Genomic DNA, 144,179 nt, shown 5'->3' with positions numbered 1-144,179 from the left:
AGTTCCCTCAAAACATTCATACGTAATTTTGTAAACAAATAAATCTTAATGAATAATTAATGATTAAATCAATAAATGATCGTATGATGAAATCACCTTAAATTCAGGTGAATTAATTAGTGAGATAAATTATGCTAATTTATGGTCACAGCAAACAATTCTTTAAATTCAAGAAATAAAAGTCGAAAAACTAGTCTTGTTGAATAAATATTGAGTAATACGAAAATAAACTCAGCCTGGATCCCCTGCGGAGGCTACTGCCGGTTACAAGCCGGGATAAAGGAGGAGTGTCGGGCAAAGAGTTAGCGACGTCATCCCGCAGAAAACTAACTCGCTAAAAACGTTAATCAGAAAAGATAATTCAAACCATATTTACTCTGCCCTGGGAGTCAGAAGGTCTTCATTTAGAAGAAATATGACGCCTCATGATGAAAGCCGAGTTCCATCGGAAGTCATGATACTGATGCCTCTTCTGACTACCAGAGCAACCCGTTCATTTAGGTATATGGAATGTTCGTACTATGTGGGTGACTGAGAGAGCAATCCAAGTTGCTGCAGAAATGAAAAGATACAACCTGGAGGTGCTTGGGTTCAGTGAAACTCATTGGACTCAGGTTGGACAACAACGACTAGCTTCTGGAGAGCTGCTATTACACTCCGGTCTTGAAGAAGAAAATGCCCCACATACACAAGGAGTTGCATTGATGCTGTCCAAACAAGCACAGAAAGCACTTATAGGATGGGAATCTCATGGACCAAGGATCACCAAAGCCTCCTTCAAAACAAAGAAAGAGGCCATTACAATGAATGTCATCCAATGCATGCGCCTACCAACTATTAAAATGAAGACATTAACGATCAGTTCTACGATAAGCTGCAGTCAATCACTGAGAAGTACCCAACAAAGGACTTGACCATTCTGATGGAAGGCCTAAATGCCATGGTTGGAATGGACAATACCGGATATGAAGACATCATGGGATGACATAGATTGGGAGAAAGGAACGAAAATGGTGAGAGATTCACAGACCTATGTGCCTTCAATAAACTGGTCATAGGCGGCACTATGTTTCCACATAAACGCATCCATAAAACCACATGAACTTCACCGGATCACACTACGCAAAACCAAATCGACCATATCTGCATCAACAAAAAGTTCACTAGGACGATGGAAGATGTGAGAACCAAGAGAGGAGCTGATATAGCATCTGATCATCACTTGCTGGTCGCCAAGATGAAATAGAAACTCAAGAAGTACTGGACAACAGGACGGACAACATCGCAAAAGTTTAATAAGGCCTTTCTTCAGGATGCTGACAGACTTACTCAATTCAAGATAACCCTCAACAATAGGTTCCAGGTTTTTCACAATCTGATCAATGGAGAGAACACTACCATGGAGAACAACTGAAAAGGGATCAAGGGGACAACTACTTCAGAATGTCATGAGGTTCTGGGCCATAGGAAGCATCATCACAAGGAATGGACCACTGTTGATACACTGGATAAGATTCAAGAAAGGAGGAATAAGAAGGCAGCAATCAATATCAGCCGAACAAAAGTAAAGAAAGCCAAGGCACATGCTGAATACACAGAATTAAACAAACAAGTGAAGAGGAGCATCACAGCCGACAAACGTAAATATGTGAAGATCTAGCGATGATTGTGGAAAAGACTGCAAGAGAAGGAAACATGAGACAATTGTGTGATACAACAAAAAAGATCGCTAGAAATTACCGTAAACCAGAACGACCGGCGAAATGCAAAGAAGGTAAAGTAATCACCAACATCGAAGAACAGTGAAACAGATGAGTAAAGCATTTCAAAGAATTCTTGAGTCGACCAGTCACACTGAACCCACCAAACATCGAAGCGGCACCCACGGACCTCCCAATTGATATTGACCCACCAACAATTGACGAGATCAGCATGGACATCAGACAAATGAAGGGTGGCAAAGCAGCAGGAATAGACAACATTCCATCACAGGCACTGAAAGCAGGCGTAGCAGTAACTGCAAGCATACTTCTTATTCCCTTCAATAAGATTTGGCATGAAGAACAAGTACCAACAGATTGGAAAGAAGGACTTCTGGTCAAAATATCAAAGAACGGCAATCTCAGCAACTGTGAGAACCACAGAGGCATCACTATTATCTCAATACCAGGAAAAGTCTTCAACAGGGTATTGTTAAACAGGATGAAGGGCTCCGCAAACGCCCAACTTCGAGACCAACAGGCTGGATTCCGTAGGGATAGATCATGTACAGACCAACTCGCAACTCTACGGATCATTGTGGAACAGTCAATTGAATGGAATTCATCACTTTACATCAACTTCATTGACTACGAGAAATCATTTGATAACATGAACAGAACAACACTAAGGAGGCTTCTTCGACACCACGGCGTGCATCAGAAGATAGTCAATATCATACAGAATTCCTATGATGGATGAAACCGCAAAATCGTACATGGAGGACAATTGACAGACTCGTTCGAAGTGAAGAACGATGTCAGGCAAGGTTGCTTACTCTCACCCTTTCTCTTTGTCCTAATGATCGTCTAAATCATGAGAAGGTCAACATGTGTGGAGAAGCATGGGATACAGTGGACAGTTGGGATGCAGCTGGACGACCTAGAATTCGCAGATGATATGGCTCTTCTATCGCAAAAGCAACAACAAATGCAGGAGAAGACGACCAGTGTAGCAGCAGCCTCAGCAGCAGCCTCAGCAGCAATAGGTCTCAACATACACAAAGGGAAAACCAAGATTCCCCTATACAACACAGCGTGCCCCAATTCAATCACAATTGACGGGGAAGATTTGGAAGATGTAAAAACCTTTACATATTTGGGCAGCATCATTGATGAACATGGTGGATCCGATGCAGATGTGATGGCGCGATTCGGTAAAGCAACAGCAGCATATCTATAATCGAAGAACGTCTGGAACTCAAAACAACTCTCAACCAACACAAAGGTCAGGATTTTCAATACGAATGTCAAGACAGTTCTACTGTATGCGGTGGAAACATGCAAAACTACGAAAGCCATCATCCAGAAGATACAAGTGTTTATTAACAGTTGTCTATACAAAATACTTCGGATCCGTTGGCCAGACACTATCAGCAACAATCTACTGTGGGAGAGAACAAATCAGATCTCAGCAGAGGAAGAAATCAGGAAGGAGCGCTGGAAGTGAATAGGACACACATTGAGGAAAGCACCCAACTGTGTCACAAGGTAAGCCCTCACATGCAATCCACAAGGCCAAATGAGGAGAGGAAGACCAAAGAACACATTACACCGAGAAATGGAGACAGACATGAGAAGAATGGACAAGAATTTGATAGAAGTGGAAAGGGGAGCCCAGGACAGAGTGTGTTGGATAATATTGGTCGGCGGCCTATGCTCCATTGGGAGAAACAGGCGTAAGCAAGTAAGTAAGTAAGTAAGTAAGTAAGTAATTAAGTAACTAAGCAAGTAAGTAATACGAAAATGATAAAAACACAACTAGTGTGTTTCACAACAGTACTATCGTAATTCTTAATTTGAGTTTAATTTGTAATCTTTTGGGTTATCCCGTTGACTTTTTGACTTGCATATATTCATCCTATACGAGTTTCCGTGGTATAGCCTTTATGACACAGTTCTGCACATTATAGATAAAATTTGGCTAGAAGTGGAATTTGGGGTGTATGTTCTGTCCTATTTGAAACTCGTAAGCGGAATACACAACGAGGTAATCCAAGTCATTACAAATTGAATCAAAATTCATACCCATTGCACAAAGGAATAGCTAAGTGAATAACATATTGATTTTCAAAGCAAGAAAGTACTGAATTCGAGTCCTGAAGTGAACATCAACTCTGGAATGCAGGTGTATGCAGTTGACGGGTCTCAAATAGGACGAAACACGTGTCATGGATTCAGTTGTTGGCCACATTCCATCCATTGCATACAATTAATTGTTTATTCCCTCAATTAACTCTACAAATAACTGTTTCTACAGTTTTCCAGTCTAGCGTTGATCTCCTCTTCAATTAACCAGTAATATACATTGACTGAATACATGTTAATTTATTACAAAATAAACTTACATTTACGTTATATTTACTTTAGATATTTTCACTTGTTACAGGAATACTACGTGTTTTTATAATTATCTCAGTTATTATTATTACCCTTTTTTGTTAAGATATTCTATAATATGAACTAAGGTAATGTTTCATTTTGTCAGTGAATAAAACAAGTGAACAAAAACCTGCATTTTATTCCTCTATTAACCCTCTATTTTAGTTTCCCCAATTTCATACATCATTGAAATGGAATGTAGCCACTGATTTGATTTGTAACAACATTTGATCATTTCTTTTTTTTATTTATAGAAATTATTACATTAATGGTACACATTCATATCATCTGTTTTAATCCTGGATCTATTTATGGAATAATTGTTTTTACAATATATACGTGTCCTTCAATATAGTTTATTGTAGAATATAATTCACATTTTGTTCTTATTTATATGACCATGTGGATCAAATTTGAAAATATTGATCATTTTTAAATGTAATTTTGAATATTAAAATTAAAATTAATGAAATTAATTGAAATTAATGACAATTTATACATGTTACCATACAAGATTAATTAGTTTCACATCTTAAACTTGTCTCAGAGTTAGTTTAAGGTGAAATATGACTGTAAATACTTAATATCTAACTAAATTATGCATATGAATTCATATGCTCACTTAAGTTTTTCACGTAAATTTGTTCAATGTAATCATGATTTTTATATTATTTACTAGTTTACTAATGGAAATTACCTGTAAACTGAACATATTTCTATAAGCTGTCTTACCAAATTCTAACCTTATCTTCACGAAATACTGATTTGAAAATGGATTTTTTTTTACAAGTCATCCATTCTTCAGTTGTGGCAGTTACCCACCAACGACTTTGTTTCGCTTTTCTTCTTCTGATATTTGTAAGCAATACTTCTGTAGCTTAAAATCTGTAAGTAGAACTTTCCTGGCATTTATAACCTCTTTTTTGCATGAGAGTACTTTCCCAACCCTTGGGGATATTCGAATACAGGGGGGCGCTATTTAGGTTGATAGCATTTTGTATTTACAGCTTGTCATCCACGAAATTACTAACCGGCCCCAACAATAGTTAACTACGATGACCAGACGGGAATTGGTGTTTCCAACATTGTACAGTCACCAATATTATGATTAGTAGACAGATAACGTTCTCTCATCTTCGAATGATCAAATACATCTCCCATTGATACCCCGAAACAGGATATTTTATTTATCTTGTTTATTCAAGAAGTTACTTAACTACTTACGCCCTTTACTCCTCGTGGAGCGTAGGCCTACGACATTCGAGAGGTAGGCATCAAGAGTATTTATTTATTTATTTAACTGAACAACCATTTGATTGTCATTCAAAACCTCCTTACAATTCATGATTCTAGTCAACTCAAACTGTACCTAAGAGTATAATGATAATAATAACAATAAATTTATAATTCTCAAATGAGTGAAAAACTCATTATTATATTCATCTTTACTCTCCAAATCTCATGATAGTTGAACAGTTTTGATTCAATTCTTAGTAAGTTGTATGAAAACACACAGAGATACGCATGAAATTTCATGATTCTCAAGCGAGTATCCTAATCTAATCAGGTCGAGATTACATAAATACACATATAATTTTCTTTATTCTGACTGCCTTAGAAATCTTTACAACAATAAGTATTTCAAAGTCTACTATTGAAATTATGCATACTTCAAGTATATAAACACTGTAATTCTGGAGGGTGCTCATGAAACTTCCCTTCATACTGATGTTCTGCACTCTTACTTTACGACAAGTATATGTTGAAAAATACCCTACATAGTACGCAATAAGTCCAAAACACCCTAAAGATTTCATTCAATTTGTCATTGCAAGGATTTACACAGAACAGTTACTTGGTTTTAGAAATATATACAAGTCAATATGCTTATATTCATGCGCCACCGTACTCCATTGTCTTCAGTGAGTTCCTATCTCACAACAGACCTGGTTGAACTCCACTGGTAACAACTTCTAACTAGAACTCCAGGAAATGCCTCTTGAAGTCACTCACTAGTGAGCAGATGATTATTATTCGAATGAGTTTTGTGGAGATTTTTTAGAAATTTCAATAGTTGAAATCATGAGTCAATTGAAGCTAGACCACCATGGAAAACCTGAAAGCACTGGAAGGCCGTTTCGTCCTAGTATGGGACTACTCAGTAGTGCGCATCCACGATCCTTCTCCCCGCGAGATTCAAACCCAGGACCTATCAGGAGGCCGGATCGTGGACACGCACTGCTGATGAGTCCCACACTAGGACGAAACGGCCGTCCAGTGCTTCCAGGTTTTTCATGGTGGTCTAGCTTAATCGATTCATGAATTGAACTATGAAATCTAAATTATTTAAAATAAAAGTTTGAAGTGATCGTCCTATTCTTCTCTGTAACAACTGATGACTGAATCATCCCATAATTACATATGAATAAGAGGAACAACTTGACGGAATTAAACTGATCTGCGTAGTATGCTTGTAATAAAAAGACAACAATGTTAATTATAACAACCACGAAATAATACACGTCATACATATTTACATTCAAGGCTTATGTAAAAGTAATTGTTTGTGTAATAAACATATCGACGTCATTACCAAACAACTGTATGTAATCTACCTTGTTTAATAGTGAAATAATGAAGTTTGCGACTTCAGACCTAGATGGTAAATACTATTAAATATGAAACTGATCAAACCCTTTCAGTAAATATACAAGTTTTTATACTCTGAGACGATAAACATTATAAAGAACTCAATGGGAAGTCAGGATTTCGATTACTGGAAAAGTGAGAAAAAAAACTCTTGTACACATTCATAGTAACACAAATATTCAGCAATTACGACTGTGAATACACTTACAGAATTAATAGAGCACTTAATTAGTATTTATTATTTTATTCAATATAACAGCTTACAATTTTAACCTCAAAATCGGTGAAACTACCTATGTTTGCAAGTTATGAACTTGTTTATTGTTTTCATATTTCTTTGCCTCTTGATGCATATTTTGAAAACCACTTTAAAATATTTTTTTAAGAACTAAAGAGGTAGTTGGGTATTTCCATACACAAATTTCACAAGTCATTCTTGTTAGCAAAATGACCATTTGAATCTGCAAGTTGTAAGTGTCAATGATTGCAGTTGATACAAACCCTTTTAAATAAAATTCATATCTGTTGGACAGTCTAGTAGTTGTCTGGACTCACTAGCTCAATAAATGTGCTTTAGACGTTTGCAGCAAAAGAAACTTGGTTCGAGTTTCGGTATGAACATCAACTCTGGGATCTGGTAATTGGATCCAGATGGTTAGTCCCAGATAAGACGAAACACTTGTCCTGGATTTCTTAATTAATATCTATCAAACTTTACAAAAGTGACCATTATTTATAATTACATTTGCTCTGGTCGGTATGGCTATGAGTCAAATATTTGCACCATTTATTTTTGCCTTTTTTTCTTCACTCGAAGATAGTCATCAGATTTTATAGCATATACCCTGAAATTATAATGAAAAACTAGATAAATGTTGTTTGTAAACACCAACTAATCAAGTAGTCTTTACCCGCATCTAAATTTCTAGTTACATTCACAGAGAAACATATTTGTAAATGATCTGAGTTGACAGCTATTTTAAAAGAAAGTCTACCAGTCATGTGAAACATGATCAAGTTATATTGTTCAAATCAAATGACCTAGAAATCGATCATTCATATCTGATAGTGACATTAAAAGTTATCGTAACAATAACACGTAATACAAGTATTTGCTTGTTTTTTTAAATAAAACAATGGCTGATCGTTAGAATAAGACGCAAAGGAAACATGAAATACCATTCATTTTTTGTATTATTTCATCGAATCATCCCATTGATGTTTAGGACATATGTGCACAAACTAGTGGATATCTATATTCGGTAGCTAACTGAATGACCTGATGGAATTCGAAGAGAACTGTACTGGGTTCGAGTCCCAGAGTGAGCATCAACTCTGAGATGCAGGTACAGACAGATGATGAGTCCAAAATAGGACGAAACACACGTTCTTCATTCCACCACTAGCCACCATTCGTCCATCCATCTTGGCCTACCATGAAATCCCATGTTCACAAATACATACGCATTTATCATTAGCTAGTATTAGTTTCTACTTTCCTTTCTCTTGTTCTATGATAAGACCTATCTTCCAGTATACTTTCTGGTTAACAATAGTACACTTATTCAATGAACAATGTTTGTTATTATGCTTCCATTGATTTGTAACTGGCTCATATGATTGACTAGTGAAACCACAACTATCCGATACATTACAATTTTCGATATTGGTTTACAATTCACATGGTACTGCATACAATGAAAATAGATACATAACGTTGTATGACCAGGATAATAAGTGGTGGTCTGCAAATTAAGAATAAACAAATAAACGCTCCATATACCATAAAATATATTCGATTTACGTGGGTATATATCTCGTTATTCCAAGGTAAAACATAGTGAACACTTATCATGATCAATCTGTTTATCTATTCTTTCTGTAAACAGTTCACAGCAGAACCAGACGAAGATGCCACAGCGTTCCCAGATAAACGCACGTGAAACAAACTTTCCGAAGCTATCGATCGAGAGTGAATTTGTAGTGCCTCACTTGAGCCTTAAATACGGCTGTCGGATAGACTGGTCACACCTCACTAGAACTCCGAGAATGATCTCTCGAAGCTAGTCACTAGTCAGCACATGATAACACTGTTGGATGCCACCTCAGTGGTCTGGATTTTAGGCGTTCATGTTCGGGATCGAAGTTCGTGGATTCGAGTGTTGTGTATGGGATGGTGGATGCGCACTATTGAGGAGTCCGATGCTATGACGAGACGGTCGTCCAATGTTTCCCTGTTTTCACTAATCGTCTAACATTCATCGATTCATGATCTCAATCGAAAATCATTTACACTATTAGTACAGTTGTAATTGCAGTGATTTAACAAATATTTTAGTTGTCTATTGAATTAACTTATGCAGTAATGTTCGGAGAATTCAAATGTCGTCAAATAACACTATATTTGACAATATTCAAATGAAAATAATCAGCAAGTTCGAAGGAAATACAGACCTGTGAAAACAATTATTTTGTCATTTAAATATCACCTTAAAGTTTCTGTCAGTCTGATTAAATCATTTAATTAGAGTTGCACTTGAAACAAATTAAATTGATTCATTTGTATTTTAGCATTGTAAAACACTAGACATTGTGCTTTTGTCCTACTTATATTGACTTGACTCTGTAACTTATTTGTTTGACTGATTGTCTGTGTTTGTGTTGTGTAGTTAGTGATATTATTTTGAATGGAGTATGGATAAAGGGAGTATGACTGCGCACTGTTGAGGTGTCCCATACTAGGACGAAACGGCCTTCCAGTGACTTCAGGATTTCCATGGTGGTCTAGCTTCAATTGACTCATGATTTGAACTATTGAAATTTCTAAAAAATCTCCACAAAACCCATTCTGATATCTTGGATTATTTGAGATTGTAACTACCTGAAAGGAAGGCTGTATTAAACCTTTATTGTTACTTACTTACTTACTTACTTGCTTACGCCTGTTTCTCCCAATGGAGCATAGGCCGCCGACCAATATTATCCAACACACTCTGTCCTGGGCTCCCCTTTCCACTTCTATCAAATTCTTGTCCATTCTTCTCATGTCTGTCTCCATTTCTCGGTGTAATGTGTTCTTTGGTCTTCCTCTCCTCATTTGGCCTTGTGGATTGCATGTGAGGGCTTACCTTGTGACACAGTTGGGTGCTTTCCTCAATGTGTGTCCTATTCACTTCCAGCGCTCCTTCCTGATTTCTTCCTCTGCTGAGATCTGATTTGTTCTCTCCCACAGTAGATTGTTGCTGATAGTGTCTGGCCAACGGATCCGAAGTATTTTGTATAGACAACTGTTAATAAACACTTGTATCTTCTGGATGATGGCTTTCGTAGTTTTGCATGTTTCCACCGCATACAGTAGAACTGTCTTGACATTCGTATTGAAAATCCTGACCTTTGTGTTGGTTGAGAGTTGTTTTGAGTTCCAGACGTTCTTCGATTATAGATATGCTGCTGTTGCTTTACCGAATCGCGCCATCACATCTGCATCGGATCCACCATGTTCATCAATGATGCTGCCCAAATATGTAAAGGTTTTTACATCTTCCAAATCTTCCCCGTCAATTGTGATTGAATTGGGGCACGCTGTGTTGTATAGGGGAATCTTGGTTTTCCCTTTGTGTATGTTGAGACCTATTGCTGCTGAGGCTGCTGCTGAGGCTGCTGCTACACTGGTCGTCTTCTCCTGCATTTGTTGTTGCTTTTGCGATAGAAGAGCCATATCATCTGCGAATTCTAGGTCGTCCAGCTGCATCCCAACTGTCCACTGTATCCCATGCTTCTCCACACATGTTGACCTTCTCATGATTTAGACGATCATTAGGACAAAGAGAAAGGGTGAGAGTAAGCAACCTTGCCTGACATCGTTCTTCACTTCGAACGAGTCTGTCAATTGTCCTCCATGTACGATTTTTCGGTTTCATCCATCATAGGAATTCTGTATGATATTGACTATCTTCTGATGCACGCCGTGGTGTCGAAGAAGCCTCCTTAGTGTTGTTCTGTTCATGTTATCAAATGATTTCTCGTAGTCAATGAAGTTGATGTAAAGTGATGAATTCCATTCAATTGACTGTTCCACAATGATCCGTAGAGTTGCGAGTTGGTCTGTACATGATCTATCCCTACGGAATCCAGCCTGTTGGTCTCGAAGTTGGGCGTTTGCGGAGCCCTTCATCCTGTTTAACAATACCCTGTTGAAGACTTTTCCTGGTATTGAGATAATAGTGATGCCTCTGTGGTTCTCACAGTTGCTGAGATTGCCGTTCTTTGATATTTTGACCAGAAGTCCTACTGAAGCTCTGATGCTCCTCTTCACTTGTGCGTTTTATTCTGTGTATCCAGCATTTACTTTGGCTTTCTTTACCCTTGTTCGGCTGATATTGATTGCTGCTTTCTTTTTCAAACAATATGTTGGTAGGAAATCACATCAGAACCTAAATATATTTGATTAGATGAATCATGGTTGAAATAAATTGATGTAAGTTGTGAGATATTTTACGCCAAACATTCCCCAATATCAACAAACTTGTTGGTATGGCATGTCTTGTCAGTGGTAGTGTGTGCAACGTAAGTATGATATTTTCTATCCAAAACTATGTCGACTTCATCTATTTAAACATTGAGACTGAATACTCATGTATTCATGATTGATCAAAGCTTCAATGAGAGTTGTCAGTCCACCACTAATTTTTGACATTGTCGGACGAAGTGACCGTTAATTAGTCGTTGAAATCGTCTAACATTGTACGGTTTTACTGATCACTTCAATCGGAAAGATTGATCATGTTAATTAATGCTGGTCGAATTCCTGCATTTTTCGCTTATCTTCTACGTTAATTAGGAACGAAATACCGAACGAATGAAATGAACTGAGATACTTTTTCATTTAATCAGACAAACAGATTTGTTGATTGAGATTTGTGATGAAAATTTCAATTTTGTTTGATTTGTGATTATTTTTAAACTACATATCTTGATATTGTATGATATAGAAGTTTAAATTTAATTATTTTATGGAAGGCATTTTGTAACGATTAAAATTTAACTTCGATTATGATTACTATAACTCAATATACCTTAACAACTGTATATCGGTAGATCAATATACATATTACTTACAAGCTAAATGTTTATTATTTTTGATTAGTGCGGTATTCAGTTAGGCTTTCAAAAATATGTCACTGTTACGTAATGATAATTGTAGTAGTAGTTTTATTATTAGTATTTTTAGATCATTAAATATCAGTTGATCGAAGCAGCATATTTCGTTTTATATGTAACATGAACCACAAAAATCTACATAAAATATACCGATATTGTGATCAAAATAAATTGTTTAAGAAGTTAGTAAACATTAAATCATTCTAATATTCGAGGTACACTTATAATAAATTTTATTGACTTACTCACTTGACTGATAAGATTAGTGAAAGAACAACAACAAGTGATACTTAAGTTCAATATTTGGATCAGTATGATCTAGATAATGGATGCTATTGATTATATTGAGTAATTGATCACTATTGATGCTGATCAATAACATTTATTTTGAAAATATAAATTATTGAGAAGATAATTTTATTTGTTAGCTGCTCCTGTTGTAATTATTGGATAGGATGATATATTATAATATACTGATATTTCTTTCAAAATAATAGCTCAACAGAGAATATACAATATTCCTATTCTAAGGTGAACATTCAGGTAAATTCACTGATTAAGCTCAGTACTTTTAAAATTACTTAGTTACATACACCTGTTATCCCTCGTGGAGGAGCTCATCGTCCAGCTGTGTCATCGACAATCCTTTCTAGCTCTCTCCAGTTAATATTCATCCTTTTCATGACTACTTCCAATTGAAAATCCAATGTGTTCTTAAATATTCATCATTTCCGTTTCCCTTCACCATTCCAAGTGAGCGCTTGTCTCATGATGTAATTCGATGATTTCCACAATGTATGTCCCACTCACCTCCAACGTCTCCTCCTAATTTCCTCGTCAACTGGAAGCTCGTTTATTCTCTCCCACAATGGGTTGTTGCTGATCGTATCCGATCAACGGACATTCAGCATCCTGAGTACACAATTGTTTATAAATACTTGTACATTCTTCATCATGGTTGTAGTAGTTCTGGAAGTTTCAGCTCCATACAGTAGAACCAACTGTCTTCACGTTCGTATTGGAGATTGTGAATCAGATGTTGGTTGACAGTTGTTCTCAGCATCATGTGTTCTTCAAGTGTAGGAATGCTGTCCTTGATTCGCCAACCCTCCCCTCTACCACTGCGTCTGATCCTCTTCATTCATCGATGACACTGTCCAGATATGTGGAAGATTCCATATCTCCCAGTGTCTCTCCATCAAGTGTGGTTGGGTTGCTCAGTGTTCTCCATATTGCATTTGAGGATGTTTCTTCTTCTTCCCTTGTGTGTGTGTGTGTGAGTGTGAGTGCGAGTGTTGATGCCTACTAATGTAGAGACTGCTGCCACACTGTCTGTCTTCATTTGTATTTATTTGTGTGTATGGGATAGAAGAGTCAGGTAATTTGTGAAGTCCAAATCGTCTGGTTGATTCCGAGCTGTCCATTGTATTCCGTGATCCGTTAGTGTCGAGGTGTTCATAATGCAGTTGGCCACCAGTAGGAATAGAAAGTGGGATAGTGAGCAGCTTAGTCTGATTCCTGTTCTCACTTGAAATGCATTTATCAGCTGTGCTTCATATACCTCTCTGCACTGTATTCCTTATTACTAATCGCGTATGATGATGATGATGATCTTCTCAGGTACTCCATAGCGTCGAAATAGTTTCCTCAATGTTCTCCCTTCCACATTGTCAAACTCCTTCTCATAGTCAAGGAAGTTGACGTGTAGTGACGAGTTCCATTCAGTTGATTGCTCAACAATGATCCGTAGTGTCACGATTTGTTCTGTTCATGACCGATCCTTACTGAATCCACCATGTTGATCTTGCAGACTGACGTCTACGGAATCTTTCATCCGAATCAGCAACACTCTGTTGTGAACCGATCCTGGCACTGACAGCCGTTGCTTTAAAGTGTGATTTTATTCGCATTTTGTTCAGTATAAATGTAGTTGTAGAGTTATATGAAATCATTAAATAACTTTGCAAAATATCTAGGAAAAGCCGGTATGCACTCAACTAGATTACTTTTATATTAAAAGTCTCTGCATTTCAAGACAGGGAAGTCTGTTAGAAGAACTATGTAAACATGCTTAGGTTTCATTGTCGCATTAACAAAAGATTCTTAAATTACTGAATATGTTTTGTCATTGGTAAATGAATATTATGAAGTTTTAAGATTCTCTTTTATGTCGATTTTGAATGGGAGGATGGTACAGTATCACTAGCTGTTTACGAATATAATTGAATCAAATGGCCTTTGTTAACAAAATGAACCCTTGGCATGTTCGCCTTCATATCTAATGTGATCTTTAGTTAAATATCGTGTCAGTGTAGCTTGGCTAGTTGAAACCTGTAAATCAACCTCAGAAAACACGCAACATTATTGAAATTAACAGGTATTTTGTGGTACATGATAATTCATTTAATAAGTTTGAAGTATATCAAATGACGAATTCCGATTCAATATCTCTATGAGGTAACTTACGTACATATAGATTTATTCAATTGACTACTCTGATTCAGAAATAAATCCTCCTCTGTAGATGCTCAGGTGACCGAAAGGTATAGAAATATTTGGCTATAATGTTAGAGTATGTAACATGTGTCAGTGAACGCAAATTTAATCATAAATAAGGAAAAATGTAAAGTAATCGTGATGAGTACATTGTCCAAAAAGAAAAAGCATTCAAAGTAAGAAACTGATAGTCGTCTAGTGTTTGTATAGATTATATCCATTTTCAGCCAAGCAACAGAAACAACTTCTTGATTAAGAATATTTTATAGTTTAATCTAATTGTTACTACTTTACAGGGTAAAAGAAAATGTATGGCTACGGCTTACATCAGGTTTGATGAGACTGTGTAAACAACTCAGATTAAAATGAGCAATGAGACATCACTGTTTAAAATAAAGTAATGGTTTATTCTTTCCTTCATATACAGTTGAGAAGATTTATACTCGGAGATGATATTGAATAGCGAAAACCATGGAATTAATAAATACCATTGTAGATTATTCTTAAATATATTTCATCCAATAGGTAAGTGATGAAATTTACTCTGTTTGATAAAATCAAAATTATTCTGAAGTACTATGGAATGAAAGGTTATAACTTATTGGGAGGTAATTGTTCACTAAATTCAGTTAATGTCGACTTCAATTCATCTCAATGAAACTTTCTAGATGTTAATTTTTTATGTAGATTAGTCTTAGAAAGTACTATTCATTTTACATAGTATTACGAATCCTCGTGTTATGAATTTTTATTTATTTATTCATTTGAACACTTAAATATTGGTACAAGGGGGCACCAAATATATATGCGCCACACAAAACAATGAGAATTCGAAGAGAAAAAAAAGAACAGTAACGAACAGATTAGTGCAAGATAGTGTGATAATAATAATATTGGGTGAAACGAAAAGGTACATTCGGAAGAAATCTTTCAGTTAAGGAAGAAACAACCATTTTTATGAAGAAGGTAAAAGGTTACAGCAGGATCGCCGATGGCTTCTATTCTGAGACATATCTGATAACGGCATTATCGCACAGTAAGACAATATCATCCGCATACTCAAGGTCGAGAAGTCTTTCTCCAGGCAACAGATCCACGCCGCCATTACTTACATCCATCAGAGCTGTTTCCAGAATGTCATCGATGGCAAAGTTGAAGAGGAATGGTGAGATTGGGCAACCCTGCCTAACCCCACTGCTCGAATGGAACAATGGAGAAAGGTGATTGTATGCCCTCACTCTGCCTGAGGTGTTTGTATATAGAGCTTTTAGGATGTTAATGAACTTCTCAGGCACACCCTTCTTCAATAGACAGTCCCAAATATCAGTTCTGTCCAACGAATCGAAGGCAGCCCTGATGTCAAGAAACACTACGATTGTTGGCCTTTGAAAAGTATGGCGGTGTTCTAACATTTGGCGGAGGGTGAAGATATGATCAATACATCCTCGACCAGAACGAAACCCAGCCTACTCCTCGCGAGTCAATCTTTCTCGGGTTTTGAACAACCTACGAATAATGACGGAAGCCAATAGCTTGGACGCAATCGGAAGTAAACTTATCCCCGATAGTTGTTACAGGAACGACGTGAACCCTTTTTAAAGATAGGGACAACTATCGACTCATTCCATGACGTTGGTACACTCTCTAGCTCCCAGATCTTTGTAAACAACGTCGTCAATTCCTTAGTCAGAAAGTCACCACCATCTTTAAATAGAGCCGGAGGTAAGTCATCTGGGCCAGCTGATTTGTAACGCTTCAAGAGTTGGATTTCCTTGCGGACTTCCGCCTCATTTGGTGGATCAGTCGTCACCGGCCACAAAGGGCAGGACAGTCTGACCGATGTTGCCGGAGCAGCAGGCCAGTTGAACTGCCCTTCGAAGAATTCTGCCCATCGTCCAAGACGTCGATGGATGTTAGTGATTGGCGTTCCGTCATCCTCGCAGATTGTTTCGCTTACACCAGACTTCTTGTTGCCAGTGGCTCGGATGAGTTGGAAGAGCTTCCGGCAATTACCAGATGCAGCTGCTGCTTCCAGCTCATCAGCATGCTTCGACCACCAGACTTCTCGGTCCTTACGCAAGCTTTACACGATTTCATTGCGTAACAGCCTTCGTTTATGGTCAAACTCACGGTCACCCGGAGTAGACCGACGGGCTTCAATGGGTTGTAAGGAGCCAGAAGGAACCCAGTGGTTATAAGCGGGACGTTTCGCGAACCCACAACTGACTGTACCCGCCATTTTCATGGCATCATGCAATTGCAACCAATGCTCATCTATACTTTTCGGTGGAGTGGTAGCTAGCCTAGCAGCTAGCTCGGATCGGTACTTACTTGAGATGCAAAGGGAGGACGCCAGGTGGCACATCGGCGACGACTGTGCCGAAAGTTAGTGCTAGCCAGAAACAGGTTATGGTCTCTGCACAGTTGCAGTAGACGGTCCCTGTTATCTGTCCTGTGACCAACAAGTCCCCATCGGCCACCTAAACGACTCTCTTCTGTGCCTAGACGCCCGACCTGAGCATTCAAGTCTCCGGCTAGTACTACAATATCTGTCGAACGCACTTTCTGGAGAAGAACAGATAACTGGTGGTAAAACTCATCCTTGATTGCATCCGGGCTGCAATCTGTCGGGGCATAGGCGGAGATGACGAAAAGACATCGTTTCTCACGCCGATTTCTTCTCATTTTGATGGAACTCTCTAATCTAACAGCACATAACCGACTGTTAATGGGGATCCAATCGATTAGTGCTGCCTCAGTTCTAGCGCTCGGTGCGACACCAACGCCAGCAAGACCAGATGAAGATGCCACAGGGTCCCCGGATAAGCGCACGTAAAACAAGCTTTTCGAAGCGACAGATGGAGAACGAATTTGTAGTACTTCACCAGAGTCTTGAATACGGGTCTCGGATAGACAACACATGTCGATATTAAGACTTTCCAAAGACATAGCCAGCCCTATCAGTTGTCCAACCTGCATAAGTGTGCGAACGTTGAAGGCAGCCAGTTTGAATGGTGCACGTGGTTTCAGAAAAACGACTTCAGTACTCATATTCGGTGGTAACATACAATTTTCAACCGGACAGTGACTCGAGAACGTTTAGATACAGTCTAATTTCCACCATAGACGAGCTGCTGTATAAGTCGAAAAAATAAGTATAAACAGATTGGGAATAAAAGAGGGTAAATAATGACGTAGTAAATAATAATAATAGTTACTATTATAGTAATAATAATAATGCGAGTCGCTTGATTGTTATTTGGAGCGAGAGGAATAGTTTTCATAAGTACATGGTTTATCATGTTCTTGTGTGCGGGCTGAGATACTGTCCAGGTGCCCAAACCGAAGCAGGTGGTTTTCTTAGGAGGCCACACCCAGAGCCATTGACCTAAAGGTCTAACCCAAAAGGCAATGGAGCATCGTGAGGAGATGCAGTCCCATGGTAGCCGGTGACCAAGGAATTGGTTCATACGCCATTTGTTCCCTTAGGATACTGGAGCCCATGTGCACCATTGGTTTGGGATCCGGTTAAAGCGCCAGAAATTCGCTTTTCGTCCCCTCATTTTTGTAAACAACACCCCCGCCACGAGAAAGCAGTGAGTAGGACTTTCCTGGCAGAGGCTGTATACGCGTGGCCGTGTGAGAGCATTTCGAGAGGGAGGGTGGCCATACCAAGGCATTTGGGGGCGTTATGAATTTTAGAGTGTAGAGAATCAAGTTGATAACTTCCTGAGTTTATAGAAATACACATATGAAACTTTATGTTATTTATTATTAAGTTATTATTGCTATTAATCTTTGAAATTTTTTTCTCAAAGAGAGATAAAGAGAGAGTAGGAATTTTGTGAACTCAGCGATCGCTAGTACCATTTTTTAATTAGTTATTGTAACAAGCGATTTCATCTAAATATCTTGCGGATTAAGAATAGCCATAATCTTCAGAACCAATCATGAGGCTTGAAACTCTTCCATTCTGTATCCTGTGTTTTAAGTGAATTCCAATGAGGAGGCCTAAACTAAAATTATGCAACTTCTCGGTACTATCTGGTTTTTCGTAGTTCTCCTATAAATATCATTGTTATTATGTAGGAAAATATCTCTAAGTTTAATTAATCTATACTGAACCATTCACTATATCGTGCCAAAACTCGTATAATTTTGAATTCATTTCAACAACAAAAAATGGTGGAACTCTGAAATTTGTGACGCGCCTTCCAGGTTACAGACTGGGATGAGCACTATAAGTTGTACGGATTTTAATCTTGTTAAAAAAACATTTCATATTGTACCAAAAACAGTATTGAATAAAGCCATTAATAATATTAACAATAATAAACATAAAAATAAGGGAAAAACAAGCAACTATGGGTGCGACTGTATGCTTATTTATCTTTGTGTTGGTACATATGTGTATCTGTTTATTGGAATTGTTATTTTCATTTGCAATGAAGAAAAATTAGTCTAATTTGATGCTCCTTTTTAACTTGATAAGTCATTAAAACTTAAATTACGCATACATTGCTGTGTATAGCAAACACACACACAGAAACCAGACAAAGAAAGGTGAAGTTATGCGCGTGACACAAATTCATATACCGCGTTAAACAAAATACAATTGGTCAGTTTTCCTTATTTCTCAAAAACTGTTTACATTTTTCAACCCTTTATTTAAAAAACAACAATGAGATGTGTTGAAAAAAATATACGAGTTTTTCAGTTCATTGACTGTGATAAGAAATGTTAGAATCTTTGTTTCTGCTCTTTACGTAAAGAATGTAATTGAAGACGACTTTAACACTTTTATATGACAAGGGAATACGACCGAATATAAACTTTAAATTTAGGCACATACAAAAGTTAAACAACAAATCAGAAATTTGATAGTGATTATTTGGTGTCCATCAATAAATTTATACGATACTTGGTGATTCAGGTAAAAGGTTTGAATAAGTTGAAATTAGAGAAATTAAATTTACTTGATTTCTACTGAGCAGTGGAACTCAGTTGACAATCTAATCCAAACTTCACATTCATCTACTAATCTTGTGCTTAGAAGTGATATTTATTGGTCTTTTCAACTTAAAATTCATACATATACGAAGTTGCCTTCTGGTTAACTTTTCTTCAGTAACGTTCAGTCTGTGATGTAGAGTATTGAAATATCCTATTGGCGAAATGTGAATGAAAAAGGTGTAATTATTGGTACTTCATCATTCCAACAATTCAGCAAAATTTTGTGTCAATCTTATAGTCTGCTTCATCCATTGATTTTAGTTAAACGACTATTTAAAATCAGAAAACCTGGGATAGCTGGTTTATGAGAATCCACAGCAACTCGCATCCGCAATATTTTTTAAAGTTTATTCCTTTTTAAGTTCCGTCATTCTGTGATTTTACTTGAATATCACCATTTGTTAGTGACAATATTGTATCTCAGACCTAACACGGTTGAACTCGGCTTGTCACATTTCATTAGAACACAATATTAGGATGAAACAGTCGCTTAGTGCTTCTGGTTTTCAGCAGTTGTTTGACTACAGTCAGTCTGTGATGTAAACCTACAAAATTCAACAATCTCCATGACCTCTTAAATCAGTTTGGATCGGATTGAATTATCATACCAAATTCAGTCTGTAGTGTACTGGTGTTGCTACAACGTATCCGAATATCCAAACTTTATTATAAATTAGAAATGAATTAAATCGCCTAATCAATCTGTCAGTGTGATAAGGTTCGTTTTAACCATTTAAACTTAATTCTATTTTATTTTGCTAGGCATTTAATAAAATGATCTTTCGATTAAAATAACAGTTCGAGGTTAAACATTATTCAGTTTTGGTATTTTATTATAAATGTTAAACATGAAAAAAACACAGAATTTTGTTTTCGGGACTACGTAACACTGAAAAATCGATTATATATCGTATTTAAGTACCTAGACGAAACATAAAGTACAAAGATCAACAAACTGTTCAATACAAATATCTATCTGTTTTTTGAAGGAAATTTATGCCTGACATAAACGTATGAATGAAATATGTCTCTATAGTTTATATGAACATTAGTCAAAAGTTGACTGAATAATTTTACAGAAATTATGCACCGATTATATAGAAGACATTAAATGTGAGCATTGTATTTGAATAATCTCTACAACTGAATTTTAAATAATTCCAACATTTTCTCAAGTGGTTTGGTTCGAAACTCTTAAGGAGGAATATACTCAAACTGTTTGGCAAAAAAAACGTGTTTCTAATGGACAATCAGCTTTTTGTATACAAGTAATGTTTTTAATGATATTATTTTCTGTTAGCTAATGTAATAAATAAATTCTAAATGTGTATTGAGGTTATTGATTTTGATAATTTAACCCTGGCATTTTACCCTAATAAGTTCATATTATTTTATTTCTCATCGGCTGAGGTCTGTCATATGTTAAATAAAAATGCCTTGGAAAATTATGTGACTTATGAATCATCACGTAAATCCGTTATCTCTGGTACATTTAAATTAAATATCTCCATCAAAATATTACCTAGAAAACGCATTTATGGATATGTGAAATTCAATTTAATTGTACACCATATGACGATCACCGCTTCTGTCATGATATCTATTAATCATTACATCAAATGATATGTGTGTAGTGAATAAATGTTGTGTATGCGACCTGGCCCTCCTATCTCATACACATGAACAAATGCAGATAAAGACAGCCAGTGTAGCAGCAGTCTCTGCATCAGTAGGCCTCAACATACACAAGGGGAAAACCAAGGTCCTCAGACTCATACGAAGAACAGAAATCCAATCACTCTTGATGACGAAACTCTGGAAGATCTAGAATCCTTCATATACCTAGGAAGCATCATAGATGAACAAGGAGGTTCAGATGTAGACGTAAAGGTGAGGATTGTCAAAACAAGGGCCGCATTCCTACAATTGAAGAGCATATGGAACTCAAAACAACTTTCAACCAATATCAAAGTCACAATCTTCAATACGAACGTCAAGACAGTTCTACTGTACGGAGCTGAAACTTGGAGAACTACAACAACCACAATCAAGATAGTACAAGTATTTATAAATAGTTGTCTACACAAGATACTCAACATCCATTGGTCGGATACCATCAGCAACAGCCTTCTGTGGGATAGAACAAAACAGCTTCCAGCTGAACAAGAAATTAGGAAAAGACGATGGGAATGGATAGGACACACACTACGGAAATCACCAAACTGCATCACGGGGCAAGACCTGACTTAGAATCCTGAAGGGAAACGGAGAAGAGGAAGGTCAAAGAACACATTACGTCGGGAAATAGAAGCAGATATGAAAAGGATGAATAACAACTGGAAGGAGCTGGAAAGAATTGCTCAGGACAGGGTTGGATGGAGAATGCTGGTGAGCGGCCTATGTTCCTTCACGAGGAGTAACAGGTGTAAGAATAAATATTGTAACCTGAATATCATACACTAACAATGTTCAGTTTATATTATACTTTTTACATATTTCAAGAATTCACAGGTTTGGAATTTAATTAGTAGTATGACTTTAAGACAACAGATAATGTTTGTAGCTCATACCAAACTAATGTGACTCCCTATGTAAACACTACGCCAAATGTTAGTGTCTCCATAAATCCTAGGAAAAAAATCTTCAGAAGACAGGAACTGCTGTAAGTCCTTCGACCAGTTCAGGTTCCTTAGAAATGTCCAAGAGAATTTCAGAAAGCAGCTTATTACATTTCAGTTATCGGGATTGAACAATTGCCAAATTTATTACCAATTTTAGCATGCCCCTCCCAGATGAGTCTTGAATGTCAAGGTCACATGTAATCCCACAAGTAATCATGTTTAATTTCCGTAAATCTACCTTGGAAGTAGCTCTTCATCCATACTCTCCACCTTCTATTTCCTGTTTAGTTTTCAAGGATAGAAGACTTCTAGAGAGTAGGATGCAGTTAGAATATTGGTCTTTAAGTATTCGAGCATGCGGAGTATTATTTAACTCTGTTGGAAAACTAATTCAATATGAATATTTTACTATAAGGCAATTGAATTACTTGGTACATTGTAATCAGTCTTAACATTTGTTGTATGCTTTTATCACTAACATGAAAAAAAACCAAATTATGAAGCTTGGATGAGTACTCTTCAGTGAATTAATTTATCTCAATATTTCTAAAGAGTTTTCATCCAAAACGTTACTTCACAGTATTTTTTAAATAGCACACTCACTCACTAGAACCTGTTAGATCATTTACTAACTAAAAGAAAAAATTAAATGAATGCAAGTACGTGTCCAATGTACCAGAAATATCCAATCTATTTTTCTATGATGACTCATAAATTGTGGTAGTTTTTGGTCTGATAGTTTACTCGAAAATCACGTGCATCATGCACCAGACTAATTAAAATCGTCTGCGACTGTATTTCTTTATATTGTTCTGGCTGGAGTACGACTGTTAAAGTGGGAGGTTTCGGGTTCTATCCATTGTGTGAGAAAACTAGTTACGAGGTTGAAGGGATTGTTACCACAGTCACAGAGAACATTAGGAAAAATTTTCATTTACTAAAATATACTTGAGATCAGCCCCAGATTATACACGTAATCAACTAATTGTTTGAATATTTCAGTGAAGGAAATTTATTCATCTGGAATATCTTGGGAATAGTTTTTATTCTCATAGAAACTTCGTAAACACGTTGATGGTTAGGACTAGTTTGATTATTTGAGTTATCAGAATACCATGTTATTAACGCTAATGTAGTTTACGACTGAGCCTTAGTATTACTGTGGAAAATATTTTATTAAGGTTCAACATGTAGTTGCTAAGATGAAATCAACCTATATTTTGGATTTGGTGACAGAACTGTCATAACAATGTATCTGATGATTGCTTAACACAAACATTTTTCATGTGGTTTAAAAATCGACCCATAAATTGTTTCTTATGCTGCATAGAAAACCTAAGGCGTTGGATGCTAAATGAACCAATATAACTAACTCATAAACATTCACTCTGTTTGTACTTATCAGATTTAGCTGTGTTTATGCGGTGTTTACGTCAGTCTCTCCACTTATATAAGTTCTTGTCATACAGTTAAATAATAATCAATAAGTACATTTATCCGATATTTTAAAACTAATGACAAAATGTATACCTTTGTGCTTATCTGCGATATTCATTGAATATTTCAGTCTACCCGTATATATTTGAAAGCAAACAAATTTCATTCAGTTATATCCTAAACTATAGTTGCATACCGATGAAATATATATATATATATATAACTAAAAGGGAAGGTTACTTTTTCTGATCGTAAACTAAAAATTTTTTTAGTATCGACTGAGATTAGAAAAAACTCAGTAGTAACTCAACTGACTGATAATAAACATACCATGCTTGGAACATTCAAATGAGTATAATAACTATAAGTCATTAGTTCACAGAATTATAACTGACTGAGGATAGAAAGATTAGGTTGTTTGATTATTTGTTTCAATTCCACTAAAAGGACAACCCTTAACTAATTCATATTCACAGAGTAATTTATTGTCTAGCTATCATTAATTTTTTAAATTATTGTTCAGTTGACTATTATTCATAATGGGAGCTTCCTAAAGTCATGATGTTTCATATTAGTCTTATGTTGTGTGCTCTTGGAGATTTTAATAAATTCTGGAGGACCACTCAGTTTGTTTATTTATATGACAATTAAATAACGAAATACTTCATTTCTGATTTAAATGCTTCACTGTAACTTCGGTTTGGTTACCTTCATAGGATCTTGTGAAACACTTTATTCCATAAATCTTTATATTTCGACTCTTGGCTTTGTACACCTTGGAGCATGTGACTCAACAACGTGAATCCTGTACCCTACTCCTGGCCATAAGCAAAATATACTAAAACATATGATCTCATGCGATAATGAGACGATCCGCTTAGAACAGGACAATCAATCCCAACCATTAATATCTGTAACGGGATATTAGGAACCCTTACAAAAAAAGAATATTATCAGAAAAACTTGATGTAATATGTCTCATATGAATTCTTCATGCTAGATCTTAAGTTTATTTTAAGGAATAATGAAAACAGAATAAAAAACTATGTGAAAAACTAGGTTAACAAATTACTTAATTACTTAGGCCGGTTACCACTCGTGGAGGAGCTCACCAACCACTCACCGTCCAACTGTGTCATCGACAATCCTTTCTAGCTCTCTCCAGTTAATATTCATCCTTTTCATGACTACTTCCAATTGAAAATCCAATGTGTTCTTAAATATTCATCATTTCCGTTTCCCTTCACCATTCCAAGTGAGCGCTTGTCTCATGATGTAATTCGATGATTTCCACAATGTATGTCCCACTCACCTCCAACGTCTCCTCCTAATTTCCTCGTCAACTGGAAGCTCGTTTATTCTCTCCCACAATGGGTTGTTGCTGATCGTATCCGATCAACGGACATTCAGCATCCTGAATACACAATTGTTTATAAATACTTGTACATTCTTCATCATGGTTGTAGTAGTTCTGGAAGTTTCAGCTCCATACAGTAGAACCAACTGTCTTCACGTTCGTATTGGAGATTGTGAATCAGATGTTGGTTGACAGTTGTTCTCAGCATCATGTGTTCTTCAAGTGTAGGAATGCTGTCCTTGATTCGCCAACCCTCCCCTCTACCACTGCGTCTGATCCTCTTCATTCATCGATGACACTGTCCAGATATGTGGAAGATTCCATATCTCCCAGTGTCTCTCCATCAAGTGTGGTTGGGTTGCTCAGTGTTCTCCATATTGCATTTGAGGATGTTTCTTCTTCTTCCCTTGTGTGTGTGTGTGTGAGTGTGAGTGTGAGTGTTGATGCCTACTAATGTAGAGACTGCTGCCACACTGTCTGTCTTCATTTGTATTTATTTGTGTGTATGGGATAGAAGAGTCAGGTAATTTGTGAAGTCCAAATCGTCTGGTTGATTTCGAGCTGTCCATTGTATTCCGTGATCCGTTAGTGTCGAGGTGTTCATAATGCAGTTGGCCACCAGTAGGAATAGAAAGTGGGATAGTGAGCAGCTTAGTCTGATTCCTGTTCTCACTTGAAATGCATTTATCAGCTGTGCTTCACATACCTCTTTGCACTGTATTCCTTACTACTAATCGCGTATGATGATGATGATGATGATGATGATGATGATGATGATGATGATGTTCTCAGGTACTCCATAGCGTCGAAATAGTTTCCTCAATGTTCTCCCTTCCACATTGTCAAACTCCTTCTCATAGTCAAGGAAGTTGACGTGTAGTGACGAGTTCCATTCAGTTGATTGCTCAACAATGATCCGTAGTGTCACGATTTGTTCTGTTCACGACCGATGCTTATGAAATCTAACCTGTTGATCTCGAATTTGAGCACCTACTGAATCTTTCATCTGGTTCATCATCACTGTGTCGAAAACCTTTCCTCATGCTGACAATCGTGTGATGTCTCTTTATTTCTCACACTTGCTTAAATCTCCTTTCCTTGGTATCTTGACGAAGTATCCTTCTTTCCAGTCTGTCGGTAGCACTTCTTCAACCTCCCGAAATCTTCCTGAATAGAATATGAAGCAATTAGTCCCATTTATAAATTTCGATAGAACAATGAGAAGACGAAGTTGATCTGAAAAATGTGATGTATTAGCGCTATACATTTCGAATAATCTGGTCACACATATACTTGTCAGGGCATTTTTATATGAAAATTAATAAAGGTCAAGTATATGTGTGACCAGATTGTTCGAAATGTATAGCGCTAATACATCACATTTTTCAGATCAACTCCGTCTTCTCGTTGTTCTATCGAAAGAATATGAAGCACAAATTGTTACTTTTTTATTTGACTTGAGTGCATCATCTGGTATAATGTCACGTCCTAATGATTTCCACCCATGATCTGTTTGATACCCATCCTAATTTCTTCCACTGTTTGTGGATGACATCTATGGGAAGGTGTGTGTGTGTGTGTGTGATGCCTCGAAGTCTGGTGAATTCAATTCAGCTGGTTTGTTCAACAGTTTCTCGAAGTGTTCCACCCACCTCCTCCTCTGTTCTTGAATCTCAGTGATTGACTCACATTCTTTGTTCTTGATTGGTCACTCTGGTTTACTATATCTATCTATTAGTTTCTTCGTCCTGTTTGTTTGTTGTTGTTGTTGTTTTACTTTTCCTGTTCTTGCAGCTTTTCAGCTGTCACTGCCAGGTCTAGTGCTCGTCTTCTCTTGCTTGGTTGCTTCATTGCATTCAGCTTGTGCCTTGACTTTCTCTTTTCTTGTTTGACTGTTATTAATTGCTGACCTGTTGTTGAGAGCTATCTGGAATTTGTCGAGTTGTTTGTTCTCTGAAGAGGTGGCTTACACTAAGCCGCGAAACGTCAGAAAATCAAAATTTTCTACTCATTGGGGTATTACAAATATATTATTTATTCATAACAACCTACCCAATGCTCAATATATTCGAAACTATCAAATGCAACCTTGGTAATGATACCTACATTCCTTGAGTTTGTTAGTATCTGGAAGGAAGACTACATTGAACCTTTGTAATTCCATTTCTCCAGTTGTCCAGTGTGTCTTTAACTTCAGTTTCATCTTGATAACCACTAGGTGGTGGTCTGAAGTTATGTGCTTCTTTTGACAGCATCAGAGCAACTCCTTGAGTGTGCGTAGCCTTTTTTCTTCGTGGCCGGAGTACAGCAGCATCTCTCCTGAGGTTAGACGGTTCTGTTCAGTTAGGGTCCGATGGGTTCGCCTTATTCCAAGAGTTGCCAAGTTGTATCTGTCCATTTCTGTGGCTATTTGACTAGTCTTCCCCGTCGACAACATTGTTCGAACATCCCATGTACCTATATTAACTTTTGTTCCGGTTGTCAGAAGGGCATAGATATCGTGACTTCCGAAGAATCTCGGCTTTCATCATTGGGCGTCAAAATTCTTCCGAATGAAGATCCTTAAACTCGGAGGGCAGAGTTTAAATGGCTTAAATTGCTTAATCTGGCCAGAATTTTTTAACAAGTTTGTTTTTCGGGATGGGGTTGCTGACTCCATGCTCAACTCTCCTCTTTTACCCGGACTTGGGACTGGCAGCAACCTTAGAAGGACTACAGACGGAGTTTTCTGAATAGAATGAAAAAAATATATACATCATCATCTCTTGATAATTAGATAATATTCGCTTGTGTCACTCATTTGTGGCAACAGAATGTTTAAAGATATGTGATCAAGGTTCTACACAGAAAGAACAACCATAGTGATACGTAATCTTGAGTTTTGTAAGTATGAACTGGCTTATTCATTCATAAACTTAGATTAAAACTGTCACGTTTATTTAGCAGCATTGAACTTACTTCTTGATCTATAATTCTGAGTAACGTGAATAAATCAATCTTAAATTTCATAATTCGTATATACTGAATATAAATTACAGAGGGCTGGAAATTTTTTCCACATAGTGTGCACTTTTTGACAGATATATTTTCGTGTACAGATAATTTTCTTCACGAACTGACTTAACTCGATTAACCGTGAATTCCAGTGAGAGTAATGTCATCTACAACAGTAGATTATCATTTTGTTAATTCTAGAATTTACTGAATTTAGAAATATGAACCAATAAACTATAAATCAATGGTCTAAAGGTAATACGCTTGTAACAAGACATGAATGGACTGAATTTAATCATCTACGTATTTATTAGTGTATAACGTTGAAAGTTCTGAAGCATGTTAAAATATACAGTCGTCAATAGTTTCCAAAGTTTAACTAGCTGAGGTCAGTTTGCGACAAATACTGTTTCAACACTGAACTAATTTCCACAACCAATCAACTAAGTTTGATTGCAATTCTCACTTTTTATCGACAACAGACTTCAGAAATGACTGTTTTCTTATATTAAAATTCATTTTTATTCAATGAAATGTGTTGGTTCATGGTCACATCCATAACAATATAAAACTCGTCATTCTCTATTCAAAATTTTAAAATAATACTCGTCATTGAAATGAGATTTTAAAATTTCAGTTTACTAAAATGCTAATCATTTAATCTCAGGGATTTAATTTCCAAAACAACATGCAGCATTATAAATACAGTCGTTTTGTAATCAAGTTAAGATAGAATTATTTTCTAATAATTTGTAAACATGTACCAACTTATGATCAAAAATCATTCAGATCTATGTGCTACATGTTTTGTAAACTGATTTCGAAATCTAGTGAAAATGGATCAATAAATTGCAGAATATATCACATACTACTTAAGTACGTAAATATACAAAGTGTATACAATAATTATATATTACTACGTGGCCTATTATATATATATAAAGTACAAAGGGTTATACTAAATAACATTTAAGAATTTCATTAGAAATTTTATAGTTTTTATCTTAGTTCGATACATAAAATTTTATTATTGAATTCATGACTATTTTCATAAAACTAAAACTAACGTTCCTATTAATTGCATTAAAGTTATGCAATCGAGTGTTTTGTGATATATATATATATATATATATATATATATATATACCGTTTCACTCTTTGTTTATTCTGTTAATCTATTTTCTAAACTAGTTCATGTGTTTATAGAGGTAAACATACTTTTTTTTAAAAAAAACTGCATTTTATAAAGATTAGCTTAGTTTGAAGTGGTGAATTACCATTTATTTTCATTTGATATAATGTCCGAATTTAATTTAAAATTAAAGTCCTGACCATTTATGTATAGGCGTTACACTGGAATAATGATTTCAATTACGAATAGTTGAAATTCACTATGCCTGTTTGAAGCCCACATGATAATCACGAACCGTATTCGGTGTTAGGTAACATGTTTCAGAATCAGTGTAAGTGGTGCAGATAGGTTTTTTTATATAGTACTCTATTTATTCGATGCACCTTTTCATTCTGTCTTTTTCAGCCATATTCTCAGTGTTTGGTCATTCTGACTACAATTACTGTTACATGATTTTTATTCATTTACTATTCATTGTTTTAAGTTCATCTCGTCGTGGTGATATGGTGTAGCGATTTTGATCATCAGTAATCGCATATAGATTGTTTTACACAATTATCTTATAAAATACAATTCGCATCCAGGGTTGTTTGCACCGTATCAAATTTTATTGGAGAACACTGAGTTACAGTAAATTATTTCTTTTATTCTAACTTTGCACTTGTACGAACTTGTTCTTACTAAATTCTGACTGCTTTTTCATTACTTGACTGAAAACTAGAGCAAAAATATGACTTTATTGACTCAATGCTATCTACATTTGAATATCCATTTTATTAACCTAGTAGAAGTTTAATTTGTGTTGATTGATTCTTTACAGACGGTTCAAGGATTTTATATTATGGAAAGTGACTACTTAATTTAATATTGATATTATGGTCGGCCTGTATTATTTATTATTGATAGATATAAGAGAGATAAACAGATTACTCAAGACTTTTGTGAATTCAGTGTTTTAAGATAAATAAACCTCACCGATGTAGTTAGAATTCCTTGATTTATTTATTACTAATGAAGAACGAAGAATATTCTTTTCGATAAATTCTCTTCAGGTTCTACAATTATACATCCAAACTAATAATCTGAAAAATGGTCAGGTTAAGGATAAAATGCATCGTTTAAATCATGTGAATTTACGATTGTTAATTCTGATATGACTCATATAGAATGTTAATTTGAATCAGCTTTTATATGAAATGAAAGTTTATGATCCGTGTTCAGAATAAATTTGGATCAGATAGGGTGAGAGAAATAATCGTGGAGTTACAATTCGATCAAATGTTTAATAGAAGACTATATTGTGTAAAAAATTATTAGTAAGACATAATAAGGTAGGATAAACGGGAAGTAAATGAATCGTGTATTGAGGAGATTAATAATGATGTTTAATCAATAATAATAATAATAATAATAATAATAATAATAATGATAATGATGGTAATAATAATAATAATAATAATAATAATACAAAGATTTGTGAATAAAAATAACAGAGGCAATTACATTTGACTGCGAAAGGGCGTAAACACAATAGTCAAATTAGGTCATTCAATAGCTAAGATTACTATTGATTGGCCAGGAGAGGAGAAGCGGTTGAAGGTATTTATTTTGTACGCATAGCTCAGGCTTCTTCATTTGGATGGCTACCGCTTTAAGTCTGACAAGCTTAAGAAGACCCACAGAGGTGTCCTTCACTTTTGTCTAGACTTCTCTCTTAGGGATCATAACCTTCTTCTGTTGGTACATCAGAGAGTCTAACGTTTTGAAAAAGATGGAAAAATTTATATAAAATTCACTCCTACTTAAATCAGTGGAAAAGTAGGCAGAGGTAAATAAGAGACGACGACATGTGTCCCTTTCTTTCCAAGCTTTTACTGTCCTGTTTAGTTGAACAGAGTATAAGTGACTGTCTCTGCTAATCTAGTTTAGGAGAGCCTGTCATAATTTTGAAATTAGTGCTATACCTACACCAGGGAGGCCACAAGAAGTATCAGTCAAAACTCCAGATAAATAAAGCGTGAATCACACGAGTTATCTATAGTGGCTAGGTAAAATCAAGTGAATAACCACATTTGGACCCTGTATACGTGCTTCCGAGACACATTATAGATCTGGAGCACAAGATTCTAGAGTTGTGGTTAGGGAAGCATATTATCCTATTCGACAAAAGGTTCGAACAATAAAAGCTCCAAGATGTAGAGAGCGGTTCCAGGAAACAAAAGATAACATTTCGTGAACTCGAATTGTTAACATTGATGATATGTGGCAATTAGATAATAAAAAAAGGGTTATTGGAGAAATAGGCGAAGTGCTAAGAACTGATGTAGAAATTCGGTCGTAAATATCAGGATCTTGGGTTCTGTCACAGAATTAAGGGTCATTGTTACTTCCTAACTGTCTGTGTTTCAGAAAACCTTATCCTCTTGAAGGACCTAAAAAGAAAACTGGATTGGCAGTTGTCGTAGCAACATCGGAGTCCAAGAGAAAATCGCTTGAGTTCCGTCATACTTGGTCTTTTTGTTGCAAAATTTTGATATGTTAGCTTCATACTCTAAAGGTCTGACTTTTGAAGGAGAAGACCAGTGAGGAAAGGTTAGTCTCGACATTAATAGGATCAACCTTTTCTTAATCCCTTTTTCCGTTGTAAGAAGGCTGGTTATCTAAGGGAAGCATTTATTATCGTCTCAACTTCGTACATATAGTAATACAATTTTTCTTTCAGACCTTAAGTTAATGCTTTTAGTATTGCTGCTTTCTAACTAACCTCTGTATCATAGTAGAATCCCACGGAACAAGTATTACAGCCAATATAACTCGATTAGTTCAACACGATATGCAGGCCCGATCACCAGGTCGATGTTGAAACTACGACCGAGTACGGACCATTCAGTCTGGAATTAGCAATCTAGAATCCAAACTTCTGTCATTTTGTCATCATATATGTGATATTCATCATGGTCTGGTATTAGTTGAGGTACAACTATGGGAATTCGCTACTGGCTGACTTAGATAACCACTGAAAACCAGGAAGTATTGACCAGTTGCTTCAATCTAATATGGGACATTTTATCACTATGCACATCTCTTACATGCGACTAACTTCGAGAGATGTCTTCAAGGATCCTAGGGTCCTGTTGTATTTATTCCTATTGTTTTTATCCGTTTCTCTCCTCTAAAAAATCAAAATTTTCAAGAAACCAGCGAAATTAACACTAAAGTCTATTAGTTGAATAGTCTCATTTAATTTCTTTAGTTTATTTCTGTATCGATGATTACCTGTTAAGAGCAAGGCTTTATCTTAAAATTGGTTGAAATACTAAGAGATAAATGTGTCAGTGTGTAATTGTATCAATGTTTGAGCATGCGAGCAGTATAAATAACGACATTTCGTCAATAGTTTCCTATTTGGTTGTGTGGAATGTACTTAGTTTTGATTTAAAATTCCATTTGCTTTGCTTATTCGTCCGCTGTGTTTTTATAAAACTACTTTCTATATGACTTGCCTTCAATGCATTATATATCCGTTTCTGTATTTAAGACATGGCAAAGCTTTATATAAATAATAACAATGATGTTCGTGAAGATACATGTACTGTATGGTTAGTCATATTTTTAGCCGAATCTCCTTATTATTCACTTAGACCTTTTTGTGGAGATCTTTCAATTAAAAGACAACGTGTATCATGCAACTGTGTTAGATGGAGAAACAGGGAAATGAACACCAGATAGTTGCTCTGTTCGATTATGAGACTGTCTGGCGGCTGAAAGAAGTTTTGAATATTCTAGTGGTAAATCATGACAAGCGGAATTCATCCACATCATGAGTTAGACATTCATCTCTAATGACCTCAGATAATCTTTGAACTACATAAAAAATTGACCAAGGTTGGAAATATGGACCACTGGGTCCCAGTGGTCCCATAGTTGTCCACTGATACCTAGTTTTCGGTAGTACCTCAACTAATACCAGACCATGATGAATATCACATATATGATGACAAAATGACAGAAGTTTGAATTCTAGATTGCTAATTCCAGACTGAATGGTCCGTACTCGGTCGTAGTTTCAACATCGACCTGGTGATCGGGCCTGCATATCGTGTTGAACTAATCGAGTTATATTGGCTGTAATACTTGTTTCGTGGGATTCTACTATGATACAGAGGTTAGTTAGAAAGCAGCAATACCATGTACCGTGTACGGGATCGTGGATGCGCGCTGTTGAGGAATCCCGTGCTAGGACGAAACAGGCGTCCAGTGCTTCCAGGCTTCTAATAGTGGCCTGATATTGATCGATTCGTGGTTTTAACCAAAACTTAGCAATCTCCACAACCCCCATACTGATAATTCTGGTTTGACTGACAATATTGATTATTTGTATGCCAGAATTGCAGTGGTTATTTATTTTACATGTATGTGCATCAATAATTAAATTATGAGTCTGGATTGTTTAAAACTTAAAAAATAATAGAATAGACTGTTTCATTCAGTTTACATACATATATACATAAACAATGACTGTTAAATATCATAATGATAAATAAAGAATAGGAGAACAAAGACAAATGACCTAGTTATTTGGAATTGTGAACTTTGGCCCAAAAAGACACCTTTATTTTATTAAAGATACAAAGCAAATAAATAACCCATCTACTTGTATTTCTAGTAGAAACTGCTTTTCTTTCTTCCATATTCTTTTAGTGAACTATTAGCTCGATTTAATGGTGGATAATAAAAAAATTTATGAGATAATGAAATGAGTCAATAACTGTCTTTAGTTCAGTGAAAGTATGTTTGTATTTGGCGGAAGCACGTGTTTTCCTATCTACATAAAGAATTAGTAAAATTTATCCATTTCTGAATTACGTTATTTTGCTGAAAGTCATGACCTTTGAAAAAGTCACATTATTTAATAAGTTGAGCAAAATATGAACATTGTGAACTATGATATCTCCTGTTTCAAAAGCGATTCAGGATTAGTTTGAAGGTTTTGAAAATTGTAGTGTATAATTATTGAACATTAATTTCCAGGCAAATTTCAACTAAAATAAGTTTGTATTAAAAGTTCTTATGAATCAGACAATTTAGTGAAAATATATTTACAATTTGTGGGAATAACTTCATCACATCAAAGATTAAAAGAAATCGAGAAATGTTGGGACTTACATACTAATTACTTGTTTATTTGACTATTGTTAGAGATGATGACAATGCAAAAAAAGTACTTTCATCTTCCAATGCTATTACAAAATAATATTCCAATGAAGATCAAACTAGAAGGCATTAACATTAGATAATTTTATGACTTTAGTTGTTTTTAATATTCTATCCAATCACTGGATTAGAAACAGAAGTATGTCATTATCTGAAACAGAATAAACATCTTTTATCTTCATATAATGAACTGTGATCAAAACTATATAAATCAACCGAAATTAGCTCTCTACTTCACCTACAATCTAATTATCACAAACTTTTACTGTCTAGGTATATATCATCTAGGTATATCATTTGAAGTTATTTATTAACATATAATAAATTTGATGCATTTTGTATACTAATACTTTCTATAGTTTGTCACTTTCTATTTCCTAAATTTATGTTAAATTCTTGGCAGCAGAATGTACCTCAGTAATTTGTTTATTGTCACAGTGTTCAAGGCCTAGGGATAATGTGTGGTTGCACAAAATGAAATATGTAGGATGGGTTTCAATCTTATACCCTATCAGGTATAAAGTAAGTTCAGATTGATCAACTAAGAAGATATCATAGATTATTATTAATAGGGCTCTTCGCATATTAACAATCATTTCATTTGTCCATCAGCATCATCCATGTCACCGATAAAAATTAATTAAAACAGTAAACATCAGTCTACCAAAGATTTATCTAAAAATATCTACAATGCAGACAAAGAACAACTGGTAATGAAACAATCAATGTTGAGTTTATGATAATGATTCATAGGAATTCTCAACCAAAAAGCCTAGAAAAGTAGCATGAACTTTTGAAATAATCAAGTTAGGAGCATTAATGACTCACAAAAACTGAGTATAATGTTTTGGTATGATGATGATAAATCTTCCATGTGACTTTAAATACTATCTCTTTATTCTGTTTTATAAATAATGCGATTAAACTTCGTATTTTGATACATATAAAAGTACTTTTTATAATTATTTTTTGACAATTTGGATGAAATTCAACTTGTTTCAAAAGTTTAATTCTGACAAAAAATTCTTTGTTTAATTATCAAGATAGTTTTTTCTGGTGAAGTCAAATACAAGTACCAAAAAAAAACGGCAAGAACTGATTCCTTTTCCTAACGTGTTAAGTAGAAAATATTTCATAATGTGCAGTACGGAGGTATTTAACAGTGATTATGATGAACTCCTTATTTGTTATCATAAAATGTTTACCTACTGATAAGTAGCGTAAGCGTTATAACATCATTTTGACAGAAGTAATTGCTTCATAGAACCTCGCCTATAGCATATCCAGAGTTGCTGCCGGTCCCAACTCCAGGTAAAGGAGGAGGGTTGGGGGTGGGGTCAGCAACCTCATCCCTTATAAAAACCATGCTAACAAAACACTAAACAGAATAAATAATTAAAATAATTTAAACTCTGCCCTCCGAGTCGAAGGAAGAATTATGACAAGATCTACTCAAAGAAGAAGAAACTAATATGGAGGACAACTGTGAAGAGATCAAGGAAGCACTAACTCCATCGTGTCAGAAAGTGATGGGCCGCAACAAGCATTATCATGAGCAATGGATCTCTATCGAAGACAGCAAGTAATAACAGTCAAACAAGAACAGAGAAAGTCAAGGCACAAGCTGAATGCAATGAAGCAACCAAGCAAGAGAAGATGAGCACTAGACCTGGCAGTGACAGCTGAAAAGCTGCAAGAACAGGAAAAGTAAAACAACAACAACAACAAACAAACAGGACGAAGAAACTAATAGATAGATATAGTAAACCAGAGTGACCAATCAAGAACAAAGAATGTGAGTCAATCACTGAGATTCAAGAACAGAGGAGGAGGTGGGTGGAACACTTCGAGAAACTGTTGAACAAACCAGCTGAATTGAATTCACCAGACTTCGAGGCATCACACACACACACACACACCTTCCCATAGATGTCATCCACAAACAGTGGAAGAAATTAGGATGGGTATCAAACAGATCATGGGTGGAAATCATTAGGACGTGACATTATACCAGATGATGCACTCAAGTCAAATAAGGAAGTAACTGAAAGTGTGCAAGCGTGAGAAATACAGAGACATCACACTACTGTCAGTGCCAGGATGGGCTCTCAACAGAGTGATGCTGATTCGGATAAAAGATTCCGCATTCATTTTATAGACCTAATCATTCACAGCATTACTTTGAAATTTAATTTACATAACAAAATTATATAAATTTTACAAATTTACCAATAGATCATTTCTATTTAGAAGTTCAAATGTCTCATTCTTTTCAGATCTGATATATGAAAGATCCATGATCCAACCACAAAAAAATGTTCTACATCTATTACATTTTAGTAAATTATATATTGATTAAAAGTCAATATAAAAAACGTTCATTATTAAATAAAGCAATAACAAACTATATTTATTATTCATTTATTTAGGTCAGTGAATCAATTTTTATGATAACATTTTAACATTTGTATTATATATAATTATGAGAAGGGGTTTTGTGGAGATTTTAGAAATTTCAATAGTTGAAATCATGAGTCGATTGAAGCTAGACCACCATGGAAGACCTGGAAACACTGAACGGCCGTTTCGTCCTATTGTAAGACTCCTCAGCAGTGCTCATCCACGACCTTGCCTCGTGGGACTCGAGCCCGGGACCTATCAGTCTCGCATGCAAGAGCCTAACCATTAGACCACTGAGCCGGCATCCGACAGTGTTAATGTCTAACTTCACTCATTCCAGGTGGCCGGATCGTGGACGCGCACTACTGAAGAGTCCCATACTAGGACGAGTCGGCCGTCTAGTGCTTCCAGGTTTTACATGGTGGTCTAGCTTCAATTAACTCACGATTTCAATCAGTGAAATTTATACATAATTTGCAAGTATTTATACATTATGAAATAATTTAATTAAATCAAATCAAATTGTATGGATATAATTAAATATAAAACTTATGTCTATAATCTAGAATTAATATTGATGATTGATAATATCTATATAAAAATATTACATATTATTTAAGTAGTATGTTACATAAAGGATAAATTTAGGTTACAATCTATTCAGTGGTTATTTACATTACTTATTAATCAGAATAATGTATTATACTTAAACTCAATGGGTTTTTTTCTTCTTAAAAGTATTCAATAATTTGTCTTTCACATTTATTGATGTAAACTATTGTGTAAAAACATTTAGTCACAATATTTACAACTTGACATAATATCAGAATTTATACAAAGATTAACTTTAATTTAATTACAAAAAGTGATTAATATCAGTTGAAAAAATATATTAAAAAAAAGTGTATAATCATTTTTGAAAACTGCTTAGTGATATTCCTTGTCGTTCTCATTATATATTAATTCAATGATAAACTTTCTTCTATTAAAGAGATAAAATGACACGAATTAGATTAGAAGTTCTTATTATATTTTCAATTATTTTAACATTAGGCTATTTAATACTTTAAAACATCATGAACCTATGAATTGCCAACTTTATAATATTAACAAATATCTGAGAAATAAATAGAAGTTTTTCAAGATAATCTTGCAACAAACTTTATATTGTGGTATTACTGTTCCAGTTCTTATTGCTTCATTTTAAATCCTCTGTTTAACAATGACAAATTTCATTGGTTGAGATCATCAGTCAATTGAAGCTAGACCACCATGGAAAACTTGGAAGCACTGGACGACCGTTTCGTCCTAGTGTGGGACTCCTCAGCAGTGCACATCCCAGCTCAGTGGTCTAATGATTACGTGCTCGCGCGCAAGACTGGTAGGCCCTGGGTTCGAATTCTGCGAGGCAGGGTCATGGATGCGCACTGATGAGGAGTTCCACAATGGAACGAAACGGCCGTCCAGTGCTCCTAGGTTTTCTATGGTGGTCTAGCTTCAATTGACTCATGATTGCAATCAATGAAATTGCTAAAATACCCACAAAAACCCTTCTGATATGATAAATTTTTCGTATTATTTATAGCATAATGTTTATCATATGACACATACAGTAACATTTAATAAAATTTTTTTCGTTTATTGATATCTCTTAAATATCGATAAATTAATTATACTGAACAGTAAAAGTTTTCAAAAGAAAAACTATCAGAGTCCAAACTCCAAATGTGAAACGTCCTCCAATAATAATTATATGACTAGTAGCCCTTTCATTTTAAATTATTTTTCTCATCAGTAACAATAGAAAACTGTTCTTCTTTAATTACATTTCTTCTCTTTATTGTTCAGTCAGTGCTTTATAGTTGTTTGAATAATTTACAAAGTCTAATCTGGAATCAGAGTGTAAAGACTTTGTTAGTTGCAATTTATTGTTACATCCAGCTGCCTACTAATCATTATCTATTATCTATTATTATTATTTTCTAACGAGGTACATTGTTTGAAATTATTTGACTGGAATTCCTTTTACTTTTTTATTAACTGATTTAACGATGGTTATGCTAATGGAGCAGTTGGAACTATGTCACTAACCTTGGCTGACGTCAAAAAGGATCCTGAAAGTATGATGTAATTTAATAGCTAGTAGCCATAAATAAATGAAAAATTGTAATTAATTAACTGAAAATCCAAATAAAATAAAATATACCCAGTGTTCTTCAATGAGTTATGAAATTTTCGTAGTTTATGATTAGTTTCTCTTTTCTTTTAGATGTAAGAGTTGTTATTACAAAAGTCATCCATCAAAGCGTTGAGATAGGGCTTGTTGAATCCATTTTAAATCATTTTGTGTGAATTCGCTCAAACACCAATTGAGTTAGTGATAATCATAAAAGTTATTGTTATACCTGGATTACATGTGTTAAGTTGCCATCTTGGAAACAACAAAATTTTCCTGTAAATTTATTTTAGTCTATTGATCTACTTTCTCTTTGAGTAGAATTATTCATTTTATTTTATGCAAAGGATTCTATATTGTACGAACTATATGGTGCTAAAGTATGCGTTTGTAATTGATATATTTATGTTCAGAAGCCAGTTATTATTTAGTTTAAGATGAATATTGTGTATAAAAATCCAGACTCCCTTGATAAAAAGGTTTCTCATAGTAGCAGATTCTATAAAAAAGTAAACAAATAAATTGTAATCTCAAAATAATGACAGCATATATCACAAGTTGCGGGCATGATCAGGTTGAAATAGAAAGAATGTTACATACAAAGGGCAGAGATATAATGATAAATTATTTGACCAAATGTGGTTCATAAGTTGTTTTGAGAGGAAATTTTTCACAAGGATTGTAATAATATAAAGTGGCAGTTGGGAATAAGCAATTCATAGTAGGAGGAATAGAACATCCTGTTGAAGTATGAATAGCAAATTGATGGCCTATTCCAATGCCTTAATAGAGTAATTTTGATCACCTGCACTTAGAGAAAAGAGAATAGGAACGGAGAGCAGGAAATGACAACATCAAAATTTATTGTGGCAGATCTGTCATTATACATGTTTTAGGTATTTTTATGATACTATTTCGACAGATATTATTTAACCTAATGAAATTAACCAGGGATAGTGTATGTGTAAGACATCTGCAGGAAAGGAAGTTTAATAAGTATGTTCAATAGTAGCAGTGATCAAAAATTTATTATTCCTATAATTTCACTAGTGGGATGGGGTATGATCACTGGTGTTGACACTTGCAAAGCAGTATCAGAGGAGAGGTCCTCCTTGATGTAGCGAACAAATAACGTTGATGATTTCGTGTTACGGACAAATTGTAGTATGGACTCATGAAAAACAATACAGTTTGATAATAAATATATTTTTGTTTTATCACAATGAGTATAAAAATTGTATTTCTGACGTTTCATGACTTAATGTAGGCCACTAGGAAGAAGTGCCTTACTCACTGGGATATAACAAAAATGCATTTATTATTATCTGTCTACCCAACGCTCAGTTTATTTGAAATTATCAGGTCGAACCTTGGCATCGGTACCTATAAACTCATTACAGTTTAATATTTTCACATTTGTTTAGATATTATAAAAGAAAGTCTATGTAAACAAGTGATCAAGAACTTGAAGTTTTCGAAGTTTCAGCCATATGAAAATATAGAAAGTCTACTATATACTAATAAATTCTTTGTACTAAAAATCAATTTACTCTAGCGATATAAATTTTAACTTTTTGATATCAAGGGTCGTTTGAGTAGAGGTTTTCTTTATTTTCCTAGCATTAACTATATTCTCATTTGTCTAGTCCAACCTTTTGTTTATTACAAAGTTATTTTAACAAGTTATTGTGTTGTCTGTTAATTTGAAACGTATTGCTTTACTCTTATTATACAATTTCATGCAAACTTTGATTTCCTCTTCCTTGACTATGAGAAGGTGTTTGAAAGTGTGGATAGGAGGACATTATGGAAACCTCTTCGACACTATGAAGTTCATCAGAAGATTGTCAACATTATTCGGAACTCACGACGGACTAAAGTGCAAAGTGGTGAATACAGGACAGCTGGTGGATGCATTTCAAGTGAGAACAGGAATCAGACTAAGCTGATTACTATTCCCCATTCTCCTCCTTCTGGCGATCGACTGCATTGTGACAGCCTAAAAACTCTAATGGAATACGGAATACAATGGACAGCTCGAAATCAACCAGACGATTTGGACTTCACAAATTACCTGACTCTTCTATCCCATACACACAAATAAATGCAAATGAAGACAGACAGTGTGGCAGCAGTCTCTACATTAGTAGGCATCAACACTCACACTCACACTCACACACACACACACAAGGGAAGAAGAAGAAACATCCTCAAATGCAATATGGAGAACACTGAGCAACCCAACCACACTTGATGGAGAGACACTGGGAGATATGGAATCTTCCACATATCTGGACAGTGTCATCGATGAATGAAGAGGATCAGACGCAGTGGTAGAGGGGAGGGTTGGCGAATCAAGGACAGCATTCCTACACTTGAAGAACACATGATGCTGAGAACAACTGTCAACCAACATCTGATTCACAATCTCCAATACGAACGTGAAGACAGTTGGTTCTACTGTATGGAGCTGAAACTTCCAGAACTACTACAACCATGATGAAGAATGTACAAGTATTTATAAACAATTGTGTATTCAGGATGCTGAATGTCCGTTGATCGGATACGATCAACAAAAGCTTGCTGTGGGGAAGAACAGTAAATAAGACATACATTGCGGATCTCACCAAACTGTATCACGAGCAAGCCATAACTTGGAATCCTGAAGAGAAGAGGAAAAGCAGAAGGCCGAAGAACACATTACGTTGGAAGATAGAAGAAGATATGAAAAGGATGAGAAGTAACTAAAGAGAGCTGGAAAGGTTTGTTGAAGACAGGGTTGGATGGAGAATGCTGGGGGGCGGCCTATGCTCCTCCGCGATGAGTAATAGGCGTAAGTAAGTTAGTTTTTTTCCTTTTGGACTCTGAACTTGTGATAGACACTAGTTATTGTGGACCCTTATTTACGTAGGAGGTGGTCAGTATTACTTACCATCATATTTGATGTTCTTACTGCTTTTTCAGAAGTAACTTTTTCTAATAAATAGACTACACAGTTATATGGGAAGGAAATCTCAATTTCACCTTACTATAACAAATAAAATTCATATTTATTTTTGTTTCATATTTAGCTACTTATAAAATCATAATTACAATAATTTCACATTTAAAATTTGATTCGCTTTTTGCCAATTTATTGATCTACATTAACTGAATTAATTCTGTTTACCGAACAAAGATAATTAAAATAAAAGAAAGTTTTTACGAGGCCATAATTTGAGATGGGACTTAAAATACGAATAATTCATTACAGCTGTATTGAACCTTAAAATGGGAGTCTGAGTAAATACAATTATAAAGGCTTGGTGTGAAAAAGCTGTAGATAGTGCACAAAGAAACGATGAAAATAACGATAATAATGTTAAATAAATGGTTATACAGGAATCTTCCAAGCTGTACAAGCTTTATTTGGTTGACTCGTTTATTCGCAACTGATGTTGTCCAGAATGATGACCAAAGTTTCGCAGTAAAATTACCCAACTCAGAGAAAACGATACTACCAGAAAAAACTATACAAGTTCTTGTTTTTTCACTCATTTCAAAAGACCACTCTGTCTTTTTTATGAGATCAAGACTGAATTTTACTCACAAAAAGTGGTGCGAATACTTGCTGATTAAAATTTAGCTGATAGTTTGTGGACTTAATCACCTATGTGTGAGGATGAATGGTTTAGGGTAGAGATCCCTTTCTCCACTATTTTTAAATATTAGATTACTTACGTCACTCAAACTACTTACTTTAGAGAAGTAGTTTAATAATTTACCTGTCGTCTATATGCTGGACTAGCTTTAGTTAAAGATAATTGCTGATACTTTATTCAAACTACTCCACGGCGTTCACTAATAGGTAGTAGTCAGTCAAGATGTATCTGGATGCTTTCTAGTGCAATCTGAATTCCTGTGATCCAATTTCACAGCCATAAACATAAACATTAGATTATTGAGTGATATTATTTTAATTTCTGTAACCAATATGATTTGGGTACATAGATACGAAAGATCTCACTTGCCGATAGAGAATGATTCTTTTACGGTTAAAAAGATTAATTCAACAAGAAACAGTTCTTTAACTTCAAATAATCTTTTTATTACTTCCATTAGGTCGTTCACCAGAACTAACAAAACTATATCAAATATTCAAATTTTGTTGTACAGAAGACAAATCTATCTACCTATTTATTTTGTTATATATATATAAACAATGCATTTAGTTAAACATAACAGATGAAATGAGCTTAGCAGTGGAATCAAGGACACGCGTTTCGTCTCGATTGGGACTCTTCAAGTGGATGTGCCTATATCCCTAACCTCATTTAACTTCAAAACCCGAACCCACTACTATTCGTGTTTGTTTATGTTGGAATGTTTAAAGGCTGGAGCTTAGATATATTTGTCTGTAAAACGTATATTGAGTCTACAGAGATAACTTCATACTTTCTCAAAACGATGAGGAAAGTATTTCTACTCCCACTTCAGCCTGGATGAAAGGAGGATATTGATTCATGGCAGTTCTCTTACAAATGCAAAGAAAATACCCTGGGTGATGCTGTTATTCTGAATTATAAAGTGTTCAGTCTGTAAAATGTTGAGAAGTATGCTCAACGCGGATTTCTAGACCGTACTTCTGCCTCTTACTCTGTCACAAGACCACTGTTATTAAACATGTTTGCGAGCGTCGACACCGATAGCTGGATGACCAATTAGCTGTGTTCTTACTTTACTGATAAGGAACAGTACATAATCCTTGAAGAAAAATGTTCTATTTTTTTAACTAACTCAAGTTGGTATGAAATAGGTAGCTATTTTTTCCCTCTTTTTTCTGTATGATCCTCTGTCTTCCACAAAGAGACTTTTTAAAAGTATAAGATGACCTTACTGTATGTACGTTAATTTCTACTTTCTCGAATTCCCTTGAAATAAGCGAGTTCTTGTCGCTCCTTGAGTGATGATCTATTTTTAGTGATCTCACATTTGATCCTCCTATATGTCAAACTGTTAACTTCAATGTGACACAAAAGAGCACTTAAATAGTTTGTTGCGATCATAAGAAGTTTATTCTATTAGAGATTCCCTAATAAAAACAGTGTCAAAGGTCACTTATGTAGGTGTTAATTTTTCCTCCTGTTTGTCTTGGTCCTCTCATCTTTGAATGAAATAAAAGAAGGTTTTCTATCTGACTTATTTTAAATAAAGACTACATGCTTTTGTAATTGCTCGACATTTTCTTTTACGATTCATAATTTGTTGATTAACCATTATTCTTCACTCTGCCCGTTATTCTTTCCTGAGCTTTTGTAAAAGATTTTGGTGTGTTACAGGTGTTGAAGCCAGTTATTAATATGTATAGTGAATCTTTTGATGTAGTTATGAATATGGTTGTAGATAGACATTTTGAATCTTGGAAACTACTGCCAAGCGTTATTTTATCCGATACTAACCATTCACGACGTTAACACCTTTCCCCTCGTATATCTTCAGGTGGGACGAAATGCATATACATTAGAATCCATGCATCGAGGTAGAAGTATAAAGCTCTATAATACCGTATCTAGTACATATATTATGCCACAAATAGGTTTTAAGAGCTGACCTAATTAAAACTTATATTAATGGACATGTTGCCGATTCACAGTTGGATAAATTCTTATCGTCTTGAAAACATTTCATTTAGTTCCAGATAATTTATTTACATATTTGATGCACATATGTATGCATTTATCTATTGTTTCGTTTTTTTTGTGTGGAACTTGTTGAGATATTGTATACTGAGAATTTCACACTTCAATGAACATATAGTATTAAATAAAACTATTATTATTACTACCAATAATTAATAATAATAATAATAATAATATCATTAACCTTTAAAAGAGTAAACAGTGTTCTAAAGTTTAGTGATAATCATTGTTTTATTCCATACTATACCGTAGTTAAAATTCAATATCAGTTTCAACCAAAGAATAGACAGAGATGAATGAACCAACCACTTTAGCATTCTAGTCTTAATTAAGCATTAGTTGATATTAAGACAGGATTGTAGCTCTTTGTATGACTCAGTAGTACCATTATTAAGTATAAATAAGAAAAATCTAAGATCAAAAAGCCTTTTTGAATATTTTTACCTCTAAAAGTAAGTAACCTAGATCTTTTGGAAGTCATGTAAATCTTTGATAATGAAATAGTTGTATTGAAGTGAATACAACACGACTAGGTTTTACTCAGTCAATACAATTAAGCTTAAAACTAATTTTTTAAAACAAAATTTGATGTATTCAGAATAATATAATTAGGAGATAAGTGTGTAGTATGAAGTATGAATATCAAACAGTTTATAATAACAAGTTTTTTTTAATTTTACCAACTATTCCGTGGTTCAAATGCTATAATTTAAAAAAAATTATTCGCCTTAAACTTGGCTTGTTATATTTAGAGGTTCAATTCTTAATATACATCGTATAACTTGAGCACACGAATGTTAGAACCCACCAAGTAGCTAATAAGAAGACAGAAGAAGACTGGAGAAAGTGCTTGTTTGACAAGTATCAAAATGTACAGAAAATCATGGGTATTTATAGATATTAGCGTTTGTTAAATCAACATTATAATTCAACCAATCCACAAAGAGGCATATTATGCTACTGACCAATAGTAGCATGCCACACTGATACCCTAGAAAGCTCCATTGCGTTACGATTAGATGGAACTCTTCAGCTCTTCTAGGGTCTCTGGAGACGCTGTCATAGTTCTCGGAAGCCGTTCCAACATGGCTATTCCTTCAAAATATTAATTTAGACGTATAACTGTGGAACCTGATGGAAAGTATAGTCTTCGTCAACATATATGTGTTTTTAATACTATAAAATATAACTGATGAAAATGAATTGGAGGAAAGATTTCAGTATTATTACAAGTTGATTTATATAGACATAAAACTGATAATTTTATGCAGTATGAAAAAACTCAATGAAAAGTAGAATTAATGTAATTTAATTATATGTTAAATGAAAACGAAAATTACTAAAATCTACTTAAAGCATGGTGTATTACTAAACGAGGAAACTTGCTAATAAGTTAAAAATAATATTACTTAACTTGGAATCTTGAAGGTAAACGTAAAGAGGAAGGCTAAAGAACACATTGCGTTGGAAATTGGAAGCAAACATGGAAAGGATGAATAGCAACTTGAAGGAACTGAAAAGGATTGCCCAGGACAGGTTGGATGGAGAGTGGTGGTGGGTGGCCTATGCTCCTTCACGAGGGATAACAGGCGTAAGCAGGTGAGTAATGTAAAAATTTAGTCGTTTTTAGAATTCAGTTAACAATAAGACATAAAAAACAAGACCGGTTAGTGTTTTGAATCTACATATCCAAGATTTTAAGTACCATCTGAATAGTTAGGCTAAAATTTCTGATTTTGGTTGAAGCTTTTAGAACAGATTCAGTATATTTTGTAATACCGATAACTTTAAATCACGAGAATTAAAGGTTGTAAATAAATGAAGATCTTCCGCTAAACTGACTATCAAACTGGGATCGACTCGAAACGAAACAGATGTGTTTTAAAGTCATTCTAATTTTTAGAAAGAAAAAAAACTTTTCAAAGTGGAGAACGTGATGGCGTTTGTAGCGGACGGTGCTGGGTCCCAGTCCCGGAGTGGACATCAACTCTGGGATGCAGGTACATCCAGCTGACAAGTCCCAAATAGGAGGAAACGCGTGTCCTGGATTCCACAGCTAACCACTATCCATCTTTGCTTAAAAAATTTGTGACTTATGGCTATATCGAGGCAATCCTCACAGGATGCACATATGCCAACATGAGACTGATCAATTGCTGTCCTAAATAACAATAGGAAGATACAAGTAAAATAAGACCAAGTGAATTTAACCTTTTCAAAGTTTACAAAACTCGATCAAACTGAATGAAGTTATACAAGTTCAATCCTGAAACATAGAGAAATAATTTTAAAAGTGCAATTAAGAGTCCTAAATATATTCTTTCAGCTTTCTAAAATTTCACAAAACAGTGCTATTTACAGGACAATTCACTTGAAACACATGTTACACTTTGTAAATTAGATAGAAATGACGTGACAATATACTTGATAATGGATTCAATCCAGCATCTCTAGATTAAAAGGTCTGTTTAGTCAACATTCACTTGTGTTTAGACTAGCTGAAGTTGAAAGTTTTATGGGTTTAAGGCCTGTCGTGTGATAATTAGGAATGATAACTGCCAAAAAACATACAGGATTTTTGGGAACGAAGTCTAAAAATTCCCTAAATGCATGATTCAAGCAATAATCTCGGGAAGTCAGTGACATGGTTTAAATCCCAATTGTTACTGAGTGCTACCCATTATAAGACGAGGAGGAGACACAAACCCAGAAGCATTGTCAGCATGAAAACAGTTTATGTGACTCCTATCATTATAAAGAAAACGGCTGTTAAAAACTAAGGGGCAAAGAGAACTATTACACAGATTTCATAGCCTCCTACCAATGATTCATTAAGTTAAAACTTCATAACTTGACAGATAATGTTTATAGAATGTTTTCTTTTTGCTTTATGATTTGTATGAATAGAACCTAGTCAAAAATAAATGAATTCCAATCTTCTCAAAAGTTTTAACCTAGCTTTTTGAACCGGCAACTCAATCATATCCAACTCGATAGTTGTCAGGATAACTAACAAGATGTGATTTCAAACCTAAATCAGTTTTACAAGTGTCTGTAATTTCCCGCAACTGATATTCAGGTTTAGATTTTATCAGTTTCTGTCCCAATATGAGCATCCTGAAATTTTCCGTCACTAGTTTTCAGCAGATATTTGAGTTGTGGTTAGCAGTGTAGTACAGAACACATGTTTCATCCCGTTCTCGATTCATCAGCTGTATGTACCGGCATCACAGTGTTGATATTCGCGCTGAGATTATAACCTGGTGTATATCGCTTCCAATGTCAGTGCACGATCCACTGATCTACAGAACCCAAGCAGACGTCAACTTGTTCAACAGGTGTGAAGTCACATTCAAGGGAAAAACCCGAGTCCTAGATTTTACTGCAAACCACAGCCAAAATATATACTAAAACCTTGTGACGAACAATGTGTCATGGAGATCTATTCATAATGTGCATGTTGAACAGAGACTAATCAGCTGCAGTCCTGAATATCAGCGATAAGAAATCACAAACTCAGTAACAATTGAGATTTAAACCATGTCACTGACTTCCCGAGATTATTGCTTGAATCATGCATTTAGGGAATTTTTAGACTTCGTTCCCAAAAATCCTGTATGTACAAATATACACTAAACCATTTTACCCTTTAATTTTCCTCTAAATTTATTAGCTTCTGTAGACTGTCGATATACGGAAATGCTAACGAAGCACATACATTTTTAAATTTTCGTTTTTTTCTTAATTTGATGCACCAATTTGAAATTTCCACTTTAGGACTGACTTGAGTAGCTTTTCTACTGATTATAAACAGTTGTAAAAATAAGCACATTTGCGATTTTACTAATCTTAGTAGTTCCATTAATTCTTGAAGTTTCAAACTCTTTAGAGAAAAACGTATAAGGAATAAAAATAAAAAAAATTATGAATTGATAATAATAAATACAAAGTGACTCACAGATAGGACATATTTCTTCTATATACAGACACCAGACTTCATCTGTTAGCTAGCCAAAGGTCCTAACCTTTAGAGCTTTTAAACATTAAATTAACTGTGAGCATTTAGCTACGTCATTCATTGATTCTTGCTTTGTCTATAAAGTTTGTTCTAACATAAAATAAATGAATATTTTCATAATCCATAGAGTGGATATGAATTGTAAGTTAATATAATAATCATCCTATTGATGGATAACTATTCTTAAAGTAGAAAACTTGTTTGGATAATTAGATTCGAAGATGCTTTTTATTACGAACTAAACAATACTTGGAAATATATTAAAAAGCCAAGATATCTAATTAACATTTTCAGTAATTTAGTTAAAAATAGTGACTTGACAAAAATTTTCACTAACACAATTCTCTAAAACATACACATAAATATGCATATAACTATATTGTTTACTTGGATCTTCTTATTGATGTTTAAGACTGCAATTGATCAATCTCTTATTGGTATATGTTTGGCCATCAGAGCTCAGTAGACTCAGTAAATAACGCAATAGCGTTTGAAGTAAACAGTACTGGATTCTAGTCGCAGAGTGAACATCAACTCTGACATACAAGTCTATCCAGCTGACAAGTCCCAAATAAAACAATAAGTGCATCAATCTGGATTCTACTGTTAACCACTATTCATCTTTGCTTATAATCTCATTAATTATTAAAGAACTCACTGAAGACAATGGTGGATGTGTCGCTCAATTTCGTGGATTAGTTGAAGTTAGACATTAACGCCGTTGGATGCCAGCCGGCTCAGTGATCTAGTGGTTAAGTGCTCGCACGCGAAACCATTGGGTCCTGGGTTCGAACCTCGCAGGGGGCGAGGTCGTGGATGCTCACTGCTGAGGCGTCCCTCAATAGGACGAAACGGCCGTTCAGTGCTTCCGGGTTTCCCATGGAGGTCTCGCTTCAACTGACTCATGATCTTAACCATTGATATTAAAGAACAATAACATATAATGTATTAGTAATAATAATAATAATAACAATAATTTATTTGAAATCTACAAACAATAAAAGTGCTTGCTAGTTCATAAACTTAATTCATGACAAAATCCCCTAATGTAAACTAACCAATAAACTCAAAGGTTATTTAAATTTTGATGTATATATATATATATATATATATATATACATGAACAATCAGTAGTAAATGTTTTTTTCTGAGTTCATATTAATAAAACTAATATTAACATTGAAAATGATAATAAGAATAATCATTCAATCATTTATTCATTTTATACTTTTCTACTATTTTATTATTTCAGTAAAATGTAAACATATTTGTAAATTACAATCAATGGAGAAAATTGTACGTTTTCAAATTATTTCTTTTAATTTTATATTTTACAATGATTAGACTCATGGAGGTTTTACACAAGGTATACAAACACGTCAAATAAATAATCAACGCTTAAATATCGTACCATTGTTTGCTTCGAATTTTAACAATAGTCCAAAATCTAAATTTTTAAATGTGAAAAGAAATTAAATGTTTTGTTTATCTTATTAACTGATAATTGTGATGTATAGTTTTCTTCTATTTTTGTTTCAATACTTAACTTAGAGGTTAGTAAACATTTTGATTAAAGAGCTGAATAAATGCAATTGGTAAGTAAATATGTATTACATATTATGTATTAGTGGAATTCGCATCTATTTATGTAGTCCTCAGAGTTGACGTTAATTTATCAGTGAAATGAATAAAACTGTACTGTATTTCACTAATCGGTTGGAATCAAGAGTCATTTTTACCGTGGTGTGTAATTCCATACTGGTTATACATTTTTATCAACAAGTTGAGATCAGAACTCTATCCCACAGAACTTGATTAAATGAAAATACTTGTTCGAAGATGCAAATTCACCCCGAAAATAAACATTTTAATTGTAAAATCTTCCGAGAAGTGAAACGATTAGGATTGCAATCAATGTAAAGTGCTTAAGCTTTATACTTAGGTTAATTTCAGCCTGAAGATCTGTTAATCACAACTGAAAATTACGATCATTCGCCGTAATATCAAAGGAAATCGGAATAGTAAACAAATTAAACGCTTTGAGATCTTTGAACTACCACAAAAATTAGTTCTTTAGAGTTGAAATTTAGCAAATATATTCCTCGATATAATATACTAAAGTGGAAAAAGTCTGAATTGTGATACTATAATTTATGGACGACTTTTCGTCAACGTCAAAATAACCTTAGGACGTCCACCTACTTACAAGGGTTAAATGAGGGTTATATATTAGTGTGAGGAATTTAAATTCGGATTTACGGTTGAATGTTGAAGTTTGGAATTAGATTTCATGTTTTTATTACAAACTGGCATCAGCTATAATGCTAAAATGGTATTTAGCCAAGTGGATGAAAGAACTGAGCGCCAAAATCCAAGATCTGCTATCTTAAATTTAATTGGTTCGCCCATAAATTATAATCTCGCCAATCTGAATAAATAAAAAAGAAATACGTTTATTTATTATAATGAAATCTCCATATTCTTTATTTTAGAATGAGATAGTTGATAGAGCATTATACTTCTGGCAAAATGCTCTCAGTGTTAAACGGCCATCGAACAGAAACCTACTAATCAGAAGGTAAGATGATAGAGATAGCATAATAATTTAGAATTTAATATCATGTAAAAAATTGTTTACTATGAATACTGTTTTATTTATTTTCATTGGAAGATCTTATAAAAAATCACATATATTTGATTTATTCTCAAATGATTTTCTTTTGAACACGCCGTGATGCAGTTTTGTATCACACTTACAAGATGTGTAGCCAATATACATTGGTTTGAATGTTAACAGTGCTGTCTAAACAAGAGTTTCAACTATAGACTTAAAAATCGATTTTTCTTGATTTTAGTTAATCTTGCTGAATAAGATAAGTTTTGTGATCCTTATCTATTTATTAAAGCAGACTAAATAGAAGTTCATTCACTCATTCAGTTCTTGAATCAATCAAATGTTTTTTTATTGGTGCAATCCTGTCTACTAATCCTTTGAAAACTATTATTTCCACCTCAATTTATTGTGAATAACCAGTGAGAAGTTATAGGAATAAACCAATATAGGCCACAAAATATAGAGAAAATTAATCAAACACGAGGGAAATTTCTGAAATTCTTAGAAATCACAACTTTATCTATGACAACGTTTAATCTTTGTTAATTAATACATGGTTCTTTCTGTTTTATACCAATTTACAATAAAAATAGAGATTGTATAGATGATAGACTTTGGTTCTTTCCCTCCAAAAATCGATCGCTTGACACAGTTTGCGAACATGCTTGTCATCCGTCAGCTAAATGTCATACAATGCAAGTACCTGAGAACTTTTTACAAGTAAGTCTGTGAGTATGTACGTCACAGTATATAAAACTATACACCTCTTTTCGTGAATTGCATAAAAAACAGAAATCAGACTTCAAATGTAATCAATAATAAGACCGAAGGATTCTACAAATCTCCATTTTGGTCTATGACATAGAAAACTGTAAACGAAGAATAAAGCAGTTTCTAACGATTCACAATCACTATCATCCTATCATTAGACATTTAGTAACAACATGAATGTTTCTTAAGATTAAGGAATAAAATTTTCGAGGAAAAGCCAGTGAAAACGTGAATCTAATGACTACTGTATTATAGTTAATTAAATCAAAATTTTAATGTTCATCTCACCATTAAAAAAACTGTATTCAGGATGTATACTACTCATAAAATAACAAAGTATTTGGAAGTAGTTCTACTCATAAACAGAACCCTTTGTCAAACCACAGAACTTTTTGGAAAATATTTAATACGAGTTTGTGACTTACAAATAATATGAAATTTTAATCCAACAAGGGATGAAAATAAGGATCTTCTAGCCATTCAATGAGTACAATGTCCTTCAAACTCTGAGGTTTTCACCTTAACCTCAGGTTATTTTTGATACAATCAGATTCAAATGAGTTATAAACTAGGAAAATACAGTTATCCTGTTTTTCCTAGTATTTTCCAATTATTATAAAGTTGCAGTGAAAAATAATTCCAAATTTTACAAAGTATCCATTCAAACATCTTAGAAAAAAATTTAACTGGTCTTAACTCTTTACTATACAGTAATTATTTACTTGATATGGAGTTATATGAAAAATTATGGTGAAACTAATCAGTTACATGAATTTATCATTTTCATTTGTTATAAACAATAATCACTTGTACTATTGCATGTTAATTAAATGTTCACTAAACAAAATATGATTGTAAGCAAAGATGGATAGTGACTAGCAGTGAAATTCAGGACGCGCAATTCGTCCTTTTTGAGACTCTTCAGCTGGATGAGTTGTTGTTCACTCTTGGACTCGAACCCAGGACCACATATGCCAATAAAAGACTGATCAATTGCAATCTTAAACGTTAATCGGAATATTCAAGCACAACAATACCAAGTGAAAATATAATTGTCTTTATCACTTTTCAAAAGCGAACAAAAAAGCAACCAAATTCAAGGAAATTATATTTTGGCATAAATTTCAATTTCAAAATTAACGCCACTCATCAATGTATCAATGTGAACTTTTATATTATTTCTTCAGATCAAAGTGTAAGAGAAAATCAGTCGAATTGGAGTTAACAAAAACTACAAAAGGTTAATATATAGCAATTACTAATAGTCAACTACTTACAAAGAATATCAATTTATTTCGGATACCACTTATTTTGATTAGTGAAATGATTTCTTGTTTTCTATAATAACAATCAATTTACTGTTTATTATTATTTTTCTAATGAAGGCATGTAGAACACGATATGGAACTACTGGATCTGATGGTTCCGGTATACCAGGCGATGGATATTTAATGATAGTTGACGCATCGCCAGGTGGTTTATGTAATGATAGCTTATGCAAACGCTTGTCAGTTGGAAGGAAATACTGATCGGTAAAAAAACATATATATATATATATATATATATATATATCACCATTACATTTGAAACTAGTAATACATTGTTTTCGTAAACCGGTATAAACTGAACTTGATACTGAATACAGTGATTGTGACTTAGGTAAAATAAACAGTATCGTTAAGGATCATGATCTGATTATTATAGCTTTGATTTACAAAAGAATGCAGTTATATTTACGATTAATCTCCACATCAAATGATATATTGAGTCAAGCAAATACTGGGGATCTTGTAAAATATACAACGAGTTTATATTTACTCTGAATCATTTGAGATAAGTTGAATTATACAAGATTCATATAAATATTCTTGATCTCTTTGGTATAAATGAAGAAAATCCTCGAAACATTGAACTATAGCTTAACAACCTCTTTCAGTTTATGAGTGTTGGGTATCTTGATTTTCCAGGTTTGAGAGGTTTTTATAGTAATCAGCTATAGTTTGAATGTGAAGTGAATTGATTCTTGAAATATCAATTTAACATATAAAGAACAGTTCGATCGGTCTTGATCAAGCATATATGTTCAGCTTTTCACATTCCGCAAAGCATAAAAATATATAAAAATGAGTTCGTTATAAGGTATTTCTTCTCTGGAATAGTTGTAAAGGATATTGATAAAACCGGAAGTATAGAGATTTAAACAGTCATTAGTAAAACAACTATTCTCCACACAGGTTTATCATTTTAATTCCTACCAAATGATCATATTTTCCCGAATAATAATAAATCATAATTATGAAGTCATATATAACATTGATTTTAGTCTTTCATAACTAATTACAATCTAGATTTTTTCGTCAATAATTTTATGGTAATATTCTAACAACAGGCCAATTCTTGGATTCATTAGTTTCTGTCCAAATCGTTTGGATGAAAATTATTCAATGAGTAAAGTGTTACTGTATACAGCAATTCATGAAATGGGACATGCATTAGTAAGTTGTGTTGTGTCCACCTCTTTCTAATACACAAATTCGATAAATTTTCAATCAAAGTAGCCCTTATTCTAATGCACCACATTCCTATATATAAACATATTTTGTAAATTGCTAGTTATAAACATGTGTTCTTTGCTTAAACATAGTTTGGAGATAACTGTATAACTAAATTTTTGCGGCTATTCACTTTCATCAGGAAGATTTATGTAGCCAAAACCTCTATGTTTTTCACTTATATACAGACTATCAATCTCTCTTAAATTAGACATTCTGCCATAGAATCTTGAAAAAAGATGAGTTGCTATTAGACTTATTAGTTATCAACTGATCAGATGTAAATGTTAAGATTAACTATTATGAATGAGCAAAATTTATTGTTTTTTTGAGTACGATTTTAAAAGCGAAGTTGATTAACATACCGTTGTTGAAATAAATAACTCGTTTAAACATTTAACATCTATAAACTTTACTACAAGCTGATTGCTTGTAACGTATATTCTCTCTCTTACCTTGTGTTGACCATATTTACTCTAATCATTTGTCTCACAATTTCATTTCACTTATAAACTGATTTAAGTTAACACTTCATATCAGTCACCCAAACATTAATGATTTGATTTGATATGACAAACAATCCTTGATTCACATGTTACAATTTTAAATGATGCACCTTACCTTAAATCTGACCAATTTTATGGATTGTTAATTTGGACCCTGAATAGAAACTATTGAAAAGAAAATTCTTCGTTCATATAATAGTATTTTAATATAATGAGAATTTTCCAGCGATATATTCATTTCTTCTTTAATTCAGTAGAGCCTTATTTTTTCTGTGATTGAAAAGAATTTTCCCTCTCAAGAATTTACACAGTTCAGTATTGTTATAATTACGTGTTAACTTGGTGATTGCAAATAAAATTTATCTTTTAACTAACAGTTTGTATATAAAATATAAAAATCATTTTTATTTAAAATGTATTCAGGGTTTGTTGATTTGTGTATTGACGATTCAGTACTCCTGAACTTCAGATACAAGTAGTAGGTTGAGCAGTTTCCCCTCAGTCATATCTAACTTTGAAAACAAAATTTACTTTACTGTCAAGTTATTTAACTCAGTATTATAGTGTAACTATAAAAAAATTGGTCCTTTCAACGTTGATGCCTAGTTGGTATGACATTAATTATTATTAAGTGTTAGGAGTTTTGTGGAGATTTTAGTAATTTCAATAGTTGAAACCGTGAGTCAATTGAAGCTAGACCACCATGGAAAACCTGGAAGCACTGGACGGCCGTTTCGTCCTACTATGGGACTCCTCAGCGGTACGTGTCCTGGCTCCGTGGTCTAATGGTTAAGTGCTCGCGCACAAGACTGATAGGTCCTGGGTTCGAATCTCGCGGGGGGCGGGATCGTGGATGCGCGCTGCTGAGGAGTCCCATACTAGGACGGAACGCCCGTCCAGTGCTTCCAGGTTTCCCATGGTGGTCTAGCTTCAACGGACTCATGGTTTCAACTGTTGAAATTATTGTTGAGTAATCAATGAAATTAGATAATTTACTTTTGTATCTCTGGATACTTTGCTGAATAAAGAATTTATTAAGCTCCTTTTTCTTACTGAAATTTCCAAATATGTCTTTGATAGAAAATACGATAATTTCATACACTTTCTGAATATGATTTATAGAAGCCTTGAATATATTTTCATAGGAATAATTCTGTGGTCTGTTACGGTAACCTACCAACCCTATCATTCTACATGAACGTTTAAGTGAAATTAATTACTTATTCTAAATTTAAAATCGTTTTGCATATACAGATGCTGTTGTCATCAGATCAACTCTTTACTACTATTATTCACTGTATAAATCTCACATTTATACAAATTTAATTGTTGTTGTGATGCGTTAATTTATTATTTCTATTATTATTATTATATTACTATCTGCTGAAGCGTTTAAAAATGAAAAAAAAAGATTCCTATTCAAACAACTTCATTTCAGATTATTTACGAAGGTACTTAAAGTATCATTAAAAGATTTTTAGTCAGATTATTTGAAGTATATTCTCAATAAACACAATTACACAGACAAATTTATTTGCTTATTGTAAATTAATGAAGTTCATTGGGTTTTCATCAGTTTTTTTGAAGTTTCCTAATGTGTAAATTTCTAAAAGGAATCTTCTGGATGCGAGACTAGTTAACAAACCTTAAACTATATGGACAACAGACCAAAAATCCAACGTGAAACGTAGAATTATTTGATTTGGACTCAGAAGTGTTATTTTTCTTAATAGATTCAAGTTTTCTCGGTTTGATTCCAGATAATTTCAAAGGTGCTTCAAATGAAATGAAACAACTGCGTAAAATATTCAATAGTAATGAAATTATTTTTTTATTATTAATTTCCAAATATTCTTTTTAACGTCCCACTTTCGCAACTAACCGGATGTATAAAATGAATGAGATAAACGATCCAACATTCCTTTCATATTTAGGGGTTTAACAGAAATCTTTACGCTTTCTATCGTGACGAGCATGGCAGACCACGAACGCAACGTGATCCTGCTACAGGAATGCCAAGTACTCCGAGGGATGAGTTTGGAATATTTGCTCCTAGGTAAGTCATTGACGATAATTAGTGATTCCAATGAGTAAATTTCAACTCTTAAAAAACATTTTAAAAAATCCTTAGAATAACTTGTGTTAACTAAGTTATCGATTTTTCAATGTCTTGATAAAGTCTGTTCCATAAATGACAGAGCTGACTTTACTAAACGTTAAAAAAAGGATTATATTTCGGGGCATCAATACAGAAAGTCATTCATTTAAACTAACAATCAGTTTTTGATATTCATGAATAAATCTCGATGGATTGCACAATCTGTTAAAAAGTAATATATGGTTTTAAAATCGATTAGTTTCCCAACTAGTAGTTTGGTTCAACTTTCAATCAGCATCAGTTACATACACATGCAATGATGTGGATTTAGCATTTGTGGTACCTATATAGCGATACAATTTACGGTCGTTAATAAATCAACAAAGAACAAATTATTATCTTTTGCTAACCTAAGCAAAATTTAGTGGCAATGCCGAGAGACCATTTATTTAGTGAGCAGCGTCTTAGAAGATACTTTGCTAGAATTCTTAAGGCGCCTTTAGCTATGAACTATTGGAAAACTATGGTAGTAAAGAAAAAGTGTTTTTCAATCTGAGTTGGATTATTTTGTCAAATTTTTAGATATTTTGAATTGCTAGCTGATCCCGAAAGGGAGAACAAAACGTTATTCTTATTCTTGTTTATAACTCCATCAGTGAGCTGTTAGGGATTGAATTTCTGATTAATCTTTTGACCCTGAATATGAACATTACAATAACTCGAGCCCTTGCTAATACCGATGAAGCCATCATGTTGCTTAAATAAATTAGTCGATATAGGGACTTATTAGCTCAATGGTGACGCGTTGGACGTCTGAAGTGAAAGATACTGGATTAGGGTCCCAATGGGAGCATCGACACCAGGATGCAGGTGCATCCAGTCGACAAGTCTCGGAAAAGATAAAACAGGAGTCCTGAATTCCACTTCTAACCACAATTCATCTATTTTATGGAGCTGGCAATAAAATTGCTATATTGAGGTAAATAATACAGCGTGTACATACACCAACAAATGTCGTAGAACAATTCTGTCCTCAAATACCATAACTTTAATAATAATGGTTCTTGTCACAATTTATACTGAAATTTCTTTGAATAGCCTAAAATTAAAAGAACCAATTCTTTAAGTAACATATCACTTAATTATTTATAACAATAGGCAGCCAACATCTTGTAAATATTATTTTAATTCAGTAACGATGTCGTTAAGGAAGTCACTCGCACTTGGAAATCCACAAAGGTTTCTTTGACACGGAAAATAGGAGCCTTTGTTCTTCCAAACGTTTTGGTATGTTATTTGCCCTCAATTTTTGTCGCCTTTTTTCAGTATTTATTGGTAATCATATATATATATATAAATGACATTCTGATGTCAAATGACTATTAGATATTATCATTATGGGGATTCGCGGAGTTTTTAGTATTTTCACAGTCAAATTCATAAGTTGGTCTAAGCTAGATCACTGCTGAAAACCTGGAAGCACTGGACGTCAGTTTCGTTCTAGTATGGGACTCTTCAGAAGTTCACATCCACGACCTCTCACTCGGGATATTAATTAAAACTATGAGTATATATACGGACAAATACTAACCTGTATTAAAGTTTGTCATTTTGCAGTAGAACAGTTTTATCACGTTACATGAAATAAAACCTAAGAGCTACAGGTCGTATGGAGGATATGAGATCACTAAACGACTAAATTAGACTTATAATACTAGTCAAGCAGTTTAAATGTCATGATTTTGATCTCGTATGCAGTCATGAGTTCGTAGAGATGAAATTCCGAGATAGTCGTTCGATGTTCACTGATGCTTTAGCTAGTGTCATTTTATGATGAAAACAATCATTTAAATGATTAAACTCAGGATGTTGGTTAGTCCATACGAAACAACAATGAATCCCCAGAAACCCCTTGTGTAGTCAATAGCTGATTTTAATATTTACTCTTGATAATGAAGCCATTCCAATTCGAATAAGATACACATATGTCAGTATCAGAATTGTGCAGATTATTGAATTTTACTGAGATCATGAGTCCATCAAAGCTGGGTAACAAATGAAAACCTGGAAGCATTGGAAGGACGTCCACTAGAGCGGAATTCTGGGGTTTTGCTGACAAGCCATGGTCAGTAGAGTTTAACCGTGTGGAGTGTGAGGAGGGTACTCACCAAAAGCAACAGTAGATGGTCACGTGATATAATAGATTGGTCGAAATTATACTTTCAATCCACTGGTCTAGCGTTCAAGCCATTGTGTGCTGGGCAGAAAGTCATAGGTTCGACCTCCAGTGATAGGATCGTTAATAAGCACTGTTGAGGAGGTCCATGTTGGGAAGATATAGTCATCCAGTGCTTACACATTTTAAATTGTTTTCTGCCTTAGATCGATTTATGACCTCATCGAAACATACTTCGTTTTGCTTTAGAAATTTGCCAGAAGTCATTTCAACTGCCCGAGTTTAGACGGTGTGGATCTTGAAAATGAAGGCAGTAGTGCCACACATTTAACACATTTTGAGAAAAGAGTTGTGCATGTAAGTAGAAAAACACGAGGTTTTCGTCTTCCATTTATTCATGCTGAGTAAACTGATAGTTTTATTTAATCAAGTATTAGATTGTTGTAACGTGAGATGCTGCAGATTTGAGGTTAGCGAATTATCGATCGATTCAAAGACGCGTAAGACACGTAAGAACGACCTAGGGCTCTGATTGGTCCGCTTCCCTGTCTAGCCCAGCCAGTTGAGTCCAGAACGCAAGTCTCAGCCTCAGCGATATGAATCATTATATTTCAGACATACTCTGTTTATATACCAGTCAAACAGACCACATCGTACCATAAAATAGAAAACAATATTTGACAAGTGAAATAAATATTTACTAATAGGAAATGTCCATTTAAAGTCCAAGGACACCATTAGACTTAACAGGATAATTGTTGAGATATTTTTCTGAATATCCCAACGTAGATAATCATTACTCTAATGAAGCCTGTTTGGTCAAGTGATCTCATATAAATGCTTGGAAATCATGGTCCTTCCTGGAATTCATGAATATAATATGAATCCGTTGTAAATCTTATTGAATACTATGACAAATACTTAATGTACAGGGAGTTTTACTGTTTTTTAGCAATAAACGACTTGACTTTAACGTAAATAAGTGTAATCGGTGGTATGACAATATTGAATGATTTGTTTCTTACTAAAATCCACATGAATGAATATATGACATTAATAGACAGATATTAATAAATTTTAGTGTCATATGTCTCAGGTTGAAATTATAAGCATAAATATTATACCATACTTTACTATAATCCTTGAGGCTGATTAGTGGTCGTTTAGTTTTCTCCATAAATTTTGTTAGAATAAAAAAATGCTTAAGTATGAGTTAACTGTAACAAGTTTGCTTAGTCAAATACTGTTCAAGTTTTTCTTTATCTAGACGATCAGGAAGAGTGTTGTAGCGATCGAAGCAAAATGACGTAAACTATTTGATTGGAGGTTCAGATTCGACTTAACTTATTTTGCCTTAAACAGACAGGTGGTACCAATAGTCCTAATACACTGAAAGTGTGACTGAAAGCCGAAAACACGAATCTGTTGTATTAAAATTGTATGGAAAATAAGTTAAATTTTATCAGATGTTGTTAAATTCGTGAATTCATAACCTTCAAGAAACGGCCTCTGAATTCTTACCGATGTCATAATTTTAACGTTCTTTAGTTTTTATTAAGGATTATAATAAACAAACAACATGAAAATGACTGTATTTGTAGATAACTGTTTAAATGAACCGTGACAAAGCATAAAATGAAGTTTTATGTACGTTAATATTAATTTACAATATATGTTTATGAATTCGTTATAAGTGAGTTCATTGTGGAACAATCAATTGAATGGAATTCATCACTCTACATCAACTTCATCGACTACGAAAAGGCATTTGATAGCGTGGACAGAACAACACTATGGAAACTTCTTCGACACTACGGCGTGCCTCAGAAGATAGTCAATATTATACAGAACTCATATGATGGATTACACTGCAAAATTGTGCATGGAGGACAGTTGGCAAAGTCGTTCGAAGTGAAGACCGGTGTTAGGCAAGGTTGCTTACTCTCACCCTTTCTCTTTCTTCTGGTGATCGACTGGATCATGAAGACGTCAACGTCTGAAGGGAAGCGCGGGATACAATGGACATCTAAGATGCAGTTGGATGATCTAGACTTCGCAGACGATCTGGCCCTTCTATCCCAAACGCAACAACAGATGCAGGAGAAGACGAACAGTGTGGCAGCAGCCTCAGCAGCAGTAGGTCTCAATATACACAAAGGGAAAAGCAGGATTCTCCGATACAACACAGAATGCACCAATCCAATCACAATTGACGGAGAAAATTTGGAAGATGTAAAAACCTTTACATATTTGGGCAGCATCATTGATGAACTGGGTGGATCTGATGCAGATGTGAAGGCGCGGATCGGCAAAGCAAAAGCAGCATATTTACAACTGAGGAACATCTGGAACTCAAAGCAACCAACACCAAAGTCAGGATTTTCAATACAAATGTCAAGACAGTTCTACTGTATGGGGCAGAAACCTGGAGAACTACGAAAGCCATCATCCAGAAAATACAGGTGTTTATTAACAATTGTCTACGCAAAATACTTCGGATCCTTTGGCCGGACACTATTAGCAACAACGTACTGTGGGAGAGAACAAACCAGATCCCAGCGGAGGGAGAAATCAGGAAGAAGCGCTGGAAGTTGATAGGACACACATTGAGGAAAGCACCCAACTGTGTCACAAGGTAAGCCCTCACATGGAATCCTGAAAGCCAAAGGAAAAGAGGAAGACCAAAGAACACATTACGCCGAGAAATGGAGATAGACATGAGAAAAATGAACAAGAATTGGATGGAACTAAAAAAGAAGGCCCAGGACAGAGTGGGTTGGAGAATGCTGGTCAGCGGCCTATGCTCCATTGGGAGTAACAGGCGTAAGTAAGTAAGTAAGTAAGAGTTCATACTAATTCATTGAGTCCATACTTTATGTATTGTGGTAACCATCATTAACCATTTAGGATATTATATATTTGATAAAAACTTAGTCTGCAGTCATAAAATCCACTAGAAAATAATGAAATTAATTATTGTTTGCACAAGCATTTACGAAACTCCTTTGTTATTGTAAACATGTACTTAATAAAAAAAACATTTTGTAGCATAAAGTGCTCCTATTCCATGTATATCAAGAATATAGAAATGATATAACTGGATTGCTTTGCTGCAGTTTAAAAAAAATTCTAATTTGGGTCAATTAAATTTGTGTACATAAAGTATTAATGTGTTATTTTCTTTAGGATGAACTTATGTCAGGAAGTGTTGAACTACCGTCAATTGTTTCAGGGTTAACATTATCAGTTTTCCAAGATTCTGGGTAAGTAAATAATTTCTAGGTAATGTAAATTTAACCACTTGTTTGATCATAGTTTTTATGTTGTTTTTTTCCCAATTTCATTATATTTTCATTACTATTCAAAATACAGTTGCATAAATTTGGTATAGTTTAAATAAAGAAAAATAATCAATCGTTTTGTATTTCTTTGTATTGTTCATTCATTTAAAACATTTTTGTTCATGACAATTTAGCAAAGTCTTCCTGACATACTTTAATTTAATGAATATAAAGACAGTCAGTTAGCAAATGTAATTTTGACAGTTATCGAGTTGATAATATTCTGTGACAAATAAGTATTTTTAAACTGAACTGAAATTTTCACACATCACTTATCTAAATAAAAAAAAACAATGTGATTAATTATGATTGGAAACTATCGAAGTTACAGTAAGAGACTGTGTCCAATTGAATCTAATCATAATCAGGGTGAAATAGAGATCACAGATAAAGGTGAGTGATTGTCATGAATCACTACGAGTTAAGTGAAGATAAAAATGTGGATTATACAATTTCTACTTAGTAATCTATTGGGTTTATACTTAACTTGAAACCCGAAGGTTTTAAATTTAATCAAACACAAATAACGTATAAATCTAGGAAAAGTAATAGTTTAATCTTTATTGGTCCTTTAGTTGATAACTGTCTATGACAGAAGCTGTCGTTAAACTAAGCAAAATAATCTGGAAGTAGAGGTCGATGTGAAAGTATGCTTCAGTTTCCTAATCGTTAAATTCGTTAATTCTAAGATAGAATTATCATTACAAACCATCGAGTATAAAGAACCAGATGTTTGGTGTAAACATTTCAGAGTTACATAAAATTTATAGGATTTTCTTAGCGACAGTAAATCAAAAAATTAACCAGAGTGCTCTTCTACAATGTTTAGTGTTTACACTTCCATTATATGACTCTACATGAAGTATTTACAACTAATTTGACATGAGTAGCCTGGGATTTATTATCCGTAACCATGTATTTATTTATCACTGACTGATATTTACAGTATTCTAGTTTCAGTCTTTCATATGACAAGACATAATGATGAGGTATTTTATATGTTATAAAGTCCAGAGAAAATCATAGTCAGCGATCAAGTATCTGAGTTCAGGATGATACTGTTTAACACTTGAAGATGAATTTAAGCTATTTAGGTTACCTTACGTTTTAATGGATTAACCTTAATTTTTCAGATTCAACTAGGAAATTATAGTGTTCTAAGTCGTTTGTGAACTACTTATATGCTTCATAAGTTATAAAGTAAGGTTAAGGGACATGTAGATTTTATTTCTTACGTACTACATATCTAAGTGTGTAGTTAACGAGAACACAAGTCGGGGACAAAGAAGTCTATTCCAATGCAACACTACAGAATATCTTAGTAAAATCTGAGAACCATACAGTAAATACTTCATTTGCAAAATGTTAATCAGTCGTTTCGAACTTGATTGTTCCTTCGTTTCCATACCAATCACTCTCTACTCTCGTTCTTTTCTCTTCAATTTTCTTAATCTTCCGCCACCAGGCATCTTACTTTCTATTGGCGATACATAGTATATATATATATATATATATATATATATATATATCTGTTGATATCAGTAGCACACATCACAAATGAACTCTATTTATTTATTATTTTTGACAGTATTACATTTCTGTTTTATAATTTCTTATACCAGGTGGTATGACGTCAATCATAAGATGGACGGAAACTGGAAATGGGGGAAAAATTTAGGATGTGAATTTATTACAAAAAGTTGTTCTGAATATATGGCCATAAGAAGATCCCGGTAATTAGTGTGTCAAAAAATGATATTTTTTTACACTTTGTATTTTTATGGTCAATGGAAAGTATGAATTCACAATTTTTAAGTAAGAATGGAAATGCCCTTCACGAAGGGTAAAAGGCGTAAGGTAAGTAAGATTCAGTATTGATTAGAAAATCAGACTTTAAGCTCTGACAATAATCCCAGGTTGCCTCTTATACAACCATTTAAGTATTATAAGCCAAACGTAGTCAGTGGTATTATCGATAAAATAAAAACTAAATTATTGTTTTAACTGATATATATATCTTGCTTTTGTATTACACAAAACAGTAATGAGTAAAAATTTTGAGGAAACTTAATTTACGCAACAGCTTAATCTGAATTTTAAATTGTTTACATATGTTAGCTAAATGTTCATTTAATCTAATGCGATTACTTTAAAGTTAGTTCAATTAAGTATTTACACTCTTTTTATGAAATATCTTATCAAATATATTTATAATCAGTTTATTAGGATTGAAAATCTTTTATTATGATTTAAATACAAATAAATTATAAGTCATTTGAAGCTAGGCCACCATGGAAAGCCTGGAAGCACTGGACGGCCATTTCGTCCTAGTATGGGACTCCTCAGCAGTGCATATCCACGATCCCGCACCCTGCGAGATTCGATTACTTCGGTTGATTATCCACTATATTAGCTCTATATATTCATTAATTCTCATTGGATAATTAGATTGTCTTTACCAAAAATTTATACTGAACAATTTTAGTTCATTTATTTGTTTTCTACAGAAAAGAACCAACTGGTCCATGGTGTGATTACTTTGATCTGACACGTGCTCAGTGTGTATCATATAACAATGCATATAATTACTGTAACGTGAATCTGTATCAGCAGCGTATTGAACCAGACAAACAACATGTAACAAATCATCAAGAGCGTGAGTTTTTGGCAGGTGATAGTAAATTACATGATGGGTGTGTATTGTTCCAGGTAATAAACTACCATCTTTACTGTACACATATAATACTGTTGAAGATCCAAAAATTTAATTCTTACTAACTAGTGATATTAGTGACTAACGTATTATATATATATATATATATATATATATATATATATATATATATATATATATATATATATATATATATATAAACATAACAAATATATTGGTAATTTGCTCAACATACAGTAAGCTTTAGTTCACCTTATAATATCAAGTTAAGGACTGAATTGACAGTTTGCATTTAAAAAAACAGAGTTGCTTCATTCTATTTTGAAGAAATTTCCTTGGCCTTTAACTACAGATTATTTAATAATGCCAAAATTCAATTACTATTATCTTGATTACTTTTATTAAAAATTTTGATTGCGCACTTTGTAGTCCAACGTGAGAGTGATGGTATTTAACCATAGTTCTCTTTTGAAAGTAAAATTGTTAATTACTGTGAAATGTTGGAATAAATGATTTGTGAGGTAAACACTGAAGGGATTGTCAGTAGTTAATAATCACAGATATAGGTCAGAGACGCTTATGAATCAATCTGTATGCACAGTTAGTAAAGTTGACCTGGGGTGAGCGAAGTTTACCACTACGAGCCTAAATAACTGTCATCGAATTAAATAACATTGATAATTCAAGCCTATGGGACTTTTTCTAGCACCACTCAGTCATACGTGTTGTAAGATTCTGAGACATATATATTTGTATCTTTAAAAAATTTATTTACAGTGCGTTTTAATGTCCTTTTCTCTCCTTTTAGCCGGTACTAAACATTAGTGGAACAGGTCAAACATCAGTTTGCACACATGAAGAAGATAATCAGCGTTTAGGTAAGTTATAAACAAGTTATAAATAAGTTATAAAACAAGTGAAAGTCAACTAACTGTTGCCAAATCAGTCAACAATAATAATAAAATATCTAGACAAATAGCTCTATTTCTTCTTTAGTTTTAACCATTGTTTAATCTAAAAATCACCCTGAAGTTTAATGAACCGGTAATATGTCAAATCATGAAATAGATTATTGTGACTACCTATACTATTCTATTATCACATAACTTTATTAAGTAAGTTGGTTTCGTTTCTTAAAAAAATACTTGTCTTACTGACTTTTATGGAATTTATTACTATAAAGTCCTTCTAAATATTATTACATGAAGGTTCAATTGATTATTTTTGACATATATTGTACAATAAGATTACAATTGGTCATTATCTAAACAAATTTTCACGATTAAGTCGACTTAACTTGAATTGCAGACTATCGTTTGACGTTTTAAATAGATAGGTATTAAAGTATATTTACCTCAATCTTTGATGAAACTGAATTAAATTAGTCTGGTGGTACAAAATTTACTGTTACAACGTTCACCAAACTGAATTCATGTTTAGAGAACAAGTGTAACTTAGAGCAACTTGTTTATCAAACTATTAAAAACGGTGAAGAAATTGTCATTATCTTTTAATATGTCCGAAAACCTGGTCAAAATCAACGCATAACAAGACTCGTTAACTGTTAGATTCATTCAGCAGAACTATGAGAATAGCCACTGTGTAGATGACTCTCTCTCTATATATATATCAAGAGCTTTAGGCCCGTCCTCAGGACATTTTACTACTTCACCGTCTGTCAAAGTGTACTAAATAAAGTTGACATAATGATAAATGTCCAAACATTTGTTGTTTGTGTTAAGTGAGGTTTAACTTCGGGTCAACATAAGTTTCACATTTCTTTCGTGATATGCCTATAGATTATTTTCCTGGATTCATCTCTGTATGAAGTCCTAATTACAGGGTATGTAAGGATTCGCGAGTTCACAAAAACTAACATATCATTAATAGGACCTTCAGGTTTCCAACTAGAAGTATACCATGATGTGAAATTTACAATATCTTGTAAATGTTCGAACATACTGTAGATCAGATTTTATGAGATTGAAAACTCTGTTTAAGTAGACGATACTTTCTACTCAACTTCGATTTAAGCATTTTAACTGTATATATTTTCATGACTTGATTGTGGAGTTAACTGCTCTAAAATGTTTTTATTTAAAGTATTTGAAGCGTATTAATTATACACTAAGTTCGTAACGTCAGTTTAGAGAACATAAATTCCTCAGTTTTCCTGAAAAAAAATTCGTATTAAGTGTTAGATACCTTAGAGTAATCAGTTTATATACTCGCCGACGGTCCATTCAGTTCTTACAAATAGTACTGGTTTTCAATTTATAGCTGTGAACCCTTTAATTCAACAGTTTGGACCGAGTTCTTTGTGTGTTAATCATGGAAATAATAAAAGATGGGTACCAAACACAAACAGTGGTATTCAGAGTACCGGTGATATGGGAGCATCATGCCACGTAGTAAGTATTTACTAGACTTTTGTTTAACACTACTCCATAGTAAGTTTCCACAGTGTCATAGAGGTAAATTGTTATTAGTAATGTTTAGTCATGCGTACTGAAGCCTATGCTCCATTGGTTGCTGTGGTTAGCTGTGATTATTGGAATTCTGCATGTATCACTACTTTCGACCAAATCCAAACTAATTCTTTTGCTACACTGCCTATCTGTCTAAATTTCAGTTAAATTTTGAGTGAATTCCATAAAACCTTTTTACGGTAACCAAGTATTTAACCAGAAATATTCATATTGTTCCAGTCTATTTTTAGCTAGAAATCCTAAACTGTTTCGATCTTTCATATAACTTTCAAGAATATATTATGTAAAATATTTGCACGTATATACTGTGGAATCAATTGTTTAGTCACCATTACCACTTTGATTGATCCATCTGACGTATAACATAAGCATTGAAAGTTGTACATAAAATAACTCCGAAAAATAAATTTTGATTCAACAGACATGAGTTTGATTACTATCATCTATTATCGACAAAAGTGTCTGAAGCCTATTGATTTGAAAACTTTACTAGATAATGGAAATAAATAAATCTTAATGAAAGATGTGTTTTTCACTCACTCACTCACTCACTCGCAAACCATCTTCACCTTAGCATTTCTCACTAGCTTTCTGATTATTACGTAACTACCACTCAATAACTGATTTATGTAGACTATTTATGGCATGATATCACTTTAGTTCTTTAAAATTATATAATATTCTTCTATTTTACCACTGTTTTCAGTAAATAAACTAAATGTAAATACGATTGTAGAGCTGAAGTAAGTAAAATAATAGAAAGGAAATAAAAACGGAGATTAGTGAACCAATCTTCCTTCTTGCTCTCTTTAAGATAGTAAAGGGAACTATGTGTAGGAAAAAGATATTTCCTTATTAGAATGCCTTTATTTCTCTTCTGTGACACAACAGACTTCTTTAACTCGATGTTTTTTTGTCGGTTTAATCAGGTTTGTTCTTATTATCTTCTTAAGTGTCATATCACGACTACATTTTGTCACAGAGAATGAAATTATCCTTAATGTGAATAGTGGTTATCAGGTTTTAAATAAAAAGTTTCGAGATGATAAAGTCAAAAATTTATTGCACCTCATTATGTACATCGAAACATACCACCTCGTAATTTTACAAGGTAGGCACTAATTCAAATACATCGAAAAATTGAATGCATATATTTTCGAAGTTATCACTATAAATATGGTGATACCAATATTCTTTCATGAAGTGGAGGGAATAAACTTTGTATCAAGTGTATATGTTGAATAATAAGTGGGTGTTCGTTTTCTAGGCAATCATTGAGATTTTAATATTTACACTTCCTTTAAATGTTTTACTACTAAACTACAGTACCGATGTGGTAATGGATTAGCGATTATGATAGGACCGAATACTATTTCGTGTCCAAAACAGGGAGGAACAGTGGCTTTAAACGTACAAGGCAATTTAGGATTGATCAAAGGTTTTGTCCAGTGTCCACCATGTAATGAAGTGTGCAGAGTGAGTCGAATTATGTTTTAGTGTTCTTTATTTATTGCTATTCACTTGGAATGAAAGTTAGAATTTATAAGCGTTTGCATATTTTTCATGCAATGACATTACATTTAACCACTTCTGGTTGTTAATTTTGCAATATTTCACTAACTAACGATTTACCGATTGGGTCAAACACCTAAATTGATAAGGTATTATTTCACTCCATTATGTTATTTTACATAACCGTCTTATCTATAGGATCTAACTTAAGATTTTTTAGTTTAAAGATAAACAGTAAAGCCTTAGATCATGAAGTCGAACCTTAGTAGTACTTATTACCTAGTCTCATTCCCAAAATGGTTAGAGATCATCGATCACAGCTTTGCTATATTATTTTAGGAATAAATCTCAAACCTGATCAACAGCGAAAACTTGCTTATAATTATCATTACTATTATTTAAATAGTAGGGTTTATTTCATAAATAAAAGTTATTTATTCTTTGTTTATTTTACTCTCTTACTAATCCGTACTATTGCCAATTTGCATAACTACTTGATAAATAATAATCTGTACTAACTTATTATTGTGTTTTCTTTTACTACAGCGATGTTAGATTACAGAATAATTTGGATTAAATAAAAGAAATATATTGATACGATTAATAAAACAAATACATCTTATTCAATTTCATTATGTTAAATATAAAACTTTTTGTGTTCTACCTAGTGAAAAATCGTTTATAATAAACGAATGAAATACATATGAGTAATCTCTTTTGTTTTATTTTCATTCTGGAAAATTAAAAAAACGATTCTTAAAATTGTCAGTGGGTGTAAAATATACTTACTTACTTACTTACACCTGTTACTCCTCGTGAAGGAGCATAGGTCGCTCACCAGCATTCTCCATCCAACCCTGTCCTGGGCAATCCTTTCCAGCTCCTTCCAGTTGTAATTCATCCTTTTCATATCTGCTTCTATTATCCGACGTAATGTGTTCTTTGGCCTTCCTCTATTCCGCTTCCCTTCAGGATTCCAAGTTAGAGCTTGCCTCGTGATGCAGTTTGACGATTTGCGTAATGTATGTCCTATCCATTTCCATCGTCTTTTCCTAATTTCCTCTTCAGCTGGAAGTTGGTTTGTTCTCTCCCACAGAAGGCTATTGCTGATGGTATCCGGCCAATGGATGTTGAGTATCTTGCGTAGACAGCTATTTATAAATACTTGTACTTTCTTGATTGTGGTTGTTGTAGTTCTCCAAGTTTCAGCTCCATACAGTAGAATTGCCTTGACGTTCGTATTGAAGATTCTCACTTTGATATTGGTTGAAAGTTGTTTTGAGTTCCATATGTTCTTCAATTGTAGGAATGCGGCCCTTGCTTTGCCAATCCTCGCCTTTACGTCTGCATCTGAACCTCCATGTCTATCGACGATGCTTCCCAGATATGTGAAGGATTCTACATCTTCCAGAGTTTCGCCATCAAGGGTGATTGGATTGCTGTTCTCCGCTTTGAATTTGAGGACCTTGGTTTTCCCTTTGTGTATGCTGAGGCCTACTGATGCAGAGACTGCTGCTACATTGGCTGTCTTTATCTGAATCTGTTCACGTGTACGTGATAGGAGGGCTAGGTCATCTGCGAAGTCCAGATCGTCTAATTGGTTCTGAGCTGTCCATTGTATTCCGTGTTTTCCTTCAGATGTCGAGGTCTTCATAATCCAGTCGACCACCAGAAGAAAGAGGAAGGGAGAGAGTAAACAGCCTTGTCTGACTCCGGTCCTTACTTGGAATGCATCTGTCAGCTGTCCTCCATGCACTACTTTGCACTGTAGTCCGTCGTATGAGTTCCGGATAATATTGACAATCTTCTCAGGAACTCCGTAGTGTCGAAGAAGTTTCCATAATGTCCTCCTATCTACACTGTCGAATGCCTTTTCATAATCAATGAAGTTGATGTATAGTGACGAGTTCCACTCAACTGATTGTTCGACGATGATCCGTAGTGTTGCAATTTGGTCTGTGCACGACCGGGGTGTAAAATATAGACGTCATATATAGATGATCATTTAAGTAGTTTTCATTGTGTGTGTGTGTGCGAAGTAAATAAACAGTAACTCATGTCACAATATGCAAACCATATTATCTTATAAGCAAAGATGGATAGTGGCTAGCAGTGGAATCCATGATGTGCGCCTCGTCCTATTTGGGACGCGTCAGCTGGATTTACCTGTATCTCCGAGTTGATGTTCACTCTGGGACTCGAACCCAGTATCATCCACTTCAAACGCCATCGCGTTACCCACTTAGCTACTGAATCCTGGTCGCCACTTGCTTGTGCAATGGGGTGAAGTTTAATTCACTTGGTATTGTTTTACTTGAATCTAACGATTGATGTTTTGGACTGCAATCGATCAGTGAACATCAACTCTGAGATGCAGGTGCATCCAGCTGACGAGCCTCAAATAGGATGAAACGCACGTCCTGAATTCCACTGCTAGCCCCTATCCATCTTTGCTCATAATGCTTGTAAATTAAGACAGTATCGAGGCAATACGCACAGTATGCACATATGCCAATAAGAGATTGATTAACTGCAGTCCTAAACATCAATGGGTAGATCCAAGTAAAACAATACCAAGTGCATATTATCTTACAGTAAAGTAATATTCATATGACATCTAATCGGTTAGTCGTTAGTGGCATTTACTATACTTACACATTATTCACATATCAGATCGTCAATACTATGTCTAAGAACTTTCGAATAACATTTATATATAACTGATTTTGTGAGTTTTTAGTTGTTATTATCATCAGTTATTTTGTTTGGATTGGTTTTTGATCCTCTTGAGTTCACAGTCTGTTTACACAATTCATGATGACAGACTAATCTTTTATTTATTTTTCAATTGTAAAATTTGATGACATTAAAAATTGTTCATAGAATTTTGAATACAAATTAATTTATCTTTTTTTGATGTCCACAAACGTAACGTCTGCAAAACACAGTCAAATTTTCTCACTGATCACTGGCAAAATAACCGTTCCCAACAACTGCATGAATGTTTCTCCTAATAATTTGGATATCAGAAATTGAACTGACCTACCTTTTATTTTAAACTTCTTTTGTGAGAGGAAAACATTTTGTGCTGGTAAGCTTTTTCATTTTCTGACATCAGCTCTGTGTTTTTTGAAAGATCTATCATTGATGAGAAGATAAGTGAATTACATTTCTCAGATTTGATTCAAGTGTTCAGTAATGTGGTAGAATTGAAGGACATATTCGATTTGTTGCTTTTAATTTATGTGTCCTTAACATTACTCTTTGGGCAGCATCATTAATGAACTAGGTGGATCTGATGCAGATGTGAAGGCGCGGATCGGCAAAGCAAAAGCAGCATATTTACAACTGAGGAACATCTGGAACTCAAAGCAACCAACACCAAAGTCAGGATTTTCAATACAAATGTCAAGACAGTTCTACTGTATGGGGCAGAAACCTGGAGAACTACGAAAGCCATCATCCAGAAAATACAGGTGTTTATTAACAATTGTCTACGCAAAATACTTCGGATCCTTTGGCCGGACACTATTAGCAACAACGTACTGTGGGAGAGAACAAACCAGATCCCAGCGGAGGGAGAAATCAGGAAGAAGCGCTGGAAGTTGATAGGACACACATTGAGGAAAGCACCCAACTGCGTCACAAGACAAGCCCTCACATGGAATCCTCAAGGCCAAAGGAAAAGAGGAAGACCAAAGAACACATTACGCCGAGAAATGGAGATAGACATGAGAAAAATGAACAAGAATTGGATGGAACTAGAAAAGAAGGCCCAGGACAGAGTGGGTTGGAGAATGCTGGTCAGCGGCCTATGCTCCATTGGGAGTAACAGGCGCTACTGACTACTGACTGACTACTAACATTACTCGACATTTGTATCAGAAACTTGATAGCATAACGATATGAGTTTACTCTATTGCTCAGTTTTCTTGAAGAGACATTTGAATTGACAATGTACAAGTTTACGATGGTAGAAGGGTGGGTATTTACAACTAAATAGAGTATTTTAGGTCTTAAATAACCTACCCTTCTATTTGGTTTGTCACTGATTTGTTAGTGTATAAGAAGGCCAGAGATCTGGGGACATTTGATTAAGGTTCTGAGCTTATTGATCCAAGAACTATTAATACAATGGTAGGTAAAAGATAAAAATTGATACGAAATGTGAAAGTTTGTTTATAAGCACCAACTGTGATCCAACACTTACTAAAATAATAAATTCGATTGACAAAAGGTTAACGGAAAAATATGATCATGAACATGAGATTGAGGAGATTTTTGATTGTTTTTGAAATCACGAGCCGATGAAGGTTAGACAACTATTGAAAACTTGAAAAAACTAGTTGACCGTTTCGTTCGATTATGGGACAACTCAGCAATACACCTTCATGACTCTGAAGCCGGGAATCGAATTCAGGACTCTTGCGCGTGTAAACCTAACCTGTAGACCACTGCCAGAAGAATTAGTGGTTTTATGGTTTGACTTTAATCAAACCACGATAGTGAGCAGCTATCTGTTGTGTTTGATGAGGATCTTTCTCAAACACTGTTCATACTAGGACAAGACGGCCGTCCAGTGCTTTCAGGTCTTCGGTCATTGTCTAAATTAGGCCGGTTTGTGATTCTAAATAAAAAATTGAAGGCATAACTTAATGCTTGGAGAATGTCATATAATACACATATACACATATAATACGACATATAATACACAAAAGACGTCCACTAGTACAGGTTAAAGCAGAAATACGTCATCACCAGCAATCAAAACATATATTTTATAGCTTCAATGATACATTAAGTTTGACAAAACACTTTCATTTCAATATAACTACTTTGTCGTTTTGTTCATTAATAGCTTACAAAGTTCTATAAAAATCCTATGTAGTAAATGAAATAATAAATCAAACGGTAATTTTAGTTATTTTAGATTGTTTTAACGATAGATAGTCTAAGCGAAAAAAAGATTATTAGTAACATTAGGAAACATTCTGAACACAATTGACCTATGGGCAATAGACATGAAATTAGCCGGTGAAAATTGATTTGAAGCTTGGGTTTGGATGAAGTTTATTGACTCAGATTACTAGTCGACTACCATACAATTCCATTTCGATGTTATGAAGGTTTTTATCTGAGGTAGTGGGAGACCACATAAATAACCTTTCATTTAAAGCCGTATTATGTGACCTCACAGCAATGAAATGACCAGAAGGTAACAGAAACTAAGAATAGCAGCTAACGAGTACTCCCAGTATCGTTTATGATATAGATTTTTTGTTATTTGAAGGATTAAGCGGCTCTTCAGCCGATGAATCATCCTATAAATAGGTGGTGCTGTTGAGCTAGAATCCCGGTTCTCAACAGAACTTGAACCTTCCCACTTGCTTGAGAAAATATGAGTATTTCGGTGGTCGTAATCTATGAATTCGACAATTAACACATTTAAACAAATAAACAACCACGATGTAAGAAGCCAAAGAAAAGGCAGTTAGGAAAAGATTTGGATGATTTTTGTTCAAAAATGTGAACTATACCACGATACAAACGAACAAGAACTGTTTTGATCGATTAAGAGTATTGATACGATCTTTTCAAAAAGCGTTGCTACTTTCTTACTTGATGTCGAACGGGGATTCGAAATGCTTAACAATACAAGTGAACTACTTCTGACAGTAGGCACACACTATTTTTACAGGCGTCGTCGATAATGCACAAATGTTAACACTAAGGTTAATGCTCCAGTCGGGTCATTTAGAAAGATTATATCACCGATTCAAGAAGCTTTGAAGATAGAAAGTTCATTGAGGTTTATTAGCTACTCATTAGATAGATTTAGGCAACAAAGCTGTTTAGTAAGTTTTTCGTCACCATAAAGTGTCAAAAATATGGTGCCTATTTGAGCTGTGACATTGCCGAACAAGTATGTTAGGGATATTGTTCAGATTTAGGTGGAAATTTCATAGCTGAGTATAGCGAACGTAGTGCTGGAAAAGGAAAGCGATAAAATTTAAACAGAAGGAAAAATAATTATATTTGGACGACAAGACCTAGTTTTTAGCAATGGTGAATATTAAGGCATGCTTAATTGATAGATTAAACTCAAATTAAATGCTTTCTCTAGGATGGATTGTAGTTAAAGAATCGACAGGGAAATGAGTTACCAAATGTAACAAAAAGGGATCTATGCGAATGACGAAGGACAGCTGAGGTCAAATGCGAGGAAGGAGTCTTGTAATATCTAAAATGTAAAAAGGGAACAGTATATTGTGTAGTTTGAGTGAAGTCTCGATAAAATATCTGTCTTCTTTGAATGATTATGAAAGTGGATTATTCAGTGTTGAAGGAATAAAATCATGTAGCATTGAAATTGTAAAGTTTAGAACGTGAGGTTTGTAATATATAAGATGGAAAATTTTGATGAATGGATGGTGTAGCCGTGGGCGAACGAACGTTTACTAAGTTACAAGTTCGCATGTATTTTTACGGTATTTACTTATTTTGAGGCACTATTATATTCCTACAGTTTTAGGAGTTTACAGAATTAATATCATCATATTATGGCATTAATGCAAATACTGAAAAGTCAGTATAAATAAGGTCTCTATTAATTGCCTGAGAGAAGCATGAAAGCCGTCCTCCATGAGTGTTTTTGAAAGAAGGCTATTCTTTGTTAGTGCATACCCAGTGAAGAATGAGCTTGTCCGAGTTTTGTTTCATATTTCTAAAGTTGAAGCACTTTATAATAAATTTTTTATATTTATGGATCTAAAGTGAGGGCTGTGATATATAGGGAATTATTTAGTTTCTATAGTAGTGTAGCGGTGAATAAATCCCCAAAATAAATAGCTCTTTAAGCTTTCGACATTGGATGCTGACCACATTAGTTCTAATGGACTCACCTAGCTAAAGGCCCTCGGTCATTTATCCACACCAGATCACGAGTGGGAACGCCGTGTTCAACAACCCCTGCAATCGCTAACCAGATTAGATCAGACGATCCTCGATATATTGATAGCCTATCAAATTTATCTTCGAACCTCCACGCTTCTGTCCTTTGATTTCACTTGGTGGGTAAGATTCATATTAGAAGGTGTTACTGGTTAAAGCGTTGTCGAACTCCGAATACCTGTGGCATCTTCAGTAGCTTGAAGTTAAAGGCCAAATTAGACCTTCAACTTCTTTATCAGACAGGGTTTCAAGTCAATGGGCATCCGGAAGGATAGTCAATGAGTGAACCAGTTTGGGCCATTTTGCGAGTGAAATACCTTTTTACTCCTTCTTCCATTAGCGTATCAGCTTGGGACAGACTAGGAAATATGAAAAAGGAGTATTTAGTTTTTAACATATTTTGCAAAGAATGATTCCAGATCCATTTTGAAAGAAGTAGATAGGGACTGAAACGTACGTGTTTTAGGTTTTATTTATTTTCTTGGATAGATTTTCGGAGAAGTATAGAGTGTGGTAATTAAAGAGACCTAAATTAAGTTACGCTTGCTAAAACTCGTGTAGAATAGGTCGTCCACCAGCACACTCCATCCAACTCTGTCCTCGACAATTATTTCCAGTTCTTTCCAGTCGCTATTCATCCTTTTCATGACTGTTTTCAGTTACAAATGCAATGTGTTCTTAGGTCTTCCAAACTTCCATTTTCCTTCACGATCCCAAGTTAGTGCTTGCCTCTCAGTTCAGTTTAGTTAGTTCCCCAGTGTATGTCCTATCTATCTCCAACGTATTTTCCTGATTTCCTCTTCAGCTATTAAGATTTTGTCAGTAAGGTTAGGACGATGCAGGAGCGCTGCAGAGGTATCACTGATTCGACCTTTAAAAGTGGGTTGATGTTTGAGCGGGAGAGGAATATTTGTAGTTGCTTTGACCACGATATTGGACTTTAATTTTAGAGGCATACTCGATCTGTTTTTGTTTCAGAGGAAAAGAGGGAAGATATTTCATAGTTCGTGTAATGGTTATCATATTTCCCGTTGCTGTTGTATAGACCAAGTTCGTTGGTCAGAGATTCTCTGACAATTCAACTTTGGATAGAAGTTCTATCGTACATAATTTTGACTTTTCTAAAGTTTTTGAATACTGCTGAACTATAACTGGTCGTAGATGAAGTTGTTAGTCTCTGTAAAGCTTTTACAGATTCATATATACTTTTAAAGTGCAATTTTCCGATACCCTAACTAGGTACTTGTATGGTGGTAAATTGAGAATAGTTTGAATGAGGTTAAGTCATTCCTGACTATCCGGTCACGCATCCGGACCAGATCGCAAGTGGGAGCGTCGTGCTCAACTTCCCCTGCAATTGCCAGCCAGTTAAGATCGGTCACTGCTCAATATACTGATAACCTATCAAGTATATCTTCGAAGCTCCTCGCTTCTGACTTTTGATTTCACTGCTTGGGCACGATTAAATTATAGGTGTTATTAGTTAAAGTGTTGTCGGACTACAAATACCCGTGGCATTTTCATTTGTGAGCCAACGTGATCTACTACGACAACTCGCAAACTGTGAGTCTGTTCCTTTTCGGAACTTCATATATGGTTGCTTTATTCTAATTTTTATATGTTGTGATTTTTTCGTGTTTTAAATATTTTTCCCTCGTTCATTCCTGTACTTCATATTCACCATGACAGGACAGACTTTTAAAGTTCTCAAGCTTAAGACTATGACACCACCCACGTTTCGCCTAATGCCCTTATGGCCGGACAGCATTGAAGCCTGGTTCCGCCACGTAGAGGCTAATTTCTATGAGCACGGCCTGACCGACCCACGTGCGCAATTCGTCGCAGTAGTAAATGCACTACCGCGCTAATTCAACAGGTACGTCACAACTAGTATGCTCACTAGTGATGTTTCGGAACCTTACGAAACTCTAAGAAAGGCTACTCTTATGTGTGGAGATCTAACCTATCGACAAAAGTTAGGTCAACTCCTCAGTAACATCGGTCTGCAACATGGCTCAGCAACGGACATGTTAAGAATGAGAGAGGACTTTCGATGAATGCCTGTTTAGACAACTTTTCTTGTCTAAGCTTACTCAACAGGTGCAGACAGTGCTTGTTTCACCTCAAAACGACTCTGTAGGCGAGCTGGCTGCATCTATCGACGGAATTCCGGAGACCACTAGAAGTTCTAACGCCAAGGTATTTTCAGTCGAAAAAACTCGAACGACGGGAAACGACGTTACAGAACTCTGTCATACCCTGACACGTTACCTTAGTATTCTTCATAACCATAGACGCTCCCGAATCCCCTGACGGAGTGCTTCATGAAGACAATCTTTCTCTAGATCACGAGAGACAGATAACCCCGACTGGTGCTAGTGTCATGATCAATGAGGAAAATCATCTCACAATTGCAGAAAACTCTGCAATTTTCCGAACTGCAAACCGACCGACACGATAAATGTCTCGAGAAACTTCCCAGCTGGCCCGCGTTAACGGCAACCGTAGCCAGCGAACATAGCCATCTGTTATACGTCACTGATGTGATTACGAAAGTTCGTTACTTCATCGATACTGGCGGAACCCAACTACCGACTGAACGAACCGGTCTTAAACTTACGGGAGGAAAACAGCAAACAGATCGCCACATATGGTTGGTGGTATGTGTTACGGGGGAACTGAAGACATTTGGCGGATTAAAACCTTTTATTGTACATTAATAATTTACTGTATTTTTGGATGTAATCGTTTTACTTAACTTTTGAAATTGTTTGTTTATATAATTATTTCGGACATTTTGGTTTGGTATTTCGGTGCTCTCTTTGTCTTTGGTTTGGTATTTGTGAGTTTTGCTCCGGGGACCTACAAAATTGAAGGTTTGTTTTGTAATTGTTGTAATTATTGTTGTTAGAACGACATTTGGTCGATTATTTGTGAATTACGAATAAATTTGGTATCTAAATTGGAGCTTGGTTCTGTTGTTAATTTGGGTTCGTAATTTGCAAGTAGATAGATAGTCCGTGCTTCAATAACTGGAACGAGCAAAATTTGGACGTAACAGTATGTTTATTCTAATATGGACTTACACGAACACATTGGTATAGACCTACTACAACACCATGGACTGCTCATCGACACGTGAAAATGGAGGTTAGTGGATAGAAATAGTTAATTATCTGTTTGTGTAACTTCTTTTTCCAGTTGAAGATTATCCCGAGTCACATTAAGGCACAAAAGCGATCCGTACTAACAATAAATACTATATAAGTACCCCGAGATACACCAAACGCAACCGAAATCGACATGTATAACCAGCAATGTTACACATCACGTCATGACTGCAGGACAACCTGTACTCTCGAAAGCGCTCCCACTAGCTCTCGAAACGCTGCGGTTGGCTAAAAACGAATTCAACCACACGATGGATTTAGGAATCATTCGGCCATCAAACAGTCCATGGGCATCTCCCTTGCATATGGTCGTCAAAAACGACAGCAACGACTGGTGTCCAACTGGAGACTATCGGCGATTGAATGTGAAAAATGTTACTGATCGTTAACCGTTACCTCACGTTCACTGAAAGGTCCAACATTTTTCGAAAATCGACTTGGCTAAATCGTATAACCAAACCCATGGTGGCTGGCAACATTCCTAAAACCGACATCATAACTCCTTTCGACCTCTACGAGTTTTCGCGCATGCCCTTCGGCTTAACAAATGTCGTCCAGACCTTCCGAAGGTTTATAGATGACGTTTTTCGAGGTATCAACTTCGTACATGCGTATGTTGATGAATGCTTGGTAGCAAGTTCAAACAGAGAATCTCATCTCCAGCATCTGGGCCTTGTTTTTGAATGACTATGAAAGCGTGTTTTGACTGTAAACATTCAGAAATGTTGAATCGGCAACAACTCTGTAGATTCCCTCGGATGCACCATTGAAGCGCAACGCATACGATCTCTTAGATTCGAAGTGGCGGCTATTCAGAATTATGCAGAACCAACCACCATCAAGCAATTATGCACGTTTAACGGCCTTGTAAGTTTCTATGGACGGTTCACGCCAAACTGCGTGTCACTTGTGAAACTGCTAACCGACGAACTTCGTGGAAATGCGAAATCCATCAATTTGGACGAAACCGAGAGAAAAGCATTCTTCACAATTAAGGAACTTATCGCAAGGGCAACCAAACTCGCACATCGAGGCACTGAAGCACCCATTAGTATTGCAGTAGACGCATCCCACCCAACAATCGGAGGAGTCTCACAAAAATGGGTATACCACTCTTGGCAACCTTCGGCATTCTTCTCGAGACGGTTGCTAGACACTGAATCGAGGTAAGGCACATTCGATGGGGAACTCCTAGCCATGTACTGTGCGGCACGGTACTTAAAAGAACCAGGAATTCACTCTTTTCAACGATCACAAACCTCTTACCTTCTCATGAATCTCATCTTCAGACAAGTACTCACCTCGAGAGTCTCAACAACTGGACTACATTTTGCTTCAGATATTCAACACATTTCTGGAGCAAACAATGTAGTCGCAGACACCTTGTCTCGAATATCTTCGTTGAACAGTTTCCAAGGAATCGACCTTCTGAAACTCTGTCAGCTTGAAGAAGAAGACACTGACCTTCAGCACGAGTTATCGTCAACAATCCTTAAACTGCGCATCAAACAGATGGGAACAGGTAAGGAAACCTCACTACGTGACACATTTACAGGTAGGGATCGTCTAATCGTGCCAAAACATTATAGACTCAACGTCTCCAATACGTTGCACAAACTTTCTCATCCAGGTGTTCGTGCAACAATCAAGCTCATAGCAGAGCGATTTTGCTGGCCTGGTATGAATAAAGATGTGAGGGAGTGAGCACGCTCCTGTGTAAGCTGCCAGAAATCTAAAGTGATCAGACACAACAAATGTCCCTTGGGCTCATTAAAAATTATGTTCATCTGGATTTGGTAGAACCTTTACCGGATTCAAATGGATGCTCCTGTCTTTTAACCTGCACAGACTATTTCACTCGGTGGTCAGAAGCAGTACCTATCAAGGATATCATTGCTGAAACAGTGACCACGCCTTCGTCGAACGATGGGTAGCAAACTTCCACTGCCCTTCAACTATCACCACAGACTGTGGACATCAGTTTGAATCTCAGATTTCCCGTTGTCTGACCACACTTTTAGGAATCACTCGCTTCCGAAAGACTGCCTACCACTCACAAGCAAACGGGTTGGTAGAGCGCTTTCGCCGACAACTAAAAGCTTTGCTATCAGCTGCAAACGCTTCACAGTGGGCCGACGCTCTTCCACTCGTCTTACTAGGTATTCGCAATGCAGTGGAAGCTGACATTTGATACACTGTAGCTGAACTCGTTTATGGAACGATACTCAGACTTCCAGGAGAATTCGTAAATCCTTCATCTTCTTCAATGAATATGGATCTAACCTCCTACACGAGCGAACTTACAGACGCAATGCGTTCAGTTTAACCTGTTTCCACTCGACCGCCATCAACTGATGTTTTCGTTCAACTTGACTTAGGATATAGTACACACGTCTTCGTTCGTCGAGACTCACATCGACGACTTTTCGAATCAGCATACGAAGGACCCTTCAAAGTACTTCCGCGTGAACCTACTATATAATCGATAAGAACGGAACTAACGATAGGATCAACATCGATTACATCAAAGCCGTGTATTTGAAAGGAAACCCTATTCATGTCGATTTCATCCTTCGGTTCAACTGGAAGACACAAGTTCCACAATCATGATACCTCACCCGATAATCAACAATCACCTCGGTGGTATCTGGCAACCGACTAAAAAGAACGCGTTCTTGAAGAAGAGTAAGGTTTCCAGAACACCTAAACGACTACTGCACGTAAAGCACTACATAACACTGTTTCGTTCCGATATTTTTTGTATTGTTTCAAAAACAAACTATTTTTAATATTCTCATATATTTTCATTTCGAAAAACGTTCTGTTGCTAATAAACCTGCTTATTTGTGTATGCTTTTATTTTTTCACAAAACCCAAAACAGCCATTCTGCAAAAGTCGTTTTTACGCTATTGCATGTTTACGAAACGCATATTTATGAGTTTATTTTCCTTTTCCGCCCATTTTGTGTCTTAACGCACGTACGAGTATACTTCGACATGCACTTACGTATCCTTTCTTTTTCTTTTCCAGAATGGCTGGAAGAGATATAAAAAGCGACGGAGTTTACGATGGATGGAAATTTTTATTTTTATATTGTAACATATGGCCTATAATAGTAAAGGAAGACGACCAGAAGCCGCTGAACATAGCAAGCTATCAGAAGTGTCTACCAACGACAAACTCGTTGGGTTTAAACTTCTCCTACAACCGCTAGCCAGCTTAGATTGATCACTTCTCAATATATCGATAGCTTATAAAATATATCATCAAACCTCTTTAATTCTGACTTCTGGTTTGACTGGTTTGGCATATTTCGATTATAGATGTTTCTGGATAAGGCGTTGTCGAACTCCGAATATTTGTGGCATCTTTTGGTTCTAGTTATCTGTTAGCGATTGTCAAGAGAGATTTTATAAAGAGACGAAAATATTTTCAGCAACAACAACAGAAAAACGAGATATTAGAAACTAAAGAGCTTCACAACTTGCCTTTATTACTGAATGACCAACTGAAGTTGACGGTCATTTATAAAATAACATTGACTGCTCTACCTAGTGTCGTCAAAAGCTCAGACTGGATAACTTCGAAGCCTATACGCCTTCTCGATATTGCGATTTTGTGGTTAATAATCTAAAGTATAATGAGTAATTATGATCATATTAGACTAATGACATTTAAACCATATTTCGTATGGAAAGTCTTTAAAGGGAAGTGACTAGGCTAACCATACGATATATATGATGTATAGCACCCTGTGAAGTCTAGTGCATGTTCTGAAGCGAGGAGAAATCGACTGACAAATTATCTATAAGTCTTTGTTGAAATGAACTATTATGAAATTGACGACCCTCAGAGACGCATCAACTTGAAGGTTGATATACTTCTTGTTTATCCTTGATGTTGGATCTTTGCATTTTTCATCTAGTTTGCTGAATGAGTCACTGTGACCAAGAGACTTTAAATGTGGGACAAACAGAATTTACAGTTGGTGATGTTGTATATGTCGGTCCTGGGACGCAGCGGATAGGTAAAATAGAATTCATCGGAGAAACGCAGTTTGCCAGTGGAGTGTGGATTGGTGTAAATTTATTTTCACCTTGTGGAAAGAATGATGGTTGTGTCGATGGTGTGACGTATTTCACTTGTAGTCCATTGCATGGAATATTTTCTAAGCGTGGTAATGTCAGACTTGCACCAAACCCTCTACTTGAGGAATCCTGCTCAAAAGTAAGTCAGATTGCCAAAATTTCTGCAATCACTCAATCAGAGTCTTTACGAACCTGGATGGGACTTTAAGGCTCAACTTGTTGATCATGGTGTCAAATACTTTATAGCCATACGTCTTTCGATCCGTCGATAAACCAGTATTAGTTCATTTCTGCATACTACTTAGCTACTCACTACACATTTAAATGGGCTAAGGTCAAACTTTCACAGTGTTCTGTCACTTATAGGGCTATCAAGTTTTGAAGGGCCCTAGTTATCAGGAGGTTACTTAGTTGCCATTTTCGTTGGGTTAAACGTAACAAACATGGGAGTTGTGCAACAATCGACCCTATGGTTTACATTGCTCTCCTGAATTAGTCTAGCATCTGATTCCGTGATCATTTTGTTTGAGTGGTAGTAGACCAGTCCAACTCACATATGATCACATTTTAATCGTGCAAAGGTACATTTCTTTTTAGTCATTATTATAAAGCTTTTTTTGTCCGATTTCAAATCATCCCAACGTCTGGTCTTCAAAAAAGCCAGGCTTGTCGTAAACGCAGGGTTAGCTTTTGTTGGATGGTAATCGCTCAGCCATAGATCGGAACAGAATCCTTATATTATCATTTTATAGTGAGAGTCATGAGTGTGTTTAAAGCATGAATCTCAATCTTACTAGCTATGAAATGTCAATACAATCATATTTAAATATAAGTAAACACGGGTGGTTCGTAATTAAAGTGTTTCAACTTGAACAACATGAAAAACTAATAAAAGTGCTGGCTTCCATACTAGGCTCTCGGTCAGTCAATCATAATCAATAAAACACCTAGCGCAAATGCGCATAGGCTCAAGTTACCGTCAAATCATCATAGAGTGACGGAATTTTGGGAATATAAAGGTTTGCGAATTAGTAGTATCAGTAGTAAAAAATAGACATACTAGACTCTAGACTGTACTTATTGTGTTGATGTCACTCATCTTAATTAGGCGTGGTCCTTGGACTTACAACGCGGCAACCGATCTCTAAGCAGCTGAAGTTATTGGGTATAGCAGCATTATAAAATGGTAGGAAATATATGGAACGTCTGTTTTGCTGGCTGTATCGATAAAATTGTTGTCTTGAAGTCGCACAAATTAGTGGTCGTATAAAGAAACTATGGTTGTCTGATGACGACGTGTAGTTTTATGCTGAAAAACACAAGAACACCGTGTTGCGCTACTTGAATGCCACAGCTGAGCGTTATGTAAGTGACTTACTGAAGCTTTATAGCTAGACTCAAAAAGGTTATTTTAGTCATGATAGTGATTTATATTTTGAAAACTAGTTACTTACTTACACCTGTTACTCCTCGTGAATGAGTATAGGCCGCTCACCAGCATTCTCCATCCAACTCTGTCCTTTGCAATCCTTTCCAGCTCTTTCCAGTCATTGTTCATCCTTTTCATATCTGCTTTTATTTCCCGACGTAATGTGTTCTTTGGCCTTCCTCTATTCCGTTTCCCTTCAGGATTCCAAGTCAGGGCTTGCCTCGTGATGCAGTTTGATGATTTGCGTAACGTATTTCCTATCCATTTCCATCGTCTTTTCCTAATTTCCTCTTCAGCTGGAAGCTGGTTTGTTCTCTCCCATAGAAGGCTGTTGCTGATGGTATCCGGCCAATGGATGTTGAGTATCTTGTGTAGACAACCATTTATAAATACTTGTACCTTCTTGATGGTGTTTGCTGTAGCTCTCCAAGTTTCAGCTCCGTACAATAGAACTGCCTCGACGTTCGTATTAAAGATTTTGACTTTGATATTGGTTGAAAGTTGTTCTGAGTTCCATATGTTCTTCAATTGTAGGAATTTCAAAAACTAGTATAACTACCTAAATCTCAATTTGGACTTCTGATTTATTCATGTGAATAACTAGCGGTTTAAATTCCCTTCAATTTATTTTAGAGGATATTACAATGACATTGCAATCCGGTCTTAAGTTGATGTAACTTTCTGGTTATGGTACATTTTTTAATCCCGTGTATGCAGATATGACTAAGCCTGTAAGTTAAAGGTTTGTAAAGTTTCCTGTAATTTGTAGTCATCTGAAGCTACCAAACTCATGATATGGATAAATCTGTCTTTTAGTGCTTTTGTATCTTGGATTTGTCCAAATGTTTTGTTGCATTGAACATATGTTATGAGCTATTACTAAGTCGTCAAGTTTATGTATTTTTTGCTCCTAATATTTTAGGTTGGTTCAACAATTCCTGATAAAGTGCCAGACAATCAATCAAAACAAAACAGCGTTTTAGATGTCGATAGTGTCTGTTCATCCAAGGTGTCTCTAGTGAACTCTCCTGCCTGTGCATCTGGGCGAAATACTTTGCAAATCGGTGATCATGTTCAGGTTTCTGGAGGTCGAATCGGTATCCTCAGATATCTTGGGCCTACAGAGTTTGCTGTTGGTGAATGGGCTGGTGTTGAGTTGGATAGCCCTATTGGGAAAAACGATGGCTCAGTTTCTGGCGTACGGTACGCTATTCTGTTCTTTTTGTGATAATTCTGTAAAATTAGATATTAGTCAAACCGTCAAACATTATATTTCATTATAAATGGATATAGTATAAGAAGTTGGCGTGAAGGTAATGGTTTATATATGCACCAGGGGACTTTGGGATCGTTTCAGAGAATATAGTGATTTATATTGAAACTGCCTGATATTTCCTCAGATTGCTTGATAAAATTGGTATCTGATGAAGGAACTTGAAAACTGATTTTGAGCATATATATACTTATCTGACACCAGTAGATCATTGCTAGAAATATGCACCCAGTGCTCTATGCAACTTTTAAGTCAACTGATATTGTGATGGAATACTGTTCTTGTGCTCCGGTTAGAAGACAAAATTGACTATCTCTAGTTTAAGGTTATCTGCACTATTCGAAAGGTAGATATTGCTTATTCTAAAATACTAAAAATGGTCTTTTTTTAGCATGATTCTACTGTATCAATTAAGTGACTTATTTGTGAAATTCAGGTTTGTTTACTGGGCTTTAAGTCACATATATTGTGTTGTTGATACTTATCGGTTCCCCGAGCGGAACTAGATGGGACGAAAATGTTTTAGTTTTCTAGCCACTATTCCATTGATGAATGAGACTTTTTATTTGGGACTTAGTAAGAGAAATGGGGCCTCCAATAAACATTTTGAAACATGATGCTAAAAGACTGTCTTTGCGATCATTTCTTTCTAGGGTGTTAAAATAAACTGATGTCAAAGAGAATTTCTGTGCCTATAGTGCCTAAGTAACTGATAGTTATTGACTGGTCACTGTGAAGGTGAGTTTTTACTTAATATGTCCATAACTATGTTAGGGCTTCACATTACAAGCAGCCTTAACATAATCTATCCAGTGGGTTGGTGCTTTAGGTAAGCTTTGTCACTCTGTATGATTCACTAACATTTATTTAATTTGATCCTGTTTTCTATTCAGTTAAGACATTAAGTGAGTATGTGCTTGTCTTTCATCACCAAAGCTAATAACAGCCCGGTCATCCTGTATTTTTATTTATTTATTGAAGGTCATTTTTTCGGTCATATAGACTTTGTATCCAGCAACAATATTGTTATTCATTTTAAATGTATTAATATGTAATAAGTCCGGTAGTATTGTAAAGTCTTATACTTTTAAACTTTTTCTGCATAGATATTTTACTTGTAAACCAAATCATGGCTTGTTTGCAGCCGCTAATAAAGTTGTACCTGCCGGTAGTAAGGATGAATTTCGCACATCTGGTTTTGATGCATCAAAAAACAGTCAAACTCGGCAAGTTTATGTGGTGTTATTTTATGTTGGTACACTGTTTATATATTAAGCTTGGATTCTATATTTATTGATTACCTGAGCTGAATTCTCTAGCATCTGTTAGTATATTGCCCCTTCAACTATTAATTGATGGGTAACAGAACATACTTTTTGAAATATTCACTTCATGATAATGATTTCTAACGTATAAGTAAGAATACAGGATGAGATATGCCGTAAATTTCTGACATGTTCCGTGATCAGAAATGCAATTCGATGTACTCACTAGCAGCCAAGTATTTGCACACAAATTTTGAGTTGTCAGTAAGGTAAATGTGCTCGAAAACAATTTAAATTCTAAACTTGAATTAGATGGAGATCCATTGGAAACTAGGGGGCATTGGACAGTCCTTTCTTCTTAATCGAAACCGTATCATCATGGATCGTGGCCAGATACTAGTTATCATGTAAAATCTCTAAATTGAATAATGTCCATATGCCCTCCATCCTAACAATAATCGTTTACTTACTGGCGACTTTGAGAACTTCTAAAGTCCTTGTCAGAACCCATATTGTGAGGAGTGAGAAAGGTATCACTAAGGCTATGGATGAAAGTTGCTCATCATCTTGTACTGCTTACAGTTAGAATTGATCTAACAATCGATTGTTCGCTGCGAGATCTAAATTTTGTGTTTCGACTCCTGGTTGGGTCGTGGATTCTCAGTACTAAGGATCCCAATACTAGAATGAAACATCTGTCCATTTCATCCAGTTTTTCTATATTGTTTAATCGAAGTCAGCCCACAATGTAGAACCTCGAATTATGACCTCCTATCATATCAGGGTCATCACTTTCTGATACGGAAACCACCAACTGATTACCGTTGAGGTTGTTTATTTATTTAAAAACAAATATTAGTAGACATAAATGCCATAATAAATATGTCACAAAATAAGAAAATGAGATTGTGAAGCAATAGAGAAAGGAAGGTAAATGTAATGAAAAACAGTAAATAAGTAAAAAAAGTGGTTAAGTGTAGTTTATGGTGGGAGAAACCTTTCAGTTGTAAAAAGCACAGTCACAAGGAATCCTTCCAGTTAAGGAAGTTCCTCTCACTTCTGAAATATAGTCAAAGAAAATTACAGCAGGATCCACATTGGTTTATATTCTAAGCCATATTTAATGACATCCCATGCCACTGAGTTGCAACATCTCTTGTATCCCAACCTGAAAGTCATGAAGGACCGACAGATGCCAGCCCTGTGCAACTTTCCTTTGTATCCTAGGATCATGTTATAAACGGACTGTCCCCACTTTTCTAACCAGTCCCAGTGTCGGCAAATAAAGCGTAACGTGGAAGTCCGTAGCATGGCATTCGTAGCACAACCAAGCTATCGAGGTTGATGTTTCGAGCTGTTGACACCAGTTTAATTGTCGCCAGTATTCGAGCACATGTTGTTACACCTCCGTATTAATAACATGATGTTGGCACTGAATGTCCGTAATATTTCGGAAAAGAACAATAGTGGAACACATAAAGTTGCTTGGCGTCTTCAAATTGGAGATGTCAGGTTTCGCAAGCGTGGAGCAAAACTGCTCTTACCGAAACGTTGTAAACTCGGCCTTCTACAACCATGCTAACACAACAAAAGCGCCAGAGGTGTTCCAGATTGACACAAACTGCTCTGACTTTTACTTTACGTAAATTGGTCTCACCATTCACGCCACCACCCAGAACCTGCAGAGCTATCCAGATACACAGAACTCTCGACTACTTATAACTGCTCATTATCAGGAGTGAGCGCAGGCACAGGGTCCTGCTAGTCTTGTAAAAGTTCTTGGCACTTAGAAGGTGAAAAGCTCATGCCGTACCCACAAATACTGATTAACTGAGACTCTTATAGCTTGAGTACTATCGCACAGAAGGATAATATCATCCGCATACTCAAGGTTGAAAAATCTTCCTCCAGGCAACAGATCAACACCACCACTATTTACATCCATCAGAGCTGTTTCCAGAACGCTATCAATAGCGAAGTTGGAGAGAAACAGTGAGGTTAGATAACCCTACCTAACCCCACTACTTGGACGAAACAATGGAAAGAGATGGTTGTATGTCTTCACTCTGCCTTGAGGTGCTTATATATGGGGCCTTCAAAATGTGAATAAACCTCTCAGGTACACTCTCCTTCAATAGACAATCCTAGAAAAAAGTCCTGTCTAGCAAATCAAAGGCAGCCCTAGTATCAAAAGCACAACCATTGTTGGCCTACATCAGGTATGACGCTGTTCTAATATTTGGCAGATGGTGATGATGTAATCAATACATTTACGACAAAATCGAAAGCCAGCCTCCTTGCGAGTCGGTCTTTCATGGGCTTAAAACTGTCCACGAAGTATGACGGAAGCTAATGATTTGGACGCAATCGAAAGTAAACTTGTCCCCCGATGGTTGTTACATAGGTAATGTGAACCATTTTTAAAGATAGGGACGACTATTTTCTCATTCCAGGGTATTGAGAAACTAATTCCCAAACTTTTGTAAGCAACTCAGTCAATCTTCTGACAAGAGGTTCGCCACCTCCTTTAAAAAAGAGCAGTTGTAAGTCATCTAGGATTGGTGATCTATGCACTTCAGGAGTTGGATTTACTTGCAGATTCCTGCTTCGTTTGGTGGGTCAGTTTTCATCAACTCTAGAGAACAGGACAGTCTTATTGATATTTCCGAGCCAGTAGACCAGCTGGACTGTTTCTCGAAGAATACTGCCTATCATTTAGGACGTTGTTGGATGCTATTGATCGGTGTCCTATCAGCATCACAGATCGCTTCTCTCACATTAGACTTCTTGCTATCAGTGTCTCGGATGAGTTGGAAGAGCTCTTCGTGATTGCCAGATGAAGCCGCTGCTTCTAATCCTTTATTGTGCTCCGATCACCAGGCTTCTCGGTTTTTACGCAAACTTTACGCAATTTCTGTACGTAAGAACGTCTGTCTGTCGTTAAACTCGCTGTTAGCTGGGGTAGACCGACGTGCCTCGATGAATTATAAGGAGCTTGTAAAAGCTCTGTGCTTACAAGAGAGATGTTTAGCTAAGCCACTAGCGAATCCATTCGCCATTTTTCATAGCGTCAGGCAAATGCAAACAGTGCTCATCCATACTTTTCGGTGGGACGTGTTACATGTTCTCTTTTTACGACCGAACTACTCTTATTGCTTAGCATTCTTGGACAGTACTTCCCCAAGTCAGAACAATGTTGAACAGGAACGTAATTACATTCTAAATAACAAGGTTGAATGTAAGTAAGAATCAAAATACGAAAAACGTTAATATATCTATGATTTTCACGTAAGAAGATTCCATAGTCTTCTTTAAGCATCCGCTAGCTCTGATTCGTTAAGAAATAGCCAATCAGTGTGCCCCAACACAATCCTGCACGGAACGTGCTTTAATTTAATCGATATCCCGTTGATAGGAAGTTAGCTAACCTTGAACCTAGTTTGGTTTAATAATTGGTTTTAATGTAAGCTGTAATCAATTTGGTTGCATCAATCGGTTTAGAACGACAAATTTGTTAACCACTGCGACGTAAGTTATGATTAACGCAAACGAGGGCATGATCAGAGCCCAGATAAGTACTCCAAAAGGAGTAGCAGTCTTGTGGTCTGTGCAAAGCTGCGGGAGGCGTCTACTGTTATTCCACCTGTGGCTAATGAGTCCCCGTTAGCTACCTAAACGACGCTTCTCAGTACCTTGACTCTCGATCAGAGCATTTATATTTCCGGCTAGCATTACAATGTCTTTCCAGCTTGATGTTTTTTGAGAGTATCATCTAAATGATTGTAGAACTGATCCCTGATTACATCTGGGCTGGAATCTGTCGGGGCTTAGGCGGAGATGACGAATGGGCGTCGTTCCCCACACCGATTTCTAATCACTTTGATGAAGCTTTTTGGTCTAACGACACATAATCGACTGGTTAAGAGAATCCAATGGATTAGTAATGCTTCTGCTCTGGGACCTAGTGCGACACTAACACCAGCCAAACCGGACAGAAGATTCCGAGATGAAGAGTGGACTCTTTCCACCCTTGGCCATGTCAGGGCATATGGCGTTAGGCGTAAAGTACTAGACAGAAATCGCTACTCGGTTGATAAGGTTATAAACCATAAACGATCAAAGTTATTGAAACATGCAAAGTGCATTACTAGCGATCGTCCATCCCTACACCTTAATGCCCACATAAGAGTAAGTTGGAAGATGTGGCATCAATTCACCAAGTCAGTGATTGTCGGCATGAGCCATGTTGGCACCCCTGAGATAATAATTTATTGTTTGAGACGTATGTCATGGCCCGAAATCAATCTCAGTAGAGCAGTTGCACTAGTCCTGCATCTCGCATCAAACACTAAGTTAAGCAACGTACTTTTCATCCTTCAATTTTTTTTATTTCTTGCGAATTATATCGGTCATGTGTACCTCTACTACGTTTTTCATTTCAATTTCCTCTCTCTTCCTCTCCAGGTTTAGCTAAAAAAGTATCATTGAACATAGAATGTGGTAATGAATTTTGCTATCAAACGTAATACTTACACGTTAAGTTTCCGCAATAAGTGTTTCATGACGTTCACTGAAATCGTGGTGTTCATATCTCCCCTTGTCCACATATATGGTTAACTGTCTCTTTATTAATCGTAATTTTGCATTCTAAGACAATAAAGTTCTGTCTTCATATCACTTTCTGATGATTGGTTTATTTAGAGATTTTAAAATAGTTATTAAGCCCTCCAAGTTGAGTCATATATACATCAGTGCTATAGTTATTGTGCATGTGCCTTTTGAGGGTCTTTCAGAAATATACCTCTGATCATCTGGTTTGGCACAACTTTCCTTGATTAAAAAAGTTTTTCATTTACTCTTCATTTAGTGTTTTGTCTCGCTTAGTTGATAAAAAGCTATCCACGGCCAATTATTTATTCCCATCTCCATAAGCTGAATTCTCTTTTAGAATTGATTCGTTGTAGTACAGGTATGTTTAATATAACTTTGGATATAGAGCTTTTAGTGGCCCGGGTATCTGACTCCAGGTAGATCTTTGCTGTTTGTTATTGAAATATACTGACTGTTCTCGTATATAATCATCGACTTAAATCGTGTTAGTGAATAACAGAATTAAATAAGTCAAACACGAGAATGAAGTTTTAAATCTGTATATTTTGTACAGTCGTTGATCAGATAGCGAAGCAAAACAAAATGACGCATAATGGAGAAGGTGAGTGAGCCAACTCAGTTTAGCCAAGCGTGAATTGATATTTCTAGTTGAACAAAAATAAGTTACAGACATGTGATGAGTAAGATAAGAAATGCGCACACATACGCTTACATAAAAAGTCAAGGTTGATAAGCGAATAAGTGACAAAGTAAAAATGTGGCTTGAGAAGAATGAATAGATTGGTCTGTCCAGAGGCTAGAATAACCTATGTGGACTTGACATAGTACCAGCCTAATTATCTTTAAAACAGTAGTTTCCGTTGTTTTTAATCAATTTTACGCAGAATGCGTTAAACACTGTTTATCACATCTCCCTTAAAAAAGAGAGAATATCATTATATATGATGGGTTCTCGTGTCACTTTTCATCGTTTAATGAGAAGAATGTTTCGCTAGCACAACTGTTGAAGCGATTTGCTTCGTAAAATAAATGACGTTTGGCATGTTTTCAAGCATAAGAATATGTATTTTTCTAGTTGAATGCAGCGATTAATATGTCCTTATGAAACATTAACTACCAATCATTTCATAGTAGAGTGTATCTCTTCTAAAATATTGCTATACTTTACAGACATATTTATTTGCAACACTTCATGTTTAATGGACAGTTTTATTTTTTAGAATCTAGATTTTCATTGCTTGTTGCTTTTAGCAGTGTAAATCTTTTATTGTAATTAATTGCGACTTTGTTATTTTTATTTAAACTTTTGAAGCTAAACACAGTGTACTTAATCACGAAAAATTCATGTGTGTTGTCACAAATAGCTCACATCAATTTTGATGTTTCAATGGTAATATGTTAGTCCTGTAAATCTTGATGTCATCGACGAAATCCTACATTTTTAGAATAGTTTACATCATAGAATAGCTATAGGCATTCAACTGTTAAAAGTAATGTAGCATTAGATGTGTGTCTTATTTCTATATGTGGTTCATCATTGCATATTCACGGCCTCTTAGGGTTCGAACTCAGCACTTCCAGGCCTTGGCGTAAGAGCTTTGCATTTCAACCTAATACTCCGTATTTTAAACGCTAGTTAACTCAATATTTTGCACGATCATTAGTCATTGTCTTTGTCAATATGTGTCTCACAACCAATGTAGTTGAACTTCAATGGGTTCGAGTTTTACTAGGAAGTCCTTATTACGATCCACCGTGGAGTTATGGATACATATTATCGAGGGGTTAAATTCTGAAAGAAATCAATCATAGAGCGCTTCTTAGTTTTTAGTAGTTGTGTAAATTAAATCAGTTTGCAGTGTAAATCATTTTTGAGTTGAGAAATCTTAAGGCTACCACGCTAAAAGTCTTATGTTTCCTGAGACTTAACAATTATATTTTAGTGAGCGGAAATCTGTACAAGTGATGGCTATTTGTTTTAAATTTGTGATGTGCTTCTTGAGAATAACGGGAATGACTTGTCATTCTCGAAACCAATTTTCATAAAATTCTATGGATTTTTGTATTAAAATAGTTTATCCTTGTTGAAATTTAGTTCTTATTTAATTGGTTGCAAAAATCATTTCTTTCATATTTTGTTTTTTACAGCCGGAGTCAAGAATCGTTACTATCCTATTCATCCAATTTGAGTTCAGTATCTCGCTCTTATCGTCTAAATCAAGTTAATAATGGATTACAGGTTGGTCTCTCTCTCTTTTATGTGCTTTTAACTAAAAATCATCAAATTAAAATATGACAAGTCTCTAGTTTATGAAGTCACCAACACTTAGTCTGAATTATCTAGAGAAGCGCAAACTTCCCGTGAGGGGAATGTCTCTGTGCAATAATAAAACATTGTTTTATCAGATTTTAAATTAAAAAGTAAGAACTCAGAAGACTAATGCGGATGTAGATTTACTGACTCTCTAAAAGCATGTCCAAGAAACCGAATTAAACTCATTTATTTACTGATTTTGCACACACTTGACGATTAGTTAATAAGCAGGAAAAATACTCAAAGTTACCGTAACAACATATACGAAGTTTATACTAGATAAATACAAAAAATATGGTGGTCAGACTAGGCGAAAGTTCACACCTGTTGTGCTGGATAAATGCATACTGAGTTCATATAGAAAAGTATTAGCTTGAAATAATATCACCTTTTCATCTTGTGATATAAATAAAACCAACAGTGGATCGCTTCATGTTATGATTTCATACCTTGAAATGCTCATCCAAAGCATTCTATTTTTTCAACTGTCAGTAAGGCATTTTAAGGAAGATGTTCATATTGGCTTGTACATTAACCATGCTGACTGGTTACAAAGAATATGTTATACAGAAGTGTGTTCTGTTTCATTATTCTACAATGAAACAGAGTTTTCGTATAAAAATCTCTACCCTAATGTTAATATTTTAATTTTTTTTAACCGGTTGGTTTACTTATTGATTTGTAATCTAAATGATCTTAACGTAGGCTAATTCACTGTTTTACCAAACTTTGTCGTCAATAATAGTATAAAGGAATATGAATTAAGGAACCAACGGATGGAGATAAAGCATTTAGATAACATAAATTCCATCACTAAAACCATGATGCACACTGCTGAAAAGTCCCATACCAAAACGAAATGGTCATCCAGTGCTTCCAGGCTTTTAATGATGGTCTAACACTGATCGGTTCATGATTTCGGTGAAACTTATCAATCTCCACAACCCTATACTGATAATACTTACTTCTCTCTGTAACATTGTCAAATTCTTTCATCCCACTGTTTATTTAAACAACTGAAACGAACGATTTTATTTCCTATTATTGATATAATCACTTACGCTGAACCACCATGGAAAACCTGGAAGCACTGGACGCCCGTTTCGTCCCATTATGGGACTCTTCCACAGTGCGCATCCACGATCCCGCCTCGCGGGATTCGAACTATGGTGGTCTAGCTTCAATTGACTCACGATCTCAATTATTAAAATTACCATAATATCCACAAAATCTTTTTGATAATAATAATATATTTTGTTTGATTACAATGTCAAGAGTCGTAATGGTGTAGCTGGTAACCGAAGACCGATATCATCAATGAACACTCCAAATCGTCGAGAATCTACATCTAATTTACAAACACTACAGGTTAGTTGTTTAACTATAAGTGTTCTTTTTTCTTCAGACTTCGTGGAAAGCGTTTTGTTTGGTATATAAATAGCAATATTCACTGTCTACTATACAGAGCAATTATTTAATAATATCACGACCTACAGTTTTCCAACCACCATTATTTCCATTTTAATTTCTTCATCAAAGTAATGTATTTAGTCCAGACATAGTAAATGTGATTCATCATTTAGTAGTACGCCGATACGTGTTCATGCTGTAAACTATCTTCCTATAGTTTTTATAATCTATCTTGATAGGAGTAGTTTCACAAGTCTGATCTTATTTATTAGAAAGTTATTGAAACTTGGTAACCGCTGTTATTATTGCTCAAAGGAAGCACTTGTTAAATTGGTATATATATATATATATATATATATATATATAACTGAGGAGCAGTATGTCACTTGTTAAGGTTTTGTATGCTCTACGTGAAAAATCAAATATTGAAATGTATCATTGGTTCTAATTTAAGTAGCTTAAGGAAGGGGATAATAAATGGTAGTTCACTTAGTCAAATATATATATATATATATATATATATATATATATATATATATATAAAGTTGTAAAATTAATATTCAATTTCAGGGAGATTTTGTCCCTATCTGCTTTTCAGCCTCCTCTCTGTCAGAATATTTACATACCTATGTTGGGAAATAACCAAATATATGAGTGATTCTTAAAATTCTCCTTAGTTTTTAACCTTTGATCAATCTATTATTATGTCATCTTCAATAGTGGATTAGTAGCTAAGGCGTCCGGCTTTCAAACATTAGATCTCAGGTTTAAGTCCTCCTCCATATAATTCAGTCTAGGCAGCTAGGTATTATTGCTGTCCCTCATAAAGTGTAAGTCAAAGCCAATTACACAAATCTGTAATTGATAAATCGCATTATCAACACAATAAAAACTATACAAATCCCTTATGATTTATTGATCAATCAATACCGTTTTGTTGAAGAGAATGTGAAATAATCTGTAGCTTAATATCAGTCTGTCACAGTTGTCGATTTTTTCTTACTTTCTCGTGAAAAGTTTTGTGCTTGCCAGTATAGCACCTATTATTTGGAATACAAAAACCCTATTATTATTATTACTATTATTATTATACGTGTGTGCTTTTTCAAGTAGTTTTTATGAGAGTTTATTTTCTTGTCACTATGCTGGTTTTCACATAATTTCATCCATAACTATGAATTTAAAGGAAAAAAAATCTAAATCAAATGGTGACGGGTAATTGTTTTCATTATGCAAAACAGAAGTAAAGTTGTTTTAAGTAATGTAATAATAATAATCAATAAATGATTGGATATGTTGCTTTTTTCACATGTTAAACACGTGATACCTTCAATTTTATGATAATTCATTGTAAACAATTCAGTCCTTATTTCATGCTCTTTCGGAAAAAAATAAACTCCAATGTATGGTATGATTGATTTAGCTGATAGAAATTATTATACACTTTAACTATGATTATTGTATTTAAACTTGTGAAAGAAAGGATGACCATTGATGCTTCACCGAGTAAATGATTTGACATGTACATGTAAAAAGAGAAATCTTCTTACTGAAGCTGGCTTGTGTATAAATGATTTTCTAAGAAATCAAAATGTATCGATGAAATCTTAATCAATTGGTGATAGACTTTCATTTCTTTTTTATTTTGTCACTAAATATCTTGATTTGAGCATAAAATTCACCTTGAATTGTGACACCGTCTTCGCTGATAAAATACGTTCAATAGACACTTAAATAGACAAGGAATATGTACAATTTGTATGTATTTACGTAATCAATGGCTCTCGTGTAAGTTTTAGAATTTGTTAAAATTGGATTGTAACATGAAATACTCTTGAGTGAAATACAATGACAGAACAGCTGTTCAAACTCTGTCTGGTATGATCCTTAAGTGATACAAACAATTAAATTAACTAGTAGGTTTTAAGTTAGGATATTTCTCTAATTATCGTAGTTTGAGCTACCACATAAAATCACCAGGCCCTAAACAGACAGTTTTAGTTCAAAGTTGAGTACGTCAGTTGTGATCAACGTAGAGCCTAACACATACATGTTGGCCCACGTTACCATACTGCATTAGCACTATGAGGTACATTAGAAAAACAGCAAAGAAATTTGGACAATGTAGTGGCAGTGATGCTGCGTAAGACTAAATACTGAGAATACGGTCCGAAACCACAGAACGAAAATGCGAATATACTGTTCCACTGTGATTGATCCTGAGGCATGTCGTTGAAATTTTTCTGCCATTGATCGTGATTATCCGTCAGCCAGACAGTCAGTCCATAACAACGTAGAACTTCGTACGTACGTACATCAGTTCGAGTTGCCATACCACATTAGTACAGAGATGCAGTGGTCGATTCAAATCCCGTAGTGGTAGGGGTAGTAAAAGTATAAGCAGTAGTCGGAAACATTAGGGTTTGAAGATGTTATTCAAGGAGTATAATCCAATGAAATAAATCTGGAGAGAGAAAAAAAAGACATAAAGAATTCAGATTAGAATTTGGGAGAACACAAAGAGTGGATGCACCTGCGCCATTGCAAACGATTTTGAGCCATGTCATTCAAGGTCTCTAACCATCGGTTGCTATAATCTTGATCGTGGTTATCATGTAAACCCCAACGATGTTGTATGCATCTATCGACGCTGCTCGGATCAATACTTAGGGACTTCGTAAACTAAGGCTACGTATTGGTTTTGCCACCTATAACTTTTCCAAACTTCTTCCTAGACCAGCTAACATCATGGATCGACTTATGCGGTGCTCGGGCATCAGCTGTTAGACATAATTATATACTTTTTTAATGAGTTACAGTTAACACTACTATTATTAGTCGCTTTCATATAGCTTCTGTCAGTTTATGGAGACCATTAACTTTTTCTATGTTTTTTTTGTTTTTTACACTGATATTATGTGATGTCATCACTTCGCTATTAATGCGGTATATTATTTGTTTTCTATAGCGTTTAGTCAAGGAAAAAGAAGCGCATATCGAGAAACTTTTACAAGAACGTGAAATGGAACGTTCTGACTTAGCTAAAGTTACTTTAGAAAGAGAAATGGCAAGTACAATTTGTTTGATTCTACTGTTTTTTCCTCTCTCCCCCTCTCTGTATCTAGTTCATATCGATAAGCCACTGCCAACAATAAGGACGCCTAATAGCTGTTTGTTATTGTTTTCACTCTGCATGCTATTTATATCCATGATTAGTAGTTGATAACGTGATAATATGAATAGCCAGTTTAAACTGCACACACTCGATGATATACATCTCTTTTTCAGGCCAGATTAGATTCAACTAGGATAGTGGAATTTTCTAAATCATTTCATTTTCGATCAATTAGTCCAGGAGAGACTGGTCGACACCTTGATTCAGATCTTTCGGTTTACAAGATTTGCTGTTCATTGTGAAACTATGTGACGAAATCCCATCTTAGTTTGTCATATATTCATTTGTTCACAATAATTCATGACAAACATATATCCATAATTGATTAAAATAGTCACTTATTAAAATTCATTAAAAACTACTAATGTTGTAGAGAGGGTGTTAAAATATCTTCTGCAGTATTTTATTTAGTTGAGAAATCAATATGTGTTCGATTGAAAAATGAGTAAGGGGGACTTGATCAACACATTGTTTTACCCTTAATCTTACATAATTATCTGAAATAACTGGCAAACAGTAACATGTAAACACCTATATTTTAGTTATGTGTCAGTCGTTCTATGATCAATTAAGTTCCATTTCTGTCAATGCTTTTATAAATACACTTTATTGTAGATTTCAGCAAATTTAACAATAATAGTAATAATAACGGCTTTATTCAGTATTATATGTTCAGTACAATACTTTAACATTTTGGTTATTCTTTGAAAATATTGTTTTTATATGTCAATTACAACAAACAAGTTAATATTAGGCCGTCTCATTTTAAACAGTATGAATAGCCTGCACTTTCGTAAGTAATTTTCCTTACAAATATATATCAGATGGGTTTTGTGGATATTATAGTAATTTCAGTGGTTAAGATCATGAGTCAGTTGAAGCTAGACCACCATGGAAAACCTGATATTAATCAACATATGCTCACTAGTGACTGGCTTCAAGAGGTATATCCTGGAGTTCTAGTGAGAAGTAGTGATCAGTGGAGTTCAACCAGGTCTGTTGTGAGATAGTAACTTACTGAAGACAATGGTGGGTGTGTCGCTCAATTTCATGGATTAGTTGAAGTTAGACATTAACACCGTTGGATGCCGGCTCAGTGGTCTAATGATTAAGTGCTCACGCGCGAAACCAGTAGGTCCTGGGTTCGGATCTCGCAGGGAGCGAGGTCGTGGATGTGCACTGCTGAGGAGTCCCATACTAGGACGAAACGGCCGTCCAGTGCTCCCAGGTTTTCCATGGTGGTCTAGCTTCAACTGACTCATGATCTTAACCATTGAAGTATATATCAGTCAACAAATAATTGAAAGTTAATCTTAGTTTAAGCCTGTATATCAGTGGTCATCCATCATCGTACAAAAATCCGGACCTAGGAGTTTTAGCTCTCATAGAGAGCACGATATCAATTAGTCAATAAATGCGAATCAAACAGTACTATTTTTTAAAATTTGGCAGATAAATGATATAGTGCTCTCTTGATTCAGTGTCTTCGTTGACTAAAGAGATCATAGCTTTTTTCTGAATAACTTTGGGTAATCCACCTTTAAACTAGTCACTTTTGAGCATATAATTATTGGTAATACAGTTTTGGCTGTGTTACATATGCCTGAACACCGATTACCACGACGAGCAATGCTGACTATCCTTGGGGATGAATGGAAGAAAGTTAGAGGCGGCCAAATCAAAACGTGACACCAGTCCATAAATTTTTTCCAACTATTCAGAAGATATAGATTATCATGGGAATATTCGGATAGTTAGTCCACACTAAAATAAAAGAATTAGAAATTAAAGAATGTTGGCGACTGGTTGTTAAATGTAGTGTATCTAGTAATTAAACCATTAATTTATTATAAATGACTCTACGGATCGTTAGTGCAACTTCTTCATACATGTGTACACATAGAGAAAGAGTTTACCAATCAATTAATTTTTTTAGTCAAACTTTTTCTCAACAGTTAACGTAATGTACTCAAACTAGATATTTAATAGTAATTTTGTTGAGACTGTAATTTATGGTCGACCTGTGAGCGACGATAAAGTAGCCATGAGACAATTCACCTACATAGTAGGATCAGAAGAGGGTTATAAATTAGTATGAGGATTTAGGATTAAGATTTAGACTTAAAATTTAGTGTTAGGAATTAAAGCAAGGGTTTTCATCACGAACAGACATCAGCTATAATGCTATTTAACTATATGGATGAATGAATTTTGCGCCAAAATCCAAGATCTGATATCCTTAATTTTGTTTATTAGTCCATCAATTATGGTCTCGCCGTAGTTTTTATACATAAGGTCTTACTACTTAACCAAGTAACAATTCAATTATTACTTTGAGAAATTAGTGGTCGTCTTAAATATTAGAAAAGTAACTTATTTTTTTATTAAAGACAATAGAAACAAACATTGAATAAGTTAGTATTCTGTTGTATTCATTTCACTTATACATAAAAAACCAGCTGAAGAGTTGATATCATTCAGTACACTTCTCACATATACTCATAACTTTATTTACTCCATGCAGTATATTTATTTATGTTTTCGAATCGAGACTGTATAATGAATCTAAAGAAAAATGAAACTTCTTAATTAAGTAAAGGGGTTTTGTATAGATTAATTTAGTTTATAGGTAGTATCGTCATAGACTGATCTCAACTAAAACGCTATTGATAAGGATAGAACACTTGATAATTGTCTCATCTTAATATGGGACTTCCCACTAGTGAACAACCACAACTTTTCCAGGAATTGAACCCAAGACCATTATTTCATAGATAATTCAATCTTTACTAACAATCAGTAGAAGTATTAATAATATTTTTATAATTTATAGCATATAATAAGCTTAGTACAATAAAAAAGGATGTACATCAAGTAGAATAAAGTGAAAATGATATCAGTGAGTAAAAGATGGCGATATTGTAGAAAGAAACAAGAAAAATAGTGTTAAAAAAATCAACTTTAAAGTAAAAAAGAAATCGTCGTAATTTTCGTCCGGTTATAACAGAAAACTGCAATAGGATCATCAATGGCTTTTATTAGGAACCTTGTTTGATAACGTTTCAATCTACCAACTTGCAGAATCTTTAAGATCCCATTCAGGCAGTTTATATATATATATATATATATATATATATATATATATATTAACACCACAGAATTGTTTTCTATTCAGTGGTACCATGTCATAAATTCACGAACAGACACAAGGTCCTACTAGTCTTGTACAATTACTACTGCTGTGGTGTAAAGTATGTAAGCTACATATTCTTTAAATGGAAACATAGGATGTAATTATTAGTGAATATTTCTGTTATATCCTAGTGAGTAGATGAAGTGCATTCCTGACGTTTCGTGACTTAATGTCAGCCACTTCTTCAGAGTAAATAAGTGACCGAAATAAATTAACATTAGTTTAACTAGTACTTTTTAACCTGGGGTTATTAGAAAAGCCTAGCAAACCGATTCAAGCGTTCATTTAGAAGATTTATCACATACATGCACCTATGCAAATAGTATGCGGTAATAGTGATCCTCAAGTTACTCAGTAACACTGATTACAGCCTTTATGAGTGTGATCAATGGGCGTGAATGTTATCACTTATTTTGTATATCTAAGGAAATAAGTAATTGTGGTTAATTCACCAAATTGCTCGGGTGATTAATTAATACTTTAAAATATCTTTTCTCAACTTGTACCTGTTTCTACAAGTTTTGTCTTAACAAGCATTATTGCTTATACAATTTTGCGCATTATATTTGGTATCGACTTAAAAATGATTTAGACATTCATACATTGTCCTAATCTTTTTAGAACTACCACCACTGCTATGATAAATCGCTGAACTTATCACGTATTATCATTTTAATTAATTTTACTAAATTGACCGGTGTTTTTTTCTCGTTTTTTAATAATAAACAAATCATATTTGTAAAGGCTCAAGCTGAAACATTGAATCAGCAAGCTGTGATACAACAATTGAACCAACAATTAGAAAATATGGAAGCTGTTCTTCAACATTTACGCGATGAACATGAGCAAACAACAATTAAGCTACATGAAGAACGAAAGTGAGAAATCTCTCGGATGTGTTCTTTTGTTAATGATATTTTAATAATTTCTATTTATTTATTCTATAAAATCAAGTTTGTTCAAAACATTGGTATAGATATTATCCAGTTATAATGGAAAATTCATATTTCAAAATAAAACAAAAAAATACAATGATGTGTACTAATCCAAATAGTTACAATTAACGTCGTCATAGCTACCTTAAATAAAGAGAATGAAATAGAAATAGTGATATCAGAATGTTATGACCTTGCGTCTCCCAATTATTTTGTTTTTGCCAAAAACCCCGTCGCCAATTGTTATGACCTTGGGTGTCTGGTTTTTTCTGTCACACGACTTATCTACCAATCCGAATACGACTTATACGAATCTTCACACTAGGCCAACCAATGACGTTTAACCGGTGTGGGCAGTTTAGTGTCCTTATTGGTCCTATGTCCTACGAGCCCTTCCACTTGAGTCCAGAACAAGATACCAGCTTCCGAATCAGAGCAGATCAGACCAGAATCAGAGCAGATCATTTATTTCAGACATACTTGGTTTATATATCAATCACACAAACCGCAACGTACCATAAAATAGGAAATAATATTGTACACAAATAAGCCCAAAAAGTGGCTGTGAATGAGGGAGGCAGTAGTTAATAAACTGAACATAACTTAAGAACCGTAAATCGTACAATAATAAATTATAGGTCAAAATAAAGCTTGTCATAAGAGGGATATAAATATACATAGTGTAATTGTTGAGTAGTTATACAATAAGAATATTAGTCCATGAATAGACCTCGGAAGTTACCTGTAACTTAATCTCAACTCAGATATAACACCTCCCCCTTTTTTTTTTTGAAGAACCCAACTTTAGATTCTGATTTAAAAAAAAAATCATATGTGACTTTAAATTCCTCAACATTCTCCTCCTCCTCGAAATAATGTTGGGTCCTTATGGCTCCAAAATACAACTAGTAGGACTTTATTTAAACCATGTTTCTCGTATTGACTGGAGAAGCCACTAAAAATGACTAGATGATGATGAACGACCTTTGATCTGAGTTCATTATTTTCAAATTCATTATGAATCTCGTTAGCAGATAACGAGTCATTAAGAAAGTCAACGTCTAACAGAATTAAATTAGATTTTTGGCCATCATTCGACTCAGCTGACATATTTCCCTCATTGTTATAAGAAGTTTCATCAAAATCATATGCATTATTCTGAGAATCAATATCTGGCACACTGTCATTAGGAATGGGATAAGTTGACTCAATATAAAATTCTGTCTTCCGGTGATTTTGAGTAACATCTGGTACAATTTTGTTCATCGTGTTGCTCCAGTTATTTTCTGAATACGAGTCACCATAGCTTTCTCGACTAGTAGCACGTGGACCACAATTTTGTTCGAGCTGACGTTTATTTTCGCAGCTAGACAGTACCAGTAGTGTTTCATTTGATTCTGGACTCTGGGCATCATCTACAGGATCTGGCTTCTGATCATCTGGTATTGTCACAACTTCATGTGCATTTAGCACAATATTTTCTTGCTCTGAGCTGGACACGTTACCAATATTACGTTTTCCTTCTGGTATAGAGGGATTTGAATCCTGCACAGGATATGCTTCTGAAATGTCCATTACTGCACCATTATCTGCATGATATATAGATTTCTTATTTTCTGCTTGAATGCAAAGTCTGCCCAAAACTGTTATAAATAGCTCTTGTTGCAAGGCAAACATCTTCTGCTGGTGCTGTAATATTAACCGCAACTGTTCGAAAGAAATCGACATTTTTTTTTGCCAATAATATTAGCTCCAAAAATCACCGGCAATTATACAGCTAATTTATTTCCAAAATCTGAGTCACCACTTGTATTATTATTATTTCTTTGTTGCCACCAAAATCCCCGTCGCCAGTTGTTATGACCTTGCGTCTCCCAATTATTTTGTTTTTGCCAAAAACCCCGTCGCCAATTGTTATGACCTTGGGTGTCTGGTTTTTTCTGTCACACGACTTATCTACCAATCCGAATACGACTTATACGAATCTTCACACTAGGCCAACCAATGACGTTTAACCGGTGTGGGCAGTTTAGTGTCCTTATTGGTCCTATGTCCTACGAGCCCTTCCACTTGAGTCCAGAACAAGATACCAGCTTCCGAATCAGAGCAGATCAGACCAGAATCAGAGCAGATCATTTATTTCAGACATACTTGGTTTATATATCAATCACACAAACCGCAACGTACCATAAAATAGGAAATAATATTGTACACAAATAAGCCCAAAAAGTGGCTGTGAATGAGGGAGGCAGTAGTTAATAAACTGAACATAACTTAAGAACCGTAAATCGTACAATAATAAATTATAGGTCAAAATAAAGCTTGTCATAAGAGGGATATAAATATACATAGTGTAATTGTTGAGTAGTTATACAATAAGAATATTAGTCCATGAATAGACCTCGGAAGTTACCTGTAACTTAATCTCAACTCGGATATAACACAGAAATAGTGTGATGAAGTTGAAAAACGATGAAAGAAAGCATAAAACCAAGTAAATATGAAGATTGAGTTCAATTTTCAACATTTATATTGGGGAACAGACTTTAAATATTTTCCGTCATCTATCTACTGATTAATGGTGTCTTGTGAAATCTAAGTAGAAACGTTATTCGTCTTTTGGATAATTTAAATTAACAATTAATGACTTGCTAAATTGATGATATATGTTCTTTTGAACCGAATTGCGTCTAACACTCCATTTTTACTCAACATATAGTTTTCTAAGTTGAACTAGAATAAGAATATTTACATATCTGATCACCTGTTCGATTATCTTCATCTATTCTCACTATTAACAGAGCAGCCTTGTTGAACTCATAAATGGTTGCATATGGTTTTTTCATGTAAGGTTCTTCTAATTCCATATGTGCATACTTTCACCATGTAGTTAGTTGAACTTCTTTGTTTGAGTTATTTATCTCTCAGATTCGTTTTTCTGTTACTTTAACTCGATATATGACGTAGTACTGTTGACTGTAAATGGTGTTCTTGAATCTGTGTTTTCTTGTATTCAGCTTCACAAACATCAGGTCATCGTTAGCAAACATGAATTCCCATAAGTATTTTATACATAACGTTCAAGTAGACAGTTATGTGATTGTCATCTTTGAGTATAAATTTTGTGTACAAATTTTTATGCCTAGTACTTAGACACTTAGACATAGACTTCCTAACCGCTATCCAGAAACCTTTTACTTATGAATTTCAAACAGGAAAACAATAAACGAAAACTATGAAAGCAGTTTAACTTCCAAGGTTGTTATATATAGTTCACAACCCTAAGCTTCTGGAAGCTTCTCGAAAATGTGCTAAAATCAGTGACAAACTGAAGATATAACACAATATTCTGTTCTCTTGAATTCTCTTGGAATTTCTTAATAAACACTGATTGGTCAAAGTATTCTCTCCAATCTTACGACTTTTAAAGTTTTTTATCAAGGGATTATTGAGGGTTCTGAGCACTAATAACTTGATTTATAAATTTCTTCGCTCAATTTAACTTTTCACTACGGATATTGATGTAGTATTGAACGAGGACTATGTATATTTTTGAATTTAAAACGTATATTTCATATTTATTACTGAGGATTTATGACTATATGCAGTTGACAGTCTACAAAAATAACGACGTGAACTGAAATGAATTCTTTTCAGTCCAATCGGTTGCCATCAGTTACTTGCAACAGATAATATTTAAAAAACATCATACAAATTTAATGTATCAAAAGTTCTTTTAATTAAACGTAGAGATAGTTTGAGGAAGTTTATGCATGCTGAAAATCAAATTAAAAATATTTAGTAAATTGCTAGAATTAGTTATCATAATTAAAACAAAGTTTTGGTGTTTCGATTAAGAAAATGACAAAATATATCGAAGCTTGAAATAAGCGTTCATGTAGTGAAGTGAACAGAAAATTACGATTGTTAAAAGTAAAATTCATTCGATTGAAACAAAATTATAACTTTACAAGAGAGATAGATTCATATGATATCGTTTTCTTCTTTTGATATTTGCTTGACATAATTAGTAAGTCAGTAGTCGACACTAGATTTGGTTTATACATGATGCATTCACGTGATCCATTGGATACCAACTTGGAGGTATTACAGTAACGCTCTGGAAAATAAGCTTAAAGGTCCTGGCTCCCCTTTTTAGGTAGCTTCACGGGTGCGCTCTACTGATTAACATTAGATAAAAATGGTATAGCTTCTTAGTTTTCAGTGATTGTCCTGCTGAATTCAGTTCATGGTGTAAACACCCTTCAGATGAATTAATCGGCCGAAGCAGATATATATATATATATATATATATATATATATATATATATATAGTTAATTTACCTTTTTCTCTACTATGCCTAATTAACTTTGTCCTTGAGAAGTTCAGAATACAGCCCAACTTTATTCAGTAAACAAGTGTGATATTCATTGTACAATTTGACCTTAAAGTCTATTATGTATAACTAATTCATGCAACATAACTCAATTATTTATTCACTTATGATCTGATTTTTTACTCTTCATTGTTGTCCTGTATATGTTTCTTTTTCATCACACTTCTAAATTACTATACTTTCTATTTATTGGAACGTTTGAATTATCATATGCAAATATTTTGTGTTTGAGTAGAAAAAGTGTTTTGTGGTCATATTCGACTACAATACGCGCTTCCTGCTGTCTGCTCAACTAGCTAGTCAAAACAAGACTAAAAATACAGAGAATCCTTATACTACAGGGTGAATAAATATGCACATAAGTTGTGACAATATAAATGTAATTGATTCATTCACCAGGTACTTTGGTATGAGCTAGTGAGGGTTGCCCAGTTGCTTTAAACCGAAGTGAATGGAATGAGGCTCAAGCCTGGAACTTAGCAGTGGAAATTTAAACGTCTTAACCATTAAGCCGCCACTCCACTCATAAATCATAAGTATATATGCAAAACAGTGAATGGATCCAGATACAAATGTGAGCGGTCAACGAGAATAAAAAAAAAACAACTCACTCACGTTTATTTCTCACTTACCGTGTATATTTACTTCAGCATGTATTCTCTCTGGACTCTCTCGGCCTTCTACCTGTCTGTACTGGTAAGTTTTCATGTTTATTCATTTGCTCCAGTTGATATCAAGGCATATTAAGAACATCAGTTCGTTTAAGATTACGGGTATGTTTTAGTGGTGTAAGACATTTAACACGAAACTTTGATCTGGAGTTTTTAACACCAAAAAAGGTTTATATCTTGTCATACTTGGCTGTTTAATAAAACTCTTCATAACTAAGTATAACTATTTATTGTTTTATTTTTAATATGTTCATTAAAATTTTAATAGAAATCTTGAAGATTTACAATTTCGAATAGAAGAAGAAAACATTGACAAGAGCACGACTGAATCACAGAATGCAGACGATGAATCGAAAATATTTGAACTGGAAGAAGCTTTAATGTCAGCTCGTGAAACGAATGAACGTATGGAATTAGAATTAAATAAATTACGGGTAGAATTAAATGATCTTTTACAAAAACAAACGAATGTGTCAAATCAAAGTGATGAAAACAAATCTCAAATTCAGGCAAGTGAACTAAACATTGGAAGTTGTTTTTTTGTCGTACAGTTTTATCCCCAATAGTTATCGATATGAACATTTGCATTTAAATATTTCGCTTTACAATAATATCAACATTGCTTATAGTTTGTAGTTGAGTGCTAATGAAATATTATCTGTCAACATTTTATTTATTTATTTAAACATAAACATTGGTACAAGGAGGTACCAAATATATATGCGCCACACTTTGTCATTCGATTTATGTAAGGGCTGGAATACTGCCCGGGCGCCCAAACCGAAGCAGGATCTGTCAACAGTTATACAGATCATTATGTTCTGTTCTTACATATAGTCTATGGCTTGATATTATTGGTGGTATCATCTTATTTTCTCTGATAAAAATACAAAATTTGCTTCGTTTATCAGTAGGTTATGTCATGTTAGTATAAAGAGCCACTTGTCCGATGAGTCTGAAAGCATCAAATATTTTAAGGAAATGTCAAACATGGCGTTCATTAAGATATAACCGTCACATGCTAGAAAATGAAAGTTGTTCTTGTCAAAATAATTATGAATTCAACGATTTCATTCACTTTTACTCTCTCAAAATATCTTTTCACCTATTTCAGTTCAGAGTATGCATTTCACTCGAGACTGTTCACTTTGTTCTCAACTACTGAGTATTGTTTTTTTGTGGTGTATTAATCCATGTACCATTACATAAACACGAATCTAGCTGAACTTCTTCTTACCTTAAAGTAAATGAGCAAAAATTTCTGTCACCTTTCTCCTCCTCTCTCGTTTACTTACTTTTGTCTCTATCTTTTTGTGCCGCGCATATTGATGAGATACTGCCAGAATAGTAATAGGATGAGATTTATTTTTGAATTGAACACACTGATTTTTGTGACAGAATATCCATTGTTTATGATTTTAGTATACACAACATGATAATGACGATTAGTATTTTTGCGTTCATGCGTATCAATACACAAATTAATCGAAGTGTATAAGATAATCTCTAGGTTCATAAACATTTAAATATGTGTATATTCACTACTTCACTTATGGTACAGAACTGCAATTAATTTAAGAGACGGTTAAATATAGATTACTTTTATGCAAACGATGTATGTTATTTATCATATACTCTTCAAATTTCATTAGCCTACTTTCTTTTTACTTTATGACGTAACAGCATTTAAGAGTAGGAGATGTAAAGATATGTTTCCTTTCTTCATGTTCTCCAAATTGCTTGTGCGTTGTTGAACCTTGTTTTATTTGAGGTAAAATTTCTTTATGAGTGTTGTAAAGTTCCATTGACAGAAGAGAAAATGACATAAATCAATAAAGTTGTAGGTTTTGATATGGTCATGTAAAAAGATGTCGATTATACGATGTACTTTACTTATTATTAAAGATAAGTGACCCCATATCATAAGTCCCATTGCTTCACGATCGGTTATTTCTTTCCTACTGGTTCATCTCAAGCATTTTATTCCTTGGGTGATCGTGTTGTTTATTCTTACGTAACTCAAGTGTTCAACATTTTGAGTTTCCATATTATTTCATGATGTTCTTCATTCTATCAGTCAACCAGTTGACATAAATTGTAGTTGTGATAATACTGTTTTTGTCAGTTTTTGTCACTGCAATTATGTTTTCCAGTCTTCATATTATATATTTTCAATTCGTACATGTAGGGAAAACCATCTCTCCAATTCACTGGGCTTGTATCTGAGACATCTATTACTCCAACTGAAAACGAAGGCGAGTCTTTCCAAAATGAATGTGAATGGTTGCGTAATTTGTTGGCTGAGCGTCAGGCTGAAGCAGAAATTATGCTAAAGCATCAAGCTGAAACAATTGAGTCATTAACGGTTGAGTTTAATGGACAAGTTGAAAAACTAAATTGTCAGTTGCAGAACTCTTCAAAGTATGTTTGTCTTGTCCCTGTGATTTACCAAGTTATTTTAAAAAGATTTTAACAGCAGTAGTAATCGTTCGATTTGATACTATGAATTTTGGAACAACGAAGAATTCTCATCACCAATCACACAATATTGCAATAAATAATCTCCTTAACATTTATTCAAATCGCCATTATTTAAAGCATATTTTAAAAGTGTTTTCAACAGTCAATGTTCTATTACAAGTGTCAGCCAATATATAGATTTCTCCATTTATCATATATAAGACACCTGAATTCTTAGATTCTTGTCTCTCGTTTTGTCAATGAATAAATCATAAAGGAGATGTGCCAATAGCTGGTGTTTCTGTCTGAGTTTTCCAGTACTTACACTAACAATAATTTGTAGTTATTTCATAATAACTCGTAAGTACATACAGCTTTCATAAATTTTCAGTTCAAACAAATCATAAGTAGGCAGTTTACTTGAAATATTTGTACAGCTGAAAAATAAGGGAGGGGGCTGAATGTTTGACCAAGCTACCGTTAGGTAAATGTTTATTTCTATAACATTAAATGATTAGTTTTTCCCTACTCTCTTCCCTTTAAATTAGTGATAACCTGTAATCCTCGCTCATTTTCACCATACTTTCCTACTGTTTAGTTAACTTCAATCCCTAACCTCAATCGTAATATTATTATATAACATGACGCAACAAATAGTTCTTTATTAATATTTGGAATTAAAATTAGTTATTAGGTTTCGACTCTTTCTTTTCATTACATCAATTTCTCATTGCAATGTTGAAATTGTATGGCATCTTAGATTGCCTCATATTTTTACTTTACCCCAATTTCAATCTGATTGACTGTGATTTGTGGAGATCCGTGGGTATTTCGATTGAATTTCTTCTCGATACTTGTGCACGTTAAGCCCAGCCACCTAAACTAGTGACCGCATCGCAACTCGATTGATAAAATTCGATCGTCTTGAGTTCTGTTAGAGGTATGAGAGCGGTTATCACTTCCCGGTTGCCCACACCGTGGAAGGGTTGTTCTGGAGGTACCTGAAAAGGAAACTGGATTAGAGGTGGTCTTGGTGATCCGAGAGTATGACCGAAGTGCTCAAGGGACAACTGCTTGAGGTCGGTCACACACGACTTTTTATGAGTAATTTCCGTGTTAGCTCCGTACTCATTGAGACCTTACCACCGGAGACGGATATCCGTGGGATAAGGCGAGGTGTGCATTTTTAGGGTGGATCTTTTCTAACCCCACCCCTCCTTGTGGGAAGGCAGCATCGCTGTCATGCTGGTTGTCTGAAGGAAACACCCTACTGCCGCCACACCTCTGTACAGTCAGCAGTATGACTTCGCCTTCGGACCTTGGGTTTATTGCTTTTAGTCTTACCGCTCTTCAACCAACCCGTCTGACATGGTAGAACTTTGAGGAACGGTTGTTCCAGCCAATATAGCTCGGTTGCTTCATCACGATAGGTAAGCACGACCACCACATCAAGGTGGCAACAACGGTCGGGAATTCGATTGACACTAAAGAACTAGACAGACATGACATCAATAGCTACTTAATGGCTGATCAGCTGTAAGAATTTGTCAGGACGTTAGTCGCTGCACGAATGGTTCAATGATAAGGTCTCAGACTATGAAGTTAGATGACTAAGTCCGCTAGGGAACACCGGTTCCCTCACGATTACAAATACACATTACTGAAGAACTCTCAATATCGCAAAACTTATGTCCAGGTTTTCGTCTCAGCTACAGCCAACTACCTCACACCATTCCATTGAAGTCATCTGGGCAAAGGATACGATTTAAACATAAAACGTGAATGTTATTTTTTATCTTTGACTATGCATATTGTTGTTATTAAACTGCTATTTATTTGTTACTGTTTTCCGTCGTCAGTTCACTACACAACTTGGTTATTCCACGTAATAAATTAAACTACACCATCTGTTTCGACCTTTATATATGTTATTCAGTAATATATGACTTTCAACGTTTATCTAACTTATAACGTTTCATAATAAGAATTCATTCATACTTTTTACAACTGGTCTGTTTCCTTATTTTAGTGAAATTCAAGCATTCAAAAACGAGAATAATTTACTGAAACAACAGAATAATGAATTAGTCCTAAGTTTAAAGAGTCAAATTGATCAATTAAATAAACAACTGACAGAACAAGAAAAAATTGCTAATGAAAAGTTATCCATGTTTGAAAATCGGATTAAAGAGTTGGTAAGTATGTTTTAACAGTATTATTTATTTAAGGTTTTGTCTGTTACGTGGTTAGAGGCAGTCAACAGGATGCTCGGGATCCAAGTTTTATACTAATTGAGACTGGTCAGCAAGGCGCGTATATGTTTGAGAGGGAGCTGATGCAGTCCATGAAATTCAAACCCTTGTGACTCAGTGTTAATCAGTTATAAACAGTGTTGAGCCTTGTAAAAATGTGCGTTAGAACGATTTCTGGATTAATTCAGCACAACAACATGAAATTCCCTAAATGAGTGGCAGATGAATCGGAATAATATTGTACTAGTGATCATGCGAAAAGCCACATTAAGAATATGATTCGAAAAGAAGTGACGGAAAGGTATGTTTGAAGGAATATTGAAATTCAAGATATAGAATTCCACTGTGACTAATTCTGAAACATTTTGCCCAACGTCAGTCAGTCAGTGATCCTTGGCATCATTGGTACTTATTTTAGATAGAAGTGAGCTATCAGAATCTCGTCATTATTGACTGACGGCTTGTTCTGTTGACCTGGGATTTGGTTGAGTGTTGTTCATGACTAAGTAGTCGTTGTTTGTATTGCTTGTTTTCTCGCCTAACTTGATCTCTAACCTTGTTGTGACTTCTTTTTCTTATTGTCTGAGAGCTTTGACCAGTTTTGATATGCCTATTGATCGGTACTTGACTAGAGTGCCACGCTTCTAAAGTCTAACTTTCTTTTTGTTTTATTTGTCCAATTTTCCGACCTTCCCTTGATTAATTCCATGTCCGTAATTGTCCACGTGCGTTGATATAAGCGAAGCTATTTTGTAGTGTTTAACTGTTAATTGCTGTTCATGTAAACGTAGACGGAGAGAGCAGCCACTTTGTCCCACATAGTGTTTGCGTTAGAATTGCTGCAATTTATCTTGTGAATGATGTTCGGTTTGTTTTCTTTCGTCGTTCTATCCTTTGGGCTAGATGTTATTTATTGTTACCTGATTGTTACTGAGTCCAGATATTTACTTACTTGTATAGTGAAGTGAATTTTAATTTATATGTATTGGCTTTTTGGATCTTCCCATTAATATTTAGGACTTCAACAGGACGAAACTCTCGTCCTGGATTATACTGCCAAGCAATATCCACATCTGTCTAAAATGTTCGTGGCTTAACGCCAATATTGAGGCAGTCTGCGTAGGATCCACATACTAAAAGTGATTGGTCATTTTCAGTCCTAACCATCGATAGGGAGATGCAAACAACCAAAATACATATAATCTTGCTATTGTTTTTACACCATTATCTATTTGTTGTGGTGTCTTTGAATACCTTTTAGAGTGGAATGGTTGAATTTGCATGGGTTTGAGCAGTCAGAGAGTGTGACTGACCCATACACAAAGTATAACTCACGCCCATGTATATAAAGTTGGACTTTGTAAATAAGTCTAGTGTCTGTTAATTACATTCGACATTTAGGAAGCAGTTCATTATTTAGAGATTTTAGTTGTAATAAAAATAATATATAAATTTCCAATAAGTAGAAAGTTAAATTTCTGACGTTTCGTGACTTGGTGTAAGCCACTTCTTCAGAGAATAAAAATAACCGAATTTGATTAATACAAGTTTAAATTGTACAAAGGATATGAAGCAGAGTATTTTCAGTACAATCAAAATTGAAATAGGTCTAGTCATGTCAATGTAATGTTATTTTGGTCTAGGCGGTTTTTTTCTATGTATTTTTTATTTATTATTTATTTGAACACATAAATATTGGTACAAAGGGGCATGGAATACATATGCGTCACACAAGTCAATTGATTTGGATAAAATGGTTCGAAATCAACAGCAACGGAGCAGATGCGTCCATTTTTGTCATCTGCCAAATTTTGAGATTCTAAATTCCTCATGAATTTTGTTTTTATTTTAATAATTTATAAATTTCTTAAAAATCGTATCTTTGATGCTTAATCTTTTATATTACCACTAATACTGTTACTGCCTCTACTATTCCGAGATTTGGCTTGAAACTTTCAATCTCTCATTGCTAATAATGTATGGCAACTTGGACTGATATACATGTGTACCATGTTCTACGTTTTGACTGACCGACTAATATATATATATATATATATATATATATATATATTAGTCGTTAAATATATTTTGTTACTTATTTACATAGAATCATTTATTAGAAGTAGAGAAAACTAAATCAACTTCATCTTCTAATCAGTCCCAGATGACCAGTGAAAATTTGAACAAACTAAAAGAGCAACAAAATAAAACTATGCAAGAGTTAACTGATTATCAGGTAAATGAAATGTATTGTAGAATACTTTTCAAATTACTGTACACGTTGTTTATTTGGTTATTTGCTTTTCTACTAATGAAATCGTTTGTTATAGTTGTTAGCATTGAAATAGTTTCATTGTTTATTTATAAAATGAATACAGTCCTATTTCAACCTTGTCAATTATTTGAAATTTTCACTTGAATCTTCCTCATGATTCACATAGAAATTATGAAGTATATAGTTAAGTTGTTTATAGTACTTGAATATTAAATTTTGATCAATTAATTCCTACTTCAAACCACTTGTAAATGATTCAATAAGCTTAGTAATATAATTAAATATTCTTCCGAATCAAATAAATTATAACCACTGACCAAATCCTACACAATTCATAGGTAAATTTTATTCATTTTTATTTTTATTGTAGAGTATTATAGAGAGTGCTTTACTCATCATTTTAATATTAATGAATACTGACAATATGATATTTTAATTACTTTTAATAAGTTGTACTGACCTAAACTATTTCCATTGTATTGTGTACCTCATAATCCATGTGTAATCAACACTGAAACACTGTATTTGTACATTTACATTCTTTTTTTTGTAATTGATTCAAACAAACTGAAAAGCAATGTCGTCATTCTCATTCTCATCATCATCATCACTCAGCCTAGAAGAGATATGTGATTATTTTACGAGTGCAACCGACCATTTACAGACTAATCAATCATTTATGATATTTGAAATATCTACATCTTTCTTTTTTCTAAAACAAAAGAAATACTTGATCGTAATCTTTTTATTAAATTATTATTTTGCCACTAACTTGAGTTTCCTTTTCTAAAATAGTGGTCATTATAATTCGTTGTATAAACTAGTCGTTTGTATTGATGAAACTCCTAAATAACACCAAAAAAGGTTAGCATACTTATTTATTGGGCTAATAAATCGTAGTTTTAATGGAATACATTGTCCTCTGTCATTGTTATTTATTACATCAAGGAAATTTGTAATAATTGTTTAGAAAATTTCTTAGTGTTTCGTGTGTCGTTTACACTCAGCTAATGCCTCTTTTTCTAGCGTTCTATTTAAGTTATTGTAGGACTAAGTCCATCGAAGATATAACATCAGTTCACAAACCTACTCATTGTCGGTGTGTATCGTATAGGAAAACGAGTACTGCTTCAGACAATTGTTCAAAGTAGGTTATATCGGTGCACATATATTCCTTCTTGATATTCATCTGAATCTTTTATTGAACAGATATAAACAGAGAATAATTCGATTTTCATTTCAGTCTTGAATATTTTGAAGTTTACCATTATTCTTATGATGTCGAAAACATCACTAATAACCTTCATATTATATTCTTCATTCGTAAAATATTTTTCGTTTCTGACAAATATTCTTGACATTTTAGTTATTATATACGTTGATATAGTGTTCTTTTCTTACCTCTTCTATTTCACAACCCACATACGCTTAGCAAAGAATGTGAGAACTTTCATCTAAGTTCGATTACTCTATGTTAATAGATATCGGAATCTTATTCTGCTATAGGCGTAACTCTTCATTGAAATAATTAATTACTAACTTTACTAGAATTTGTAATTTATGAGAAATGCGAAATAGCTTTAGATAATAAATCCCTCATCATTTACTCACACACGTATTTCATATAAACATTTGCTTAACAAGCAATAAACGTTGAAGAATACTACATTGGAAAGTGAACAATAGTGAAACCCATCAATGTTAAGGTTGTTTCACTACAAAGTATTCGGTTTGGCTTGAAATAGTTTTTAGACATAAAGAATGTTTAACTTCTATGCTTGCTACATTGATTTATGAACATTTAAAAAGATTCTTAGCAACTCTTATAAATACATTTGCTTAGTTCGATCTGGATAATCACTCATTTTAGTGGTATGTCCTGAAATAATTATCAGTCAGATGACTAAATCTTTTGATTATCTGGATATTAATATACAGTTTTACGTATCAGCAACCACTCTTACGTGTATATCACAATACTGGGTTGTATCGTTGCTATATGACTTAAAGAAACGAAGACATTATGATGATGTTTAATAATTTATCCATTCACATTAAACACATAATCACTCTTTAAACTTAGAAAAAACGAGATATAATAAAGGAAAGTGTTTAAAATAACAGTATGGTACATTTTTATTCAATTTAGTCATTTCCTTTTTTTCATATGATTGTATAACAATTATCCATAATTTAGTCAAAAACTTTGTGTTATGTGCTATCATCATGCATAGTGAAAAAATGAACAGGCTAAATCTTGTTTAAAATATTGTTCATTCTCAACATTTCAGCATTAAATACTTTCGTATCCATAGCTGTAATATCGTTTTGTGCTTTCGTAAACATTTATTGCTTCGAGTCATTTTAAGGGTTCGCATCTTCCTGTTTGTTGATACTAAGGACTGGAATAGATTATTCTCTTAGTATATGTCCATCCTGAATGGATTACCTTAATATTGCTATCAAGTCACAAGCATTTTAAAGCAAAATTTGGTAGTTGCTAGCCATGGACTTTAGGAATCGCCTTTCATCTTATCTGGAACTTATCAGCTGGATGTCAGTGTTGATGTTTGCACTGGAACTCAAATCCATTTATTTTACGCCAAAAAATCAACTCATTATCCACTTATGTGAACTCAGTAGCTAAGTAGATAACACGTTTGGTGTTTGAAGCGAAGAGCACTGGATTAAAGTCCCAGTGTGAACATCACTGGGCTCCATATACATCCTAATGACAAGTCCCAACTGAAACGTAATACAAGTCCTACAACTCACTGCTAATCACTGTCATTTGTCTTAAAAATTCCTGCTGCACGTTGTACTATCAAACATTTTAGTAACCTAAGTGAGTTGTTTCTAATTTTAGTAGTGGGATCATTTTCTGGTTTACATTTCAATGTTTCGGATATTTGTGCAGATTTGTTTATTTTCGTTATATGTGTACCATAATCGTTTTAATGGTGCATTTCACTGGCAAAATGACTGATATGACTATTGATAATATGCTAGCTAAATTTTAGCTGAACATTCTTCGGAAGATACTGTCTCTGGCCAGTCGAATTGATTTTTTAGAGAACTAAACTTACCATTTCTTCACAAAATATTCACTTTTTTAAAGTGTCATCTATCTGATAGAAAATTGTTCCTAAATAATGAAAATAAACGTTACTATTGAATCAATGACCATTCACTTTTCTCTATCATTTCAACTTCAATTGTCATGTTTTTATTACTGACTTTAAAAGTAACAAATACACTGTGAAACTATGGTGAATCATATCTTGATGATGTTACAAGTATATATGGAACTCATCACTAGGATGTTTGATGTCTTGTTTCAAAACTTATGGAAAATACTTATTTTCGTCATTTATTTACTCGAATAAAGTCAGGAAATGTCAGAAATTTAAATGTCTACTTATTAGAATATCACGGATATATCATCACCTTATTATTTGTAATTTTTATGTTTAAAAAGTTTAGATATGTATATAAATACCATGTTTTAAAAAAAGCTTTAAGTGATGATAGTAGTGTTTTTAAAATTTTGTATTTATCCAAAGAAAAAATAATTACTCGTGAGTGAATGAAATTCCTTGTAAGTTCGCCAAAGTGTTGTTAATTCGTTGGTTTAATATTGTTATATTTCTGACAGATTAATCATAACAGTAATAATTGTGAAAACGTCTAAGTTCCAGAATTGTCATGTAATAGGATCGATTGTTTGTGTAATAATGATAAGATCTTATTCTTTGCTGTTGAAAATAAATCTGGAGAATGGTTTACTGATTTGTAAATGATTTCCTTAGAGAATTGACATCATCTAAATAAGCATTGGATACTGAGAAGTAATGAATAGCTTTTTTGTCGTAACGATTATTATACCGTGGAACTATGAAGTAGAATTGTAGTACTTCACATTTTCCGTTTAGCATGCAGTGTAGTGAACGAGAACAACAGTGGGCACAATCGAATGTATTTGAATACAAAATTACAGAATCACTTAGTAAAATCTGAGAACCATACAAAAATACTTCATTTGTAAAATGTCTCATACTTGATTGTCCCTTCGTTTCCACACCAATCATTCTCTGGTAAAGTAGGAAACAACACTCTATTTCATTGGTTAGTGAGACAGAAAATTATATACTCCATATCTTGATTCCTGGTACTATGTGGTCGAAACGACCTCACTGTATAATCTATTCTGTTGTTAAGCTAGTCAATAAGAACCATTTAATCGCTTTTCATTATCTATATATGTTATTTAATAGTTGTTTTTACTAATCATTTTCTGTACTACTTAACAGATCTTAACTAGAAATTTTACAAGTTTACCTACTTCTAGTTTCAACCAATGTTCCCCACTAATTTGAAGTCGTCAGTGTTTGAGCATGTATAACGTCATTGCAATCTACGGGATTTTCATAATTTCACTAAATTTATTACCTTGTTTGCCTCTTTCTGCTCATTCACCATTTTTATTGCTGTTATTAAATATTTGTGATCTTCATAAATTGTCGTTATGTATTGCAAGCACATATTAGGCATCAATTCTATGACATATATTTTACCAGTGTAAATTAGCGAGAGCTAAACTATTATGTTTCGCTTTTCCTGAGAATTTTAATATTTTAAATGTGTTTTGGCTCATAGAACTCCTTGGGCAACGAAGTAATCATACTAGTATTAGTGATTCATAAATGATTAACCTTAGTATACATATTATTTTTACCACAAAAAGCTGAATTTTTTAATGTAGCATTTCGAAATAATAACTTCAAGTGATCATTTTATGTCAGCAAATTTTCGCAGTTGTCTCAGAGTTATTGAATAAAAAAAGTAACCTAAAAAAATTGTTTACCCAAAAAAGGTTCTATCTCATTGCTAGTCATGTTTCTATTGATGATTGCACTCTTTGATTTGTTTCTTTCGGCTGAGTTTTGTCTTATCAAATGTAATTTTGTCCTCTCTTATTCAGTGTTTTTGATGGATTGAAAAGATGAATTTTCTGTCTACTAACTGTTTGTTTACAAAATCTCTTTTTTTTTTAATGAAGAGTAAATTATTTTCATCTTCACCCCGCTGTCAATCATCATGATGTGGCAGATTTACTTAACTGTTTATTTCCGATGTTTCAATTACCGCAGAATCTTGTTTCTACAATATGGTGGTGTACTAGTTTTTTTTTTACCATACACCATCTGCAGTATTGGATAAATTTCATGTTATATGTACATATTGTTAATCTGTTCTTAAAGTATTTATTGTTTATTGAAGTTTGTCGTATTGATTAATTTGTACCATCTTTTTTATATCGCTGTCTAATGGAATTTATGAGGATTCATAGTGTAAACTAAATTACGCACAAATGAATATCGTTTTGTCTTGTTTGACACCATTGGTATTTTTTACTTTCCCGTCAGTGGTTTTCTTGATTTTAGCTTTTCAGCATTTTTAGTTCTACTTGAATGTAAAGTGACGGGTTAGTAACTATAGTTTCAAACGTCACTTAGTCATTTCTACTGGCGTTCGTATCGTAACGTTTAGTTATGTTTTGCCCCGTACAGTTGTAGAATCCACAAATGTCCTGATGTGGTCGAGAGTGTAAATGGTCTTCTCGAAGTGCTCGCATATTGTATTGTTTTTAGAGCCTCTGCCAGGAACGTCCTACTAACCTAGAGTGGATAGGAGAACGAATAGTGAAAGTCCTATGTTTAAACCTATGTAGTGTATACGAAGAGTCAAGCTGGATAAGTCGGAAAACTGATTCCGAACCAATGATGTACATAGGTTTCAGAATCTCAAAAGAACGAGTGACTTATAAAACCATTCGTGGTCACCGGTCATCATAGGATAAAAGCACATGACCTTCCTTTTCTACCTTGTGGTTTAGATCCCTAGATCAGAGGCTCAGGGAGTTGTTCCCTAAGAAAACCACGTACTTTGGTTCGGCACTCGGCAATATTCTAGTCAACACATAAATTTTATGTAGGGCATTCTGTTTTTGGTACCTAGTTGTGCGAAATTTCCTGTGAAATATATTGTCCCACAGCTGAATATACCAATCTGTGTTTCCTTACTTCATTATTATTTTGGTTGCATAATGTAGCGATATATATATTCAAGATTTGATAACACATACACATATTTCCTGATCCATAATATCTGAATGTTATTTGATATTTTTCTATTTGTAGTGATGACATTATTCATTCTTGATATGTGAAGTAAGACAACTAATTCTTTTTTTAAGCATTCATCTACTTGCACATACACACCAATGGATCATTAATACTGAATACTAATATGGTTTCACTTGCTTTCAAATACTTTATCTACTTTTGTTCACGGTATTCTTTTCTTAAATATTATCTATATTAATCTTAATACATATATTTTTATATTTAATTGAGAAAAGAGTATGATATTCTACAAATATAAACAATAATTAAATGTGTAGAAAAGAGGATTTGAAACGGAACTTCATCCTATTTGTCTTTCTTCTAACCTATCTTAACCTATCTATTATATATGCTACATCTGTTAATTTCTCACTTTTTTACGGTAATGATCTTAAGAATTTTGCATTGTTTTACTGTGAAATTAGTATTTCCTTTCATTTCTATTAATGCATTGTCTTTTTTTCTACGTATTATCATAAATTACAATGAACTATAGTGAATTATGTACAGGGTGAATGTGTGTTGACAATTTTTTCTTATTGTTATTATTATAAAAGTACACACGTAAATAGTGGTGATGTACGGGATATTTTTCAACTTGTGCACTCTAATGATTAAATGTGTACGTATGTGTGATCTGGTACAATAGATCATCTTTCTTTTTTCTTCGATTCGATTGATTGAATTGTTTGCCTTGTCTCTAATATTTTGGGGTTATGATAACTGTATAGAAAATTGTATGCATTATTCTTCTACTCAACTACTATTATAAAATGGTTTGTGATTGTGATGATTCGATAGAATACTTATACTCTTGATAAATAATTCTTATCAGGTATTTATTAGTTTAACCAAATGTGATATTACTTTTTATTATTGATTAACATTATCAAAATGATTATGCTTTTTTCTCTTTCACAGTTTGAGGTATTTCAATAATCACTTGTAGTTGTTTGATTGTTATCAAACACTACAATCATTTAAAAAGAGTATTTATTTGCCTTTTGTTACTGCTTAAATGCACGTCAATCTCTCATGCAGTTTAATCCGCTTATATTTAATAAATGTCTATATGTATGCATATTGGTTTGAATAAATATAAATAATTGGTTCCATTGACTGAGATAATTCTCTTCAATTTCTATTGTTTTTATTTGTGCAATTTGTTTTATTATTATATATAAGGGTAATAATTATTCTGTTTTCTAATTTGTTCCTGTTTATCCATTTATTGGTGAATTCATAATTTACAGAATAATGTTTTATCGGCTGTTGAATCATTTCATTCTGTACAAATAGAAGAAGTGAATAATTTACAATTAATTAACAAAATCAATAATGATGATGTTGATACTGTTACTAATCAAGAGACTATTCAGTTATTATTGGAAAAACTTAAAGTACAAGAAGAACTATTCAATGAACAAAAAGATCAATTGCTTAATACTCAACTACAAACTATAGCACTGAATCAAGATAAAGAGAATGTATGTTAATTAAATTTTATAGTTTAGTATTTGTTAATATATATTTTTTGTTGTTGTAAATAATTGGCATTCAATGTGTATACTGTTTCTTAACGAATATGTCCTAGCCAAACTAGATGTCAAAATAATTTGAATTTGATACTGATCAATTGATAGTTTCTCGGCTTGCTCGATGTGTACATTGAATTTATCTGTAGTGCGAATATGTGTTGCATTTTTTGTGTATCATTCAACTGTTATTAATAACAAATCTACACAAGAATAAGAGATGGAGATTTATTGCAATCATTATACGCAATTCAGCTATAGTGTAGTAGTTTTTATCTCACTTCTATACAATGTATCTTTGTTTGGCCAATTAAAGGGGTTATTTTGATCTAATGTAATAGTGGTTTGCGACTATGTATCAGAGTTCGTTTCTTTATATTTGTCCTTTACCTACTCTATTATTCCTCTAGTTCTGTTGTTATTTTGATTACTATCTGGCTTCCTTTATGTTATCTTCAATTCAGTCTTCTGCTGCCAGGTATTCCAGTTCTGATTGAGGCTACATTAACTGTAGCTAGATAGTCATTGAAAACCAGGTTCAGGTCTCTCACAATGTTGTAAATTTGCAGTGTTGGTTTTCACTGCCCTCAAATACCCTGGTACTACCGAGAGTGAGGGAGAGTCCGCTCTCCCTCTCGAAATGCTCTCACATGGCCACGCGTATATAGCCTCTGTCAGGGAAGTCCCACCCACTGCATTCTCGTGGCGGGGGTGTTGTTTACGAAATTGAGAGGACGAAAAGCGAATGTCCGGCGCTTTACCCGGGTTGGTGGACATGGACAGTCCACCTAGGGGAGTTGGAAAACCCTGATTCCAAATCAATGGTGTACATGGGCTCCAGGATCCTGAAGGAAAAAATGGCGTATGAACCAATCTTTGGTCACCGACTACCATGGGACTGCATCTTCTTACATTGCTCCACTGTCTTGTGGATCAGATCTTCATGCGAAGGCTCTAGGTGTTGCCCCCTAAAAAACCACCTGTTTCGGTTTGGGAACCCGGGCAGTATCCCAGCCCTCACACATATCAAATGAGATTTTTGTGGCGCATATGTATTTGGTGTCTTCTTGTACCAATATCTATGTGCTAAAATAAAATAAATAAATAAATGTTGCTTTTCACTAATTGTCCAGCTACAGTCAGTTGATGATGTAAAGCTTCAAAATTCCGGAGTCTTTACAAGCGTCTTTATACTTAGAAACAAAGATTGGGTTATGTTGTGACATATATTTAGTTTATCGCCTTTACATAAATACTTTAATCCTCAATTTTTTTTATTTATTTCAGTCTAACAATAAACTTAATGAGGTTGAAAATTATTTAAATAAATTAAAAATAGAATTGAACGAATCTAGAATAAAACAAGAAGAATTACTTACTGAATTAAATAGTGCCCATTTGAAACGTGATCAATTAGTTGAAGATATTTCTAAAGTTCTAGGTGATTTATCTTTAACTGGAAATGCAGAGAATTTATCAACAATTTTATGTAACCGTATTAATGATTTAAAAGAACAAATGTAAGTTCAATTGAGATCTAACGTTTATCTATTAAATTTAATGTTGTGTGTATTTTTTTTTGTTACAAAGAGATCATTTTATGTGATAATGAGTGTCCAACCTCATTTTTTGTCGTTTTCTTCGATGAAGTCTACCTGTTAGTGAAATATCGCAATTTTCTTTTAAGTTCAGTTTGTCACGTTAGGATCATATCCTAGTTTAGCGGTTTATGGGAGATTAGTTTCAGTTAAGGATAGATCACTCTAGTCATGGGTTAATATCATTAGAGACATCATTTAAAACCAAAGGTGCACTAAACAATGTGAATGCTGCTGCAATCGTATACTCGATAACATTTCTATTACTTCAAATGCCAATATCAACATCCTTTTTCTAAAATCTCTACTTATATGTGTTAGTTAATGTTTTTTTTCATGAGGCTTTCAGTTTCTCAAATACAATATTGTCAGATAGGTCAAATTGGCTTTAATTGTACCAAAAGTATACTTTTGTTAATTATAATGAAACCTTTCACGGTTCGTATTTTTCGTCATATGTATTTCTTTAGTTATAGCTGTCCATTTTCGTCGCTTAGGAAATACATTGAAATAGTATATTTTTTTGTAGTTACAATTATTTGCTTTAATATTCTTCTAGGACTATTTAGTTAAATTTCTACAGATACTTGCCAGAAAAACTGGATTTGTTTTGGTTCACTAAAATTTGTACTTTCTATAGAATACCAAATAATTCATTATGTACTTCTCATAGTGAATCTTCCTAACAGTAATACATTGATTCATCCCGTGTTCATTTGTTTGTTATTACTTTTTAATTACTGGTTATTGTAACAGTGAAATATGTTAGAGCGATTCTGAATCAAAATGTTTATGCGATAGCTCAAGATTTGTGTACTATGATTGAAAACTTGCTTGACCAAAACTGAAGTGGTTTTAGGATAGTTCCAGTTTACGACCCGGTCAGTCAAAGTACTATATTGTAACTACTCATAAATGATAAGGTACAACTCTGCTTCTACAAAAGAATACTATAAATATTGAGCAATATATTAAACATCTTAGTAACGATATTATGAATATGTAGAGAAATAACTCATACAGCCTGTTATTGGAATTGATGGCTCAGTAGTTAAGATGTTTGACTTTCAATTACTAAGTTGGACGTTCGAACTTCGTTCCGCCGATTTTAGTATGGACACTCAGGTAGTATCACTGACTTAAATCTGTACCTGAGTTAACCATTAAGCCAAAATATCTTGGATTTATTCGTCTTGTTCAGGATTCATTTATCATTAGTTAACTAATTTGATAGAATATGACAATTTACGTGATGTAATATTCCTTCTTTCATTTTATTTCGATCAGATCCGGACAGGAAAAAGTTCGTCAAGATTTAGAAAAATATTGTCAAACACTAGAAAGTGAGCGTAATGATCTTGAGAGTGAGCTGACAAGAGTCAATGTGACTTTGAAAAATTCCAGTGAAGTAAGTTGTTCTGTGTATTCAAGCTAAAAGCACAAATATTTCGTCTAGGTTTATCATTTTGTTTTAATGCACAATTTTAAATAATATTTATCTCACATTGTAGTAGTTTCCCTGAGTAATACGTATAATAACCCTTCTATTTCACCAATACGAAAAAATGTTTGAGTATTGATATATATATATCGTAATTTGTCGTATGTAATTTTTTTTGGAGGACTGCTACATTTTTATGATGTTTTTACTACTTGTTTCTTTTAAGTAGCTGAAATTTATTTACACAAACTTTCATTTTTTGCCGATAAAACAAGTACGTTTATATTTATTTATTTTATTTGGACACATAAATATCGGGTAAGAGGGGCACCGAATACACTCATTTGATTTATGAGTGGGCTGTGATACTGCCCAGGTGTCCAGACCGAAACAGGTGGTTTCCCTAGGGGGCCATACCCGAGACCTTCGACCAAAAAGTCTGATCCACAAGACAGTGGAGTAACGTAAGGAGATGCAATTCCATGGTAGCGGGTGATCGATAATTGGATCATACGCCATTTTTTCCTTCAGGATCCTGGAGCCCATGTACACCACTGGTTTGAAATCAGTGTTTTCAAAATCCCCTAGTTAGATCCTCTATGTCCACCAACCCGGGTAAAGCACCGGACATTCGCTTTTCATCCTCTCAATTTCGTAAACAACACCCTCGCTACGGGTAGGCAGTGATTAGGACTTACCTGTCAGTGGCTGTATATACGTCGCCATGTGAGAGCTTTTTAAGAGGAAGAGCTGACTCTCCCCACTTTCGACCCTACCTAGGCATTTGGGGGCTCAACAAGTACGTATCGTTCATCAACCCCCAAGCATAATGTAATGTGGCCGTTTTAGTTGAATAACTTACATCACTTGTAATATCTGTGTTTCCGTGAATAGAATTTAGGTTTGGAAAAGGACTGAATGATATATTACATATTGTGACATTTATTCACATGAATGTATGAATTGATATGCTTCACTTCTAAATTGTATCTATTATGTTTCATGTCACATTTAGTGTTATAGTTCTATACAGTTGGTTCTTTTCCACATCCTTGCTCTGAACAAAGTACAATAGAGTCCTGATAATTCGTTACCTTCGTGAATAATTTTTTACATAGACGGAGGAAGTATAATGACAATATGCAATCACTTCTTAGTGTTTTGCTGACCTTCTTTTCCTGCTTTTTTCTTTATGAACTAAATCAGTTGTTTGTAGACGTACAGTACGGTAAATAATACTGTTTTTTAGGTAAATATCAATACTAGAAGCTGAACATATATTTATAAATAAAAACTTGGTCATAAATGTTGTGGTAATAAGGAATGGTCTTGTTATAATTTATATAAATATGTGGTAATGTTTATTTGTGACAAAGTAATGACTGTCAAATTATGTTACCTAAGGTTATTGACGTTTATATGATTTTGATGCTACTGCATCGTTATGTGACTAACCCCGATAACTTTGATTTGTATGTGGTTTTACATACACAATGAACAACATTTTGGAATGTTATAACCGTGTTTTGTCTGCTACCTTTTCCCTGTAGACTTTCGTATTTTGACCTTAGTTCCGTTTGTATGCACCTAAAATTTTTGGTAGTCGGCACGAAGCTCTCGACCTAGATGCGCCGGTTGTTACCCATCATTTAAACGTACTCGCAGTCATGAGGAATCTGACCTCCTTGTGATTTGAACGCGCTCTAACCAGCCTCACAATCTTAGATCTGACCATTGAGTTGTTCGGACAGCAATCTCCACTAGGATTGAGGTATTTACGAATTACTGATCACTGAGTTGTAGTGACCCATGTCATTTGTCTAGTCCTATATCGATTAAGTTTATATGAGCTGTAACTTCAGTGTTTTAGCACTAATGAATAGCTCACTGTTTACTAGAAACGTGGATTGGCTAAGCTAAAATTCAGAAAAACTATGGAAACTGCGAAAAAATATTTCTTTTAGATTTGGTTTCGATCAGAGTTCTTCACTAATTTCTACATACATATCCTTAATTGTGATAGTGAAACCGGTATCAATCTAGTGGTGTGTTACGCAATAATATTTTAAAAATATAATTGATATTAATTTTCAACTTATCAATATTTTATCGATTTTACTTCATTATCTTATACAGTGTATCAATCCTTAAATTTCATGTTCCACTTCATTCGTTTATTTATTAACACCTTTGAGTATTAATATCTTGATCCAGCTCATCTTTTATTCACTTCATTATTCTTGGTAATTTAATAAACCCATTGAATTTGAAATACTATTATTATTTAACACGTGTCTATTCAATTGGTGTCACTCTTACTATTATTGTTAAACGTGTATGTTAACCAGCATAAGGTTTTATGAAGATTATAGAATTTTAAGATTTTTAAAATCATGAACTGATCTTTGTTAGACCACAGCTTAAAACCTGGAAGCATTAGACGGCCGTTCTGTCCTAATATGAGACTCCTCAAGAGTACGCATCCGTGATATCTAACCTAGTACCTCAGGTCTCGTATGTAAACGTTCACTCTTTAGATTATTTTGTAATTTCAGTCACTTCACGATGCTGCGCGGCTATCTTTCATTGCCTTTTGTGAATAACTGTCTCACAACCAACACAGTTAAACTCTTCTGGTCACAGCTTCCTAGTAGAACACCAAGAATTGCATCTTGAAGCTACTCACTAATCAGCACATTATATATATATATATATATATATATATATATATATATATATATATATATTAGTGCAGAGCCGTGATGTGAATCTAATTGAATGGAATTATTTATTCGCTTTATTCGCCTTATTTTCTAAATGTCTCTATGGAAATCCATGTTTTACTAGAATTTATGTATGACAACTGTCTTATGTTATTTCTAGAGATAAGAAGTAAATACTACTTATAAAACAAAGCCGACCACTTTTATTTCAGTTCTAAAGGAATAATATTAAAACAGTCTTTTTGACTTGATTAAGTTATAGATTTTTAACTATTCACGAAGATATTCAGACAACATTCGAGCTGTTTTATTTGTACCCTTATTGGTTTGATTTTTGATTCATTTTTGACCAGATACAAATGGATAATTCAACCTTGAAAGAAGAACTTGATAATGCACGACAAAAGTAAGTTTAATTTGTATGTGAATGTGCTTGTGAAATATGTTCTTGCTTTAATATAATAATAATTAAGTACACGTAGGAAGATCTGAAGGTCTTAAGATCAGTCCTAAAAGGGGTCGTGGATGAGCACTATCATAAAGTCCCATATTAAAATAAAACAACTATTCAGTGCCTTCTGCTTTTTAGGTGTTGTCTAACCAACATCAATCTTTATTGTAAACTATAATATCCAAAAATCTCTACAATATCTTATAATAAAGAAACAGAAAAACTGTTTTCTGAAGAAATATGTACGTTACACTTAAATGAACATTGTCATTAGTATCTGTTAGTCTATCAATAATTAAATGGTATTCTATTATTATTATTATTATTATTATTATTATTATTTTGTTTTCTATTTTGTGTGACTTTCTGTTGTTACACATTGTTTGCTCAGTATCTGTCTGTTAGGTTTATAACGTTTATACCTTGGTGATATGTGTCATTTTTATAATTGAAAAAATTCATAAGACAGTTAACTATTGTTTATCGCAACTCCTTGTCTACAATATAACTCAAAGTTGAATACAGGAATTTGTTTTTTAGTAAATGATTTACAATAAAAATGAATTTACTTCAATAATCAGATAATTCGTTGACAAATAATTGTTGAATATTTTTCTTTATAACCTAGATGCTATTTCTTTTTCAATCCGTTAACTAGTGTAACTTTCGTTCACATATCAAGTATTTCGTCACAAAATAACTAATGTATAACTTTTTTTAGTCTGTAAAATCAAAGATATTCTTTTTTCTCGAATTATTATTCATTTATATTTTAATACAGGATGTTTTCATTAGAGAAAAGTGCTTCTAATGCATTTAGTCAACTTGAAATCAAATCGAATGAATTACAAACTATTCAATCACAGTTGGATAAAGTTCTAAATGAAGTACGCCATTTCTTATCTGTGAATAATTTTAAGTTGTTCCTTTGTGTATAGTTGTGTTTTTCTTTTTGAGAAGAAACGTTATTTTGATTTATTTACAAATAACTAATAAATATACTTACCAATATGTAGGTCATTATCAAGTATGTAGGATTGAATATGATAGTCAGACAAAAAATTTTTAATGATGACCCCTGGATAAAGAAGAAAAGCCTAAATTTTCAAACATACCTATTCCAGTTATTTATTTGGTATACATAATTCAAGAAAGTTTGGAATCCTCTGTTTAACTTAAAATCGATATTTCCAAACTTTCGAGGTTGTCGGACGTTGATCTCACGCCATAGGACCTCTGTATATTGGAGGATTGATGCTGCATATTAAGGTAAAACATTCGAAACATCTCTTTCGTCCATTACTACTAATTAGTATTTCATTTAATTGTTCTTATCCCGATGAAGTCATAGGTACGCTAACTTGTTTTATATGTAGGATCTGAGGTCACTTTTTATATCACTTGAATAGAAATTAGAATTCTTCGTTTTCATGCCATTAGCTCAAATTTCACACTTTCATTCCAGATATTAATTAAAACATTGGGGGACGTATTATAGTGTAATAATATGAAAATTATCATTATAATATGATATATTAATGCAATACATTTCGAATAATCTGATAACATACATACTTGTTTAGAACATTTATATATGGAAAATAAAAGGTCAACTATACAAATGGAATGTGAAGGTAAGAGGAACAAGGGTCATAAAAAACGATGTGAAAACAATGTGAAACGCCATCCTGGATAATATAAAAATATTACCAGGGTGAGTTTGGAGTAATAACAAATTTTTTTTTAATGCGTAAACGGAATCTGAATTTTCTTATAGCCAAGGCTTCATTAAACCTTAGTATTAGCCGTTGAGTAATTTTGTACAAGACCACAAAAATCGAATCAAGATCCATCCTACAAACTGTTCCAAGTATTTGTTTGGCAATAGATGATGATGGATGTTTATTGTCTTCTCTTATTGGGTCATTTGATTGGATTTTTGTTATTAACGATCTAAGTGAATGTTATGAATTTCAAAGTATAGCCATTTTACACCAATACGAAAATCCAAACCCCGTTTACATATTAAAAAAATAGAGTTTGATCTCACTCCAAACTCACCCTGGTAATATTTTTATATTATCCAGGATGGCGTTTCACATTGTTTTCACATCGTTTTTCATGACCCTTGTTCCTCTTACCTTCACATTCCATTTGTATAGTTGACCTTTTATTTTCCATATATAAATGTTCTTAACAAGTATATATGTTATCAGATTATTTGAAATGTATTGCACTAATATATCATATTGTAGTGATAATTTTCATCTTGTTATTACAGATGATACTTAAAAATGGATACAACTTTCGCTAAGTGAAGAAAAAGCTGTAATAAAATATCAACTACTTATTAGTAATATAAAAAGCTAAACGTATTTCTACTGAGTTCACTTTCAATCAAGGATTCTTTCAAATTTATTTATGCCTTTGCCATATCAAGATGGCTCGTATTGACCAACATTATTTCTGTATGCACTTTTATAATTTTGGTACAGAACTATAACAGATGTGTTCATACTGTTCTATCAAAATCTTTGTTTTTGCTCTTTTTAAATAATTAAAAGGAGCTCTATATATAAAACGGTTAGATCAGTTGAATATTATTCGTAAATTACGTTTATAGTACTGGAATATATATATCATATATCGTAACAGGAGTCTCATAACAGGTAGCATTTAAAATACACCTTACCATAATCACCAAACGTTTTGTAGACATATGGTTTTTATTTGATTGTCGTTTCATTTTGTTAGTCGTTCAATTTGTGTATAAGTGTTCTGATCATCTTTAACATTGTTCACTCTTTATATAACTCATACACTAACATCTTTTTTTTCTATCGGCTTTCTACCTTCCGTATATAATCAGCAAATGGAGCTTGAGAAAGTACACAATCATACCATAACAGCTTTAGAATCTGATAAACAAGTATTGTTGGAGCGAATTAAAGAGGCAGAAAATCGTTTACTTGAACACCAACCAAATTCGTCAACTGAGCTTAGTAAGATCGTACCCATTCATAATATCAGTTATTTGTAGAATGATTGATAAAGTTTGATTATTTTAGTGGATTTTTTAAATGTTTTTATGATTGTAAATGATAAAATTCCTTAGATTGTAATCATCGATGCTCGTTCAAATTTCAGTCAAGCTTAGTGTAAATGTGGTAATAAAAAATGCGCTGTTATCCTACAGTCTTAAAATCATTAGGAAATGTTATAAGGTGATAAACATCTGAATTTGGAATGTTTTTCTCATAGAGCATGTTTCTAATCAACACATGCCACTTCGTTCATATTATGAATAACCCGGTACGCAAGTCCAACTCGGCAATTTACAAAGAAATGTTAGTAACATATGAGCTGACACTGAAGACAGAGAAGAGAAACGAAATACTAAGTTTAACGTGGCGGTTAAGTACTCACAGTGATTTCATCAGATCTACTATTGAGTCGAAAAATGAATGATAATTACTGATTCCAACAAAATTAATTCTGTTTGCATTGTTTTTAATTTAACAAAAGGTAAACCGATTATTTTTTTACTGAATATATATTGAAGTATAAACGTAATCGTCGAAATCTAGTTTGCAACAGAAATTCCAGTACCTATCAGTTCGGATATGGTTAATTACTAATAATTTTGGTTATTTTTTTCTAACCACCGATAGTGTGTCATCTTAATATTGACCTGATAGTTGTAAATTGTTAGGTAGTTCGGGTTGAATGATGCCTATTTATGAGACGATACAATGATTGGATATATATTTGTGGCAGATACTAAGTAGCTGTCTCATAATCACTGAACAATGTTACTTGTTTATAAGTTAAACGAATAAACAGCGAAAGATGAACCACTGCATTGATCAGACAAAGTTTTTCATAAAACGTAAGGAGAGACAGGATAGTATATTAGATGAAGTAGTTTGATAAGTCTTTTTAATAGAATGCACCATGCTTGTATGAAAAACTGTCAAATAAAATATTGATACGAAATGAGTGCACTCATCAGGATTCATAACTACCACTGTCAAGAGCGTTTTCAGTTTTGGTACTTAGATAAGATATCTACACCACACTTCGATCAATAATTGATTCGGGCACCCTTAAGTTGAAACATATTTATTTGATCACATAAACATTTCTACACGGAAGCTATAAAATGCATATGCGCCACACAATTACAATGAGGCCAGTAGTAGTTATCATTGATTTGCGTGAGGATTGGAATACTACCCCAGTCCCCAAACCAAAGCAGGTGGTTCTCTTATGAGGCGACACCCCGAATCTTTGACCTAAATGTCTAATCCACAAGGCCTTTGAGGGTTTAAATCGAAGTTGAGTAAGACCAAATTACACAACTCAGTTTGTTATCATAAAAAAAAACAATGAAGCGACTTGTAAATGATCACGTCACATCCACTTATATGTCTGTAGATTCACTTGCATGGAATGAAGTAAGTTTTATGTGTATTTACAGATGCTTAAAAGACGAATAAAGTTGATAACACTTAATATGAATAAATTCCAGTTGTCCAATAACAGAAAATAACAAAGATTCTTTCTCCCTTGTATTTAAAATTATATTACAAATAAATCATAGTTTCAATCTGAATATATCCATTATGGTATTGTGATGATTAATTTATAATTTATCGAGTATATTACTATTGAACAATTTAATTTCCCAATATTTAATTATTCAAAAACATTTTAAATTTACAAGAAACTTATCATGATAATATTAATTTTAATTACTTTTATATCAATAGTTATGTGAATCATGTCTGATTATCCCTTATACTTATTATATTTAGTTTATATAGATATATATATCTTCTTTAGTTGTGATCAATTCTCTGTTCAAAAGTGTATATTACGCGCCAATTTAATTAAAAGCTTCTAATAAACATCAAAGAGATTAACTATTTTCATTATTAAAAAAAAATAGAGTAAATTTTAATTAGTTGCATATTCAAATGAAGAATACATTTTGAAATAAAACAAAGACAAGAAACAATATCATAAGATTATGCTTAGATTTATAAATAATTATTAGTTGCTTACTTATTAAAATTAATCATTATTATATATATGATTATTGTAGTTATGAAAATTGTTTAATTTCAATGTGGGCAATCATTAAGAATTAAGTAGTATTTAATTTCTAATAAAATAATGAATAAAAATGGATAGTTATAGAAATAAGCATGTTAAATATAATTTAACTATTCAATTCAAGGTGTGTTATCAAGAATACTTATGAAGTGTATGTATTTAAATAGAAAGAGTCACAATGTAATGTTAAATTATTATTGTTAAATTATTCACTCTTTTTTTTCGTACAGATACATTGAGTTTAAGACAATAGGTTACAGTTTGTTTTTTAATACCGTAAATTATAATAATGTATTGTTTATCTGCCTATTAACTACTTAATTTGTTTTAAGTAGGATTTATTACACTATAATTATCAATGAAATATTTGCATTATAACACCTCTTAACAATTTAAGATCATTATTCCTAAGATTTTTTCGATTTTTACTTAAGAATTTTCTTCTCATATACACTTTTCCATAAATTGAACTCGGGTATTTTTGACTATTGGAAGTAATTATTATTTTGATTATTTGTTATTTGCATGTTTCTTTTCTGTAAACCATATTTTATCTATAACAGTATGCTTCCTAACAGATTCTAGTCATTGTTCCAATGAAGAAAAAAAAGAAAGTGCGCCTTATTCTTTATTGTTGTGTGATTATTCTCTAGTTTTTCGTCAAAACTTCGCGTCTTTCTCCTTTCTTGACTAATTTATCTTAGGACATAGCTTATTTATTCATTGAATTATTCATTTATAATCTTCTTTGACTATGAAGACAATCAAAAAAATATATAAAACTCATCTTTTCGATAAGTTGTTCTTCTTTTCACAAAAAAAAACATTTTCAACTTATCTAAATCTTTCTGTTTAATCCATGAGTTTAAGAATGAAAAAAGTGCGCGTTGCGTTCTGTTTTTACACTCCATGTGTGTGTGTGTGTTTAAGATTGCTTCCGTATAAATCTCTTCATGCATGGAAATATGTTTACTGAACATTTAATTCTTTAAAAGTATACATCAAATTTCTCGCCTTTATTTTTCTCTTTACTGTTTTGTGATGAGCACATATAAAATTGGTCTCTTTTCTTTCCGTATTTTTGTTAAGAAAAAAACACTATTGTGTGTATGTCTAGGTTTCTGTTGATCGATGTGAACGTATACATTATTGGCGTTTTTTTGGCTCATAGCCAAGTTGACTGTCTATTAATTCAAAGATAGTTCTCATACTAATCGCTCTCTTTTTGTCTGTATCTGTTGTTATTCTATCAACTCATACATACACGTGTATGTGTATTCATGTGTGTATCACTTTAAAACGCGGATAGTGATGCTGGTATTGATATCATATACTCTAATGTACAAAAATGCAAACTGATATCATGTGATAACATTGTTTTACGTTAATGTAGTACATGATTCCTCTGGTTATTATATAAACTTTTACACTGCTGAGTACATATGCATTATACTTAGTGTACTTGTCCATGTAATGAATTCATTCTTTAATTCATTATGAGACATTTACTAAATTATTATTTATGTGATGTTGACGTAATCTTTTGGTTCATCTTCAGAATCACTAATCCTTCAATTTATATTAATAGTGGCAGGTGGACTTTATCTGTAGCAATAGTGTTTACTTGGTTACTGAATGATATTAACATTGTTCTAAAAGTGGAGTTATGAATCCATACATGTCAATATAGTTAGCAAACTTGTAATTCATAATTGATGTTGGACTATTTAAATATCATACCGTAATTTTCTTCTTAAGGGGACATACCTAAAGAATTACACTTCGTTCAGTAGCTGTTTCTTTTTAGTTTTAAAGTCATTCATCAACTGTAAGCATCCACGTTGGCCGTATCTGACCGGATCAAAATCCAGGATTTCCAAATCTTACAGCCAACAGGATACCTTTGAAACACTGTGTCGATAGTTTATACTTTTTTCGCATAAGGCGAATTCATAATGGACTGGGAAAACTCCTAAAAAATATAAATGATACGCGAAACAGATTGATATTCTTGAGATTGATCCAGTGATCTACATGTTTTATGTAAGACCATAGTTTAGTGGTCAAAGACCCCGACCCTCCAATGACTGATTACGTCCAAATCCTGCAACTAGGTGGTGGTATTTGGGGCTCGTCAGGTGGATGCACATTTTGTATCCCAGTATTGATGTTCACTCTTAGATTCGAACTTAATACTTTTCGCTTCGAACAATCAGCGCATTACTTACTGAGCTACTGATTCCAGATAGCTGCTAGTTTGTATAACAACTACAAATCACAGTTTTTCCTTATTTAATCCTAAGAACTACAATTAATCAGTCTCTTATGATTGTCTTTAAAAGCAACAAACCATTACAAGTAATATGCTTAATTGTTGTTTGCAGAAAAGCGAATCTAGGTTTTCATTACTCTTGTTTTTCCCCCTTTTTTTTAATACAGCAAATCAATGTGGACAGTCTGATATAAACCGATTAATTGAAGAAAAGGCTTCAACTGAATCACAAGTGAATTTTCTCAATTCCATCATTGTTGATCTACATGCTAAAAATGCTGAACTAGAATCTCGTGTACGAGCAATGCTTGTCGGAACAGATGAACAACTAGAGTAAGTTGATATTATTAGTTAAATAATTTGAAAGTGTTATTGATTGTTGAAAAAATTACTGTACATTAAATATGACGTGAATAATAGGTTGAGGTATCTCATTAACGTCACATATATTCGTAATATCGTGCTTAGTGGATGGGAAAAATGGAGTTTTGACGTTTTATATTCGTTATTTTTTTCAACGAAAAAATAATTTCACAGTTACATTGTAAAATGAGAGAGATAAAGAAAGTAACATCTTAATAATGGTCATCTAGAAATATCTTCCAAAAATCTATAAACTCTTAGCTTTTGAAGTCCTGTAGATATGTTTACTTATTATGTGAATATTCTCTCAACTCACACAAATTTCAAATAAAGCAAAGCAATTTTGAATCAAATCATCCATTTTCACTGTGAATCTCATCTTCACGTACACTTTGTGATATACATAGAGCTACACATTAAATGCCACTCACATTTAGTCACTGTCAATAAATGTGACATTGAAATGTTTATATTTGTCTGTCATTCATTGATATTTTAATTAGATTAGTTCGTTTTACAATCTTTTCCTATGTTAATGTATAAAAGTTACTTATTTTTCTGAAGAAAGATCTTCCAAGAGGTTGCTAAATAATAGAAATTCATATTTTCTTCTATATCTTTATAAATCCACAAGTATACTTTATCAGTTAATTCACAGTATGTTCGATCGCTTAACTTCATCATTCTTACTACCGATATTTTTTTACTTTCATTGTTGGCAAAAAGATAGTGAATATCTTTGTAAGCCCTGGGTACTCTAATGTTTTGCTACACACACATACTTTCTTTTGTCTTTCGTACTAACTAGGCATAAGATTAAAATGTGGTATGTCTATAGGACGTGTTGTTTGGTTGATATTTTGTTACGTTTGTGCATTACTGCTGATGGTACTAATTTTGAAATAATAAAGAAGATTTGGAACTCATATAAGTGTTGTATATATGTCATTTCGTTGTTACTATCTATCCATTTACAAAATGCTGACTGAAGTAGGACTAGATTGAAAAAAAGAACTATGTGATGTGTTACTCATGATTTCACAGTAATATTCAGAAAAATTACTCAGGATTAAACACAATGTTATTATTTATCATCCATAAATTATGAATATTTTATTATTATTTATTCAATTTTCTCTTTTTCAACCCTAATCCCTTAGATTTCTTTAAATATTTGTGTATGTTTATTGTCAAATCTTTTCTACGATTGTTTTATTTATTGTATGTAAATAAGTTTCTTTTGGATACTATGCAGTGATCTTCTGTATTGTCTGCAAATTGCTTATTTAAATGAACGCTACTCGATAAGCATTGAATAATCTATGGCTCTTCTACATAAATACTATTCATTGTCCATAAATAAAAGTTATATACTGTGAAAGTATCAATGAAATCTTTGTTTTTTACTCAATCACATAGGAGTAAGTTACTTAAGAAAACCGTACGTATGTTAAAATAATTCGCTGTTTTCAAATGGAAAATTACTATTATTACCATTACCATAATGTGTATTGCTTTGCACAACTGTTGAAGTACTATTATTGTGGATTCATGTAGACTTTGTAAAATTTGTAAGCGATCTTCATACTGAGTTATTGATATTTACTTTTTCCTAGATTAGTGCTTCTAAGTAGTGCTCACTCAAAACTACACATAGTATTTAACATAAAACTCTTCTATCTGGCAATAAGCTTGATGTAATTGACCTACTGTGTCAGGATCTCAGTATTTCAAAATTTCAACTTTAATTAATCCATGATGTTATAGCACTGTCCTTATACAATGTTGTCAATTAATTGCTGTCAAAATCTAGTCTCTTGGAATTCCACAGATCATGGATTCTCATTAAAACAACAATGAATGCATCTCGAGGTCATTCACTAATAAGGTTACTACGGTTACTACTTACTAATGTGTGATAGTGGAAGTACATGTGATTGGTTACTGAGTGTGGACAAACAAGCACGCAACTTACTGACTATTAAATATGTGACTTTTTTCCTCTTAGTGACTTCTACTCCATAATATCTGAGAGTGACTGCTTGTTATTGTGTTGAATGAAGCATTGCCTACCATTATTCTGGTACTCTATTTTGGTCACAAATCTGGCCTCTTATGTAACGTCATCTAGTCTGCATATATCGGGTTGTTCGAGTATCCAATCTGGCGGTATTGTAAATCCAATCATCCAATCCATCCTAGTAGCGTGGTATACCGAAGAGAAAAAAAGGCCTAAAATCGTTCGTTATATCACTTACTAAACAAATTTCATATATCATAAAACATAGTCCTTTTTTACGTGTGAATGTGAAACTAAGAGTTATTCGATGGTAGAATGAAACTTCTTCCGTCCCTTTTAATATCGAGCTGATCAATTACCTGGTTAATGTTGTTTACTTCTTAGTGGAATTTGAATTAATTTATCGTTCTAAGATACGAAACTGTTTTTCTTTTCAATTTTTCAACCGGTTGAACAATTTTAGTTTTTTCTTTTCATTTCCAATATTGTTTCACATCTCATTTTTCTTGTAAAATATATTGTGTGTGCATTGGAGTTCATATACTGTTCATTCTAACTCTTGTCATAAATATCCTTAAGCACATGCATACTTAGTTATCACATTATAAGATTACATATTTATTTAACAACTTCATGCATACACACGGAATATCACTGGGAAGAAAACCTACTTTTATTCTTGAATCGGACTACCAAAATAAACAATGTTATTTTCAGTCAGCTTTTAATCAATATATTCGGTCCCATTTTGATTATATACATGTTTTTTCTTAATGGGTATTTAACTTTCTGATGTATAACTCAAATTATTGCTCTCGTAAGGTTACATACCTAGAGGAGTTTTCTTGTTCAAAGACAAATAAATAGATAAATTCTAATTGTAGAGAATCTTGGAGATTAGTTGAATTTGTGGTTTGTACTCGTCATAAATTAATCTCAGTTGAGGTATTTATACAGGGCCAGTACCAAGTACTCTATAATTTTCAATAATACGTCGACTGAGATATCAATCCATGATCAGTACAACTTATGTACAAATATTACACATAATTCAGAATGATCTAGTTTTTAACTGTTTAAATAAAATTATCTTTTCAGTTCAATTATCTAATCATTATTATTTTACTCTTCTATTTTCAGCTTACTTTCTAATAAACATATCAAATCACGTAATCCACCACCTACACGTCTATGGTGTGATAATTGTCTTGTATTTGATAGTCATGATACAAAAGACTGTTCACAGACAAATGGGAATAATCACCCACATCAACATTATACCACTAATGGTATGATTAAAAACTCAATAATCCATGATGAAATCCCTAGAAAGTCATCTTTAAAAAACTTTCATAAAATTTCTAAACAGAATTCATCTGTAACAACAATAAATCGTTTATACTGTGACAATTGTGGTATATTTGATGATCATATAACTGAGAATTGTACAGATACACAAACATTTTAAAATTAATCGAATAACATTATGATTATATGTTAAACGAAATGTAAATCTCCTTGTACCCATGTGTTTATTGCTGCCGACCTTTTCTTGTTCTCCAGTCTTCTGTTTTTACCAAACTCTCATTTGTTCCTGTTAATCTTCCTGTCTTGTTTTCTTAGACACATTTCGCTCATCTTTTTTGTTTGGGATGGGGGCTGATTTAGTAAATAATTTATTTCACTTGATTATATTTATAATGCAAGATGCTAAACATTCGACTATTGTTGGTCAATTGAAAAGAGAGAAAGTGGGGAAGTGCCTTATCCTGTCGTAATGATTTACTAAGAGAAAACTAATATTACTATTATCATTGTTCTCTTCTATATTATTATTATTATTATTATTATTATTATTATTATTATTATTACATATATGAGTGTGGAAAATGTTCGCTTTTTAATTCTTCCATGAATACCATACTAATGCATATGCAAGTGTTTCAAACGGACACGCATATACATATTTAGCGAGAAAAAATAGCACCTACACGTACATACACAACCATTAATGAATATTCCAATGTTTTTTAGCAATAAAGATGAAAATTTTGATTTTATTTAACAAATGATTGCTTGTACCGCCACCATTATTCATTATTATTATCATTAAATAAATATGGAGAAATCCTTATTTTCATGTAAAGAAAAATTTGTTTTACTCTTTTAACATCTACCTTTTATTATTATGTATCAACAGGAATTTCGGATAGAAAAAAAATTGTAAAGTGAGGCAATCAACTCTATATTTCTCTATATGTATAAAATATGGATTTTATAAGTGATAGACATACGTAGATTGCTGATATCTAATCATAGATATCTTCGGGACATTTCCCGCTTATCATGAGACGACTGAATGAATAGTATTGAAACTAGGTTTAGGGTACTAGAAAAAGATGGCAAATCAATTTATTAAGTTATAAATTTTCATTGATTGAAATCAATCATCAACGTAGATGTTGCTTGTCCCAAGTCAACATACCACATTAATACAACGAAATAGAATCAACAAAATGAATAAAAATACCGGAGTTATTTTATTGATCCCAAAATAACTTTGATATTGAAAATTACACTTGGCTTGCAATATTTTAAAATGATAATATTATTAGTGCAACTACTTCTTTTACTGTTCACTTGCAATAATCTAACTACACTTTTTTAATGTTTAAAAATCTAAAAATGTTTAGTTGAATAATATAAAATCCAGAAATTAAGATTTTAGGAATTTATGCCACTAAGTCTTTACTTTTGACATATTTTTATGATCTGAATAGTTCGGATCATGAGTCAATTGAAGCTAGATCACTATGGAAAACCTGGAAGCACTGGACGGCCATTTCGTCCTATTGTGCGACTCCAAAGCAGTGCCTATCCACGACCTCGCCTCGCGAGATTCGAACCAAGGACCTATCAGTCTTGATCACGAGCACTTAACCACCAGACTACTGGTCCGGTATCCAACGGTGTTAATGTCTAGCTTCAACTAATCCACAAAATTGAGCGGCACATCCACCATTGTCTTCAGTGAGTTACTATCTCACTAGAACTCCAGGATATACACCTTGAAGCCAGTCACTAGTGAGCATATATTGATTAATATCAGAAGGGGTTTTGTTTTATTTACAAAACTATTTTTCTATCCCAATATATATGTATACCATTGATTCATGAAAAGAAACAAAATCAGTAGTATTTTTCATTTAATTAAATAGAGCAAAAGAAAAAAGACTAACTAACGTTTATGACAAAAATCACTCATCTATATATGTTTTCCACTAAAGTAATCTAATGTCAAGAAATAACGAAAAAAATCACTTTAACTAAATGAATGAAATCACTGTATGTTTATTTCTATCAAACAAAAAGGATAACTATTTTATTAGAAGTCTATAATCAACTGATTAAGATGTGTTACATGTATTTTCAATCATTTGAAATGATAACTATATTCAGGATGTAAATGCAATTCATTTTCATATAGATTTCCAATTGTAATAAGAATGAATAAACAGTTTTAGCAATAGATATGTGATACATAAACAAATCAAGTTATAATAGAGAAATAAACACAAGAAAGTCAAAAGGTATCATACTTTAGAACATACTTTCTTTTTCACTTGTAATTTTATTACTGATCAATGGTTTCACAAGTTTTTAATCAGTGAATATCCCTAAATATGTCAAATTATTCTGTTGATTAGAGTTAATTGAAACAGAAGAATGATAAAGTATTGTAAATAGTATAAATGGCACAAGGACTATATTATAGACAGATAGAAGTTAGAAAAAAACAGTTTGAGAATTAAATTTATATGTATCTCACATGTGTTATAACATCTGAATAGTATTCCTTTAACAGATTATGTCTAAATACTTGTTTGAATGTGATGCTTAGTAATTCGAAGCAATTTCTTTGTTGGAAGGGTCAGTAACTGGGTTGAGTAATCCATGTTAGATTTGTTTTGTATATGTATGCATAGGATCTGAAGCCAAGGCTGCCTACCATTTGTTTGCAACCATCAAACAAAAGTTATAGTAAAACTCGATACTGATTTACATAGCTTATCTTATATATCGTTGAGGACTTGACATCATACAATAATTATTTAAAACATAAAAAGTCAAATTATGTTTGTCAATGATAAAGAATGTATGTGTAAGATTTTATTATAAAATAAGAAATATTCGTTCAGTGAAGAGTTCTCTTTTCAGCGAATTCATTTTCAAAGCTGTACAATCGCAAATATGTATAATTATTTTTCAGGATGATAATAATTTAAATAATACTGATGATAAACTTCTGTTAAACATGGTAACAATGAGGTAGAATAAACATGCCTCACTGTTACCGTGTTTAACAGAAGTTTATTATCAATATTATTGCAACTATTATTATTATCTTGAAAAATAACTATACATATTTGCGATTGCACAACTTTGAAAATGAATTCACCGTAAAGAGAACTTTTTGCTGAACGAATCTTCATTATTTTAAGTCTTAATGGATATATTCCGTTTACTTACGTTTTTATCGCTGTTACATCAATGTCTTCTAAGTAAGGTCTAAACAATGTATCATATTTGCTTCACTATTGGGATTATAAATGTGCCAGTACCATCTTGTTATTGGGTCCACTGCAGGAGATCAATTTTTACAACTTGACTAATTGAATTAAATACCCATAATGATTCATAAGAAATCTTATCATTTGTTTTCATCACCGTTTATGAGGCCTAGATTTAATTTCTGGACAAGTTCCCTTATCATCTAACATTTTTAATAACTGTTATCAAAGACGTTGATGATGAAAAATATCTTGTATTCCATGTTTTATTGCACACATAGCTCTGCTGAATTAATTCGTTTCGGATACCATCAGGATCAGAGAATCGATTATCAAATAATTGCTTCGTATTGTTTATGATAATAAACCGTCGTGAGATCAAGTTTAGCTGTTTTACAAGTATTGAAATAACTTTTTTCAGTTATACATACATCTGTACACATAAATTTTCTATAAAATTATCGATATTAAAGTGTTGTCATTAATTTAACAAGTTTACTTGATTTTTATTTAATTTAAAAATAGTTTACACCATAAACAAACTCTAACTGGACAATCATTAAAAAAGTACTAAACAGTTATTTCGATTGAACCATTCATATTTCCCAAGTAGTTATATATATCACTCTAAAAAAATACCTTACAAGATGTAATTCCTTTGATAATGTGAATCTACATGAACAAAAATAATCGTTCTGATTTTCAGCCGATAAATCTAAGTGACTCCAGTCTGAACGAATTTCGACACATAAATTAAAGTATTAGAATATAGTTTTTGTCTAATACTGATATACATATAGATTGTCATCTACTAG

General features: G+C 33.9%; 2 protein-coding genes across 3 annotated transcripts; both read left to right on the top strand.

The window, feature by feature from the left end:
• The first annotated feature begins 50,205 nt into the window (after positions 1–50,205).
• MS3_00007575 (uncharacterized protein) lies at positions 50,206–69,887 on the top strand. Its single transcript, XM_051215881.1, has 13 exons — positions 50,206–51,062; positions 51,692–51,818; positions 53,255–53,401; positions 54,218–54,364; positions 56,862–56,983; positions 59,451–59,558; positions 62,388–62,464; positions 64,165–64,275; positions 65,050–65,251; positions 66,025–66,094; positions 67,497–67,627; positions 69,032–69,181; positions 69,764–69,887. The coding sequence occupies exons 7-13, from the start codon at positions 62,397–62,399 to the stop codon at positions 69,770–69,772; spliced, it is 741 nt and encodes a 246-aa protein (XP_051066424.1). The 5' UTR covers positions 50,206–51,062; positions 51,692–51,818; positions 53,255–53,401; positions 54,218–54,364; positions 56,862–56,983; positions 59,451–59,558; positions 62,388–62,396; the 3' UTR covers positions 69,773–69,887.
• A 13,326-nt stretch (positions 69,888–83,213) lies between these two features.
• CLIP1_1 (CAP-GLY domain-containing linker protein 1) lies at positions 83,214–140,940 on the top strand. 2 transcript variants are annotated; one of them, XM_035729422.2, is made up of 19 exons: positions 83,214–83,566; positions 85,779–86,059; positions 87,236–87,355; positions 94,154–94,244; positions 95,595–95,687; positions 98,698–98,796; positions 102,842–102,975; positions 108,369–108,609; positions 110,289–110,521; positions 112,590–112,755; positions 114,920–115,048; positions 122,526–122,759; positions 124,095–124,327; positions 125,693–125,813; positions 128,923–128,975; positions 129,802–129,907; positions 131,890–132,022; positions 136,578–136,743; positions 139,934–140,940. In XM_035729422.2, the coding sequence occupies exons 1-19, from the start codon at positions 83,273–83,275 to the stop codon at positions 140,259–140,261; spliced, it is 3,255 nt and encodes a 1,084-aa protein (XP_035586523.2). In that variant the 5' UTR covers positions 83,214–83,272; the 3' UTR covers positions 140,262–140,940. The 2 variants fall into 2 exon arrangements, with proteins under 2 accessions (XP_035586523.2, XP_051066423.1); XM_051219329.1 differs by lacking the exon at positions 114,920–115,048.
• Positions 140,941–144,179: the final 3,239 nt, after the last annotated feature.

Source organism: Schistosoma haematobium, chromosome 4, assembly GCF_000699445.3.
Source record: "Schistosoma haematobium chromosome 4, whole genome shotgun sequence".
Classification (NCBI taxonomy): Eukaryota; Metazoa; Platyhelminthes; class Trematoda; order Strigeidida; family Schistosomatidae; genus Schistosoma; species Schistosoma haematobium.
This window is presented reverse-complemented; position numbering and strand designations above follow the sequence as displayed.

Excerpts from the sequence above, each read along its gene's own strand:
- MS3_00007575 (XM_051215881.1), top strand. The coding sequence starts at position 62,397 with ATGTCAGGAAGTGTTGAACTACCGTCAATTGTTTCAGGGTTAACATTA. Across the intron at positions 64,276-65,049 it reads ATGGCCATAAGAAGATCCCG|AAAAGAACCAACTGGTCCAT; the intron begins GTAATTAGTGTG and ends TGTTTTCTACAG. Across the intron at positions 65,252-66,024 it reads ATGGGTGTGTATTGTTCCAG|CCGGTACTAAACATTAGTGG; the intron begins GTAATAAACTAC and ends CTCTCCTTTTAG.
- CLIP1_1 (XM_035729422.2), top strand. The coding sequence starts at position 83,273 with ATGAGTCACTGTGACCAAGAGACTTTAAATGTGGGACAAACAGAATTT. Across the intron at positions 83,567-85,778 it reads TTGAGGAATCCTGCTCAAAA|GTTGGTTCAACAATTCCTGA; the intron begins GTAAGTCAGATT and ends CTAATATTTTAG. Across the intron at positions 102,976-108,368 it reads AAGCTACATGAAGAACGAAA|AAATCTTGAAGATTTACAAT; the intron begins GTGAGAAATCTC and ends AAATTTTAATAG.